The 144179-nt window shown below is 40.2% G+C and overlaps 1 protein-coding gene across 1 annotated transcript; it reads left to right on the forward strand.

Annotated features, from left to right (window-relative positions):
• Nucleotides 1-20629: 20629 nt before the first annotated feature.
• Nucleotides 20630-96065, forward strand: LOC148022761 ((S)-coclaurine N-methyltransferase-like). Its single transcript, XM_087695685.1, has 8 exons — nt 20630-21304; nt 70446-70554; nt 71363-71587; nt 71916-72015; nt 72385-72495; nt 94606-94689; nt 94954-95012; nt 95226-96065. Exons 1-8 carry the CDS (start codon nt 21133-21135, stop codon nt 95413-95415), a joined length of 1050 nt encoding a protein of 349 aa, XP_087551811.1. The 5' UTR covers nt 20630-21132; the 3' UTR covers nt 95416-96065.
• The last annotated feature ends 48114 nt before the right edge of the window (nt 96066-144179 follow it).

Here is a 144179-nt window from a genome sequence, read left to right on the forward strand (position 1 = left end):
GGAAATATTTATCCTCCGGACCCTTCTACAGGTAAGCATTCTCCTTTTTACAATATCCACAACTTCATAAGGTATGTTGGAGATGGTTGTGATGGGATGCTTGGCTATTGCTTGAGGTTATATTCTGTATCTTTTACATTTACAGAATAAATGCACGAAATGAAAGAAGCATTAACATTGGCACAAAAAACTATGTTTGAGCTAACAGACAAGGTTGATAATCTAGAAAACTCTAATCAGTCATTGCAAGAAAAATTACTACGCTTAAAAGAAACTCCAATAGGGTTTAGACAGAGAAAAAGACCACTTAAAAATATAATGGACGTGTAGTTGGGTGAAGAAAAGGAGACTAAATCTTGCAAAGAGATGTGTCTCTAATATTTCAGGTATTAATATTTGAGAGAACGATGAGAGGATTAAGCTTATTAAAGAAACCATGACAAAGAAGGACATTATAAGGATTCTTAAATCACCTGAAATTGTAGACTTGAGAAGCCAAACTCTGAAAGAGTTAGTGAAAGATTTAAAAGGAACAATTAAACCAGATGAAATAATGGAGACATGTGACAGTATGGGTATCAGTCGTAGAGGTTATCGTGCTCTCTCTAAATTGTGGTTTACAAATCTTAAATGTCATGGAATAAGTGCATTTGGTTTGCCTTGGCCTCTTGCAGTTTCAATTGCTAGGACAGTTATGAATCGTAGGATTCCAGATATTTTTGGAGAGCATATTCATATAGAAGGATCCATGCCCTATGAAAAACATAAAACAAAGGCCTTTTTTGAATACAACACATTTAATAATATTTGGATTGATCTTAGAAGAGTCCAGATTGCAATGGTCCATATGTATAAATTTACTGTCCAAGAATATTGTGGTATTTTGAATTTTGGACTAAAATTGGATGAAGCACATATTCAAAAAGGACAAAATATGGAAAGAGTCAGCATCTGTATCATGAACAGGTCATTGGATTACAGTACCGGCAGGGAGCCAGAACAACAAATTAAGATACAATCCGAGATGGAGCTCTGGTGAATTGGTGCGGCCCAAGTACCAACTGAAAGTCATGAAATCTTGAAATGGTTATTCTCTCATACATGTATTCCTGATATTATAAAGTCTCAAAGTGAAGGTGAAATGTTGATAGTCGATGGTGTTGGTAGTTTTAATGTGGAATGGCATATGAGTGCTGACTTAAAAACTATCAAATGTATGCTTGGAGTAAGTAATGGGGCTAATGCAAAATATCCTTGTATTTATTGCATGGAGAGTTTGGGATCCAAAGAATGGAGTACTTTGCGGCTAGCAAGAAGAGCCCTGACCCGAAACTCTATAGATTTGAGTAAGTTTAAAAATGTGGATGGCTTATGGATCCTATTCTCTCAATCTCTCTAAGGAACATTCAAATTTGTACATTACATGCAGAGATTAGAATAATTGATAAGTTGCTTAGATTGTATCTTGACTATGCATATTCAATAAAACTAGTATCTTTGTCAGATGATTGTATTGATAAATGTGAGGCTTTACTGTCAAAAATGGGTTTTCATGGAGGTCAAGTTCACCTAGGAAAGGATCCAAAAGCCTCGAGGAAAACAAGAGAGGTATTAGCAGATCTCTCTATGGGGGGGGTGCAAAAGTTAGACGATTTCTAAGAAATCATACTAGTAAACAAATGAACGCATTGTGGGAGTGTTGGAGAGAGTTGTGTGCAATCAAAACAAATGTGGTTAGCATACCACGAATTGCATTCCTACGAATGGAGGTTTGGAGACACCTTGACATATTTTTAAAAATGCTTAGGCAACAAAAGATAACATCTAACTATTCGAAAGAGTACAAACGTTCAACTGTGAATCTTGTTCAAGCAATCAAGGAAGCTTGGGGAGAAAAGGATATTACTTTCTACTTGGTAAGATGGACATAAATTTGAACCTTTCTATTTTGAAAATAAGGTTTAATGATTTAAACTGATTATTTCTTGTTGGGTTGTCATAGCATATTCTTCTTATTCATGGGCCTTTTTGTGTGGAAGAGCTAGGGCCCCTAACAACTTACAGTAGCCAAGGTATGAAGAAATCTCACTACCAAGCACACATGTGTTTCTTTCGAAGCACTAGACATGGAGGAGGAGCAACAAAAACAAATGCCCTTTAGGAGTTATTCAATTGGTTTTTTTGAAGACAACTTCAAAGAACACAATAAATACAGTGAAATCTAAAATACCAATACTATTTTCAAAATGTTATATACATGGCTAGCTTTTAAGAGCCTTTACATCTTCTTCCTCCTCGGGCATTTGTCCTCTATAATGTAAAAACTTTCTTCTATTGTATCCGGCTATGGATTTGATATATGTTTTGTTTGCTACTAAAACATAAGATATGCAAGGAAGTATCCAGCCCTGGAGGTAGAGAAGCCGGGACCATAACCAAATATTTGGATGGCTACTGTCTTTTCCAAAAACATAACTTTGTGCACATTGTATTGCAAACCTGAGTATCTAAGAAGCCTTGTAAGTGCTTTAACACAGACAATTTCCCATGAGGCCTCCTCTACGAAAGTGCTATGCAAAACCAACAGCATATTGGGATCAATCCTCGATATGTAATGCCCAAGTGCAACATCCTTTAGGGAACTACCACCAACTCTCGATCCTTTGGATCTTCCGAAGAAATTATCCTCATATGCAATCTTCAACTGTAAAAGCAACAGTCAGAATGAAAAAAAAAGAAAATATGTATGTGATTTCACAAAAACAAAAGAATGCATTACCATTTGATTTTCATCGCTCTCAAGTTTGCTTGGATTCCATAAATTGATTGATGTCTCCTTGAGATCCTTGAGCTCCTTTACATATTCTCACTCCTCCCTTCCAAAATTGGAGATTCCAAGCTTCTCTTGAAATTGGTCAAACTCTTTGTTAATACCTAGGAACTCTCTCTCAGCATCTTTAACCTTGCTTAAACATAAGGATAAAGCATTTGATGCATCTATAAACATATCATCGGACATTTGAGTATTAAATTTAAGTCAGTCCTCCTTGGACTCATTTTCAACATCCACTATGCCTTTTGCATCTATAGATGCCTTTGCAATAACTGCCAAGCAATAATCTTCTCTCAAATTGAAAAGAGTTTGGAGATCAGACAATAATATGTATTCCTTATCTTTAATTGGGAAAGTAGGCAACGATGGAACAATAAGGCTTGAAGGACTATTAGATGGCTCATCAACCTCTATAGTGGTTTCTTTAATTATAGTCTCTGCTTTAAATTCAGCAACATCCAGGTCCTTTGAAACTAGTGCTTCCATCTAGGTGTCTAGTTGCATCAACTTCATCAACTATCTCTTTAAGAAGGCAACAACTAGATAATTTTGAGGTTTCTTTATGCTTTTCATTAGATTTAAGAGGGTATTTCACAAGGGCAAATACAATGAATGTAGTAGACTTAAGCATAAGCCTGCATTTTTTTTGGGTGTAAAGAGCATAACTCAGTTGCATAAAATCTATCAAGAGAATGATAACCACATTTCTTGGTAAACAAGGACTTGTCGATGCCTGACCTTCCAACAGGGGTGTGAACATACTCCTTGCAATCCAATTGAACAACAGGATATGCCAACTCTTCAAACTCTGCAAAATCTTCATTGCCAAAGTCCTTTGAGAAATTAAGAACTTGATCAAGATCTCACTCTGGATTGAAAATCTCCCTAGTTGTTGGATAGAATGTAAGGTCAATATTATTTTCTATGAGAAAATCCAAGAGCTTCTCAAAGGCTGTAATATCTATAATTTAAGAAAGCTCAGGGACCCTCATAGGAGACTTTGAAGCCTTCCTTGAACCTTCACCTATCACTGACATATGAGATGCAATTGAAACATCTGAAGCAACTGACTCCTTTGTCATTGTGGGCAAAAGATCTCTTTTCCCCTTTATAGATGTGGAGGCAGATATGTGTGACATTTCAATTTTCCTGATGTCTTGAATCAATAGCTCTAAAAACTAATTGCCTATACAAAGTGAATATAAATGTATAGATATCTTGAAGTGCAACCCTCGCTCTGTGTTGGAAGATCAATTTTTACGACGCGAGTATAAGCATTTACCAGCCTCAAAAACTCCTCCATCGCGCTGTTCTGGTTCAGAAATTGGTTGGGATTCTACACTCACAACGCAAAACAAAGAGACATGAGTGAGAGAACATTGCAAGAAAAATAAAAACCTTAAGCGAATTCTTTCCAATATGACGTGAGTGGAGAGAATTTACTTCTTGTGCGGTAACTTGCAGTGCAAATTTCAATGTCTTACAATCAATATCTGAATCTAGAGGAACCCAAGCATCCAATCTAAGTTTGTATCTTCTATAATCAAAACCTATGATAAGAGATTGTCAAGATATGTTATAGGATAAACCCAATGATTGAGGGTACACATTGCACCTTATAAAGTCACCTTTGTGGTCAGATTCCTTGACTTTCCAACATAGACCTAAAATTTTATTCAAATCTTCCTCTAAAAAATTTCTGTTTAGCTATGAAACCTTCGTCTGTTTGTAAACATGTTGTTTTAAAGCAAGCTACAAAAATATACAAGGGTAAAAACCACGATAAGCGTACTCTTCTGGAGATCCTTCCAAGAGTCATAGCCTTTTGAATATCTTGAGAAATTTTGAGTTTAAAACTCTCCATTGTTTTTTCATCAGGCATCTCCCATTCCAAAGATGAGAGACTTGGTAACTGCAGATCTTCAATGTATGCATACGCACCTACTCTTGAAGGAACCACATATTGTGCATAATACACAAAAATTCCACTTTCATGAAAAAAACTCGTGGTCTGATTAGCATAAATAATGTCTGCAAATTCTTTATGAATGGCATGGAATGTTCCGCTGAGACTCTCCATAGGTTGCCACTCAAAACTTGTTGATGAAAAGATATCTACAACCAATAACCCATTATTTAGCATATCCTTCAAACAAAACCATATACTCATGTATATTTTACAACTCAAACTTACAGTGTACTTGTTGGAAAAAACATTTCCGTGGAGCCAAGTGCATATCTCTAGCCATGTAAACATGTTGCACCAAAGTAAACCAGCCTTGAAGCGTGGCTTTGAAGGCAAAGATACGTCCCTTCCAATGATATTTGATATCCCATTGTTTTGTTTTTTTCACTGTGTGAGAACCCCTACAAGATGGTACCATTGTAACCCAATCATTTATAGTAAATGTTTTGGGCTCCCATTCTCCATTCGCGCTCTTGCTATACATGGTGCAAGAGTTTATAGAATGAGAAGGATGTCTTGTGAATGAACGCCATGTAAAAGACAACGAGTACCCTAAAGAGAGAGGCCAAGGAGATAGATTAAAAATACTATGAGCGCCAAGAACTTTGAAAAATCTCCCGAGAAGGACGTCTTGTGGATGCCATGTAAAAGGCAACGAGTATGCAGACAATGTGGAGAGAAAGAAACCTAAAGAGAGAGGTCAAGGAGACAGATTAAAAATACTACGAGTGCCAAGAACTTTGAAAATTCTCCCGATTCTCAAAATGGTCTTATTTAACTTAACTTTTTCATGTCTTTGTCAGAGGTTTTGTCAGCTTTTATTAGTTAATAAGGGCCGTTGGGACTACCAAAACTTGTCAAGGTTTGAAGATTTTGGCTAAATAGGAGGGGAGAACCACAAAATGAACTCTACTATCTCAAAAGCAAAGGAGACAAGAATACCATATTTTTGTCTACGTGACAAAATCTCTTTGGCCCTTTCCTTAATCCACGGATTAACAAAAGTGCCATTTTTAACGTTTTTCGGTCCTAATGGTTTTTAAAGTCCAAAGAACTTAGAGCGCTCCTTGTGTTTCTTTAAATCCTTGCAGTTCTTGCACAGTTAGCAACATGTGTTCCTTGTCTCCATGCCATCTTTTTTATCTTTTGCACATTCACTCTATTAGAGTCCATGTTTTGGCTACAACAAAACATACAAATGATTATCTCTAAAAATATACATAGCACCTTCATGCAAGCACAATCAAAATAACTATCTTCCATATCCATATGAATGGCTCCAAGCTAGCAAACATCTATTGTGGCCCTTTTGTTTAACTCTATCGAATCCATTGCATTCAATGGAGTTAAAAGCACTATGTCAAGAACATCTCCCATGGCTTTGATTTGTTCCATGACCACACTAGACCCTCAAGAAAACGTAAGAGTCGCACAACAAACAAAATTTAAAGCTATTCAAGACATGAGCAACAAACACACTTGTAATCGCAAACCTTAAATGCATGAACACATGCATATATGACCATGTATATGTGCCGCATACACAACACTCACTAAAGGCTAGCCAAGTATTGCCCAAAGGCCTTGCCAATGGATGTCCATTCATCTACACCTATACAAGGATACATTATTGAGGGAAAAGAATGTGCTCTAGATGGAAAGGTGTTGAAGTCTTGGAACTGTAAGAAGGTTATTCAGTATCACTTGATAAACAATTCAATGGTTCATGCAACCTATGGTTGATGAATACATCCGCAATAGAAACATCCCACAACACTACATTTTGAGCAGCAAGAACCATCACCAAAAAAGCCCTAGCCAATTAACAAAACAACACAAATAGAAGGCACAATAGCCAATAAAGGCACGTGCTCATGATTGATTTCAAAGCAAGAATATCACAAACCCATGGCTGTATCATTACCTACCTTCAAAACACCCGAAGACTTGCTCATTTCAGAAGAAATGAGCATGAGTGACATAGCAATACATTATTATTGAAGAATGCAGTGGTAGAGCCTAAGTACATAACTTCTTAGCAACAAATTCAATTGTAAATCTCAACCCCACCTTTCAAGGGAAATATCACTTTTCCACATAAAAATATTCTATGAAGTCATTTTTGTGTCCCAACACCTTTAAGCTTCAACTATTATATGTATCTAAACCAAGTAATGGGAGCATTTTAGTGGAATTGTATCCACATGTTTGATTTAATAAAACTATTGTTGGGGGTAAAGGCATCTCCGCCTAGCCGACCGTGTATTACTACACTGACAATACCCGCCACTGCACACTGTAGGTGGCGGGCGCCCATCACAGTCACTTATTCTTTATTCTTTTAGTGACACTTTGAATAAAAGGAAGGCCCGGTCATACATTGTGGTTGTTGGAGTTCCACTTTGAGTTTCACTCTCTCTCTTGCTCTTGCTCTCCATCCGCCATAGCTCTCAATGCCAAGCTTCTTCCTCCTGGGTTCCACTTTCCTTTCAACTGGTATCAGAGCAAAGGCATTGGAGCTTGCCCGACATTCTCTTCAGCCCAGATTTGAAGAGCTTCAACCCAAGCTTCAATGGCAGCCATGACTCCTTTGCACGTATGTTTTGATCCCCCTCCTCCTCCTCAAGCTTCCGGACCTTCATTGGCTTCTTCCAGGGCTGCATTGGAGCCCCCTCGACATTGCCAAGTCCCCCCGAGCACTGTTGAAGACCCCCCAGCCCCTAGGAACAACCAGCGCAAATTGCGGCACATTTTAAGGGGGCTTGGTTGACCCGCTCCTGTCATTTCCCATCTCTTCCCTGGCTTCCCAACACCCTTGGCAACCTTCTCAATCATTGTTGGACTCCTCGACATTAGTGCTTAGCTCTCGGTGATCATTTCGAGTGCTTCCCCCTTCAGCCCTTGTTGTATACATAGTCCAAGGATTGTCAAAATAGGGCATCACTTGATATTTACTGTTTGATGCTTCTTGGCATTACCTGTTTGATGCTTATTGATGTCCAATGATGCCTAGATGTTATGAGATGCTATGTCTATGCTTTGGGACCTGATTTGGAGCAGATTTGGGCACCGTTTGAGCTTCATTTAATAGTAAATATGCTGTTATAATACAGTGGGCTGAAGCTCATTTACTTGGTGTATGCATTGATTCTTGGATACGGGGTGCTCACTGGAGGTTTGAATGATCATACCGATGTATTTGGAGATTGTCAAATGCTTCCTTTTGGTTCCGGAATGCTTTTGAGCTTAGAATAAGCTTCGCCTTGGTCGTCCTTCACTGGCATTTGGCTTCAATTGGCATGCTTTGGACCAGTTTATGCCTATTGTTACTACTTGACATTTAAACATCTTGCATTTATGCTTTGGTCAGATATGGATGCCACTTGGTTTGTTCATGCTTGATAGTTAGTTGGAGCTTCGCCCTCAAATGTATTTGAGCATTTTGGACCTACTGGGCATTACATTTGGTTGTCAATTATATGCTCTTTGAATGTTTTTAGGCTTATGCTTTACGGGTCTGAGATAGCTTGGGATTTATGCTCCGGATGTACCCTATTGGGATTTTGCATGTCTAATGCTATGTACTCGATGTATTAACATGTTGCTTGCTCTCTTTGCAATTGACTTTACTTCTAGTGGGAGCCTCTTGGTATATTCGGATGTACACAGAGTCTTACTTACACTTGAGCTTGATCTTGTGGGACAGTTACATGCATTTGCTCTCTTGAGAGCTTTATGTCTGTAGTTAGTCTGTAGTGGGCTGATTTGATATGCCTATTGGGGCAGGCACCTATCTCTGTCACTGGTTTGTCAGTTTTGTATACATCTTGGATGGTTATCCATTGAGCTTCTTGCTCTATCAATTGTGCTTGTGCTTGGTCTCTTCTCTTACCCCGAGACCCATTACATGTATGACTTCTAGACCCATGAGATGTCTCTTGCCTGACAAGTTATTGGTTTGACAGTTCTTAGTACCTTCTTGCCCCTGGACACTCAACTGTTGGATGTATCTTGCTACTTAGCAACTGCAGTGACATATGTATCAATGATTACTTCATTTTGGGACAGTTTTACATACCGTTGTCATTTATTAAAGCAAGCTGAAATCTACAAATTTTGAGCACTTTTATGAGAGTAATGCTTACTATTTGATGTTATCTTGGTCATATTTAGTGGACAAGTGCTTCTCTTGGTGATATCCACTCTTTCAGCCAATTTTAGCAATGATTTTAGTGCATTTTTTGCTAATTACAAAAACTTGTAATTTTGCATTTTTGCTTTGATTTGGGACAGTATGACTGGTCATCTGAAAGACATAGCTCTCTTTAACATTGCCAAGTTGGATGGTACCAACTATGGGTTTTGGAAGTCCCAGATATGGTAGGTTTTGGTGCAGAAATTGCAGATTAAACCCTTGCATTTCAAGGTTATTAAACTCGAGGATATGGATGATGATGTTTGGATGGAAGTTGATGAGCTATGCAAGTCTACCATTATCTTGTCACTCTTAGAAGAGGTCCATCATAATGTTGTTGAATATGAGAATTAGAGTGCATGGGATTTATGGGAGAAGATTCAGGAGCTTTATGCTAGTAGAGTCCTGTATCATAGATGTATTGGTTGAAGTAGTTAATGGACCTTCGCATGAAGGAAGGGACCTCCCTATCATCTCATTTTAGTCAGTTTCATGCTATCATGAAGAGTCTGTTGTCACAGGGTATTGAGTTCAAAGACAATTTGCACCCATTGTTTCTACTTGGCACCTTGAGTGAATCATGGGATGTCTTCCATACTGCCATATGCACAAATAAGCTTGATGGGCTGAAAATCAAAGATGTTGAGAGTGCTTTATTGATTGAGGAAATCAACAGGAGAAACAATGATGCTTCCCGTTCTTCACATGCATTGACCGTTAGAGGTGGCAGACATGGCAGGCATGATAATGATCATAAGGGCAGGGACTCTCAGAAGTCCAGGTCCAAGTCACGTGGTTGCAATAAGTCCCGTGGACGGAAGTCTGATTTTACCTGTCATTATTGTGGGAAAGCAGGACATATTAGACCGTAGTGCCATAAAATGCACGATGATAAGTGCAAGGAAAATGGAAAAAAGAAAGTGCAAGAAAAGTCTTCGAGCATAGTATTGTACTTGCAAAGTCCAGTGTGAAGATAGAAGAGATTAATGTCATGGAGGCCACTGATTTAGTTGACGATTACATACATGCAGCTTCTTCATGCGATGCCTTACAGGCTTCTGAGATACATTCTATATATACGCAGTGCTGACTCTTGGATTTGGGTGCGTCATTTCATGTGACACCCTGTCGAGATTGGTTTCATATCTATCGTACCATCTCTAGTTCTGTGCGTCTTGGTGATGATAGGTCTCTTGACATTGTGGGCATTGGAGATGTTAGGCTACAATTTCCTTTTGGCAGTTCTTTTGTTTTGCATGATGTATGCCATGTACTTGCATTGACTCACAGGCTTATGTTAGCTGGACAGCTTGATGATGCAGGGTGTTTTGTGTCTTTTGGAAACTCTGCATGGAAAATTACTCGTGGCAGGCTCGTGCTTGCAAGAGGTGCCAAGTCTGGCAGCCTCTATCCCTTACTTGTATCTGGAGTTACCTTGGATCATGTTTTGTATGTGGGTTTTATCCCTCGTGTATCCCTTTGGCATGCTCGTTTGGGGCATATGTCCCTTAAAGGAATGAAAATGCTCCATGCTTTGCAGTATCTTTCGCCTTTTGACTCTTCACATTTTGATTATTGTGATCATTGTTTGTATGGCAGGTAGACTAAAAATACACAAAAAATTTGGTAAGAAACGCATGGGTGAGCCCTTGGCTCTTGTGCACTTAGATGTATATGGGCCCATGCCCTGTCAGTGGGGCAAAGTACTTTGTTACTTTCATAGATGATTACTTATATAAGGTTTCAGATTATCCCATAAAGAGAAAGTCCAATGTCTTAGACACATTTCACCGTTGGCTTGCATTGGCAGAGAACCAGTCTGGGAAAATGCTAAAATGCCTAAGGTCAAATAATGGGGGTGAGTATGTATCACGTGCTTTTGAGCAGTTTTGAGATGACCGGGGTATTAAGCGTCGGTTGACCGCCCCTTACACCCCTCCCCAGAATGGTATGACTGAATGCATGAATAGTACCATTTAGGAAAGGGTCCGTAGCATGCTTAGCCAAGCTAGCTTACCGCAACACTTTTGGGTTGATGCAGTTACTACTGCAGTGCATCTCATTAACAGGTCGCCTAGCAATGGCATTGACTTTCAGGTTGTAGAGGAGGTATGGGCAAGCAAGCCTGCCTCTTATGATCATTTGTATGTCTTTGAATGTGAGGCATTCTGCTATGTGACCAAGGATAAACGCAATAAGCTGGATCCTAAAAGTATCAAATGCATTTTCATTGGCTATGGAGATGCAGGAGAGATGGGTTACCATCTATGGGATCCGTAGGCATAGAAAGTGATCCGCAACCATGATGTCATCTTTCATGAAGACAAAATGCGTATGCAGCCTGAGAAAGTGGTTGAGGTATGCAGAGTTATCTTTCAGGAGGAGTGTTTAGCTCGCTCCATGGCCAGCTAGACAACGCGCAACATCACCTGATGCTCATGGCCCAGATGTTAGACATGCTGATGTTAGACATGATGTTGGTCAGGTAGCAGAGCCTGTGTTGAGGTGTTCTACTAGAGATAAACGACCTCCTGACCGTTTTGCGTCCTCTATGGATTATGTATTGGTTACAGATGCACGAGAGCCGCTTGCTTATGATGAGGCTATGCATAGGGGTGATTGCCACTCTTGGGAAAGGGCTATGCAGTCTGAGCTTGACTCATTGCATAAGAATCAGACTTGGAATTTGGTTTCCTTGCCTCAAGGTAAGAAGGCTTTGCCATGCAAGTGGGTGTACAAGCTAAAAAGTACCCCTGGATACCCCAAGTCGGTATACAAAGCTCGATTGGTTGCTAAAGGTTTTAAGCAGGAGCATGGTGTTGACTTTGATGAAGTCTTTTCTTCTATGGTCAAGATGACCACCCTACACTTAGTCTTGGCCTTGGTTGCACAACTTGACCTGGACTTGTACCAAATGGATGTCAAGACAACTTTTTTACATGGGGACTTGCATGATGAAATTTATATGGAACAACCTAAGGGCTTTGCAGACCCTAGCAGGGAACACCTAATGTGCAAGCTAAAGAAGAGTCTATATGGCTTGAAGTAGATACCTAGGGAATGGTACCATAAGATACCTAGGGAATGGCTACAGCCGTAGTGCTATGGATCCATGCTTGTACACGAAGAAAGCTTGTGACGGTTCTTTACTGATTTTGGTACTCTATGTGGATGACATGCTTTTAGCAGGGACAACTCATGAAGAGCTAGATGCTCTTAAGGCTCACCTCAAGAAGAGCTTTGAGATGAAAGATCTGGGATAGACCTCTCATATACTTCATATGCGTATTATGCGATAGATCTTAGAGACTACTCTATCTGTCACAGAGAGAGTACATTCATAAAGTCCTTAAGTGCTTCCGTATGCAGGATGTTAAGCCTATTAACTGTCAATTTCCTTCTCATGTGAAGGTTTCATAGACCGATTGTCTATAGACAGATGAGTAGAGGGCCGAGATGGCCAAGATTCCCTATGCATCAACCGTGGGCAGTCTTATGTATGCCATGATAGCCACCCATCTAGATATAGCTTTTGCAGTTGGGGGTGTGGCATGTTATATGGCTACACTTGGCAAGAAACATTGGGATGCCGTGAAGGGTATCATGAGGTACATGAAGGGCACATCAGATATGTACCTTTGCTATGGCAGCCATGATACAGGAATCATGGGGTACATTGACTTTGATTATGCAGGACATGCAGATAGTAGGAAGTCAACTTCTGGCTATGTGTTTACTTATGGTGGAGGGGCTATCTCTTGGATGTCCAGGGCGCACAAGTGTACGATTGTTTCTACTACATAGGCCGAGTATATTGCAGCCATAGAGGCTTGCAAGGAGGCTATCTGGTTAGGTCGTTTGATTGCAGACGTCTTTTTTTTTCTCATCCTTTTGTACATGTGTATATGTTGTACTGTCTTTTTTTTTTCTTGCTGGGGTAGATTCGTCTTTAAGTGGGAGGTTGTTGGGGGTAAAGGCGCCTCCGTCTAGCTGCATGTGTATTACTACACTGATAGTACCTGCCACTGCACACTGCAGGTGGTGGGCGTCCGTCACAGTCACTTATTCTTTATTCTTTTAGTGACAGTTTGAATAAAAGGAAGGCCCGACTACACATTGTGGTTGTTGGAGTTCCACTTTGAGTTTCACACTCTCTCTTGCTCTTGCTCTTCATCTACCATAACTCTCAATGCTAAACTTCTTTCTTTTGAGTTTCACTTCCATTTCAACTATTTATTTTCACATAAGCTTCAAAATACATTGGTTAAAAGGAACAACGAAGCATCAATACATAAAATACCTTCAAGCCCGGGTCCCAACATCAGTAATCGAGAGTGAGAGAGAGTGAAGAATGCCTTTAATGTCCTGTCACTATACTTGTCATGCATGTCATTACACTTGTCATGTATCTTTCTCTCTCTCTCCCCTCTCTCTCTCTCTCTCTCTCTCTCTCTCCCCCCCCCCCTAAGATCCAACCGGCTAGTGTGATGTCAAAGGAGTCATGTTGTAACGTGTCCACTTGACCACTTGTGGGGCACGTCTTAGCAGCCCATCGGGAGGGAAGTCTAGAAAGCGCCACCTGGCACTCGCAAGGAATGTCATAGGGTTTGTGATCTAGGTCTTCCCGAGTTTGCCCCGAAGTGGAAGTATCCGACCGTTTCCACTTAGGACCGACCTGAAGTCAGGGTTTCTTTCCTATCAGCCAAGTCTCTAGGAAGTAGCTAGCGTCGAGCTCCAAGTGACCCACTTTGAGTAGGAACAACAGAGTCGAAGTAGATTTATGCTGCACTTGGTTCATAGAGAATGGAAAACGAGAGGGATGCATCGCTCAACCTCTCTGCCCGTAGGGCATAGTCCCATTCCGGTCCCCTAAAATGGCATGAATCGGGTTCTAACTTAACAATACCTAAAGTCATCTGACGGTAAATCCTTGTGAGAAGCCTCCCAATTCTCTGGGACCACTCAGCCGTAGGACGGACCCGTCGGGGGATTCTATCCACCCACTTCCCTTGATAGCTTTAGTTGTCTAATTAGGTCATACCATATTTATGTGTAACATTTAAAATCAGCTTTATTAATTAAGCCTTTTAGGGCACAAAGTTCGTTCACGTAATTTATAACACATACACAAAAACAAAACAAGCAATCTTTTTTATCAAACAAGTAGCGGTCTAGGAGTGAGATGCCATTTCCGTGGTTGGCCTTTTCACCACTCGACCATCAGCCTGTGAATCGAGCAGTGTCCTCTCGGGATAATCCGTGATGTGATCTTGGAGATGATCCATGCGCGCAAAATATCCTTCCTTAATTAATCCAATTAAAATTCAAGCACAATCAAAGCAATCAGTCCTAATATCATATTCTAGAAAAACATTCCTTTATTCCCATGGCAACTTGTCATTACAGACCCCTGCCATGCATTTGCCATCAACACAAGCCTTGGAATATTTATCCAAATCACAATGCAACAATCCCTTGATTGAAAGAAAAATATTTAGGGTGTTGTTCAATCAACCAACAAAACTAATTGTATTTTTTCCAAACAATACAATAATAGACGCGACAATAATTCCATCACATATTCGCTCTCCCCCTTGGGGCCAAAGAGTAGAATTTACTTAATATTCCCTCCTTTAGCCTAAGGCATATGCTAAAGGTTCCAATACTATACATGACGTAAGTCCTATCATTCAAATGCAAATTAATCAATCTAGCAAGAGCATTTATGCCTCTTCTCTAAGTGACAATTATCTTTTAGCATTTCCCTACTATGCAACATTTTTTCTTGGCTTTATCTTCCTTTCTCCTAAGGCAAGGAGTCGCATGTCATCGATGTAAAGTTTACATAATCTCTCCCATGTATGTACCGTGTATATGCATTTGCAAACTTTAAACAATATTATCCACCGTAAAGATTAATCAAAGACTCATCGATGCTCAATACTTTAGTGTCCCATATGTTGCTTATGCTATGCATGGATTCATCACATAACAACTAGATGCAATTTAACTTCCTTTGATACAAGCACTTCACAAACTTTATCTTTGAATATTTGAGATGCGATTTATCCTTTTTAATGACCTATTCTAGCACCACAAGGTACGGAGCCTAATGTATCTCTTGTGAACATTAAAACAAACATCTATCAATTTGAAAATATATTACTTACGACCGGTACCGCAATTGGATTGACAGTGATGCCTTCGCCCGAAGCTCTGTTGCTGATTGTAGGATTGTTATCTCCACGTGACATTTTTCATTTGGAGGCCATTGTCCGTAAGTAGACTCAAGAGATTTAGAAGGTGGAATAGATTCGAGATGGAAGAGCGTAAGAGAAGATGGTTAAATCGAGGATCGAGATAGAGGGAAATTGTGCAGCCTCTCGAGGTAACTCTTCTCTCTCTCTCAAGCTCTCTCTCTCACAATCTCTTGGAGGGGTATACTCTCTCTCCCCCTCTCTCTTGCAACCTTTCGGGGTCTCCTTATGCTCCCTTGTGCCTTCCCATGCCTCATATTTATAATGAATTAGAGAGGAGGGGATAAGTCTGAGAATAAGAGTGGAGGGCCTCTTAGAAGACTCAGTGATCTGATGCTCAGATCATAAATCTGATGGTTGCATTGGCTCCAAAAGGGGGGTAAAACTCCAAGACACTTGGACACTTGCTTAAAAAGCTCTTAGTTCACCCCTTTTTCTTTTCTCTGTTTGAAGTGCTGTCTACTGCTTGTAGACTGCAATTGCGGCGTGCACGATTTTGCCAGTCACTTTTCTTTATTTCTCTTTTTATAAAATCTCCAAAACTAACTAAAACATCACTTGTCTTTTCTTTTAAATGACTTTTAGTCCTATCTTTTTAGGATAATATTTAAAATATAATAGTTTCTCCCCCCTCCCCCCCCCCAAGAATCTAATATTTTTGGACCATTCAAACTATATACATTAATACTAGTGATTAATATGGCTCATAAGTCCCGTTCACATTGTACTTTTCGTGAAGGGTGGCTACGGTCCTTATCAATCTGAGAAAAATATCAGATTTATGACTCGATTTTTTTAAATATACTTTTAATTGAATGAAAATTATTAGCTATTAATGCTAGTTAGTTTTTACATTAGTCTTTAGTTAGTAATCATACTAACTTATTAATTGACTAACTAACTTTCGAACTAACAAACTAACTTTTATTGCGTGGAAATATTACACATGTGTATTGCCTAACGACTCTCTCTCTCTATCTCTCTTCCCTTGAGCTCTAGCCTCTACCTGCGTCTCACAGAGAGAGAGAGAGAGAGAGAGAGAGAGAGAGAGAGAGAGAGAGAGAGAGAGAGAGAGAGAGAGATGCCTTCATTGAAGATATGTCATGCGAGTGCCATGTGTTAGAGAGAGAGAGAAAGAGAGGGAGAGGACTCACCTGCCTCTACATGCTACTACCTTTACATACGCTGCCTCTAAGTGGGAGTGCTAAAAAGACAAAGTGAAAGTGAGATAGAGAGGAGCAGGTTGAAAGAGACCTCCTACATTTCTTCCCAATCATGAGCACAATCATGTGCAAATAATGAGCACATTTTTTTATTTGGTTTGGGAGCTAAGTTCGGGAGCTCCTTGGCGCTTTGATACCTCTCGAACTTGTAGCTCAAATAATAAAGTAGTATAGATGTAAGTGCTATGTATCACACACGCACACACACACACACGGAGGATGATTCTTGGGACCAAAATCTATAGTATAGATAGATAGAGAGAGCACTCACCTACCTCTATATGCTACTGCCTTTCCTTGTTGCCTCTAAGTGGGAGTGCTGAAGAGACAAAGTGAGATTGAGAGAGAGAGAGATAGAGAGGAGAAGGTAGAAACAAACCACACGCGTTTCTCTCTGCTCCCAATCATGAGCACAATAATAAGTAACTAATTAGCATACACACACAACTTCTCAACAACAAATTCAATTGTAGAACTTGACCCCACTTTTCAAGGGCGACATCACTTTTTCACACAAAAACATACTATGAAGTCATTTTTGTATCCCAACACCTTTAAGCTTCAACTATTTTATATATCTAAACCAAGTAATGAAAGCACTTTAGTTAAATTATATCCACTATTTTTGATTTAATGAAACTATTTATTGTCACATAAGCCCTAAGATACATAGGTTAAAAGGAACAATGGACCATCAATACATAAAGGAACTTTGAGATGAGGTCACAACATTAGCAATCGAGATTGAGATTGAGAGAAAAATATACTATCAAAATGGCTTTAAAATAGTGTTATAATTCGCAAGAGTTAAACAATGTGCTTCAAAATGGAGATTTTAATCAAAAACTCATTTCAAATATCGTATAGAGACTGCATATATTAAGTAAACTATAGTGATGAACCTACACGATGATTCATCCACATTAACATTACCGAAAATCTATTAAGATAAACTTTCAAAGAAATAAGTGTCACATCAAGTAAGTGTCACATCAAGAGCAATGTTCTCCTGTGAAACCAAGCTCTCATTGTTGTGGGCAATTAACTCACACACTCCATTCTATATATGACCTGCATTGCTAATAATATTCTTTGACTTCTCTTTCTGATCATTTGAAGATCCACCACACGACCATTATATTTTTTGGATGTGTTTATAAATGTCACCTATATAACCCTTGATCTCTTCTAACTCTCCTTGTATAATTACTCCATCAGCAAGGTTCCCTATATATTTCTCTTCCAATATTCTCTTGATTCTCTACAAATGGTCACCAATGTTCTCATCAAGAGAAATTGAAGCTTTTTGATACCAAGACAATGTCTTCACCTGCTTTTCAATCCCATCCAAGTGACGAATGATCCTAAAAAAACCACGAGAATTATTATACCCTCTAAAACACGAGCGCACGACGAATTGGCTTCTTTCTTATATCCTTTAAAAAAAAAAGGTACAACATTTTCTATCCATACATTTTTGTTCATTGCAGAAGCCTCCATAATGGACAAAAAGTATGTGTTAACTATACCAAGCAAACCAAAACACCAATAAATTAAACAGTACCAAGCAAACCAACCTACCATCCCTCTCTCTCTCTCCCCTATAAACTAACCCATAACTAACATACAATAATGTACTCTAACTACCCTACCTAACCATTGACTAACTAAGCTACTAACAACTAACTTACAATAACCTGCCAACTAACCAACTAATAACTAACTAATAATAACTCACTAACTAATAACTCTTTCTTTCTCTCTCTCTCTCTCTCTCTAACCACCTAACTTACAAGAACCTACTAACCAAGAACATCGTAAACTTTCCAACTAATAACTAACTTACAATTATTATTATTCTCGCGTTACCCCCTCTCTTTCTCTCTCTCTAACTAACCTACCTAACCACTAACTAATCGAGCTATCATCTAACAATAATGTATTATAACTAACCTACCTAACCACCAACTAACTAAGCTACCATCTCTCTCTCTCTCTCTCTCTCTCTCTCTCTCTCTCTCTCTCTCTCTCTCTCTGTGTGTCTCTCTCTCTCCTTTTTAAAGCAATCTAATCAATCAATCAACTAAATGAACTAAAAAATAAAAACTAAACACATATAAAATTACTATAATCTAATAAATTAAAATAAATAAATAATTAATATATAATAATAAAATTAATAACTAAACTATCTGACTAACCAATCAATAAAAAATTAAACTAACCTTAAACTAGATCAATAAATTTGAAAAAATAACATAAACTCACACATATAATCTTACTAACTAAAAATATAAAAAGCTGAAGTAAATAAATAATTAATAGATAATAAAAAAGTAAATCACTTAACTAACTAATTAACCAATGGATAAAAATTAAATTAATTCTAGATAATTTGAATAATATAAAATTACTAAAAATATAATAAAATATAATTAAAAATATTAATAAACAATAATAAAGTAAATAACTAAACTAACCACTCAATAAAGAAAACTAACCCCGAATTAAATAAATAATTAAAATAACATGCACACACTCTCTCTAAAGTAATATAATTAATTAATAAACTAAACCGACTAAAAAAAAAAACTAAACACATATAAACTTATTATAATATAATAAACTAAAATAAGTAAGTAATTAATAAATAATAATAAAACAAAAAATAAACTATTTCACTAGCTAATCAATAAAAAAGTAGATTAACCCTTAATTAAATCTATGAACAAAAAATAAAAATAACATAAACTTATACACACAATTTAACTAACTAATAACATAAGAAACTAAAGTAAATAAATAATTAATAGATAATAATAAAGTAAATCACTAAACTAATTGACTAACCAATCGATAAAAAATTAAACATATCCTAAACAGTTAAAGTAAATAAATAATTTAAATAATATAAAGTTACATATAATAAATAAAATAAAGTAAATAAATATTAATAAATCATAATAAAGCATTTAACTAAACTAACCAACTAACAAATCAATAAAAAAGTAAACTAATCCTAAACTAAATAAACAATTAAAATAACATGTTCTCTCTCTCTCTCTCTCTCTCTTTTTAAAGTAATTTAATCAATCAATAAACTAAATCAACTAATGAAACAAACTAAAAAATAAAAACTAAACATGTATAAACAATTAATAGATAATAATAAAATAAATAACTAAATTATCTAACTAACCAATCAATAAAAAATTAAACTTACCTTAAACTAAATCTATAAACTCACACATAATCTTACTAACTAGTAACATAAGATAAACGATTAACTAACTAACGAATCGATTAAAAATTAGACTAACCCTATGCATTTAAAGTAAATATACAATTTAAATAATATAAACTTACTAACTTACTAATAACAAATAATATAAACTCACATAAATAAGTTGAATAATATTTAAAAGTAATAAAAAAAATAACAAACCAATATTTAAACTAACTAAACAATTAACTAAAGAAACAATTAAAATAACATAAATTCATACACATAAACTAACCCTAAATTAAATAAACAATTAAAATAAGATGTTCTCTTTCTTTGACAAAACTTACTATTAACAAAAAATAAATAAGCACTTAAATAAACTCACACACATAAGCTAAATAATTTACTAAGTAACGAATTGATATCAATTTAAACTAACCCTAAATAATGAAAGTAAATATACAATTTAAAAAATATAAGCTTACTAACTTATTAATAATATAATAAAGCAAAATAAATAAATATTAATAGACAATAATAAAGTAAATAACTACACTAACTAACATGGCACCTTAAATTAAATAAATAATAAACAATAAAAATGATATAAACTCACACACAAAACTTTAAAACAATATCTTAAATTAATAGATAAAAATAAAAAATTCACAAACAATTAAAATAACATAAACTCGAACACTTAAATTGATCTGAAATTAAATAAATAATTAAAATAACATATTCTCTCTCTCTAACAAAACTTATTAGAAAAAAGAAATAAACAATTAAAAACTTGCTAACAAATATTCTCTTTCTCTAACTACAAAGTAAATAAACACATAAACTAATTAATATTCTCTCTCTCTCTCTCCACGCAATGGCATTGTTTGGCAGCGATGGGCATGGCAGCTCTCTATCTTCTTTCTCTTTCTCTCTCTCCATGCGATGGCAGTGTTTGGCGGCAGGCATGGTGGCTCTCTCTCTCTCTCTCTCTCTCATTGTTGGCAACTTGGGGGCGGGCATGGCACTGCCTGGTGGGTCTCTCTCTCTCCCTCCCCTAGAGCTCTCTGTCTGTCTCTCTCCCCCTGAGTTCCAGCCGCCGATGCCTTCGATGACTAGTCACTGCGCCTGTCTGGCATCTCTCTCTCACCTGCCTCTGCACATTGTTGCCTCCGCTTGCTGCCGCCTCTGAGTGGGAGTGCTGAAGCAAAAGTGAGAGTGAGAGAGAGAGACATAGAGAGGAGGCAGGCGGTGGAAAGAGACCACGTAGATTTGTCTTTGTTCCCAATCATGAGCAACTAATGACCAACTTTTTTAGTTTGGTTCCGGAGCACGCCCCAAGTTCCAACCTCTAGCTCATGATATAGATATAAAGATACATATAGATATAGATATTCTGAGAGAGAGAGAGAGAGAGAGAGAGAGAGAGAGGATGACCCCCTACCAGCTCGTCGTGAAGCTTGGCTTCTCCGCGCACGAGGCAAACCTCCTGCCTGACTTCGTCATCCGTCGCGCGACCCGCGCCCTCCTCGCCCTCCGCCTGCGCTCCTCAGTGAAGCCCTCCGCTGAAGCCCAGCTCAGAGACCTCCTGAACTTCGCATCCTGTAAGAAACCTTCGTCCATTTTCCAGGTTTCATCTAGAACCTGGCATTTGGATTATTCTTTGGATTTTCATCCTCCAGAAAATACTGCACAACAATTCTGAGCATCATAAGAGCAAAGGGTCCTCTCTTTCATTTCTCTACATTCTGTATTTTGATTTTCTTTTAAAAGCAATTTTCATCTATCTACATTGTGCATTCTGTTTCCTTCCTCATTTTTGATTTTTGTTAAGAAAGCAATCGGTGGTCTTTTTGGCTTTAAAACGACAAAAAATCTCTAGGTAGTAGAGCGGGCTACTAGTTACAAAGCCTATAAAAGAGAGATTATCAGTTTGTAGATGGAGTTTACAATTGGAATGACATTTGATGGATCAGCATTTCTTCTGTATGGTTAGTTACAAACAAGGGTTTGCTTGCCATAGATGAGCTGAAAAGTTCTGCTGCTTCGCGTCTAATGGTCAAATTTTTGTACTAGATTGTCTTTTCTGGATCTCATTAGCTTTTGTGGTTAATGCCTTGGCTCTGCAAAGAGCATGCATAGGTATCCTTGATCTGTGCAATTAGCTGCATAACCACCTCTCACCTTCTAATGAGCTGAATCATTACTTTTTGCTTGCTCTGTTTAAGCAGATGCATGAGTTGCATCTTTATCGTCCTGATGCAAAGATACTGATATGAAAATTAATGTAGCCAATGGCAGTTCCCAGGGTTTGGACCATGTAGTATTGAATCCACACACTGTTTATGAGGAAACGCTGTATGATAAAACTTTTTTTTTTGGGAGAATTTTTAGGGAGTATAACCATATACTCTGTTATGCACATTCAAAGGACCATACCAGATGAGGTGATTGAATCTTCGTTTATGTATTTAGGGTTTGGGACTATTTGTGGCACTATAGGAAAGAGAGAATTTATGAATATATGTATTATGGTTAGAATCCACTTTTGTCAGAACTCTTGTGTGCTATTAGTTGGTGTGATCTGGAATAAAGGATGCCTGCACTTTGCTGCTTGCCTGAATCATACCCAAATCAACTTTCAAGGATTATACAAAATTTTATGGCAGAGTATGGCTGGGATAATGGCAAATAAAAGCTGGCCAGGAGTTTTCAAAATGGGAAAAAGAAATGATAAGCCTCTATTTGATTCTTAAACACTTAAGGGGCTCAACTCTTTGGCCTCTGAAAAAATTCAAGTTTTTTCCCTTTAAAACCAGTGTGCATAGGAAACATGCTTCGATTGTAGGAAATGTTTACTTATAAATGTTTCACACGTCTCAAACCTGTGCAAGCTATTCTACTTCTACAGTTGTCTTTTTTAATGTCCAATGGTTCATGGGCATAGCTATGCTCAATGAGAACCTTTGGGCATGGGCAGGCAACTCATTTTTAGCGATTGATCATGCATGGCAAATAGTTTAGTTGGTTATAGTTCCAGTTTGTCATGTAAGAAACCACGCAAGTTTAATTCCCAAAAGTTAATGCCCTCATGGGGAAATTGTTCACTTGCCCAAATGCCCTTTAACAATTATGTGCATCAAGGTACATGACATGGAGATGTGAAATTTTGATGCTTTTCTTAGCGTTTGATTTAGTTATTAATCAAATGTGCAAATGTGTGGTACACATGTGCTGTGTAAGGTAATGAATTTACAATGATGGGCCAAGGATCCCAAGAAGTCAATGGGTGTCAAAGACAAAAGTTGTAATAAGTTGCACTTAACAGGTACTAGGTGGCACATGGTGTCAATTTGGATCTAGGGCATTTGTTTCGCCAATAAGTGTGAGTCTTGACACTAGGAATTAGTCATTAATTAATGCAAGTTTTAGGGTCAAATAATGTATAGGACCACTTGGGGGTCAACATGGCCTAGCCAATTTAATTGTGGATGGGCACAATTAAATTGGGTTGAAATTAAATTTTAAAATTATTAAATTTGAAAATTAATTAAATGTCTGAAAATTGCTGAAAAATGGATTAGAAGCTTGTTGTTGGCAAAAACTTGCCCATACAAGTGGGAAAGAGTTGTTGGAGGTCGGGGGAAATTCATTCCAACTTGGCATAGGCGCGCGCGCGCGCGCACACACACACACACATGTCAGAAGTGGAGCAGCAATGGACATGTAAATATATGTTGTAATGAATTGCTGAAACATAAGACAAAAGAGAAAGGGAAATAAAGAATATTGAAGAACACAATACAGATGAGAACTCAGATGTATGCTTGGGAAATGGAATCTATATATCCAATAGGAGACAATCGCATACAACAATGAGTCAATGGCTGTGTGGGCACCGACACTGGCTCCTCTCCCTACAACAGAAGATCCGCAAGTGATGATGAGTGATTGACTGATTGAGGAGGAAGAGCTTGAATAAATATGACAAAAATATATCCTCAAAATGGTTAGATCAATGCCCAATATGACCATAAAATGACAAATAAAAATGCCTAAATATCCTAAATAATGTGCCTAGTCTTTATATGCACAGACTTACACATGAGCTAACATATTTGCTAACACCCTCTCTCAGATCATGGGTGATCTGATACAATACAATGGTACAATGAGAATGAATCATAAACCATACAACATAGAACCATCAAGTAGAACCATGAATATCCAAGCAATGGGTGATCAAGCCACCACCAAGGTGCCTCAGAGAGAACCTGATGTCGATGTTGATCATTCCAGCTCCTGAAAATAGAGAAGATCAAAGCATATCTCTGTGTTTGTTTCAATGTCTCTCAGTAGCATACATGACCATCTTGTTAAAAATGCCTCTGGAACATTCATGAACATGGATTCTCCGCCTTTGGCTAGACCGCCAAAGTGTCCCCTCATGTGAGCTCATGACTAGGAACTAAACCCACTCTCTGTCAATGAAACAACCCATCATGAACCTGGATGTCAATCCTAGCTTCAGGATCTAAACCTACCAGACTTCAATCAATGTGTTAGGGAAGTCTCTCTTCGGATCTTGTGCATTTGTATAGATGTATAGATGAGGCGCGGTTGCCCCATCTCACCACCCTCCACACTTCCTCTCTAGCATTGAAGAGTCCTGAGGGATGCCCTCATTACCACCACTAGAAAGCAACCGAGGAAGAGGCTATCAATCCCTTCCCCCGATCTGAAGAAGCTGATCCTTTCCGCGCCTGGACTTCTCCTTGACTGGAGGATTGGAGTCTGAGTCGGAGGTAGATGATGACTCGTTGTTGGAGTCCACATCTTGTGTCGTCTTCTCCTTCTTCCTGGAAGCTGCTAACCCTTTGCAGTCCTTTCGTAAATGACCTTTCTTTCCACAGTGGTAACACTAGGTCTTCAACTTTTTCTTCTTCGAACCCCTCTCTGAAGCTACAAAAGCCGCACAAGAACCTCCATGTAACTTATTGCTCTGATTGGAGTTTGAGTCGAAGGCAGATGATGACTCGTTGTTGGAGTCCACATCTCGTGTCGTCTTCTCCTTCTTCTTCCTAGAAGCCGCTAACCCTTTACAATCCTTTCGTAAACGACCTTTCTTTCCATAGTGGTCACACTAGGTCTTCGACTTCTTCTTCGAACCCCTCTCTGAAGCTACAAAAGCCGCACAAGAACCTCCATGTAACTTATTGCTCTCTCTCTCTCTAGAGAGAGAGAGAGAGAGAGAGAGAGAGAGAGAGAGAGGGAGAGAGAGAGAGGGTTTTTGTGTGAAGAAATGCCCTAATACAAAAACATAAATAAAAGCGTGTGCCATGCTCATGATGGTCTAGTTCCTATGTTCTACGACTCCATTCTGTGAAGGGGAGTTGGTAGAGGTAAGTTGGTGTGAGATGCCATGCTCCTATAGAAACTTGGAAAACTTGTGGGAGTTAAACTCCCCTCCCATTGTCACTCCTTATGCATCCCACACGATGACCAGTCTAGTTATGCAGCACCAACACCACCCAAGTAGAAAAATATGTGAAGGTATCAGACTTATGCTTGAGAAAGTACACCCATATGTATCTAGAATGATCATCCACAATAAAAAAGAAGTACAGTGCGCCACTCAAGGCGGCACTCGATGTCGGCACACAAAGATCAATATGAATCAATTTAAGAGGCGCCTCAACTCTATGTGTAGATTGTTGAGGGAAGAGGGTATGGTATTGCTTCTCAAGTTGACAAGTTTTACAAATATCCCCTGATAGCTTCAGGTGTGGAAAGCTATCAACTATCTGTCGATACAATAACTCATAAAGAGAGTTGTATGTGAGATGTCCTAAGCAAAAATGCCAAAGATGCTTAGTGCTCATTGTTATCATTCTAGTCAGTTCATGTGTGAGTCTGGGCTATGCTTGACATTATTGGGTATTTTAGGCATTTTATGGTGGTCATATTAGTGATTATTTAGGCATTTATTGCTGGTTGACCAACATTAAATGTTGGCCAACGAGCTGCTATATTTGGCATATTTTGGGTCTATTTATTCAGTGGCTTTCCCTCCTCTCATTCAGTCATTATCATTCTTCATGTGGTCTTCTTGTTGGAGAGAGGAGCAAGTGGCAGTGCCCACATAGCTAGTGACTCATTGTTGTACATTCTCGTGTTTGGTATATGGATTCCATTTCTCGAGCACATCTTTGAGTTCTCTTCCTTTGCAGTGTCCTTTTGTTTTTTTTGTTCTTTTGTCTTGTGTTCAAGAGTTTATTTCAGCACTTGTTTACGCTTCCATTGCTGCGCCACTTTTGATACTCGTAGGTTCTTGTGTAGTGACTAAAGCTTGGAAGTGGTGAAACTCAGAGCCCTTGGTTGTTGGCTCAGAAAGAATTTGTGTCATGTGGTATAGGCCACTAGGCCGTGCCTCACCATGAGTAATTACTAAATCGGTTTGAGAGTTAAGGACCTCGATTGTGGTCATTGTGAAGAAGATTGCTCGACCACCCAACTGACAAAGCTGTTGAATGGATAACAAGTTCACCCCAAGTTGGGAGACACAATATACATCATCCAGTTTAGCACAATCCGGGCCTCGGTTAGTGGCAAAATTGATGCAATTGTGAGCTTGAATCTTAGCCGAGGAGTTGTTTTCAACTCGAACTCGCAGGTTGTAGGTGCTCAAGAAATAAAAATGTCCTTGATGGGGGATCATATGATGAGTAGCCCCACTGTTCACAATCCAAGGAGTAGTTGTGATGAGTGGGCCTTTGCAATCACCTTGTCAGGAGGCAACTCATAAAATGTAGACGAGACTCGTATCCTCAAATGTCTCTATGGAGATGATGTGGAGTTTTGCAAACCAGTTTGATAAGTCCTCTGGCGTTGAGAATGCCGTCGATCGTGAGTTTGACTGGTAGCAATGTGGGTCTGGCCTCACCATTGCCCTTGGTGAGGGTTGGTAGCATCTTGTCTTCCCTGCTAGAGGTTTCCCGAATAAGGGGCGGGGGCATAGAAACAGGGAACGGCCGTTCCGGCCTATAGGAACGGTTTAACATGTTCCAAATCCTTGGAGGAGGTGAAACGGCTAGGGAATGTTCCCTGCCGTTCCCTGCCGTTCCTTGTTTGGAACGGCCATTCCAGGCCTGTTGACAAAAAATTTACATTTTTCCACGTTTTTTCTTTTTGCTTATATCACACTCCTTCTACTACATGTTCACCTATCTCCATTGCCTAATGTGCACACACTAATCTCTCTCTCTCTCTCTCTCTCTCTCTCTCTTTTGAATATTCAAAGTGTCAAGACAACCCACAAGCCAATTAGGAGTCCATGCAAAGCTCAAATTTGATGCATTATGAACTCTTGCAAATCACAATCAAATTTCAGCCTATTCTCAATTCCAAGGTAATCATCCATTTATATTGTCTAATTTCAAGGGAAACTAGAATAATTGAGGCAATTCATGAGCAATTTGGAGCTGTGGGGGTAATCGAGTCAATTTTGGGAAATTTGGGTCAATTTGGAGCATTGAGGGGTATTGGGGCAATTAGAGGGACATTCTTTGGGGCAACTTGGTCATGCAGGGCATATTTGGGGCACTTAAGATATGTGCCGTTCCCCCCCGTTCCCGTTTCCCCACCATGGGCGTTCCCCCTGTTCCAGGGGGTCTTGTTCCCGTTCCCCGTTCCAGGTAACTATGGGCGGGGGTTTGAGTCTTAACTTTGGTGCTTTGCCTCTTGCCTTTGATCGACACTCATTGTCAAAGCGGCGAGCCTTTTGATAATGTTGATAATATTGATTTTTCTTTGGTACATTTTGCCACCTATATTTGAGAGATGATTATGGTTTCCTTGGGTCTCACTAGATTGATTTTGATTTGGATATTGGTTTTGTGTTTGATTTTGATCGGAGTTTGGATTTTGTTTATCCTTCCCTTGTTGCTCCTTCTGAGAAGAAGCAACGGGAGCCTCCTCTAAAGAGGTCAAACTATGAAACTGATCGAACAATTGAGCATAATGTAGTAGCTAGTACTCAGTTTCATAGATTGTGGGCATAGTGGGTTGTGAAATCACCTGTTGCACAAAATGGAAGTGTTTTCTTGGCAGCTTGTTAAGAAACAATGTGACCTAATTGTTGGAGGACTTAGGAGCCCCCCCATAGTACAGAACTTGGCAAGGTGTCGATACTTAGCCAACTTGACTTTTAAGTCATCACGGTTAGTGGTTTTAAAGGTGACGGATCCTATCTTGAGCCACATAACGGTCATTCGAGCATGCCCAATGCATGGATGCTAAGTCAAAATGGTGGAGCTGTAAAATAAATTCAAGTAATAGACCTTGTATTAGCTCAATAATAGCCGAGATATTCCTAGCCTTCCATGAGCGGATAACCTTGTATGGAACAAGTGCGTGATTAAGTTGGGGTTCTAACCCTTGCACAAGATCGCATAGATTCTAGGGGTCAAGGATATATCTTATCAGGATTGATCAAGTAGTGAAGTTTGACCTGTTAAAACGAGTATTGTTATTAAAGGTATGTTTAGTTGATGAGGAGAAAGAACCATTAGGTACTGGATAAGTGGAATAAGATGGGTAAGAAGCAGGTGGTGGGGGGGGATAAGTAGGAGGTGGATAGACAGAAATAGGTGAAAATATCCAATGGGTGCCAATTGATGTGGAGGCATTGGAACATAAATGTTTCCATAAAGTGCTGGTGGAGGTAGAGGCATTGAGACACGTTTGAAGTCATCTTGCTCTCCTGTTGTTCCTACTTCTTGTGAAGGGCTTTCAGATCAAGGCCAAGGTTTTGTCAAAGAGAACCTTACTTTGATACTATGTAAAGAAATACCCAAATGCAAAAACATAAATGAAAGCGCAGACAGCATAAACTCAAAAGAACTCAGTTAGGGTTAGGGTAACTTAGAGACAATGAACACAGTGAAGATCTGAATGAATGTATAAATACTGAAAATATAATGTTCATTCTGCAAACAAACTGTGTAGGGAATGAAAATTGTACCCTGAACTCTCATGTCTTGAGGACCAAGGCAGAGGTAATGAGTAGGAGAGAGGGTGTTGTACTCTTGGTGGATCTCGAAATAGAGCAAGGCAGCCTCCGAGATGTTGGACAGTAGCAAATATAGTAGACAATGGTGCCGGATCATTGTCAAATAGGTAGGAGAGAGCGGAAAATAGCAAATGGATGCCTCCAGGCATGGGGGGATAGATAGAACAGCACCAAAATGGGGTAAACACAGCAGTTTGGGGTCAAACACAGCAGCTAGAAGATAAATGCAGCTTGCCATGTGGTTGTTAGCTGATGAGGATGTCTTGAGATGTAAATGCAGCCTAAAAAAGTGCTGCCTGCAGCAAATCCAGCCTTTGAAGGGCTGGCAACAGCAAGGAGCAGCAAAAGAAGGTACGGAATGTGAGGTAGAAGCTGGAAACAGGCACTGCATAGATGGAAATAGTGTTGGGCAGGCTCAACTAAGATGTCCTTTGTGAATGGGGTAGTGAAGCTAGAGGGCTTGAAGCCTACTAAAATGAGATTGAATTGAATGGAAGGAAGCCTACCTATTTATAGAAAGCTTTGGGACCTTAAACCTCTCTCCCTTTTGAGCTCTTTCAAACTATGCCCATTTTAGGGTTTTCATGAATTAAGCATTTTTGGGGCTGTCCAAGAGGCCAATACAGCATGTGATGCTTATTTTAGCTCAACAAGTTGTACCTGCATATGCCAATTGATTGGAGATCATTGCAGCCGATAGGGAGTAGCAGCACAAGGTGACAGCACCTGGAGGGTATTTGGTAGTAGGCGACAACCATCTTGGTTGGCAACAACAGTTATTGGGCTCTCTGCTAGTGGGCGACAACATCAAAAGCATTCTGTCTGATCAGTCCAACAATAGAATTAATCAATTTTTGATGATGAAATTCTGAATTCTCTCTCTCCTTGGTATTCTCTCACATTCTCTAAACTTTTCTTTCAAGTTCTCTCAAAAAATCTCAGCCATTCCAAGAATTGGAGGTGTGGAATTCAAGGGTTCATTGCTTAAACCCTAATTTACAGCAAAAATTAAGGTTTTCTAGTTACCTTGGGTCCTGTGCTTGAAGAGTGAAGACCTAGCACTTGGAACTATTGCTGGAAATTGTGTGATTTCAGTGTTCCAGAGGTCAGTGTTAAGAAGACTGCTAGGGTTTGCACTGAGGACACAGAGTGTACGACCATGCTAGAAACACAAAGACACAAACATAGACACAGAGGGCAAAACTCAAACCCTAAACACAAAACTCAAAACTCAAACACAAACAGAAGAAGGGAGAGAGAGAACACAACTCTGAAGTGAATGAATGTTGTAAATGAATGTAAGAGTGTACAGTGTGCTCAAGGGCAGAGCAATGTTGAAGTGTGACGTCCATCGAAGACGGATCCCAAGTCTGTGACCACCAGTGGGAGTGTAGGAGTGCTGAATAGTGAATGGTAGCAGGCTGGTCACCAAAACACAGCAGTTTGGAGGTTGGAATCTGGTAAACGCAGCAGTGTACCACTGATCGGGGGCTGGAAACTGTGCACAATCTGCTGTAAACAGCAGGCTGCAACAGTGTCTGAGAGTGTCAGGGCCTGCAATGCTGAAAACGCAGGCTGGCTCACCTTGGAGATGATGGACAGCAGGCTGAACAGCAGTCTAGGACAGTTTGGAGCAGTCGCCAGCAGCTGAGAGCTGTCGCCTACAGCAATGGACAGGCTGAAGATGATGTGGCTGCAGTCGATGATGGCTGGACAGCAGATGGAGACAAGCCGCAGGTTGGAAACTCGATGCCAACAGCAGCAGAGGGTGTGTGGGCCGGTGTAACCTGCAAAACAAGGATGAAACTCGACGTCCACCGAAGACGGATCCCAAGTCTGTGACCACCAGTCGGAGTGTAGGAGTGCTGAATAGTGAATGGCAGTAGGCTGGTCACCAAAACGCAGCAGTTTGGAGGCTGGAAACTGGTAAACGCAGCAGTGTACCACCGATCGGGGGACTGGAAACTGTGCACAGTTTGCTGTAAACAGCAGGCTGAAACAGTGTCTGAGAGTGTCAGGGCCTGCAATGATGAAAACGCAGGCTGGATGACCCTGGAGATGATGGACAGCAGGCTGAACATCAGTCTTGGACAGTTTGGAGCAGTCGCCAGCAGCTGAGAGCTGTCGCCTACAGCAATGGACAGGCTGAAGATGATGTGGCTGTAGTCGATGATGGCTGGACAGCAGATGGAGGCAGGCTGCAGGCTGGAAACTTGGCGCCAACAGCAGCAGAGGGTGTGTGGGCTGGTGTAACCTGCAAAACAAGGATGATCGCTGAATGGGGGCAGCCTGTCTATTTATAGATGTGGAAGGACGCCCCCAAAATTAGGGTTTCCACTAAACTTTCTTGAACCGCTCCCCGTTTTAGGGTTTCCACTGAACTCTCTCGAACCGCTCCTCGTTTTAGGGTTTTACTCTAAAAGAGCATTTCTAGTGTGTTTTGGGGCTGTTTAAGAGGCTAATTAGCAAGTAATGCATATTTTAGCTCAACAGTCAGTCCCTTCTAAATTGATTTGCAGATAAATTTGACCAGCCAAGGGTCAATTGAAGGCCAATCCCTAGATGAATCAAGAGACAAATTGATAAGAAGGCTTGTTGGTCATTTATGATAGCAAGAGGCATTGGAAAGTGAAGGAGATTGGGACAATCTTAGTCTACTTCTTTCAATTGCAATACAAGTCAAAGAAATACCACAAGGGGTGCTAGTTTTTGGGGCCAGTGGAGTGTCCAAGGTCCAAGATCAATTGGTAACATTTATATCTCAGTTTATGTGAATTTTATACTTGGTGTATTTAGTGCCTAATCAAGTCATTACCACCTTTTGGAGAGAAGGAAGGCTGGTTTCATGGTTCTGTTGTTGGGACACCATCAACCTTGGTGGGTTGGTACCACCTAATTGGAAGTTGGAAGCATTGCTTTGGTGCTGAAACTGTATTCAACTGAGCATTATAGCAAGAATATCTTCATACTATCAGATGGGATCAAGTAGTGATGATGGCTCTGAGTCTAAAAATGCACATAATGAAGGGAGAAATGCAATGCTTGATCTTGTACAAGGCGCGCAACTTGGGTAGCAAGCTGAAAGTGTTGATATAGACTAAAATGCTGATCCTTCAAGGCCTCTTGATGCTGATGACCAGCAGGAAAGTGAAGAATATGATGATTAGTTCAAAGATTGATTGAGGATTGCAGTTGAGATCTTTGTTCAATTGGCAAAGGATCCTCAATCCACTTATTTTTGAACTCCTCAAGGAAGTGCAACAAGAGCAAGAAGAGAAAATCATTTTCTAGAGTCTCAGGATAGCATTATGTACCAAAGTAAGAGTCTAAAGAGCCTTGTGATGCTCCCAACATAATCAACAAGCGAAAGAAATTGGTACCAATGGGGCAATCGATGCAAATGCAAGGTCAACTTGGTAGTGCCAATCCATTTAATTATGGACAACAAGTGATGCATGCTAATGTGGGTCACCTAGGGCTACTTTGGAGGTGGATCCGTTTTCCAAGCAATGGCTCAAAATACTTTAGCCATGGGAATGCATGGACCAAATGTACATGGTAGGGAGCCACCTATGTAGGGTATGCAAGGCCAAATGTATTTGAGAGTGGCCATTGGAATGCAAAATCCAGTCTATAGCAATGTTGGCATAATGCCTAGGCAGAAAGTTGTCAAGATTGTGGGAGAGAAGGAAGGAGTCTCGCTTGAAGCTTTCTTGCTTGCACAATGGGGGAAGACACACAAGGGTGGAGACTGAAAACAGTTTTCCTCTTCTTAGTTGTGTAAGCCAAAAGAACTCTAGTACAAAGAAATAGAAGAACCCTATATATGGGTCTCAAATCAAACTCAACTAACTAAAGTGGCATACTAACTGAGCCACGAACTAGAGTAGATAAGGATAGCTATCATGTAGCTATTATTCATGGGCGGTGTACCAACCGCGTCTGCAACTGACAAGTCGGTGACATAAATACACAACGGTCACCCTGGCGTATCACGAGTGGAGCTCGATATCTCAACACTCCCCCTCGAGCTCAATCCCAATTCCTGCACACCAAGCAGGTCTCTGAACTTGCGCAGCTTCTCTGCGCCCAATGCCTTCGTGAATATGTCAGCTACCTGATCCTCTGTGCTGACATAAACTAGATCAATAAGACCTAGTAAAACCCTCTCTCGCACATAGTGATAATGCACCTCAATGTGCTTTGTTCTAGCATGATAGACTGGGTTATTTGCCAAGTGTATACTACTCATGTTGTCACAATAAATGACAATTGGTCCATCTGTAGACTGATGCATATCATAAAGTAGCTTATGCAACCAAGCTACCTCACATGCAGCCATTGCTGCACCCCTGTACTCAGCCTCTATGCTCGACAAGGCAACTGTAGGCTGTTTCTTGCTGCTCCAAGTGACTGCAGCACTCCCAAAAGAGAACACATATCCACTGGTAGATCGTCTATCAGAAATACTACCAGCCCAATGAGCATCAGTGTATCCATGCAACTGTATCTGAACCCCAGTCTCATAAAATAGTCCATATTGCAATGTGGACTTCACATACCTGAGTATGCGTCTAGCCGCATCCAAATGTGGTTTCCTTGGAGCCTGCATAAACTGACTTACCAATCCAACAGCATAGCTCAAATCTGGCCTGGTAATAGTCATATAAATCAAACTTCCTACTATGCGTCTGTACATAGTAGGGTCTTCTAGAAGCTCACTTGCATCTGTGCTCAGCTTCACATTTTGCTCTAAAGGAACTGAAATAGGCTTACAGCCTGTCATCCCATATTTGGACAGCATGTCCAATCCATACTGCCTCTGCAAGAGGTGTATCCCACTTGGTGATCTAATCACCTCAATGTCCAAGAAATAACGCAGCTCTCCCAAATCCTTCATCTCAAACTTCTGCTTCAATAGCATTTTCACATGAAGGATATCTTCATCACTGTCACCTGTCATAATCAAATCATCAACATAAATGACAAGTAGCATAATACCTTTCTCTGTTTTTCTCACATAAAGTGAGAAATCTGCCTTGGAAATCTGAAAACCAATAGTGACAAGATACTGTCCTATCTTGTCAGACCATGCTCTAGGTGCTTGCTTCAAGCCATACAAGGCTTTCTTCAACCTGCAAACAAACTCAGGATGAACAGCATGCATATAACCTGGTGGCTGCTCCATATAGACCTCTTCTTGCAAATCACCATGCAAGAAGGTATTCTTTACATCCATCTGATGTAAAGACCATCCCTTTGATGGAGCCATAGCAATGACTGCTCTTACAGTTGCCATCCTTGCAACTGGACTGAATGTTTCTTCATAGTCAATGCCATATGTTTGTGCATACCCCTTGACTACTAATCTTGCCTTGTATCTGTTCACAGAACCATCTGCATTGTGCTTCACCTTATAAACCCACTTACAGCCAATTGCATTCTTACCTTTAGGCAAAGGTACTAACTCCCATGTAGCATTTGCTTCCAAGGTATCCATTTTTTCATCCATGGCTTTCTCCCATTTTTCTTTTCCCATGGCTTGCTCAAAAGATGTGGGTTCTGGTTCCTGTATCACTTTGACCATATATGCATAGTGAATGGCTGTAAATCCATCATATTTCAGCCTATCCACAGGATACCTAGCTCTCGTAGACCTGTGCAAAGTAGGTTCACTCCCAGGTGCTCTCAAAACATCCCTGGTGTTCCTTACTCCAGGTGTTAACAATAGAAGGAATACCCAACTCATCATCAATGCTCTGTTCTGAGCCACTGGATTCACCATCCACATTAGAGTGACCTGCATTCACATCAAACATGGGCTGATCAACCTTCTCTTTTCCTTTTCGTGATACCTGCATACCACTATCTGCATTGCTTTAAGAAGATTCTCCTGATCTCAATCTGCCTGTCCACGGCGAAGAATGTGAACCACTGCTAGAGGACGCTCCAGGTCCACTAATATTTTGTGACTGCTGCTGTGAATTCTGTGCAGCATTACCATTTTGTGCATCTACATCATCAATCACATTTACTGGTTTATACCAGCTACTCATCTCATCAAAAACAACATCTCTGCTCACTGTAAACTTACGAGTAGAAGGGTTATAGCATCTATATCCTTTTTGCTGCAGAGAGTAACCAATGAAGATGCACTTATCAGCTTTTGGATCCAACTTGGATCTCAACTCATCTGGCACATGTACATAGGCAATGCAACAAAAAATTTTCAAATGAGAAATATCTAGTTTCCTACCAGTATACCTCTCCTCTGGAGTCATCCCATGTATTGCTGCAGTGGGAGTCCTGTTCATTATATAGACTGCTGTAGCAACTGCTTCAGTCCAATAAAAATCTGGCAAGTCTTTTTCATTGAGCATGGCACGAGATATCTCTCCAATATGCCTGTTTTTCCTTTCTGCAATTCCATTTTGTTGTGGGGTATAACTGCATGAATATTGCTGCTTTATGCCATGCTCCTGCAAGAACTTTGCAAACTCATTTGAGAGGTACTCTCCCCCTCCATCTGACCTTAGGCATTTTATTTGCAGACCTGTTTCTTTTTCAGCCATAGTTTTAAGGGTTTTGAAATGCCCAAAAACTTCACTTTTCTTTTTCATAAAATACACCCAAACTTTTCTGCTATAGTCATCAATAAAAGTGACAAAATAATGACAGCCTCCAAGAGATGCAGCTTTAGTAGTCCACACATCAGAGTGGATTAATTCCAATGGCTTCTCACTCTCTTGAACATGTCTAGGAAATGGTTTTCTTGCCTGTTTTCCAAACTGACAGGTTTCACATACCTTATGCATTTCTGCAACCTTGAATTTCGGTAAACCTGCAACAATATTTTGGGCCTGCATTGATTTAAGTCGCTGTACATTAACATGACCAATGCGTTTATGCCAGATATCAATATCTGCAACTACACCGGTCCCATGTGCAAACATTGCTGCACTCAATTCAGACATGTCTGCATCCAACGTAAACATTCTGCCCTTCTTCTTTCCTTTTGCTATCAAGCGACCTTTATTTTTCATATCCTCAACAAAGCATCCATGAGGATTAAATCTGACCTGCAAGCCCTGCTCAACCATTTGACCGACAGAAACCAGATTCTTGGTGATATTCGGAACATGAAATATATCGGACATGTATTTCTTTTTCCCATCCTGCATAGACAAGGGAATTTTTCCAATCTGCACAATAGGATGTGCAGTATCATCACCAATCTCCACAAATCCTGGTTTTTTCATTTTCCTTGCATTCTCCATCCATTCTGCATGACCTGTCATGTGGTTTGATGCACCTGAGTCAACATACCATACATCATTGCTTTCTTCTGCACTTGTCACAGAATTGTTCATTTGCTGCACCATGAACAAATGCTCATTTCTGTCATCACCCTGTCTGCTAGAAGATGCATAATTCCCTTGTTGCAGTTTTCCATTCATGATGTCATTCTGCTTTTTATAGCAGTCTTTAGCCATATGACCCATTTTACCACAGTAGTAGCATTCAACATTACTGTTTGCATTTTGACCTCTTTGCCATCCACCACGACCTCTTTGGCTCCCCCTGCCTCTAGAGTTACCACGTCCTCCTCCATAGGACTGGTTTTTTTGAGTTTGCTGCATATTCTGATTTTTGCCACGGCCTCCAAATCGGCCTCCTCTACCTCTGCCTCTACCTCTTCCAGCATTTGAGTAGAAGACAACTTCTTTTGAAGTTCCTCCTGAAGAAGATGCACCACCATTTCTTTGCTCCTCAGAAATTAGAAGAGCAATCAGCTCCTCAAAATCAGGAAATCTTTCACGAACTGAAATGGATGTCCGAAACTGTGCATAATCCTTTCCTAGACCATTCAAGGTCACAGAAACTAAATCATCATCTTCCACTGGCGACCCGATGGAAGCAAGTGCATCTGCAATCTTCTTCACTTTCATGTGGTAGTCATTGATGCTCATATTTTCTCTTTGCACATTATGCAACTCTTGCTTGAGCTGCATTTTCCTGGCTTGCGTATTTGTGCTATACATTTTTGACAAAGTATCCCATGCCTCCTTTGGCGTACTTGCATCCTGAATATGCACAATCATAGAGTCTGGAATGCTGATAGACAGCCAGTACATAACTTTTCTGGCTCTCTCATGCCATGTTTTAAATGCCTGCATTTGCTGTTGATTGGGAACATCAGGAAGAACTGGTTCTTCTTCATTTCCTGCAACAAATTCCCAATATCCTTTTCCCATAAGGAAATTCATTATTCTAAACTTCCATGCTTGGAAGTTGTTCTTGTCAAGCTTTTCAGTGACAATCTGTGAAAGAGAATCAGATGCCATTACAGAACACTGCAAAAAATTCTGTCACTGCAAAAAACACAGCTTCACCCTCACAAGGGAAAATCTGCAAAACTGGCGAAAGTGGTATTTGACCACACAGTCACTTCCTAGTGATGATTTTGCATCAACAGGCAACAGGGATGATTCTGTAACTCCCAATGTCTCTGCGCACAAGCATACGATGCAATTTCTACAGTAACTTTTCACCGACCTGTAGAACAGTGGCTGTACAGCATAAAACCGGGCCTTTTCTTGAGTGCGTGCAGAAAACTTCCGCCTCCAAAACATGCCCCGAAATGGCCTCAAATAAAAAAAACAAGGTCGCCAAGGGCTAAAGCCCTATCCCGCAGCATATACTGCCCTCTTGCTTCACCGCGAAGGGCGTCCCAACCTGAGACAATGCACTCCTGCACTTTCCGGCTGTGCTACCTGCAGAGATCTGCTCCCAAAACAGAAAATGAAAGCAACACTGCTCCTCTTACCAGAACACCGCGAGCTTGGCTTGCTTTCTTGAGCTCCTTACTACGAACAAGGCTCTGATACCATGTCAAGATTGTGGGAGAGAAGGAAGGAGTCTCGCTTGAAGCTTTCTTGCTTGCACAATGGGGGAAGACACACAAGGGTGGAGGCTGAAAACAGTTTTCCTCTTCTTAGTTGTGTAAGCTAAAAGAACTCTAGTATAAAGAAATAGAAGAACCCTATATATGGGTCTTAAACCAAACTCAACTAACTAAGGTGGCATACTAACTGAGCCACGAACTAGAGTAGATAAGGATAGCTATCATGTAGCTATTATTCATGGGCGGTGTACCAACCGCGTCTGCAACTGACAAGTCGGTGACATAAATACACAACGGTCACCCTGGCGTATCACGAGTGGAGCTCGATATCTCAACAAAAGTAACTGTTGGTAACTCATCTATGTAGCTTGGTATGTTTGGGACTCGTGGTGAAACCAACCTTCCTCCTCGGATAGGGTGGTAAATAACCTATGGAGGGTATGCAAAGCCAAATGTATTCAAGAGTGGCCATTGTAATGCGAAATCCAATCTATAGCAATGTCGCATAATGCCTAGGGCAAAAAGTAACGTGTTTGGTAACTCATCTATGTGGCTTGGTATGTTTGGGACTCTTGGTGAAACCAACCTTCTTCCTCAGATAGGGTGGTAAATAACCTGATTTAGCACTAATTAGAGTATGAATTTCACATAAACTGAAAATTCACACTTTACCACTTTAATCTTGGACATTGGATACCTTGTTGGCCCTAAAATTGGTGCCCCTTGCGGTATTTCTTTGTCTTTTATTGCAAATGAAAGGAGAACAATTGAGATCCTCTGATCTCCTTTGCTAATCCAAGTGCCTCTTGCTGTTAAAATTGACTAGCAAGCCTCCAAACCAATTTGCCCCTTGGTTTGCTTAGGGATTGGCCTTCGTCCTACTCCTTAAAAGACAAATTTAGCCCCAAATCTAATATTGGCTAGTTGGTAGTTGTCAAAACCATAATTTGTGCTGTAAATTAGGGTTTACAATAGAGATTGACTAAAATATCTTTCTATGATGGCTCAAACTGTTGAAAAATGCCGAGATAGCTTGAGAAATGATTGGGGAACTTGAGAGAATACTGTAGAGAGAGAAATTTCAGAGTTTCATTGCAAGAAACATTGAAAAGTTGCTGATGCCTTGCTCAAACAGCCATGGAAGCTATCACCTATAGCTTAGGACCACAAGAAAGATTGTTGCCCCCTCCTGCATGCTGTCACCTACATCAAAAGAACCTTGGGCTGTTGTCACTTGCTCTTAGAGGGCTCCAAATTGCTGTCACTTGTTGTTGTAGGACTGATCCCTAGTTGTTGCAAATCACATTAGCAGCTTCTCCTTGCTCTTTAACAATCTCCTTCTTTCTCACAATGGTTGGAATAGACTCCACCAACCCCAAAAACTTTTTTTCCACTTGCATGGAAAAGTTTTACTAAGTGGCAGCCTTCTAATATTATTTTTCAGCATTATCCAACTTATTAAATTAATTGTTAGAATATTAAATTAATTTAATAATTATTCTAGTACTCAAAATAATAATTTCAATAGCCAATAATTAAATTGGCTAGGCCAATTTGTCTTCCAAGTATCCCTAAGTAGTTACAAACTCTTAGTCCGGCATTAATTAATTAATTACTACCTAATCTCTAATGTCACCTAACATTAATGACCAATAAATTGGTCTAGGCCAAAATTTGACACCGAGTGCTACTTATTACTTGCTAGACATAACTTATTACAACTTTTGCCTTTGGCACCAACTTGTATCTTAGGGTCCTTGGCTTATTACCATGAAATAACTGCCATGTGTATCACATGAGCTAAGCAACCTTGCACATTTTATTAATAAATTAATCAAATGTTATCAATAAGATTTCATGTCCTTGTGACAGACCTCCCCCTTGAAATCCATGCAATTGTTCTCGATTGCACTGCATTGTGTGAAAGCAAAAGCATACTGCATTGGAATTTCCACAAGGCATCACAGTCACAACATTGGCCACTGATATCCAACCATGCCATATATCCCAAACCTACTTAAAATTTCTCACGAGCATAAACATGATATAAATCTGAAATACAATCCAGAACACTTGCTAGAAACCCATTGGATGATTCCATAACTCATGTTTCTCAACTGTTTTGACCTCACAACTATAGTAAAGCATATTCTCAGCATAAACCATGGTTGAAGCTATCAATGGCATTTACTAACATGTTGTTGTCCATGGAACCAGCTGTAAACCATTGAAAACTAAACCTAATCTAATCATAAACTGATCATTTGTTGATTTGAGAGCTGATCACAGACTATTGCAAATGTGACCCCAAACTAATCACAAACCGATTGCAAAAACAGACCAATAACATCAATGCAAAAACTAGTGAAAAATTGATCCCAAAAGTAAACAAAAACGGTTTTCAAACTGATTAGAAACTGAGCTGAAAATAGATTAGAATTTTTGTCTCAAAATTGAGGGTAAAATTTATGCTAAACTGATCATAAGCTAATGCAAAAGTATAGTTTCAATGCTCAGGTGAAACTCATACCCATTTGTATACTTCTCACAAAGACTAGTACATTGAGTAATGACCTCATGGTAGACATACTGTTAGCATAGTACCTTGGATGGATGCTGAATACATCCGAGATCCACTACATACGAGAGCTGTCCACAATTGGTGGAATGGAAGTGCTACCTCTCCCTTGAGCATCAGGTAATGCTCCAAATCCTTGCTCTGCTAAACTTGTTTGAGCCCAAATTGAAGTCGGCTAACCGAAAGGCATCTCGTTAAAGTTGCAACAACTCAGGATGGCTTGCTAGGTCATCCTTTTCCATCCACTTTGCATCTATTGGTGAAACAATGTTGAAGCTTTACCAAGAAGTATATGGAAACTTTACATCTAACTTTACTCACCTTGAAACCTCCACTAGGTTGTAGGCCTTTCTTCCCCTTAAGCATTGCGGTGCTTTATACTTTTACATTGTTGAAATTCCAACTTAACTAATATGCAACATTGCATCCAATTGGCTAGCCCCTCGTGTGTATCTAACATGCTAGGAGCGCTAGATGCATTAGGAAACATTCTTGTTTATATACTTTGGACCATTGCAATGTGATTGCACATGGAAATTTGTATACTAGTAGTCATATCAAGATACATTTTCCGATACATTGCATGCATTACTAGCAGCATTTTTCCTCAAGACCAACACGATACAGAGCATTTGCATGACTAGCATTAATATCATGAGTCCCAAACAAAATGGGCTGTATAAATGCATTGCCAAACTTGCCACTTCGTGTCCCAGCATCATACCAATATTATTATACATGGGGTTATGCATATTACCGGCCATACTCGGATACATTGGGCCTTGCACATCACGCATTGGTTGCTACATACCATAAGGAGTTGTGTCATATATCTCCATATGCAGTCCCTAATCTACCATAGCATGGACTAGTGTCACCACCAAAGTAACCTGGCTGCCCCATAATTGCATGCATGTCCTACTATCCAAAAAGCATTGGATTGCCACTTCCAAGTTGGCCTTGCATATGCATCAATTGCCCCACTGGCATCATTTGGTTATGCTCAGTACCCACATTTGGAACATCATGTTGCTGTATTGGCTCTTTCTTCAGTTTATCTTGCTGTCTTGAAGCTCTCAAAGGTGATTTCCTTTTCTTGCCTTTGCTACCCTCCTTTAATGGGTTCAAAAAGTGCATGAACTGAGGATCATTTGCCAATTGCATAAATATTTCAGCTACTGTTCTCAACTGATCTTTGAATTGATCATTAAATTCCTCTTCCTCTTGATTGCTGATCATTAGCTTCTAAAGGCCTAGAAGAACCCACATTTTGGTCTAAACTAACGTTATCAGCTTGTTGCCCATGTTGTTTGCCTTGTCCAAGATTAAGCATTGCATTTTTCCAACACTTTGTGAATTTCAGGTCGAGAGGTATCATCCTTGCTTGATCCCATCTCACTATCTGAAGACATTCTTGTTGTAATGCTCAGCTGAATACAATTTTAGCACTAGAGCAAAGATTCCCATCTTCAATAAGGTCCCTCGAGCCTATCAATTCTAGGAAATTGATGGTATCTCGACGATGGAACCATGAAACCAACATTTCTCCTCAGATAGAGTGGTAAATAACCAGATTTAGCACTAGTTACAACAAGCATAAAATTCACACAAACTGAAAATTTACCACTTTAATCTTGGACATTGGACACCTTGTTGGGCCCAAAATTCACGCCCCTTGTGGTATTTCTTTATCTTGTATTGTAAATGGAAGGAGAACAACTGAGATCCTCTGATCTGCTCCGCTAATTCAAGTGCCTCTCGTTGTCAAAATTGACTAGCAAGCCTCCAAACCAATTTGCCCCTTGGTTTGCTTGGGGATTGGTCTTTACCCTGCTCCTTGAAAGGCAAATTCAGTCCCAAATTTGATATTGGCTAACTGGCCCCTTGAATGTCCCAGAAATTCCTCAATTTCAGTTGTTGGAATTAAAAACCTAGGCTCTCAATTCTGAGCACACATCTCGAGAGAGATACCAAAACCCTAATTTTTGCTCTAAATTAGGGTATACAGTAGAGATTGACTAAAATCTCTTCTTTTGATGGCTCAAATTGTTGAGATAACTTGAGAAATGGCTAGAGAATGAGAGAGAATGCTATAGAGAGAGAAATTTTAGAGTTTCATCACGAGAAACATTGAAAAATTGTTGCTGCCTTGCTCAAACAGCCATGGAACCTATCACCTACAATTTACAACCGCCAGAAAAACTATTGTTCCCTCTTGCATGTTGTCATCTGCACCAGAAGGTCCTTGGGCTGTTATCACCTGCTCCTGGAGGGATCTCAAATTGCTGCTACTTGTTGGACTGATTTTCGATGGTTGAAATCATATTAGTAGTCTCTCCTTGCTCTCTAACAGCCTCCTTCTCTCTCACAATGGTTGGAATAGACTCTATCAGTCCCTAAAATGTTTCACTTGCATAGAAAATTTTTGCCAAGTGATAGGATTAATCCCTGTGGTTGAAATCACATCAGTAGCCTCTTCTTGCTCTCTAACAGCCTCCTTCTCTCTCACAATGGCTGGAATAGATTCCACCAGTTCCTAAAAACGTTTTTCTACATGCATGGAAATTTTTTGCAAAATGTCAGTCTTCTAATCCCATTTTTTCAGCATTATCCAACATGTTAAATTATTTTTTAAAAATATTAATTTTAAAAATTAATTTAGTAATTATTCTAGTGCTCAAAAAAGTAATTTCACTAGCCAATAATTAAATTGGCTAGGTAAATTTGTCTTCCAAGTATCCCTGAGTAGTTATTGACCCTTAGACCGGCATTAATTAATTAATTAATGTCTAGTCTTTAATATCAATCACCACTAATGTTAGTGGCCAATAAATTAATCTAGGCCAAAATTTGATACCGAGTACTACTTAGTACCTATTAGACATAACTTATTACAACGTTTGCCTTTGGCACCAATTGATATCTTAGGGTCCTTGGCTTGTTACCACAAAATAATTGCATGTGCATCAGATGTGCTAAACAATCTTGCAATGTTATCGGCAAGATTAAAGCATCTAAAAATTTCACGTCCGCGTGACACGTGGGATAGCTGCTGGTTATGTTAATGCAACATTTAATGTTGGTTAAAATATTGGTACAGCAAGTACACCCATTTTGCAGCCATTTGCATATGATAGCTTGGCATTGATGGGCAAAGCAAAAGATTACAATAAGGGTGGTATAGATGTGAAGTTTGGAGTTTTCAATGGGACACAAGACAAATTGAAAGCTTTGACTTTTATCAAGCAGTTGATATTGCCTATCTGGTACCACTGCAATGCTCTATGGAGGTTTTCTCTATTTGTTTTCAAGTGCAATGGTAGCATGAAGACATTAGATGTAGAGAAGGTTTGATGATTTTAAAGCTTACTTGGAGTTGCAGAGATAGAGTTTTCAAAGACCAAGATGGGTTCAATTTAAGCATATGCTTGGCTCTACATGGTTGACAAGTATCTTTGAGGTTGATGTGATGGCCTCATGGCATAATCTTAATGCATCACAATGTAAGAATTAGCAACACTATAATAAGAAGTTTTGGGAGGCGTTATTGCCCATCACTTCTTTTGGCATTATCTCCCTTTGTGAGTAGATTGAAGTTTGGTGCTTGATGTAGCTAGTGATGAGCCCAATGATGATGCTATTGAGCTTTGTAGAGTATGGGGAAAGATCAAAGATCAACATGGATCAATTTTCTTTGATAATGGAGCAAGAGCCAATGTTATCTCTATAGACATGGGAGTTGGTCTAGGCATTAGGGAGGATGAGATGGGACCCATGTTGAGCTAAAAATGCATTAGTTTTACTTAAACAACCCCAAAACTTGCTTATTTAATAAAAAAACCTTGTTTATTTAAAAGAAACATGATTCTAGAGAGTTTTTGTGTCCCATAAGTACGAACCCACTTAGGAGACCCTAAACATTCTATAAATACGTATGCTGCTCTCCATTCAGCCTTGAATCTCGTTTTTGCATGTTTCAGGTGTTTCACCTTGTTGCCCACACCTCTTCACAGAGGGCACCTTAGTTGAAGCTATCCATTGCTGTCTACATCAGTTGGCGTCTGATTTTCAGCCTTCTTCATGCAGTTTGGAGCTGATCCCAACCAGGCGACTGCTGTTCATGCATAGACCTGTTGTCGTACTGCCTACTGCGTCATTTGCACCTTGTGTTTGGCAATTTTCTCTCTCCTCCAGCTATCACTTAGCTTTTGCAGGTTGTCACCAGATTGTCCCAGTCTACGTTTGGTAGTTTTCTCTCTTTTGCAAGCTGTCTTGCCTGCGTTTTTAGTCTTTCTCTCTCCTGCAGCCCGCGTTTTTAGTGTTTCTCTCTCCTCACCGCTGTCTACATCAGATCTAGCTTCTCACTACTGTGTTTGCTAATGTTGGACATCTGGAGGCTGCCTTGCTGTGATTGGGGATCCGTTCAGAGTACGACACACTCTCCAGCTCATTACCCCTACCTTGATCCTTGAGATACAGGAGTTCAAGGTTGGGTATTCATTCACTGCATAGTGTGTTTACTGCATGAGCATTGTATATTCAGTAGATGTATCACTTCAGTTATTTTCTATGTTCATTGCCTTTGAGTTACCCTAACCCTAACTGAGTTTTTTTATCAGTTTGTGTTTGTCGTATAATTGTTATTTGTATTTCTGTGTCAGAGTATTTATTTAGATGGTATCAGAGCCTGCTACTCTCTGAGAAATCTAGGCCTTTGATTTGAAAGCTCTCTGCAAGAAGCAATAACAACAGTAGGTTCAAATGACTTCAAACACATCAACACCAATTCAGTCTCTAGAACAACCCATGCCAAGAACTGAGTGAGAGTGGGCTGAAATAGCTTGCTCCACAAAGTTTCGACATGGAGAAAGACACTTCTGACCACACAGAAGAAAAGCTATACAAGCTGTCCACTGAAACATATCATGTGATCATGGACTTTACAGAAAGAAGATTGAGGAGCTCGATCGAAAGATTGCCCTTTACGAGAAGCTACTCAATGAGGGTATGAATGAATTTCTCTCTTTAGATGCTGTGTATAAATCTGATGATATTGCAGGGCCGTCGAGACCACTCGGGGATGGGCTTCCCTATTGGAGAAAGAGATCCGGAGTATGTTTCATTCTTTCATCCTCTTCCGTCCACTCCGGTGCAAGGTATTTTAGATTCGTCTTTTGTTCCTTCGTCTTTTACCTCTTTTGCTTTGCGATATACTGGTAGAAATCATGAGGAAGATAGAGTACAATCCGTTGACTACGGAAAAGGTTCTCTTAAGGACCAATTCTTGTGTGTTAACACACGTCGTGGGGATTATAAGAAAAGGCTAGGTACCTCTTCTTCTACCCTTCCTTATCTCTTCTTCTACCATTCTTTTCAGTTTTCTTCTCAAAATTAGAATGAATTTGGTGTTCCTATTTCTACATTGCATGGCACATCATCATCATTATTATCATTTCATTTTCAATCATTAAATGGTAAAAATAAACAAAATGCATATGCACCTTTCACACCACAAATTCAAAACCCACCCATTCCACCACATTCTTCCACTGCTTCTCCACTTCGCTTCACATTATTTACATTTCCCTATCAAACACCTCATGTTGCACATTACACCTCATCGAGGGGTTATGAAAACATAGGCACCGCCCTTAGGACCTCATCCTTTCCTCAGTCGGGTGGTGTTCCACCTTCTTCTCACACACTTTCGGGATCATTGCAGCCTGCATATCCCTCCTAGTCTCTCCCAAGTGTGGATCAATTGGTATTACAACTTGCCTCTATAACATTACCTAGTGGACCTTCTGGTCATGTTGCTGTGCCCTAGTTAAGCTTTGGATAGGGCTTTCGTGTCCCAGTGCCTCCACCTTTGTCAGTGCCTCCACATCAATCGGTATTCATTGGACACTCCCAGCCTATTTCTGTCTACTTACCTTTTTCCCCTCATTCTTTTATCAGACATACCTACCACCACCACCATCTTACCCTCCAACTCCATCTTATCCCACTTTTCCGACACCTCATGGTTCCAACTCATCTTCTGCCAAGCATGCTTTCAATGATAAGACACGTTTTAAATGAGACAAACTTTACCACTTGGTCGAACTTGATGAGACACGTCCTTGACTCCTAGAACCTATGGGATCTTGTGCAAGGGTTGGAACCCCAACCCAATCCCGCACTTATTTCATACGAGGTTGTCCGCTCATGGAAGGCTAGGAATGCCTCTGCTATAGTCGAGCTGATGCAAGGCTTATTGCCTGAGTTTCATTCTCAGCTTCAACATTTTGACTTAGTGTCAAAATGATGGGCACACTTGACTGACCGCTATGCGGCTTGGGATAGGACCCGTTGTATAAATCTTGACCATGAGCTACAACTCTTTAAAATCATTGACCGGGATGACTTGAAAGTCAAGTTGGTTGAGTATCAGTGATTTCTTGCTGAATTCTCCATACGGAAACTCCCAAGTTCTCTGACGATCAAGTCACATTGTTTCTGAATAAACTCCCTAGGAAATGCTTCAATTTTATGGAAGGTTTAGTTTCAAAGCCTACCATGCCTACTGTATATGAATTTGAGTGTCCGCTGTTGTGTTATGCATGGTTGTTCGATCAATTTTATATGAACTTTTTCTCAGAGAGGGCTCTTGTTGCTCATTCTTAGAAGGGGCACCAAGGGAAGGGCAAACAAAATCAAACCTCCACTCAAAATCCAAAACAAACTCAACCCGAGGAATCACAAGGAAACTCCCAGTCCCAACTCAAACAAGGGTGGCAGAATGTATCTAAAAAGAATAGGTATTGTCAACATTATCAAAAGGTTGGTCATTTTGACGACGAGTGTCGATCAAAGGCCAGAGGCACAACACCCAAATCTAAGTCTTAGACCCCCATCCCTGAGGTGGGCAACCCCCAACAGGGGAGGTAGGGTGATAGTAAGGGGTAATTTAAATATCAGACTCATACTGCCACCACTCAGTCATCTCAGTCGACAACGTTCTCAACTCCAAAGGGCTTGTTTGACTGGTCTGCAGAGGTCCACATCGTCCCCATAGAGACATTAGATACGAGTCTCGTCCACATTAGTGAGTTGCCTTCCGACGAGGTTACCGCAAAGGCCCACTCATCACAGCCGAGCACTTAAGCTCCTGTTTGGATTGTGGACAGTGGAGCTACACATCATATGACTCCTATAGAGGATATTTTCCGTTCCCGAGTCCCTAGTCGGGCGGGTCTGCGTTGGAAACAACTCCTCGGTCAAGAATCAGACTCAAGGTAGTGTTAGTTTTGCCACTGACAAGGGTCCGGATCTACCTTCGCTGGACAATGTATACTATGTTTCCCAGCTTGGGGTGAACTTGTTATCTATTCAACAGCTTTGCCAGTTGGGGTGAGCAGTTTTCTTTACAATGACCACAATCGAGATCCTTGACTCTCAGGCTGGTTTAGTGATTGCTCACGGTGAGGTACAACCTAATGGCCTTTACCATATGACACACTTTCTGACCAAGCCGACAGCCGAGGGCTCCATGTTCCATAGCTTCCAGGTATTAGCCATATCTCGGCAGCCTACGAACAATGAGCGTCTTTGGTACTTTTGCTTAGGGCATATTGGTTATGACTCTCTTTATGAGTTATTCCGCTGTTAGCTGGTTAAGGGCCTTTCCCGCCTAAAACTAGCTCGCGATGTTTGTAAAGCTTGTCAGCTCGGAAAGCAACACCGTAGCCCATTCCCTTAGCAGTCCACACATCGTGCTAAGGAGCCTCTTAGATTGATTCATGTTGATCTTTGTGGGCTGACATCCACCGCCGCCTTGAATGGTGCACTATACTTCTTTTTGATAGTGGATGATCATTCTCTATACATGTGGGTGTACTTCCTCAAGTATAAGTCCGATGCTTTTACCTATTTTTTTGCTTGGGTACTACTGGTTTATAACCAAACTGGACGTGTTGATTGCATGAGGAGTGATAGTAGTGGTGAGTTTATCTCCCACGATTTTTCCCGAGTTTCTATTGAAGCATGGTATCTCTTGTCAGCTCACCTCTACTAACTCCCCCTCTCAGAATGGAGTCAGGGAGCGTAGGAATGAGACAGTCATGGAAATGGCACGCTCTATGCTATTCATGGCAGAGCTTCCTGAGCGCCTTTGGGTCGAGGCTGTTAACACTTCGGTCTATATCCTCAACAAGCTGACTGCGGCTCTTCTTCAGAAGACCTTGTATGAGACATTTTTTTGCTCTCGGTCTGTCATTTCCCACTTCAGAGTCTTCGGGTGTCGTGCCTACACACACACACACACACGCACGCACGCACGCCTGATGATAAGATAGGAAAGCTCACTCCTCGAGCTAATCTCCTTATTTTTGTTGGATATTCCTTTGAAGCCAAAGCCTATCGTTTGTTTGATCCTCGGATAAACAAGGTGATCGTTAAGAGGGACGTCATTTTTGACAATAGGAATATTGTGTAATTCTCTGCTCAGGATTCCGATCCTATTTGTCCTTTCACATCATCAGAGATTGTGCGTGTTGAGCATGGTCTACTTTTTGTTTCTGACATCCTTGCAGATTCTTCATCTCCTAAGCCCCCTCTGCGAGATCCGTTACCTCGTTGGTTGGTACCATGTGGGATTCAGGGATCCTACCACTGGATTTCACTCCGGAGGGACCTAGAAGGTCTCGGTCTTTCGTGTTGAAAGTGTATGGGTATTAAGCTAGAAGAGGATGAATCAACACCACATTGGGCTAATGAAGCACAAGTGGGGCAAAGAGAGACTAGTGGGCCTAGTGGTACTAGTCAAATTGGAGGTGTGAGTGGCCCATTAAAAAAAAAAGTGCATCCATATCCGTATCGGGTCCAAGTGCAAAAAGAATCCCGTTGCCATCTTCTAGTGGTGGTGGGCAAAAGGGCTCCTTGCATGGTACAAGTATCCATGCAAGACTTCAAAGGCAGGCAATTATGGAGGCAACTAGGGAACTCATATGCTTATTTATTCGGTGTGCTATTCCTTTCAATGTGGCGACTACACATCAATGGAAGAAGACAATGAGGGCAGTAAGCCGCATAGGGTGTGAGTGGAAAGGTCTATCCGCAGATGCATTACTTACACGGGAGCTTTGAAAGGAGAAAGCATCCATAGAGGCTCAATTGGAGCTCTTGAAAGAGACATGGGTGAAATATGGATACATAATATTATGCGATGGATGGTCAGATATGCGTCAAAGGAATATTTACAATGTTTTGGTATCTTCATGTAAAAACACCATGTTCATTAAGGCCATCGATGTCTCTGCCTCAGGTCTTACCATCATAGGAGCTTTCGTTTGGGAGCACATGCGACAGGTCATCATGGACATAGGAGTCCGAAATGTGGTACAGGTGGTGACAAATAATGGAAGCAATTGTATGTCTATGGGACGTATGCTTGAGGAGGAGTTTCTTAGCATAGTATGGACTCCATGTGCATCCCATTGCCTTGACTTTCTTATTGAAGACGTTGGATAAATATCTTGGGTAGATAATATTTTCAAGACGGCAACAAGAGTAGTAAGATTTGTGAAGAAGAGTCCATCCGTCATGAGCATGTTTCGAGCCAATAGCACACTTGAGCTATTGAAGCCCTCTACCACTATTGCTTATATGTTTATTGCATTGGAGAGGTTGATACGGATCCGTTCAAATTTGATACGGACCATTGCATGCCAGGAATGACTCTCATGGAGTCAGAGAGAGTCTCCAAAGGCTCTTGCTTTTAGGCGCAATATTTTAAATGAGAGTTGGTGAGTTGAGGCAGAGGCATTGGTGAAAAGTCTCACTCGTATTTACATTGTATTGCGCTTCACTGATATGGAGGAGAGTACTTTGGGGCTTCTATATGAGTATATGGATAAAAATTAGCGAGGCCTTACTTGGCAATAGCTTTTTGCCCCAAGACAAGTAAGTTTTTGTTAACTTTTACATATGTAATTATTTGGTATTAACGACTTCTTGATAATTGATCATTATTTTTTTAACTTCTAAGTTTTTAACTTATTTTATCTATAGGGTTGATAAGATTCGTGCAATGTGGAATGCGTGATGGGATTGGTTCCATAAACCAATCCATGCTGTCGCACATATCTTGCATATCCTTTGGCGCGTAGTGAGGAGTTAGAGGAGGGCTTCATGGAGTACATGAGACGCCTCACAAGGGATGATATAGATATGATAAGAAGAGTAGAGGATGATTTGCTGGCATTCTGCAATCATTCTCTTCATTTTGACCGACCCACAACTAGGCTTCGAGAGACACAGCTTCAGCTTGTCTCTTAGTGGGAGAAATACGACAATTATGCTTCTACTTTGGTATGTGAGTGGTGACTTTTATATTTTGAATCTTGATTATCTAATGCATTATGCAACCTAGGTAACAAGCTCTGTAATCTATTGCCCACTCAAATGTTGATTTTGCGGCATGCATATTAGCAATTGCCAATTACTTAACCTCAATCTCTGGCTTCTAGTGGGTGAAGGAGCAGGACGAGCGAACCATAGCTCTAGGAGGCTGTATTTTCACAGTTAGGGAGGGTTGCTCTTTGTGTTCTATGTAGGCATTGCAGATGAAGATGCCTTTTGAGGCCAAGACAAAGTTTCAGGCGATCATGGACCGGAAGGTGTCCATCTTACCGGCTCTTCTATCAGATCAAAAGCTCGATGGCGAGAACTACCGCATCTGGTGGGTCATGGTGCTTGCTATCCTGGAGTCCTATGATTTGGCAGAGCTTGTTATAGAGGCTATTCATCGTCCTTCTTCGCGAGACGAATCCAAACTCTCTTCTAGTGAAAAGGTGGAGTTGGCAAAGGCTCAGGCACATTGGAATAAACTCAATGCTTGCATTTGCTCGTTTTTATTTTTCTCATGTACTACAACTGTTCTCTCTCATATTGAGCATTTGATAGTAGCCTGAGAGATATGGCTGGAGCTTTATCAGATGTACAATCGATTGACCGTCATGAAGCACATTTCTTTGGAAGTACAGATGCGGACCATGAGTGTCAACAAGTCATCTTCTATGCGGGAGCATATCAACAAGCTGAGGCAGCTTCAGATGCAGGTTTATAACGTAGGGAAGGTGATCATTTTTGAAAACATGGTGATAACTCTTCTTTCACAATTACCGCCCCACTTCAGTGGTTTTTATTCCACCTTGATTGCTTCAGGGTGGTCTGAGACTCTTTGGTGGGAAGAGTTGGTTCCTATAGTCTTGGACCAAGAGGAGCAACTGAAAGGAACCAATGCTTCGAAATTAGAGGGGGGAAGGACCAAAAGGAGGACAAATTTAAAAAGGACAAAGACAAGGAGTCGACTTGTCACATTTGTGGCAAAACAGGTCACTAGAAGAAGGATTGCCTTGACAAGGAGAAGAAGAAGGAGAGGAAGGAGAAGAATTCTTCAAGGGATTAGAGGGCAATGGCATTGGCAGGCTACTTAGATGATTTTGCGGTTCCTACTTGGGACTCCTAATCTTGGGATTTATTATCTTGTTGGTACAAGTGTTACGGACTTGGTCCTTACAGGTTGGAGTGATTTAGATTGGGTTGGTGATGTGGATCATTGGAGGTCCACCACAGGTAATTGTTTTACCTTGGGTGTTGGTGTTGTTTCCTGGAGTTGCAAGAAGCAACCTACGGTTTCTCTCTCTTCGACTGAGGCGGAGTATTGGGCGGCGTCTTCTACTACATGTGAGACAGTGTGGCTTTGCAGGCTTCTCGACGAGCTTGGCTGCTTGCAGACAGGCCCTACTATTCTACAGTGCGACAATGAGAGTTGCATTGCCTTGGCCAGGAATCCTGTGTTTCATACTCGGACAAAGCATATTGAGGTCCAGTACTATTTCATTCGGGAGAAGATTCTGGATGAGACCATCTCCCTGGTCTATTGCAAGACAGAGGACAATCTTGCGGACTTGTTTACCAAGGCACTTCCCTAGGATTTACTTCGACAGCTCTCCAGACCCTTGGCCTTCTACCGTGTCCAGGATTTGTGAGGGGGTATTAGAGCTGGACATTCCTTGGACAGGCAGTAGTAGGAGGAGCAGCTGGTACAGCAGGCATCAGGTGTTGGAGGAGTGCCACGTGGCAGCTGGTCAGTCGTGGACAACAGTTGGACTGTGGAGTTGGACAGCTGCTGTCCAGTCAGCTGCATTAATTGCAATCGACCTGCATTATTTGTGGCATTTTTCCCAGCCTATTTATAGGCTCTGATTTCAGCAGTCTTTGTCAAGTTGTTTTCATAGAGATCGCCCTTGGGGTTGATAAAGACTGAGATCTTTGAGGTGGAGACATATGTAAATATTCTCTATGCACCCGTGTATAATTCTGTATCCTTATACAACATTCTTCATTGCAGATTCTCTGCGTTTCACCGTCTCTCTCTCTCTCTCTGTCTCAGTGTCTCTCTTCTCTCTTTGTTCACTCTTTGTCTTGGTCATTCGCTTCCGCATTGCCTCACTTTGACACGTATTGCACAAGTATTTAGCTTATTGGCCTAGAGCATATTGTGGGATTTGTTGCAGATGGAGAGCCCACAAATAAGGTAGCAGGTGCTATTATCCAAGGATATTATCCTCATATCATAGTTTCATATTTTATGGCTCATTGCTTGAATAACATACTAAAGAATATTGGTAATCTATCATGGATTTATCATAGAGCAAGGAGCTCAAATGGTTGGCTTTGTTTTGAATTACCAGTTTCTTCATCATCAGTTCTCTTTGTGGTCGGAGAAGACACTTTTAAAGTACTCTGATACCAGATTTTCCTTTAACTTCTTGATGCTAAGTAGATTAAGAGAATGCAGTGGTACCTTGAGGCAGTTATTTCTTAGTGATGAGTTCACCTCGTGAGCATTGGTAGATACTCCTACGTATATGTTATGCTTGGAGAAAGAAAATAACTCCGTTTTTGGGATGATGTAAAGCAAATAGATGCTATGGTATCACCTATTGTGCATTTTTTAGGGTTATGGATGTTATGCAGCCTTGCATTGGCAAGGTATATGAGGCTATGGATAGGCTGAATGAAAAGTTGCAGGAGTTGGTACCAAATGATGAGGCATATGAGGCGATACACCATTTAGTTGTAACAAGGTGGAACTCCTATAGCTCACCCATGCGTGCAGCTGCATTTGTTGTGGATCGTGAATCCTAGGGCAAGGGTAAGGAGAATGACATTGAGGGTACGGATGCATGGAGATTTATATTGTCTTGTCTAGTGCTTGATCATTGCAGTAGACAAAAGATTAGAGACCGGCTTTCATGTAATAGAAGATTTCGGGGTTCTTTTGGTTGTGGGGATGCACCGGAGGATCGTTGTAAGATTGGGACAGATTTGTGGTGGGAGGACTATGGTTTGGATGATCTTGAGTTGTAGCAACTAGCCATCCATATTTTGAGTCACACAGTTAGCTCCTCTTGTTTGGAGCAATTGTGGAGTATATACACTCACATTGCTTCAAAGAAGAGGAACTGTCTTGGTGTGGAGAGGGCAAATGATTTGGTATTTGTTAGTGCTAATTTGAGGATGTTATGTAAGAGTATGACAACAAAGCCCCATCCATTCATAGAGTGGGAGATGCAGCAAGAAGAGGAGATATATCTTGATGTTGAGGGAGATGTAGCAATTCATGGTACATAATGATGAGGCTAGCATATTAGGAGTAGCTAGAGTAGCCTTAGATCATGATGATGATCTTTGATTTAGTTTGCTTATCATGAGTCTCATGACACATGTACATTGTATATGATATTATGATAATTGATAACAGTGTGACACTTGGGTTGTTGTGCCATGCCGACATTATATTTGTACTTATAGTCTTGCATTTCCCCTTTGTTTCTATTTTGACATGCTACATTTTGCTTCAACCTAGAGATTAGCCTTTATATTTGTAGTCTTTTTTGGGGCAATTAGCATGTTCTTTCAAAGATTAGACTTCATATTTGTAGTCTTTTAAGTTTTTGGCAATGGGAATGTTCTTTTAGCTTAGAATTTAAAGTTTAGTTCATTTTTATTGTTTTATGGTATGTGTTTTATAATTGACTAGCTTAACTCTTGAGCCTTGTAAGTTGTAATTCAATTTGTAATCACTAGTTTTGGAATGATGCATGATATCGTTAAAGTTAAAACTTAAAATGATTTGTCCTTGCGAATTATATACATTGGTTTTAACACTCCACATGAATTATGAGTGAAATATTAAAAAATTTTCCTTGAATTTTAAATTTTTAAATGATGTTCCCATTCCCATCTCCCCATTCTCTAGGTTTGGCGTCCCTATCTCCGTCCTTGTCCCTATTTCTTGTTTCTGTTTCCTGTTTCATGTTTCGATGCGTGACTCATAATCTCCTTCAGTTGAGCTATATTGACTCTATAGGGTGGCTTAGTAGGTGGGCTACTTTCAAGGATAAGATCTATACCATGATCTTTTGGCCTTTCAAGTGTGGTAGCTGCCCTGGAAGTGATTGAGAGAAGCAATCAACATTCATTTTCAGAAATGACATGCGATCCTTCTCTAACTTAGACATGTTTTTAATATTATCACTATCATCTTTATTCTTAGTAAATACCAAGTATGTTGAAAGATGACTTTTTATTACTTTAGAAATGACAACTGCAGATACAGTAGAGACAGATTCACCTTCAACTTTACATCAAGTGTGAGTGTCTTTTGCTGAATAGTGATCTCCTTTGCATGAGAATCAATCACTGCATGCATACGGTGACACTATGGCATACCAAGTAATACATCACAATGCTCAAGTGGAGCAAATGAAGAACTCTTCGCTGTCCACATATCCCAATAAATGCAACCAAAGCTTTCTAATGAGTGGTGTGACAAGCTGTGCATGGCCTTTACACGCCATTCCAACTTCGCCTATGGGTCCCATCTCATCCTCTCTGCTGATGCCTACACGGGCTGCCATGTCTACAGAGATGAAGTTGGCTTGTGCACCATTATCAAAGAAAATCGATCCATGTTGACCCCTAATTTTGCACAACTTAGTAGCATCATCATTGAGCAATGATTTCAAGCCCTTTCTTTGTTGTTTTGACCTCTTTACAAGCTGATTTTCAGACTTGTCTGTTTTCTCAACCTTAAACAACTTTTTATTCAGCTTCTCCTTACTCTCTAGGAAGCCCAAATCCTTCCCATGCAATTTGATGTAAATATTTTCTTGAATTGTATCCACATTGACAGTGCTCTACCTTGCATAAGAAAAGTGGACCACCACTGCAATTCATTACCTTTCAAAAAAGTGGTTGCCTTTTGAATCTTCAAGAACTCATTGAAGTTCCCCCCTGAATAGATCGCATCAAACTGTTGAATGAAAGTCAAAGCTTTCAATCTATCTTGTGCACCATTGAAGAACTCAAACTTCACTGTTTTTTCACCCTCATCATAGTCTTTTGCTGCCCTTTGGGTGTCAAGTTGTCATACATTGGCTGTAGCAAAAAGGGCGCATTTGGTGAATTTATATCAAAACCAACACCAAACGACACATTTGCATGACCAACATTTATTTCTTGAGTCCCATAAGCATTTGGGGGCACAATTGCATTACCAAATACGCTACTTTGTGCCCCAAATATTAAGCCAATGCTGCCATACATAGGGTTTTGCATATTTTCAGTCATACCCGAATACATTGGGCCTTGAACACCATGCAGTGGTTGCTGCATACCATAGGGATTTGTGCCATATATTCTCGTATGCGGTTCCTATCCAACTATAGCATGAAAAATCGTGTTCCACCAAAATATATTGGCTGCCCCATCATAGCTTGCATACCCAATTGTTCGAAATTCATTGGATTGGCACTTTCATGATGGCCTTGCATTTGTATTTCTTGCTTCGTAGGTACCAATTGTTTTGTTTCATTACCATCTTTGGGAGCTTCAAATGAAGCGTTTGGCATTACCTTCGATGCACCTTGCTATCTCGAAGTGTAGAAGATGTTTTCTTCTTCTTGCCTTTGCTATCCTTCTTCGGAGCATTCAAAAATCGGTAGATTGAGGATTCTTTGCCAATTCAACAAAGAGATTTGATGTTGTCCTCATCTGATTCTTGAGCTGGTCACTAAATTCCTCTTCACTTTGCTGGTCATTAGCCTCATTATGCAGAGGCGAAGCGGAAGCAGATAGAGAGTGAGAGCTGTGAGTTGAGAGCAAACATAAGGAGCGAGGAGGATTCAGAGCTAAAGAGTGTTTGATAATGATAGAGTGAGAGTCGTCGCATGGGTGTGTACCAGTGTGGTATACATAAGGAATGAAAGAATGTATTTATACTTAGGGTATGGTACACTTACACCCGTTAGGGTGGGTTCACATGTGTGAGCAATATATATACGGGAGAGCGCTTAAAAGGGCCTTTACACCCAACAACCTCCCACTTAAAGGTCCTAAGCAAACCTTTAACCAACTCCCATAAGTCTAATGCAATGCCCATATGAAGCCTTTGCAAGACTTTTAGTGAGAACATCTACAGGGTTATCTTGTGATTTGATCTTAGTCAGGGTGACTAGACCATTATCTAAAACCTGTCTGATAAAATGATACCGAACATCAATATGTTTGGTACGTGCATGAAACATGGCATTCTTATCTAGGCATACAGCGCTCTGGCTATCACATCTAAGTACAGGTGTTTTGGTGGGTAGTCAAAAATCCTTGACCAAACGACCAAGCCAAACTGTTTCTTTTGAAGCCTCAGTGGTGGCTGAAATATATTCAGCTTTGGTGGTAGAGACTGCTACTATTTTTTGCAATCTAGAGCACCAAGAAACCACCCCACCCGTCAAGGTAAAGATATACCCGCTAGTAGATTTGCGAGTATCCAAGTCACTTGCCATGTTTGCATCACAATACCCTTGTAGATCCAACGTACCCTTGCCATAGCAAATACATTTTCTTTGTGTATCCTTAAGGTACCGTAAGATACATTTCACTGCTTCCCAATGTGCTTTGCTAGGATTTGACATGAACCTGCTTACAACTCCCAGTGCATAAGCAATGTTAGGTCTAGTAGCAACCATAGCATATATGAGTGAACCACAAGCTGAAGCATAAGGAACACCCTTCATGGTATAGGCTGCCTTGTCATCTTTTGGGCAATCTGCTTTGCTAAGCTTAAGGTAGGGTGGAAAAGGTACACCAAGAGGCTTAGCATTAGACATAGAAAAACGATAAGTACTTTGCTAATGTACTTTTCTTGTGAGAGAAATAAGGGTTGTTGCTCTCTATCTCATGTGACACGCGTGCCCAAAATATGATCAGCTGTACCTAAATCCTTCATAGAAAAAGCTGAATTCAGCTGCCTTTTCAATGCATTAATCTGGCTTTTATGCTTACTAGCAATAAGCATATCATCCACATAAAGCACAAGTATAATAAGGCTTCCATCATCAGCCTTCTTGATATATAAGCAGTGATCTGCACGACTCCTTTTAAAACCATGTGAGATCATGAAGGCATCAAACTTTTTATACCATTGTCTAGGAGCCTATTTCAAACCATACAAGCTTCTCTTAGGCTTACATACCAAATGCTCCTTTCCATGTATAACAAAGCCTTCGGGCTGTTTCATGTACAACTCTTCTTCCAGATCACCATGCAGAAATGCAGTTCTAACATCTATTTGATCAAGTTCAAGATCCATAGATGCTACAATGGCAAATAACACTCGAAGAGTGGTCATTTTGACAACAGGAGAAAACACTTCCTGAAAATCAATGCCCTCCTTTTGTGTATAGCCCTTAGCCACAAGTTTGGCTTGATATTTGGGTTTGCCATCCACACATTTTATTTTATAGACCCATTTGTTAGGAATGGCTTTTTTATCCTTGGGCAATATAACCAAATCGCAAGTATCATTCTGATACAATGACTTCATTTCTTCCTGCATAGCTAGCCCCCACTTTTTCTGTAACTCACATAATAAGGCTTCTTTATGCGTAAGAGGCTCACCTTCATCTGTGAGCAAACTGCAGTCCAAAGAAGGATCAAATCTTTCTATAGGTCTTCTAACATGTGTAGACCTTCTTACCCAATGATCTGTGTTATAAGGTAGTGGATCCACATCCAAGGGAATGTCAATGACCTCATTGTTTGGCTGCTGAACTACATGTTCAGGTTGCTGTAATACAATTTCAGGCTGTTGTACTTCATTTTTAGCATGCTGATTTTGGTGCTGAAGCTAATGTTTAGCCTCTCCTTGCTGCCCATTTTCCCATTTTCATTTGGCTCAATGATGATACGCTGATTGTCATAATCAGCATCAAAAGAAGCTAATTTTTCAGTGGTTGATGGCTGCTCTAGCAATTAATCATGTTGGAATTTAACAGTCTTTTTGTCTAAGTCATTAGATGTGACATTTTTCAGCAGCTTTGACTCATTGAATATCACATCCCGGCTGCATAGCACCTTTTTTATGCTTGGAACCCAAACTCGATAGCCCATTTCACCTTCATCTCCATAACCATGAAGATGCCTCTATGAAATTTCATGTCAAGTTTGGTTCTGCTATGAATAGGTATATGTACATAGCATTCGCAGCCAAAGACTCTTAAGTGGTCATATGAAGCAGGTTTGCCAGACCAAACCTCTTCAGGAATGCCACTATCAAGTGCACAATATGGAGATCGGTTGTATATATGCACCGTGGTTTTAAGTGCCTCTCCCCAAAACAATTGTGAGAGATTAGCTGTGGACAGCATGCAGCGAATCTTCTCACATAACGTGCGATTCATTCGCTCAGCCACACAATTAGAGGATGGATTGTAAGGAGATGTAAGCTCTCGTTTAATCCCATTGTCACCACAAAACTTATTGAATTCTTTAGATACATACTCTTTCCCATTATCTGTTCTTATGCATTTTAACTTTAGGCCTTTTTGAGAATTAACCAATGCATAAAACCTTTTAAAAGCATCCAATGCCTCACTTTTCTCCTTAAGCAAGTAAACCCATAGCTTCCTAGAGTGGTCATCAATAAAAGACACAAAATAATGAAAACCACTATGAGTTTTTATTGGCATGGTGTAAACATCAAAATGGACTAGATTCAAGATACATGTCTTTCTAGAGGCTCCATGAGAGTAGGGACTCTTTACATGTTTACCAAAAATAAAATCATCACAAAAGTCAAGCTTTGAACTTTTCACATCAACTCTTCCAAGTGAAGAGAGTGCTTGCAAATCCTTTTAGCTCATATGTCCAAGACGCTCCATATGTGATTGTACTTCAGCAACTGCAATAAACTTTCCAGGAAGTGCCTCGCAGTAGAGATAATACGGAGTCCCCTTTTTACCATCTCTAGTGACTAGCATAGATCCTTTCTGTATTTTCCACATGCCACCACCAAAAGTAGTAAAGTAACATTTGCTGTGAAGCTACCCAACAGAAAGCAAGCTCTTCTTGATGCCAGGAACATACCTAACATCATGAAGAATCAATTCCTGACCATTTTCTAGAGCCAGGTGTATGGTGCCCATTCCTTCAATATCACATACTTGATTGTTGCCAAGGTAGACTTTTCCAAGATTACCTTGTGCATAAGTAGAAAAACACTCCAGAGATGAAGTTACATGAAAAGAAGCACTGCTGTCAACAATCCACGATTGTGACAAACCATCATGAGCTGACAACAAAGCATCTATCACATCTGTTTTAGTGATATACATGTCCTCCATTGTCATAGCAAGCGGATCTGAAAATGCAACTAGAAAATCAGCATCTTTATCATCTTCTATCTCCTCAATACAACACTAGATACCACATTTGCTTTTTCTATCTCTTTAGGGGTAGAGTTGCCATCCTTGTCATTCTTTTTGCCTTTTGTATTAGCGTGCTTCTTACTTTTTTGTTCCTTTTTAAAGTACCTGCAATCGAGCCTTTTATATCCTTTGCGACCACATTGATAACAAGTTATATCTTGCTGTTTTTTCTCGCTTTTGTTGCGATTTTTGTTTTTATTTGCAACATTTTACCTTTTTTCATGTCTTCCTCTTACATTGTGAACTGATCCACTGTTTTTCCCACTTGCCTTGCGTCTAATCTCTTCGTTCATAATAGAACCACGCACACCATCAAATGTCAAGTTGGGGTTATTATTCAATAACACAACCAATGCTTCCCATGAATTGGGCAAGGTCATGAGTAAGAAGATAGCTCTCAATTTAGGATCAAAAGCTGGCAAACCTGCATTCTGTAATTGACTCAAAATACTAATGAAAGCATTTAAATGCTCTGAGGCAGGTTTGGACTCATCAAGCTTCAAGTTGACCAACTTCCGCATGAGATGTACCTGATTGACAAGAGTTGTATTCTCATAAGTAGCCTTAAGCTTTTCCCAAACTACATAGGCAGTATCAAGTCCCTTAATATCAACCAAGATATCATCTGTGACGGCCATTTTAATGTAAGCCTCATGTGACAAAGCAATAGGCTTATGTTCTTCTAAAGCATCATCACAATCCTTTAGAAAGAGCATACCTTGCATACGATCTTTTCAAAGATCAAAACCATTTCCGTCAAATTTACGAATCTCAAAGAGATTCTTCGTGTCACATGTGAGGCACTACCAACCATCTTCAGCAATACACAACTGCAATAAAGGGCTGAATGCTTTTAGCCACCAATAGCAAGGTTTTTGAATTGTAACAGCAAGTACATACTCTTGTACTTCCAAAGTGTCCAAGAAGCAAATGTTTAGCTGCAAATTTCAGTCTCACGTATTGATTACAGCATGTGTACTAATCAAATTTGATACATTTGCATTAAGGATAGCTCCCACTTCAGTAGTACATCACCAAAATTCCCAAATGCAATGACCCAAATGCTGTATTTGCCATTGTTTCACTGCATAATGAGTATTCAACAATGCATGTACCAAGAGAATCTGCCCTTTTTTAAATATTTGAAGTATCCAAAACTATAAAGACTCCCACTCAGCAGTGAATCTGTTGTAAATTTCACTTTCCAGTCTCAACACGTCTCAAAAATACATCACCAATGTGAAAAGCCCCAAAATTTCTGCAGTGAATCTGCTTCAATTGCATAAATACATCATCCTAAGCATCAAGTGTGGGCTAATGTTGCAGAAATTTCACTTGCCTCATCTAAGCAAAAATTTCACTTGCATTTGAGAATCCCCAATAATTTCTGAGGTCTATGTACTCAATGTTTGCAATTTATGGTCCAGAGATCAATGCAATATGTGTCAGGCACCAAATTTGGAAAAAGCCCCAAATTTTGAGACATAGACTTGCACAGATTTGCACTTTGTGCTTATAGGTGTGAACACCTGGTAGAAGGGGAAAAATAAGGTGAAGAAAAATTAAACGAAAATGTCGTTGACCTTTTGCCCGTCGTTTGTGCAGCCCGTTCGTCATGTCGCACGTCTCTAGTCCCGTCGCACAGGTCGCCTCATCACGCAATCTCGCCCAGTCCCATCGCACAGGTCTTCCTCGTCACGCAGTCTCGTCAGTCGTCAGTCTGCGACTAACGTCCGTTACACCTACACACGACTAGTCGCCTGGCCTGATTTTTGACACCTGGCATGTTCGGCGTGCACCCGATTGTTGACGCTTGGCACGTTAGCTACATCCGACCAGTCAGTTGCCTGATACTTGCTCGTCTACTCCTCAGCAACCTAATAGACCGATTGCCTGCTTGCGTGAGCCATTGGGTCTGATACCAGTTTGCAGAGGCGAAGCGGAAGCAGATAGAGAGTGAGAGTTGTGAGCTGAGAGCAGACACAGTGATCGAGGAGTTCAAGGACTCGGAGCTAAAGAGTGTGACAATGATAGAGTGAGAGTTGTTGAATGGGTGTGTACCAGTGTGGTACACAAAAAAAATGAAAGAATGTATTTATATATAGGGTACGATACACTTACACCCGTCAGGGTGGGTTCATATGTGTGAAGTAATATATACACGGGAGAGCGCGTAAAGAGCCTTTACACCCAACACATTATGCCTTGAAGGCATTGCATTTTGCCCAACAGTAACATTTTCAGCTTGCTGTCCATGGTTTGAGCCTTGTCCAAGGTCAGACATTGCATTTCCTTCATTCCCATGTGAATGTTCATATTGAGAGGCATCGTTACTACTTGATTGTATCTCACTGTGACATATTGCATTAATTTCTGAGTTGAGAGCAAAAACGAGTACTAGCACAAAGCTTTGGCTTGCAATCAGGTGCCTCAGACCCACCAAATTAAAGGATTGAGTGGTATCCGGCAACGAAACCATGAAACGAGCCTTCCTTATTGGAAAGTGTGGTAATTCCCTGATTAAGCACTTAACTATAACAATCAATAAACGAACATAACTTAAAATGCACAAATTACCTTAATAATCTTAGACATTGGATACCTTGTTGGCCCTAAAACCGGCGTCCCTTTCGGTATCTCTTTAACTTGATTGCTAATGGAATGAGTACAAGTTGAGATTTACAATCTCCTTTGTTGTTCCAAAAGCCTCTTTGCTGTAGCAACAACCAAAAATCAATTCGTGTCAATTGCCTCTTGATTTTTCACCCAAGGCTTGCACGAATGGAACCTGCAATTGGCCAAATGCTGCCCCAAATTACAATGAATAGGTTGGCATTTGAATTCCTTGATAATTACACAAATTTCAGGTGCTGAATTGAGTATACAATGCCTTCACCAATTGGCATGGGTCTTGAGGTGACTGCCAAACCATAATTTCTGCATAAATTTAGGGTTCATAGCAGAGATCTCTTTGTTGTCCACCAAATTTGACTGAGATCTACTCAAAATGGTTGAGAAATGTTGAGATCTCTTGAGAATTGTTTGGAGAAGGTGAGAGAAAGTCAATATGAGAGAGAAATTTGATTTTTTTCGTGAGAATACCCTAAATTCAGCTTGTTGTTTGCTCCAATGTGCATTTAATGCAGTCACCTATACTGCCAAATACCTCCAAAATGCTGTCAGACACCTAATTAGCAATGCTATTGCTAGCTCCTAGAAGGTGACTCCTTGTTAGCCCTTGTTTGTTGTTGAGGCCCCTAGATGGTTGTCTTCTACAGCAAATTGTTGTTCTTTGATCAGAAAATGGACCAATGGCTCTCTCTCTCTTCCTTCAAGCTATAAACTAACTGAATGGCTGAGACCTAGCTCCCAAAAACGTTTTTTGAGTTTGCATGGGCATTTTTGCCAAGTAGCATCCTTCTAAATTTATTTTTCAGTGTTATCCAATGACTTAATTAATTTTTAGAATTAAATAATTCTAAAAATTAACTTTAGCCCTTGTGACCTTGCCCAAAATTAAATGTGTCCATCCATAATTAAATTGGTTAGGCCATTTGCAACATGGAGTGGTCCCCAACCTCTGTTGACCCTTATATAGTTATTAATTAATTAATTCATGCTAGTCCCTAGTGTTCCCACCGCCAATACTTATTGACGAAATAACTGTCCCAGGGTCAAAACTAACACCAACTGACTCCCAAAGCCCAACTGAGATAAGTTATCATAACTTTTGACTTTGACATCCATTGTATCCTTGAGGTCCTTGGCGTGTTACTATGGAATATTTTCCATGTGCATCACATGTGCTTAAACAACCTTGCACATTTGATTGATAACTTCATCAAATGTTATTAGCATAATTAACGCATTTCAAAATTTCACGTCCTTGTAACACTGACCTAGGGAATCCTTAGAAAGCTTGGTAGTGAGATCAAGAGGCATGTAGCCAGAGCCTTGTCTAATCAGTGTAATATTGCTTAACTAATTCAAGGGTATACTTTTACTGTGAGACAAAAAATATTGTATCTAGATTGAACTACCTCCATCCCCAAGAAATAGGACAACTGACCAAGGTTAGTCATCTTGAAAGTGAAACAAAGATAGGCCTTTATATTTGCTATTCAAAATTTGAATTGGTGATAAATAAATCATGAATATATAAAAAGATGTAGTTGATCCTCTTTGAAGTGGATTTTACATATAAGTTCAGTCCATTAGGGGTAGAATGGTAGGTGTCAGTTCTAAGAAACTCATTCATCTATGGAACCAAGAGCATGACTCTTGCTTTAGTCAAGAAAGATTTTTCTGCAAACGAAAGACCTTATCTTTACAATCTACAAAAGGAAATTTGAGAGGTTGCTGCACATAGACTTCCTCCTTCGAGTAACCATTCAAGAAGGTATTTTTGATATCCATTTAATAGAATAGACAACCATGGTGAGCGGCTAGTGCAACCAATAGACATAATAATGGCAACCATGCAATGGGTGCAAAAGTTTTCTCATAATCTATGCCATTTTTTTGTTGAAAACCTTATACAATAAGGTGAGCCTTGTATTTATCAAATGTTCCATCAACTTTCAATTTAGTTCTAAACATCCACGTAGTCTTGATGACTTTTTTGTGGCTTTAACTATCTACAAAGGTCCAAGACTCATTTTGGTCAATGCTTTTAAGCTCTTTCCATGGGCTTGCCATTAGGGATGCCTTAGAGCGTCTTGCCAACTCTTTGGCTTAGAATGCGCTATATAGTTTGCCATAAAGACAGACGCAAATGAAACACTTGGTGCAAGTCATGCAGATCTTCTAGGGTTCTCCGGAGTAGAATTTGGTGAAAGTATCTTCGAATTCCCCATGGTCTATTGGTATGAGTGAGGTAATGGGTCTCGTTGAGGGGGCTTAGGTGCTGAAGCTTTTGCATGTAGGCCACGAGCGAGTAGTAGACCTAGCTTAGATAGCACTATCTTTGATAGAGTAGGTGGAGGAATTGGCTTAGAGACCGGTGCAGTGGGCTGCACAATATCCCTCTCATAAAAAACGACATCTCTTCGAAGAATCACTTTGTTCATCCGAGGATGGAACAAGCGATAGACATTTTCCTTGGAGGAATATCCCACAAAAATTAGGAGATCAGCTTGGGGAGTGAGTTTTTCTATCTTATCATCAAGAGTGTGTGTAAGCACAAATAACAGGCCAAGTGCGAGAAAATGCCTTGAAGGGGGTCTTTTGAGAGACTACCCCAATTGGGCACTGGTTGAGGATGTACATTGAAGTGTTAATAGCCTCGATCCAAAGATGCTTAGGGAGCTCTCTATGAACATCATAGAGCGTACCATGTTAATCACAGTTCATTTTCTATACTCTACAACTCCATTATGAGAGGAGTTGGTAGAGGTGAGTTGGTGAGAAATGTCGTGCTCCTACTTTTGGATGATAAACTTGCTAGCCTACCATTTTATTTTGTTAGTTTGTCATCTCCTGGTTATGGGCTCCCTCAAAGTTTGATGGAGACATTGGAGTTTTGATTGTCATTTCCACTTAAATTAGTGTGCATTTCCTTTGTTACTATGCATTTTCTTCATATGCTAGGTGTTTTGTCAGCTTGTGCAGCCTTGTCAGGCTGTGATCTGCCTTATCAGTCCCTGTCGGCCACTTCTTGTGCCACGTCAACATTTTTCAGCCCCTGCTAGTTGTGCTGGTCAGCCATATTTGGCTGGCCGACTGCCACATTCAGTGGCATTTTTGGCTGGTTGGCCAGATTTGGGGTATTTTGGCTATATATATAGCCATTCCCTACTTTGAGGTAGATTATTATTCTTCTTCTTCTGCAGGTGCACACTCCGACTTCAACATTCTCCTCTGTCTCTTGTAGGGGGGTTGCTGGCTTCACTGTTTGTCTCCGCTGCTGTCATCATTTACAGCTTGATTCGGGCCTTTGTTGATGCTTTGGGCTGCGTGCAAGGACTGATCAATCCATAATTGTATTCAGCATTCTTTCAAGGTTCAATGCAATTTTGTCTTTCATTCTTACTGTCTTCTTTTCTCTCTTCTCCTTGTCTCTCTGTGTTCATGTTCCTATTCCATTGTGCACTCTCACATGGTATCATCACCTACGTGAGGATACGGAGGTTTTCTTCAAAGAAGACTGCCTTATTATTGAAAATGCAAATTTTCAGCTTGCTGTTTTTTGTAGAAAACACAGTTTTTTAATGCTTTATAGGTGCTTTCAACAAAGGCGGGATATCTGTAATTGTTTTTTTTGCAGGTGTAGCTGATTATTCTCTCGGTTCACTACAGCCAAATGCAACAGATTTAGCATGTTTGCAAGTTTAGAGACATGGAATAGCATAGGTTCCAAGGCTCTGATGACTCAAATGAGGAGTCTATTCATACTCACTTCTGATAGGCGGTGTGATCATTGCGAAGATTGGAGGTCCAAGCCCTGTTTTAAAGGGGAACCCTCTCTTGATAGGTCACATAGATTGCAAATAACAAGAAATAGGATGACAAGAAGGATGAAAAGAAGTCTAAGCCCAACTACCCACATTGTGGGGAGGGCACTCATCCCAAGGAGAAGTGTTGCCAGAAGTACTCCCATTTGAAGCCAAAGGATGGTTCGAAGGACTCGAATTCTACCCATGCTACTAGTGCATCTATTTGAGGTGAAGGATACCGCTGTTGCTTCCTCCACTGAGGAGGAGCCATGGCTTGTTGACAGTGGGGCCACTTCTCGTATGACCTATCGACAGGATTGGCTTCTGGATCTTTATTCTAGAGGGGATTCTTTGCTTAGTGAGCAATGATCAGCTTTAGCTCCTTGTTTGGAATGTGATAAGGTTTTGTTTCTCTAGGTGTGGAATCCACTCTTGCTTAGTTCTTGACATAGGCTCTTTTGGAGATTGAGTTGGTGTTGAAGTGTTTAATATAATTTTTTCTTTGTTGTTCCTGTTTATGAAGACAGGCTTTCCAATCAAGGGCCTAGGTTTCTTCAATGAGTACTTAGCTTTGATATCATGTAAAGAAATGCTCATAAACATATAGATTGATAAAGAAACACCGTTAGGATTAGGGTAGCACAAATACAATGAACATAGAAGATGAAAGAAACTGAATAATGAATAATTACAATGCTCAATAAAACAAACACACTATACAAGGTGAAGATTGAACCTCGAACTCCCATGTCTTGGGGACCGGGGTAGAGAGTATGAGCTGAAGGGTGTGTTATAATTTGATGGATTTTGAAATGCAGTAGGCAGCCTCTATGAATGTCTAGCAATAGCAAACACAGCTCTGTGATGGTTGGATTAGTGTGAAAGTGTTAGAGGTAGAGTCATTCCCTGGACAGTCGGACACGTCAGTAGGGTACGGTAGTGCCACGTCAGCACAATACGGCAAAGGACACGTCAACAGGCGCCACGTCAGCAGGCACCTCGTCAGCAGTGCAATCGAACAGATTTTCTGTTTGCAGTCGGCTAGTTTTCTGCAGTCAGCTGCATTTAATGCAGCTGACCTGGTGCTGTTATTTATTATTTTTTGGCTATTTATAGCTAGTGTGTGGCACACTCCATTATTCATTCGGATTCTGGTCTTGAGATCTGTTGGCTGAGACAGACTGTGCTCGGGCTGACGGAGATCGAGGTCATCAAGTCGGAGACACACGCAGATATTCCCTCTGCCCCCGTGTATTTTTCTGCACTTTTATACAGCATACTACACTGCAGATTTTCTGCGTTTACACTGTCTCCTCTCTCTCTCTCTCTCTCTCTCTCTCTCTCCGTGTTCACTCTATCTCAGTCTTTGTCCTACGCTTCCGCATCGCTGCACTGTGACAGAAAGATGGGCAGGCAGTAGTGTAGGACAGCAAAACACAGCTTGATGATGTGGCAGCAGGGTGACAGGGTGTAGTTGCAAAAAGCAGAATCAGCAGCTGACATGGCACACCTGGCGGCAGTCTAGAGCAGCAAATGCAGTGAAAACAGCCAGGTTGCAGCTGGTGACAGGCTAAATGGACTCCATAGCAGTAACAAATGGTCATACAACAACAGTAAAAGCCGGCTGGACAGCAGTTGCCAACACCTGGGGAGGGCTGGGGGTGTGGATAGCAAAGTTTTGGCACGTGTAATCTGCAAAAACAAGATTGGGGCTGAGTGATGGGCAATTAGGGTTTGGCCCATGGAACACATACACTCTAGGAATGCATCTCTTTTTAATGAAAGTTTTGTTTTGGGGCTATTTTAAATGCCTAATCAGCATATAATGCATTTTTAGCACAATAGCTGCCTGATTGCTTGGCCCTTAAAATGACCTGGAAATGTCCATTCAGCCTGGGAATGGCCATGAACTGCAGTAAGCAACTGTCACCTGCTGTAGAAGAGAGCCAAGAAGGCTGCAGATCATGCTTAACTGGACACAGAATGCTATGGACAAGACACAAAAATCCGAATCTACACCTGATGTGCCTATGATGTGGGCTACTGTCACATGAAAAAGACTAATGGACACAGAGGGTTAGAGCTCTAGATGTTCTTGCCTGAGTCTAGTTGAGCACAAACAAGAGATGACCATAGAAGAAGACAGACAAATGTATGCATGCTGACAGCATTGCCAGCCTCAAGTTTGCAGCATGATGGAAAGATTACTCCTTTGCACATGTGATGAATACTCCTTCCAGTTTATTCTGCTATTCAACATGAGATTCTTGTAAGGTATGCCGAAGACAAGGTCTGTGATGCTGTGCTGCAGTAGTCCTCTGTGTATAATGAGTTGGGTATCTTTGTTTGCAAATAACTGTGGTGCAAATTTCACATCTGTCAATAGATTATGGTATAGCTCAAACAATCAAGGACCATGAGAGTTAGCTTGCTTGCTTCAATCATTCTTTAGCTGACAGAATTTGCCTAGCAATTGACTTCTACATTTCTACAAGATGTAATTCACTTCTTCTGGAAGTTGGAGCATTGCTATTCCCTTAGTGGGCTGGACAGTAGCAAAGAGCTGAATCGATGTAGAGTAATTCCTTGAAATTGATCCTATTGAATGTTACCAATGCACAAGAACAAGGCTCCGACATTGCACCCTTCAATATCCCTTATCAGATGGCTATTGGTTCCACGGTTCTTGGATTTGCAAAAAAGCCCGGGAGGGGGGGGGGGGGGAGGGTTTCAAATGGCCATAATATTTGTAAAAATTACACGGCGCAAGGAACAGAATCTGAGAAAAGAGATAGAGAGTACACAACAAATAAGAGAATAAAAAAATTATTTAGCTCCAAACAATTGATACAAGAATGGCTCTGTTCACCTGTGCGCTTCCATTGTGAAGTTTAAATGGCGATCTAGACAGAAGATAGGTGAAGAGCTTAAGGCTAGCTGGAACAACTCTGACTAGGTGAAAGATAGATGATTGATAGCTGTGAAGGGGTCTAGCCTTTATAGCTTGTGAAAGGGGTCATGATGGATGACCTTCCATATGCACATGTGTTTGTTGACCTTCCATGTGCACCTCCACTAGTTGGCTAGGGAATATTCCCTTTACTATTGGCTAGGGCCCCTGATAACTCCCTTACCTTGCAACTCGATGCAATGTGCCTTGAGTTGCTACCAACTTAACTACTCTGTCTAACCCAAAGATTAGACCCACAACGGTCACCTTTTTGCCATCTAGTCACATAGATCTCATCTGACATACAAGTTAGGACTCAACCAATATCCAAGCTTACATATGGCTTCTCCTCATAATGGGGGCCTTATAACTTTGAGCACCATGGATCATTGGTGGCACCTTATGAGGGTGGGGCATTGAGCATATCTAACAATATCTATAAGATAGAATGATGGAAGGCAAGGAGGGAGGATTTGAAATATGCTTTTCTGTGAGCTGTATGCATCTTTCTTTTCTGGCGATTCAGGCCTTAAAATGTGCTTTTCTATGAGCTGTATGAATCTTTTTCTGAAAATTCTTTGTTTGTATGATATCTCTTGTTTCTTGAGCTTTGTCAACAAAATGCCACAGGTTTGCTCAAATTAAGTGTACTCTGTGTAGCTCAAAAGCTGGAATATTAAGTAAGTGCATTATCAAAATAATTTTTACAAAATCTACTGGATGGTATTGAGTATACAAGCTAATATGCTCGAAGTCTCTTGAAGAATGTCTCCCATGTCGAACCTTATACTCATTGGCTTCACTATAAGCTGTGCCTGTTAGGCAGGATAAGGAGTGTTGCTTCTCATGCTAGTCATTACTCGTGACAATTTCACAGTGAGAGCTATATCACATGGGATGACAATTGGTTTATCTGGAAAATTTGGCTGCGCACAACTAGCTTTGCAGCTTTTTGCAATGATTGGCATCTCATGGACAAGTAATTTTGCAGCTTTGAAGGAATTTCCAATTGCGGTACACACTGATGCAGCCAATGAACAGCATTATGAGGTGCCAGCTGAATTTTATCAATTAGTGCTTGGCAAACACCTCAAATACAGGTTTGTCTGTCTCATCTCTCTTCTTTTATCTCTAGAACTTTGATGTATCTGTGTTTGTGCAGTGTTGTGACGCGTCACCGTAAAGCGATCACATTACATTTTTCTTTGTCAGGTAGCATTTTAGACCTGCACACTTGCTGTAAGTGCTATGCAAGGACCATGATTGTTGTATATCAGTGCAATATATATAACTTATTGGGTTAAGCATGGCAGGAAAAGAATTTAAGCCAATCTCTGTGCAAATTTCCTTTTGGAAGGCCTAAAATCTGGCATGCAAACTTGAACGTGTTGTGCTATTAGGAGTATTCAGGTGTATGTTCCATGCACATGAGTAACCAGAGATGTGTGCATTTGGTAAAAGGTAATTAAATGCAGATGATCCCTTGGGAAATGAATTAAATTTAAAAAGATCAAAATGAAAGAAAGACAATGATAATAAATTATTGCCAATTTTTGGTTCACAAGATCAAAATGGAGGATTTTATCCCTCAACCTTAGTTGAAGTTAATCATTTTTGCATTAAGCCTGCACACCCCAATCTAGAGTGGAAGGTGGGCCATTTAAGATATGCTTTGTTAGGACTTGACCTTAGGACTATGCATGATGGCTGGCTGACTAAAACACACAGGTTGGACTTGTGGTCATTCTTGCAAAGCACTACCTTCAGCTGAAAGACTCAATTTAAAAACTGTATGGTTTATCAGGTCTGTACCAGTTTACTGATTTGCTATTAGTGAACCATGAGACAGCTTCAGGTAGGAATATGTCTATTTGATTCTTAAGCCCTCAAACCTCTACTTTACTGCAGCTGCGCACTTTTCAATACGAAATCATGTACACTGGATGAGGCTGAGGAGGCAATGTTGGCACTTTATTGTAAAAGGGCACAGTTGAAGGATGGTCAAACTGTTTTGGATCTTGGATGTGGATGGGGGTCTTTGTCACTTTACATCGCAGAACATTTTCCAAACTGCAAAATCACGAGTGTTTCTAACTCAGCAACACAAAAGAAATTGATTGATGATGAATGCAGGTATTTTTTTCCCTATGGTTAGATGATATGAAGATCTGTTTAACATTAAGATGTTTGTCAAAGCATCTCTCAGATATGCAATCTGTCATTTTGAGTTGTTTCATGTTTCACCTCTGTCCTCCTCTCTTATTGATCATCTTAAGAAGGCTAGTTTAATTCTCAAGGCAGTAAAATCTGAATCAAGTCTGGGACATGCAACGGAACAAACTGTGTAGTTTTTAATCCTTTCATGATTCTGTTCACAATTCTGTAGGGTTTGAATATACAGACTGTGGTTCTCCTGTGCAGACTTCTGTCATTGTATGAACACTTTTGAAATGAAATGCAGGAAATGCTGCTTCTCCAACATATCTGTTATCACTTGCGACATCAACACATTTGAGGCAGGCTCTACTTTTGATCGTATCTTCTCCATCGAAATGTTTGAGGTTGTCACAGGATCACCAAAATCCATACCATTTCTACAGGACTTGCATGCTCTTATCATATGAAAGTACTCTAGCTAGGCACTTAACACTTCATAAATGACAAGGATAGAATAGAATTTGGTGTTTGGTGGGACATTGTGGAGTTGAGGCCAGATTTATAGGGTGTGGATTAACTTGCCTTCCAAGTTCCCACTCTAGTGACCACAACTTTCTGATGATTCTTTATCCAAATCCACACAATTTGTTATTTTATGAAAATGAATTTGGGCTGTCTGCTGTGGTTTGTTTTTGTGTGATGAATGAGCTATTGCATTAGCACTTGAGCTAATTTTTATACAAAAGTATAACATTATATGGACTTTGTTTCAGCACATGAAGAATTATGAAAAGCTCTTACAAAAGATTTCAACATGGATGCATCTCGAGAGCCTTCTGTTTATTCATATATTCTGTCATAAAGTTTTTGCTTATCACTTTGAGGTGAGACTGTAATTCTGCAAATACCGATTTCCATAAAGCTCGTGTGTATGAATTCTGTGTTATGATTATCGAAACACTTAACTGAACCTGTTGGACTGTAATTTGTCGCTACTGTGTTGCAATTCGTTACTGGTAAAGCCTTGTCAAAGGTCAGTCTAAATAGCACTTCCATTGATTGCCTTGTATGTCTATTACAAGGCATGCCTAGGAATGTGAGAATCCTTCTTTTTAGTGCATGTCTAAACGTGAATTGGAAGAAAATTAAGCCAAGTAGTTTTGAGAGCTCTGATTAATCTGCACCTGAAATCACACATAAATGTTTCCCATATGCCAAGCTGACTTGAGATCCTTATTGTGGGCAAAACTAATTCGATTCGTTTTTGTGATTGAGTAGGCAGGCTCATTGAACCACCATGATTACTTTGGTTTCTTGTTTATGGAATGACCTTTACGACAGCCTGCATTTCCCGCTGCAATCTCTGTTATGAAGGATGGAAACTCATCATTTTTAAGGCCATCACCATTGAGTACTTTTCATTGTGAACTCTTCCATTGTGAGGGTCCAAAGCTTGATTTCTAGTTCTTCTTCTCTCTTGAAACCCTAATGTGCAGCAGCCATACCCACAATTGAGTGTTGGAGACAACTTTTACCAATCCTTAGTAGATCAGCAAAATCGTACCTGAGAGCTCATATGAGTCCAGGATGGTGCTGATCTTAATCTTGAATTTCCAGAGAGTTGGTTCCTTCAAGTTTGCTTTCGTTGAGGCATGTGGACGGAGTTTTGCAGTGTCTATACTGCCACTTTGTCTGCTACTGTTCTCGACATCATTCCTTGTCTTTTGTGCTAAACAAAGCTAGTTGCACTTGCCCTATTTCTAGAAAGAAAGATATATTGACGTCTACATAAGGCCAATGTGGCCTATGAGACAAAATCTAGAGTACATCCATGTCTAATGTCATCTCATCAGTAAGGTAAAGATAACATTACAAATAAGTGGGTGGCCTATGAAACAATACTGAAAATAACTATACAATGGGACTATACTAGGGTTGAACCATGTGTAGTGTTGTTCCATCGATAGAAAGGAAAAGGAAAGGAAAGGAGAACCGGATCTAATAGAACCATGTACAAAAGTGTGGTCGAGACTATGGGCTATTGCTGATCTCAAGATCTGCACATGATCTCAGCTAGTTGCTTCACTGATATGCTTGGTGGTGAGTCTTTAGTGTCTCGTGATAATGGCTCTAATCCGATTGTGGTGTGGCCTCCTCGGACGTGGTCCTAGTAGACGGGGTCATTGTGCTCGACGAAGAAAAATGGCTCTATCCAATGTGACTCCACGGTGTGGCCTGTAAGGTGTCTGGCGGGGTGGCTCTGTCTCACAGTAGTACAGTTCGGTGCCTCCCGAGCCCCAGGAGGAAAAGACCTAGGCATCTCTGGTCTTCGTACTCCATGATGCGACGAAGGGGTCCAAATCCATCACGAAAGAGGCAGTGGTACCGTCCTCATATGTCATAGTATATTGTGTGTAGTGCTTCTCCGTCTTCGGCTCTCGACCACAAAGCTGGCAAGTCCCATCCTCTGCTAGGGTATTTGTCCATCTGCCTGTCTCCATTTGAAGCCTATGTGAGGAGATGCAGATCTGTCCGATAGCAACCCGTACGCTATGGGAGAGATGGGTGCCCATATATGCTGGCCGAATAGTGAAACCATCATTAGAGAGACACAAGAAATGACTCCTGTAGAACTCCATCCTCGATCCTAGAGGGAGTGGTGGATGGATCCATGTCCTTGCTGTCTCAATCCTCAAGATATCAGCTCTGATCACGTGGTTTAGCTTTGATCGGATGAGAGAAAGTGTAGGGCAGTCAAGGCTATAATCCAAAGGTGAAAGACGGTCAATATCCAAACCATGTAGGCTCATCCATATAGCCATCTATTAAAACCAACAGTTCTTCTCGCCTCCTGCTGCTAGTTGTCTAGATGAGGTTAGTGCCAATCTAGAGTATCTATGGTGTAGAAGTTCCCATAGTTTGTGCCAAAAGGTCATTGCCTTGAAGAGTACCTCCGTAACTATAGGTGTTGCCCCTAGCTCTGCTTTGGCAATGGGATGTGGGGTGGAGGGCTTACTCCTAATCATGCGTGCTATCATCATGATCAATGGCCTTTCCATGCTATCCTAATCATCATAATAATCCCTTCCTACTCCAATCTGCTCAGTGAGTGGGCTAAGACGCGTGTGGTAGAAGCTGCAACCCCATACCTCTGCTCCATATAGTAATGTAGGTGTGACTAGGGTGTCAAAAAACCAGAGTTTTGTGCGGGGCTCTTGGAACTGTATGTGAGCACATTGACTCTCAAGTGCCCCTAGTACTGCGTATCCACTTGCTAGACGTGCCTCTAATGCCCCTCTCAACGAAAAACGTGGGCCAGAGAAGGTGACTCCCAAATAGACATATTCCCTCACATGTTCTGGTATGTCTCCCCCAAATGTGAACTGGTACGTCACCCATGCTGCTGAAGTATTGAAAACTATGGTTTTGGTCTTCCCAAGGTTCATTGTGAGGTCTAGAGAAAGCATAACGCAACAAATAGTGACAAGAGAATCTGTGTAAGAGAGAACAGGATAGAGAAAGGTATATTATATCAAAGCAAAAGATGCATCAAATAGCTACTAATGATGTCAATGGTTGCCCTCTGAAGAGGTTTGATGATTTGCAAGGCCTGCAATGGAGTTTTAGAGCTGTTGTACTGTTGCTTTGCCCACTATTGTTTTTGCCATCATTCCTCGTCTTTTGTGCTAAACAAAGCTAGTTGCACTTGCTCTAATTCTAGAGAAAGCATAATGCAACAAATGGTGACAAGGGAATCCGTGTAAGAGAGAACAGGATAGAGAAAGTTATGTTATATCAAAGCAAAAGATGCATCGATTAGCTGCTAATGATGTCAATGGTTGCTCTCCTAGGAGGTTCGATGGTGATCTAGATAGATTTTGGATGGAGGATAATGAGTTAGAAGATGAGATCATGCAATGCAACAAAGAAATAATCCATGTCTATCTATAGGGCTGGAGGTAGCAAGAAAGGTTTTGTGAGATGAGGTCGTTCAATACAACGGGGAGACATAAATCATGTCTATAGATAGCTGCCAACAATGTCAATGGTTACTCTCCTAAGAGCTTTGATAGTGATTTGGATAGATTTTGGATGGAGAACAATGAGTTCGAAGATGGGAGTGCTCAATATTATGGAGACATCATCCATAGCTATAGATAGTGCTGGAGGTTGGACAATCATACTGGCATAGGGAGAATGTAATCAAAGATCACTTTTAACTAGATTCAACTAACCTATCTATCACTTCCCATATATATTAGCTCTGTCAAAAGATGACGTACCAGCGAGATAGTAGGGTTGGCGGGGAGGAACACGGAGTGAACTCGGAAAACATGGAGAAGAGAAGAGAAGAGAGAAGAAACTCTGATGAATGGAATGATGAAGTTCTGAATCATGGAGTGAATGTGATACAAGGGAACAAGGGTGCTGTAGCACAAGGAAGATGATGAAGACAGCCACGAACCATGAACTGCAATGTCCTCCTAAAGGGGTGTGAGGGTAGTGGAGAGGCTAGAGAGAAGAGGTGACAGATTGAATGAATCAGCCGTGAGGAATGAATGAGAGAGTGGCCTATAAATAGGCACAGTCAGTCTAGAATGGCACCCCTTTTTGGGGCTGCAAACCCTAGACACAAAACACAGAAATGCAAAAACGCAAACTGCAGGTGAAGGGTGAAGGGTTTCTCAACAAGCTTAGATATTTCAAGCAATAAAATATCATGGCTTAGATAGGCTAGGGATTCTTTAGGGAGATATTCCATAAGATGGGCAAAAAATAAGCCCTTCCACTCAATGCAAAGGTAGTTCAATTTTCTACTTCTCTACTTTCATTGTGCTTGGCCTTTGGGAGTTTATCTAGAGATGAGTATGGTACATGCATGTGGTTTACAATGTTATTTTGAAGAGACCCAACTTTTTGAGATGCTAATAAATCCATTGGGCCATCTTTTGGGTAACAATAGGATCGCTGTGTGTGTGTGTGTGTGTAGGGGACCATACCTTGGGTGTGCAGCCAATGGTGGTGGTGAGCTCATATGTTTACTTGGGAGTCACTTTTATTGCCACATCAGGCCACTTCTCCCTAGTGTAGGCAGCATGAGATCATCTCACCAAGGGATATGCATCATTGGCGCTTTTAATGAGACAATGCCACTAGACATACCTACAAGAGCCATGCATGACACGTAGCAAACCCTCGGTGCCCTAGAGATTCTTGGAGTAGAGTTTGCTACGACATCCATGGAGATAGAGGCCCTTTTCCAGGTCATCACTTTTATACAACATGTACATGGCATGACGTTTGACATGTTACCATGGTGGGCATTGGAGGCCTCTAGATGGATGGCCTGTTAGGGATGTGAAAGCTCATGGTACTTCCAAGTGGAACAATTGCTGGCTATTTATAACATCGACATGATGAGCCTACCTCCCTTCTTGTATAACCCCGACTCGCCCTTCTAGTATAACCTTGACTTGCCTAGCTCTCTAGAGAGAAGATCATAATCATCAGGTAGGACTTGTGTCAAAGACACATATAGGACATGGATGACACCCTAGACTCTTGCCACAAAGATGCAGCACTATAGAGACCTTTTCATGATCCTCATTAAGGATCGGTTTATTACTAGACCCTTGTACATGGATTGTTACATACTACAAACCATGGGAGTTACCATAGGCCAGCTTAGAGTATCGTCACACTAGCTGGAGATAGAGACAAGCGAGGCCTCATGAGTATCTAAGGAGGAGAGGATTTGTTGACTATGCTATGAGGAGGTGGAGACAGAATAGCATTTCCTTTATAGATGTAGTGCCTAACCTAGAAATAAGAGAAGTATCATATACTGGTATAGGAGCAACAAACTATATTTTTTTTTGCAAGTAAAATGTGGCTGATTATATTACTAAAAAAAACTGATTACAACACAGTGCTCATGCTCAACAGACTAGCTGGAGCTAATGCAAAGTCACCAATACATCATGTATACAAGCCTCTCAAGGCGGTCTGGGGGGGATGGAGGCAAGAAGCCATGGGGGGGGGGGGGGGGGTATATCGCCAATTGGGGCTACTTGCCTGTATCACGAAGAACAGACCCTGGCCGCCCCAAGTACGCATGAAGTGACCACAGAGCTCCTGAGGAGACCTCGACTCACCCTGCACTCAATCCCATCGGCCGCGAAGGGAGTGGACGATGGAGGTCCAGATCTCTGCTAGCATGTGTTGAAAGTCTCTCTCCGTCGAAAGCCGCCTGACACTGTGCCTTCCATATATGCCATCCAGTAAGACTCCCTATGATCTCCCATACCTCGGAGCGGTCTGCTATGGGCTTCAGTACTAGGCAGATGGGTAGAGCCTCCAGACCGACCATTGCGCACGACCTTGCCTCGATCATGAATATCGTGTCCTGCATCCCGGCCTCATACAAAAGGTGACGGCCCTGGCTGACTGCCTGCCAACAGAAAGCTCCCCATGAGATACACCCAAGGCTAGGTGCTATACGGCGAAGGATGCAGCATGCCCCTCTCCACACGAGCTGCGCCTCCTCACATGACCAAAGGCAGTGCTTTGGGCTTTCCAAAGGCTGATGTGTGCAGCGCTTACAACCTCCCTCCTGCATCTGGGCAAGCCAGCTTTCCACCGCCAAGTCTCCATGCGCCACCGGCCATAAAAAGTACGACACCCTCCTCGGCCTCCAACTATCCCATAGGCGGCGCCAGAAGGTCTGTCGGAAGGGCTCCGTGATGCTGTGCTCTGCCCAGCGCCTGTTGCGTGATGGCGCTCATTCCATATTCTCCTACATCAATACGTGTCTGCCAATCCTGGCAGTGTACTCTAGGAACCTGGGTGGCTTCTTGGCGACCGCAGAGGCCAGCCATAGCCACTCTCTTGGATCCCACTCCAACTCATCAAGTGGTCTACCCTCCCAGATCCAAAGGCGCCATTCCCTGAGCTCCTTTCAAAAAACATAGGGGTCCAGTTGCCATGTCTTCCCCTAAAGGCCCACCATCCGAATCCTCCTCCACGAAAGGGTGGCAATCCCCTTATCCTGCTGCCCTCTATCAAGGACCAGACGTCCCCCCTCCCGAACGGCGAAGAAAGTCCCCTGCGGGGTGCCGCCCACTGTACCTGCCACTTGAAGGGGGATGCCTGCTGGTAAAAACCAAGCCACCCATATGGCTCTCGTATCGGGGGAGCAAGCCACTCCGGAGGTGTTACTGCGTCTATCTCCATTCTCCTCAACTCCACTTCTCTTTGGCAGCATGATACTCGCTGCAACACCTCCTCGTCTGCCATCCTGTACACCTCCCGCCATGTCCTGACGGTACGAGCCGGGCCGGCCTCCCACCCACAGCCCACTGGATGTGGGAACACTCACCTATCTATGCCCCTTGCCGATCTTTGACTTGGGGGTTTCACATCACTGGCTGACGGTCTATCTTTTCCTAGTAGTCTGGGGGGCTTTGGATAAGGGCCTTGCGGAGATCCTGCTACACGAAGAGTAAGCTGCGAAGGAAAGGTGATCTGGGAGGCGTGATCTGGGCTGATGTGAAGATCCATCTCAAGGACAGCCTCCACTCGCCGCCAAGCCTCGGTTAAAGGCCCTCCTGCAATAAGACCTTCCAGGTCTACCCTCCTGGTGTGAGACCGCGGACAACTAGCTTGCCCAAGAGGGCCATACTCTGATACTCTGGGTCTATGATCCCAAGCTCTCCCTCTGACCTATGTCGTATGATGGTCGCCCATGCCACCTTGGCCTTGGAGTCCCTGGAACCATCAGACCCTGACCAAAGGAAATTCTGCACTAGGCGGCGAAGCTGCACTATGCACGATGAGAAGAAGCACCAACACGAGGCGATGCACCAGGCCGTCGCTAGGAGAACCTGGTTGACCATTAGGGCTTGTTCGGCTAGTGAGAGGCGAGCCGTGCTCCAATAAGTTAGTTTCCTCCGAATAGAATCAAGGACAGGAAGAAACTACAAGGCAGGGGTGATGTCGAGTCCCACCTGGAACCCTAGGTACCGGACGGTCTGCCCTCTGCTCACCCATCTAAATCCCAAGTGGACGGCCCACTCTGTGCTAGAGTCCGTGTCTGTGAGAAACCAACCGACTTTTGCCAGTTGATATTCGCTCCTGCAACAGAACAGAACACGTCAAGAGCCAGCCTCACTCTCTCTAGCATCAACTCATCATCCTCTATGTAGAGGGCTGTATCATTTGCGTACTCTGAGTCTAACAACTCAGTCTCCTCTCTCATTGGAAGTCGGAGGCCGCGTAATCCGCTCACACGTGACCTGAGGAAGTGAGACATCGCCTCTATGAAGAGGAGAAACAGGTAAGGGGCCAGGGGGCAGCCCTATCGAACCGATCTCTCCAGACGAAACTCCTCCCCTCTTGTTCCGCCTATGAGAACCCTGCTGGTGGCCGATTTGAAAAGGGCCGAGACCCCACGAATCCAAACTTGGGGAAATCCCATCCTCACCATGGTGCCCTCTCGGAAATCCCAATCCACCCTGTCATAAGTTTTCTCGAAATTCAAGAGTAGTACGGCCAGTCTTTGCCCACTGTGCTGAGCCCACTCTGTTGCCTCAAAGAAGGTAAATACATTGTCTAGGATGCTCCTATCCTGGACAAAGCCTGTCTGTGTGTCATGGATAATATCTGGAAGCACGGAGCGAAGTCACCTACCAATCATTTTTGCCAGTGCCTTATAGGCCACTGACAATAAGGTGATCGGTCTCCACTAGGAAAGCTCCAACTGGTCTCCCCCTTTGGGGAGAAGACTGATAAGGCCTGCGGAGAGACTCCCTGGCATCTGTCCTGAAGTAAAAATCTCTTGGAAGGCCATCAATAGGGGGTTCTTCACCACTTCCCAATAGTTAGTGAAGAAGGCTCTAGAGAGGCCATCCTCCCTCGGGTATTTCTGCCCGTCTTGTGTATGAAAAGCCTCCTCTAGTTCCTTCTCTGTGAAGGGGGCAAGGAGGGAGCGTCCCATCTCCTCTGTGGCGAGGGACAAGATGTGATCCCATACCTGCTCTCTACATCTCTGTCCTCTAGCTGAAACTATCTCCTACTGGAAGAGGCGCGTGTAATGGTCGGTGGCAATCTCCATCACCTTGTATGGGCTAGAACGAGACCTCCCATATTGACCCTAAAGGCTACGTATCTGCTCTCCTACGGTGCAAGGCTGATGCACTTGGAAAAACTCCCTGCACATCGTATCCCCCTTCTGCGTCCAGAAGGCTACTAAGGTTCGGAAAGAAAACTCCAAGCGCCTGTCCTCTAGGCCAGCAATGGTTGCACGTACGCGCACCTCCTATGCGTGGAGAGTGGGATCCCTTGGTGCCTTCTGTAATAATCTCTGCGTGGCTGCAAGGTCCCGCCAGAGTGCTCTCTCCTCCTCCCAGCTCTATTGCCTGGCCTGTATGGCTGCCTCTTGGCAGATTCTGCTCGACTCTGCTAGGACCTCTGCAACCTCCACTACAATCCGGTCCCTCTTGCCCCACTCTTTAGTCCAAATCTGCTCAATCTGTCTCGTCACCTCCTCCCTCCTATAGATCGAGTCAGGGATCCGACAGGATCTTGTGTCTAAGGCAGATACTGGGGGGTCAAGTGTTAGGAGAACCGGGTAGTGATCGGACAATGTGGTGCATGCTAACTACTCAATCTAGCCTCCATGAGAGTCTCCCCACTCTCCCACATAAAACCTGTTCAACCTCTCCAGTAGGGCTCCACCTAGCCGCTTGTATCCCCAGGTAAAGTCTAACGACCTCTCCCTCCTGTGGAAGGTAGGGTCTCTCCAGGCATCACGTGCTCCAATTGCCAGCAAGAAGACCTCCCATGCCTCCTGCTCCTCCCCAGCCATGCCTTGGTAGTTTTTGCCTCTGCCTTGTTGGTCCTCCAGAGCCTCTAGATTATTGAAATCTCCTCCAACAATCTAGGAGTCCACCTCTGGGAGTCCATCCAAGATCTCCACCCAGAACTTGCTGCGTGCCCTAACCTCCGTAGGGGCATAGATATTGAGGACTCCAAGGCATGAGTCCCCGATATGCAGTCTGAACCATAGAACCCTCCCTGCCACTATCGTCCCGTGGTTTCGTACACAAGCGGTGAGACTTGGGCCAATAGAGGTGCAAATGCCTCCACTCTTGCCATGGGCACCTATAGCATGCTCCTAGTAAGTGTGCGAGCTGCCTGGAAGCACCTTCCCTGCCCGCTGGGCCTGGGTGGGGGTGAGCTTATGCTCCTGTAGAAGTAAGATGTCGATTCGTTTGGCCAAGCAGGCTGCACCTCTTGCTGAACAATCAACTTCTTGGAGCCACGTGCCCCACTGTAGTGAAGGCTGTTCACGTTCCAGGATGCTAGGTGTAAGCTCCTGGGGGAACCTGTGACTGACCGAACAGGCATCTGTTCTGTGTGGAGGTTGCAGATGAGGAGAAGAAACTGTGAGGCATGCAAGTACGCTTTGCCGCCGGTCTAGACGACGAACTCCAATCCCCCATGGGTGCCCTCGGTCGGACCATAGGGGTAATAGATGCTCCAAGTGGTACTATTAGTGCATCTATCAGCCATGTTGAGAGTCGTGACTCGGTGCATTGGTAGAAGCGGGCCGCTTGTGCCAGGGGCCACTGGATCACGTCCCTCAAAGCTCTCCATTGTGAAGGGGCTTGAAAGATAATGCTCAAGTGTGGGACCTCGGCACCAGTCCACCAGAGTTAATGCCCATCATGCACCCAGGCCACTGCTGTGCGAACAATGCTAATCCTTCATCTCCCATCCACTGGGAGATGTGATCCGCCACTTGACTCTTCAACTCCTCCTCTATTTGTGTGGTCGTCCACTCCCCTGAGTGGGAGGACTGAAGAAAAAAGACGTAGTTTGGTTCATCCGGTGGTGCTAGTAGATGGGCCTTGCCTCTCCTTGACTTACGAACCACGAAGATCCCCACCTCTAGAGATAGTGGGAACTCTCCACGCTTTGTAACTCTCAGGTATAACCATGGGCCACTGCGGAAAAATTCCTGTGGCAACAATTGTGCCTGTCTCAGGAAAGTGTGCCGGGCGGCAAGGGAGAATGAGCTAGTGACTGTATGGGAGGGGGAGGATTGCTGGTGCGAAGAGGAAGTGGGTGTGTGTGGCTCATCGCCTCCTGCGGGAGGATGGAGGGTGAGGCTGGGAGGGACCACCTAAATCGCGTGTGGATCGGGGGGGGGGGGGGAGGGGAATGAGGATCGAGGGATGGTGGGATGGACAGAGATGCATGGCGGGTGTGGGAGGGGACTGGTGGCCCTGTAAAGGGGGGGTTGTGGGCTATGGCCACAGTAGGGGGGAGGGGGGGTGTGTGGGGGCTGTGGAAACACAGGTGAAGTAGTTTGTGGCATGGGTGGTGGATGTGGGGGGCTGTGGTCTTGCCGGATGGGACGGCGGGCAGGGGGGGCTGTGGAGTGCTTTGCCGAGGGGGCGTGGCGAGCAACAAACTATATAGTTAGTGATGAATACTTCAGATTAGAGATACTTGGGCCAATACATATTGGAGATCTAGAGAGTTAGAGTATCCCTATTGGTGGTAGGGGAGTGGTTCGTTATGATGTGAAATTTTATTGCTTTGCTTAACATTTGATTAAAAGTTAATCAAATGTGCCAATGTGACTTACACATGTGAGGTGCATGTCAATTATTTCATAGTGTGGGGCCCAGGACCATGAGATATTAGTTGGTACCAAAGGCAAAAGTTGTAATAAGTTATGCTTGACAGGTACTAGGTGGTACTTGGTGTCAGATTTGGGCTTAGACCAATTTATTGGCTACTAATGTTAGTGTGGAGATACTAGAGACTAGGTATTAATTACTTAATTAATGCTAGTCTAAGGGTCAATAACTGCTTAGGGATACTTGGGAGACAAATTTAGCCAATTTAACTATTGGTTGGTGAAATTAAAATTTTGACCACTAAAATAATTACTAAATTAATTTTCGGAATGAATATTGGGAAAATTAATTTAATAAGCTGGATAATGTTAGAAAATAGGATTAGATGGCTGCCACCTGGCAAAACTTGCCCATGCAAGTGTGAAAAATGTTTTTGGGGACTGGTGGAAGTCTGTTCTAGCTATTGTGTGAGAGGAGGCGGCTGTTGGAGAGGGAGGAGAGGTTGGCGAACTCCTCTACAGCATTGGAGACCTGCCCAAAAGCTGAAAACAACTATTTGAAGGTGTGTAGCAATAGGCCACAGCCCGAGAAGGGCCAAAACTGGTAGGTGACAACAATTGAAGGCTGGCAACAACCATTTTTGGCTCTTAGATTAAAGGACCATTGCAGGTTGGACTCTCTTGATCAGGGCAGCAGCAAATTGGAGGTGGTTTCATGAAGAAAAGCAGAAATTTCTCTCTACACAGCATTCTCTTTCATTCTCTAGCCATTTCTCAGCTCCTCTCAGCGTTTTCCTGTAGTTTGAGTCATCAAAGAAAGGGATTTCAATCAATCTTTGCTTTAGCTGCCTCAGGATGTGTGCTCAGCATTGAAGGCCTAAGACTTGAATTCCTATAGCTGAAATTGAAGAATACTTAGGGAGATTCAATAGATCAGCCAACCAATCTCAATTTGGGGCTAAAAATGTCTCGCAAGGAGCAAGCTGAAAGCCAATTCCCTAAGCAAAGCAAGGGGCGAATAGGTTTGAAGGCTGGTTGGTCATTGATGACAACAAGAGGTAAAGGGGTCCATAAAGTGATGCCCCCCAAAAACAAAACACATTCACCCCAATTGAGTGACAATTTTGCACAAAAGAAGAAGCTTTTTAACCACTCGTGACTCAACATTATGATACAATTTTTTTCATATTACACATAAGTTTAATGTGAGTAAAAGAATTGAGCCATGTAAAATTTTATATGTTTTAAATTTTGTAAGACCTTGAAACAATGCATCCTTGAGTGTCACTCTATTGACCCCTCATTGTGACTCTTTTATGAGCCTTTCATTTATAACTAGAGCTATTTGATAAAAACATCAAAATGTTCCAACTTTTTTGTTTTTTTTGTGAGCTCCATATGATATATATAGTTGGACTATCCAAAAATATTCATGTAACTCGTGGAAAAAATAGTTATAATGGAGGATTATTAGATGACACTCTATTGGCCCCTTTACCCTAGCACTTGGGTTAGTGGAGGAGATCAATGAATCTAAATCATACTTAATCCATTTCCATGAAAAGACAAGAAATACTAAAAGAGGCGCCAGTTTTGGGGCCAATAGGCTGTCCATTGTCCAAGCTTTAAGGGGTAAAGTATGTATTTTAATTTATTTGAATTAAGTACTTGCTATAATACTATTAAATTAGGTTGTTACCACCCTATCCGAGGAGGAAGGTTGGTTACAGTAGGTGCATGAGACAAAGCACAACAAACAGTCCTGACAGAGTTTTATCAAGGCTAGGGGATATATAGATACAAGGATTGGGAGAATGAGAGGGTTGTAACTTGTTCCTATAGAGAGCATAGGAGATTAGGGTTGGAGGATGATCCAGTGCATTTAGCAAGAGGGGGTCATACTCCCACTAGTAAAAGGTCATTGAGATTCGATAGTGGCACGAGATAACCGAGCCAGTGTTGGACCCCAAGAGCTACTTAGGAGCTTGTTCCATGAGCCCCCCACCTCGTTATCGCAGTTTATATCCCCTTACACTCACTAGATGGTGTTGAATCTACGTGGCATCATTGTTTGTCACACACATAGCTTCACATCTCTAGATGAACATATTTGTATACATTAATGGCTTGCCTAGATAATGATACCTATACCTTTTGCACATTTAGATAGGATTTTTTATTTTTCATTTCACTTTCATGACATCGTGAGGATATAGCATATTCCTTTGTACATGGATATGTCTCATCCCCCCAACCCCCTAAACACACACACACACAAAACAACCCCCCCATGAAGAAGTTTGACATAATGTCTTGAAGTATTTACATCAAGACTTCTAGCCAGCCAAGCACAATCAAGGAAGGGAGCACAACAAGGGTGGGATGAATAATATCCATGCGTGGAGTAGCTATCTCTTCGAGTATCAAGCCAATTGAAACCGTGGAAGTAATCTTCCATAAAAGCAATCCTTGCACACGACCTACATGACTATGGATACTTGAGGTTGAAATCAAAGATAAAAGCATTGTTAGTCTGCCAAATGTGCAAAGACCAATTCATTGCATGAAATGAAAGAGACAAGGGTGATGGGGTTGTGGACAGCATCTTGCCCAAAACCCAAGAATAGGTGGTCGTTCTCTATTACTTGTTTTAAGCATGGCCTTAAATGACACTTCCAACAAGAGGTCTTAATGAGCATGTCCATAGCCCAAGTAAACTGCCAATTCAAAAAAGTGAGTGAAATAAATAAAAACATTGAACTTTCATTAAACCCCTTCAAGGGAGTGGATTGATAAACAGAAGGTAACAAAAAGTGGGCTGCCTATAATTGATGTGATGAGATTTTATTAAAACTTACCATTCCAAGGAAATGGTGGGTTGAAACTCAAGCTTGTGACCTTTGACTAGAGGTAAATGATTGACAGCATGGCTAGACATGAATGACCATAAACAAACAATAGAGAGAACATAAAACATTAGAGAAGAACTGTAAATTTTTTATTTGCAAACAAAGTGATACAACGATAGCTCTGGCTACCCCTAGAGTGAAGCTTACATGATGATCTAGATAGGTTCTAGGTGAAAAGCTTAAAGCTTGTTGGATGAACTTTGATTGGAATGGATGAGTCATGATTTTAAGAGGGTCTCCTTTTTATAGCTTGCAAAGGTTACCGGTAGGTCAACATGACCAACATAAACCACCACCACCCCCCCCCCCCCCCCCCCCCGCCCCCACCCAAAAGCTAAGAGTTGTCGAGGCAGCCCCTAGGATCCAAAATAGGGGTCCTTGATATGTCCCACACTCCACAACTCAATGTAGTGTAACTCGAGTTGCTACACCAACTTGACTACTCCATACAACTTGTAGCCTAGATCCACATAGGTCTCTTGTTGTAGCTTAGTTGGATGCAGCAGAAGTTCGAGCGGAGTGAGCGTGAGTGTGATGACTAGTGAGAGTCTGAGAGAGAGCAGAGTGAAAGCACAATGCGATATGAGTATACCAACAATGTGTTGGTACACAAAGAATAAAATGTATTTATACTTACAGCATGTAAGGGTGCATTCACATGTACAGCTAAATAATGTGCGTGTACTATACATGGAAGGTTAAACAGGCCTTTATCCCAACAACCTCCCACTTAAAGGTCTGAAGTGAACCTCTAACCAACTCCCACTAGTCGTATGCAATGCTTGTGATGGCTTAGACTTTTAGTGAGAACATTTGCAGGGTTGTTTTGTGTTTTGATCTTGGTCAATGTGATTTGACCATCTTTCAAAATTTGTCTAATGAAGTGATCACACATCTATGTGCTTTGTGCGTGAATGATACATGGCATTCTTCGCCAGATACACAGCACTTTGGCTATCACATCCCAAAACTGCAGTACCCATAGACATGTTGAGATCCTCTGCAAGTCTACTCAACCATATAGCTTCCTTAGAAGCTTTAGTAGCTGATATGTATTCAGCTTCAGTGGTACTCAGTGCAACGATGTTCTGCAACCTCGAACACCAAGAAACAACCCCACCAGCAAACTGTGAAGACATACCCGACGGTGGATCTACGAGTGTCCAAGTCACCTGTCATGTCTGCATCACAATAACCTTGCAAACTAAGTGTACCTTGCCCATAGCAAATACACTTTCTTTGTGTACCCTTTTAAGTATCGAAGAACACACTTGACAACCTCTCAATGTGTTTTGCGAGGATTTGACATAAACCTCCTAAGAACTCCCACTGCATGAGCAATGTCTACGAGTAGCAACCATAGTATACATAAGAGAGCCACAAGTTAATGCATAAGGGACTCCCTTCATAGCATTTGCTTCCACGCTATCTTTTGGGCTGTTAGCTTTACTAAGCTTAAGATAAGGAGGTAAGGGTACCTCAAAAGGCTATTTTTTTATTATAGTGGGTATCTTGTATTGGAGAGATATGGACGATATCTATCGTTGATCTGTAGTGTGTGATGAGGTACCATTCATTCTTGAGGAATGCCTTGATTCAACATGTGGGGGACATTTTGCTAGATGGCTTACCACCTATAATGCTCTCCGTGTGGGCTATTGGTGGCCATTGATTTTCCAATGTACTTTTAGTTACGTTAAGCGGTGTGATGTATATCAAAGACAAGATGCTCGGGAGAATCGTAAGCGACCTCTAAATCCTATTTTGTTTATGTTACCCTTTGAAAAATGGGATATCAATTTTGTGGGATGAGTATACCCTTTATCAACTATGTTGAAGCATTATATTATTGTGGCGATGGACTACTTCACAAAGTGGTTTGAAGCTCGAGCAACGATAAAGGATAATGCTAAAGGAGATTACTAGTTTCATTAGCCATATTAAATCTGTCCAGTATCTTTTCAATGTACTTTTCTTGAGATAAAAACAACAATTTCTGCGTTCTATCTCTGTGAATCCTCATGCCCAAAATATGTTCTGCATTCCCCAAATCTTTCATGGAGAAAGCTGATTTCAGCTGATTTTTGAGAGTATCTAAGCTAGTCTTTCTTTTCCCAGCTAGCAATATATCATCCACATGCAAAACAAGTATGATGGGACTGCCATCTGTATCCTTTTTCATATACAAGCAACGATCTGTATGGCTGCATGTAAACCCATGAGATAGCATAAAAGTGTCAAAATTTTTGTACCACTGTCGTGGTGCTTGCTTCAGCCCATATAGGCTGCGTTTTAGTTTACATACCATCTGTTCTTTTCCAGGAACTACAAAGCCCTGTGGTTGTTTCATGTAAATTTCCTCATCAATTACACCATGCAAGAAAGCTGTTTTTACATCCATTTGGTACAGCTCTAAGTCCAATACAGTAGTGAGAGCAAAAGGCACACGTAGAGTGGTCATCTTCACAATAGGTTTGAAGACCTCTTGAAAGTCAATCCCTTCCTTTTGTGCATACCCTTTGGCAACCAATCTTACCTTGTACTTGGGTTTCCCATCAACTATCTTTACTTTGTACACCCATTTGTTTGGAACTGGCTTCCTTCCCTTGGGCAATGACACAAGATCCCAAGTATCATTTGCATATAGAGATTTAATCTCTTTCTGTATAGCTAGCTCCCACTTACTGCTGAACTCACATGACTTAGTCTCTTTGTATGTAAGAGGCTCACCCTCATATGTAAGCATCACATAATACGAGGGGTCAAACCTATGTGGTTGCCTTCTTACGCGTGTAAACCTGCATACCCAATGATCAACATTTTGGGTCTGCATTTGGAGGTATATTATTTTCAGCATTTATTGGCTGTTATAAGCCATTTTCAATATATTGTTCATGCTATACAACACCTTCATTTTCATTACCAGCACGTGCATTTTCATAATCAGCAAGTCTATCTTGCGGTCCATGACCTCCTTGTGTTTCTATTTGCTGTCCATCATCATCATCTGGCTCAAAAATAACTGGCTAATCATTAGTTTCAGTCTGTGGTACAACACCATGAGGCTCATTTTCTAAAGTAGTAGGTGGCTGCAAACTTTGAAATTTGACCTTTTTCATATCTTCATTAGAGGCTAAAGTACCTTTCAGCAATTTTGTCTCATTAAACACAATATTACGGTTGTGAATAATTTTCTTGGACTGAGGTAACCACACTCCATAGCCAAATTCACCCTCATCACCATAGCCCATGAAAATGCCTTTGGTGGATTTTGGGTCAAGTTCGTTCCTCAGCTCATTTATAACATGCACAAAAGCATCACAGCCAAATATGCGTAAATGGTTATATGAGGCCGATTTGCCAGACCAAACCTTCTCAGGGATGCCATTATTTAAGGACGTGTTTGGAGAGCGGTTGCAAATGTGAACCGCAGTTTTGAGTGCCTCTCCCCAAAATTCATGAGGGAGATTAGCAGTGGATAGCATGCACCGCACTCTTTCACATAAAATCCTATTATATCTTTCAGTTGAAGAAGGGCTGTAAGGGGTTGTAAGCTCCCTCTTAATTCCATGCAAGTCACAAAAGGACTTGAATTTAGTTGATGTGAACTCACCCCCATTAACAGTTCTCAAGCATTTCAGCTTTCTACTTGTCACAGTGGTCACAAATGCATGAAAAGTTTTAAAAGCAGCAAACACTTCACTTTTCTTTTTCAACAAGTATACCCAGATTTTTTTGGAACAATCATCAATAAAGGAGACAAAATCTGCAGCATCACCCAACGATTTCACGGGCATACTACATACATTAGAATGCACTAAGTCCAAGACATTGGACTTACGAGAGACACCAGAGTAAAAGGAATTTTTTTTTTGCTTTCCAAACTGACACTCATTACAAAAGTCAAGTTTAGAGCCTTTTCCATCAACCCTCTTTAGAGAGGTAAGGACATCAAGTCCTTTTTGGCTCATATGGCCTAATCTCTTATGCCATAATTCCAAGTGGCTGTAAATTTCAGCAACTGTAAGAAACTTGCCATTCAAGGCTTTACAGTGCAAACAATACAAAGTGCCCTTCTTGGTTCCTTTTGCAATCAACACGGAACCCTTTTTCACTTTCCACAAACCACCACCAAACAGTGTAGTGTAACCATGCAAGTCAAGTTGACCAACAGATAGTAAACTCTTTTTAATGCCAGGCACATATCTGACATCTTTCAACACAAGCTCTTGCCCATTGTCTAAAGACAAGTGTACAGTGCCAATCCCATCAATGCTACAAGTATGGTTATTTCCAAGATACACATTTCCATAACTACTTGCATTGAACATAGCAAAACACTCCAAGCAAGGAGTTACATGGAAAGAGGCACTAGAGTCTATATTCCAAGTCTGAGTGACACCATCATCAATTGACAAAAGTGCATCAATCACATTAGCCTTGGTAATCTCCATATCTTGCATGTGGCATACAAGGGCATCATAATCAATTGCACATAATAATCAGCCTCTGTATCTAAAAGCTCCTCTATGACCACACTAGAGGCCACATTGTCCTTTTCCTTGCCTTTGGTTGCCTCAGATGCATCTATCTTATTCTCTTCTTCTTTTTATCTCTTGCATTTCTCTCTCTCTTGTTCCTTCTTGTAATTCCTGCAATCAGGTTTCTTGTGGCCCTTTCAACCACAGTGATAGCAAGTAATGTCACTCTTTTTCTTTCCTTTGCTCTTGCTCTTGTTTCTCTGTCCTGCATTTGCATTTTTCTTTTTAGCCCTGGCTCTTACATTATAAGCTGAGTTGCTGCCTTCTCCACTAGACATACGTCTAATTTCTTCATTCAAGATTAAACTCCTCACCCCATCATATGAGAGATTGGGGTTATTGCTAAGAGAAATCACCAAGGTCTCCCAAGAGTCGGGTATTGTCATGATAAAAAAGATCACCCTCAACTTATCATCAAAGTCCAAATTTGCATCCTTGAGCTGATTTAAAATGCCTGTAAATGCACTCAAGCTGATTTAAAATGCCTGTAAATGCACTCAAGTGCTCAGCTGCAAGCTTTGACTCAGATGGAAAGAAGCAACATTGTGAAGGAAAAAAGGGAGTTATTGATGAACATGTTGGAGAGATATCGTTGATGAGATGGACAAAAGATAGAGTCCGATCCGACAAGCTATTGAAGCACATAGTTCTCCACTAGATCAAACATGTAGTGGATACAATTGGTCCTTTCTGCTTGAAGTACCTTTTCCTTCTTGCTTCAAAGTTGATTCTCCACATTCTTTGGCTACCCTTACCCATTTAGTAGTTGCTCTTTGTCCGTTTGCAGATTACCCGAGACTTAGAACCAAGAGAGTAGGAACTAAAGGATGAGGAAGAGAAGGAGGAGTTGCATATTCACCAACTTGCGCATTAAATGTACCTGATTAAGAGGTGTGGTGATTTCATAGGTAGTTTTCAGCTTCTCCCATATTGCATAACCTATATCTAAACCCTTGATGTCTGTCAAGATGTCATCAGTGATACCCATCTTAATGTAAGCCACAACCTTTTTGTTTACTCTGGCCCAATCTGCATCAAACATTAGTGCGGGTTTATCTTTCTGTAAAGCATCCTCACAATCCTTTAGGAACAATATGCCCTGCATACGGTCTTTCCAAAGGTCAAAGCCATGACCATCAAACTGTTTGATTTCCATCAAACTCTTGATGTTTGAACTGAAGAAGCTGCAGCCATTTTATCACGAACACAAGAGTAAATGCCCGTGAATTGCACAAGCACAAGTTGAACCAGCAAACACACTGCTATTCTTCTTCAAACAGTAATAAATCTCTGTTGTTTGTACATGAACCAGTCACCATACGGGAAAAAATGCAGAAATTTACCAAATTCTGCACAAATCCCCAAAATTTCAGGTCCAAAATTGCATAAATGTAAGCCAAATCTGACCCAGCTGAGCAAAATTTTACCTATACATGAAAAGCCCTAAAATTTACCGGATCCAATGTTAAGAAATTTTACTCGGACGAGCGAAAATCTGACAAATTTGACAAAATCCCCAATTTGATTGAGGTCCTGTTGACTCGCTAGCGTGTCACATAGCCCACTTGCGGATGACCCATTGACGTGCGCCTGCTACTCATTGGCCCACTGACGTTGTGCGCCTGTTGCCTGTCGCCGCGTCACCTTCCTACAACGTCGCCTGCTTGTGACCAGTCGTGGCGCCTCTTGGTCACCACACACTTGCGACCCGCCCGCTGGATGCTGTCGCTTGGTGCAGACTAGTAATGTTGGTCAGCAGTGCGGTTGCCTGACTCCAGTCTGGTCACGAACTCTAGCCGACTCCTTGCACGCTTGACGATCTTGTGCCGTAGGCTCTGATACCAGGTGTAGCTCAGCTGGATGCAGTAGAAGTTCTAGCGGAGTGAGCGTGAGAGTGTGACAACTGGTGAGAGTCTGAGAGAGAGCAAAGTGAAAGTACAATGCGATATGAGTGTACCAGCAATGTGTTGGCACACAAAGAATAAAATGTATTTATACTTAGGGCACGTAAGGGTGCATTCACATGCATAGCTAAATAATGTGTGTGTATTATACACGGAAGGTTAAACGGGCCTTTATCCCAACATCTCCTTTTTAACCATTGAATCATTTAGACCTCACATGACAAATAAGTTAAGGCCCATCAACTCACACATGGGTTCTCATAATGGTGGCCTTATGGCTTTGGGCACCAAGTGTCATTGGTGATGCCTTTGGAGGGTGGGGCATTGAGCATATCTTACAAAGAAGGCTAAAATTGCAACTGTACTTTACAGTAGTAGTCCCTTTAATTGCCGGTTCTTGTGGTGCACAAGGTTCATTGGTTTGGCTAGAATTAGGTTGGCTAAATGGACCAGTAAGTAGAGCAAATGGACCAAATTTACTCAGCTAGGAGAGCATAGGGTTGACCGTTATTAGTTGAACAGATTTTTACTGATTGTGTTCCCTCTAGTTGTACTCTTTCTGTGCTCTGTTTGTGCAAAGAAGTGTTCAGCTTGCCTTGAACAATCACTTAGTGGCCGAAGATGTGCAGGAGGTCTCTGTCCTTAGTCCCTTTACCCACTAGTTCATGTGTGACTTACACATAAAAACAGTGGTTGTCTGATTTCTGTCATGAGGTTCCTCTTGTAGTGACTTTCTGAAAACCCGAGGGCTTTGTAACTCCAGCTATGCACTGAATAGTAGAGTTTGTGGGATTTTCTTGGATTGCCAGATGCTTGGAGAAACTACCACTCATGAATGAGATTGCTTCCCACTAAAACTTGATGACAAAATTATGATAAATTAAATGTTGTGGACAGCAGGGCTGAAGTGTCACAGTGTAACCTAACTCAGCACTATCGATTTGAACCAAGTTGCTGGAGGGCTAGTTCTATAAATATGCAGAAATACGGAGTCTACAAAAGCAGCTTGTAACTTCTGTAATGCAACTTTGGCAGCATATGCAAAAACACATGGTGCATGAATGTTCGTTGGTTGTGGCTAGAATTTGCCTGGCCAGTTGGACCAGTAAATGGAGAAGATGGAGCAAATTTACTGAGCAGGGAGAGCATTAAATGCATATAAACTAGGAATTGACTATTAATTGAACAGCTGTCCACTTATTTCCCCCTCTACTGTTTCTGTGCTCTCTTTGTGCCAAAGCTCAGCTGAGAAAGCTAAATCATCACTCAGTGGCTAGGTGATGTGCATGAGAGTTCAGTCCTCTGTAAGTTTAGCTGTTGGACATCAATAATTTCACTTCTCTTTCAAAGGTTATGTCCTATTTCGATAGATTATGAAACTCAGAGAGTCTGAGCATTGGAGGCTTTAACTTCGTTGCATTAAGCTCTGATAACTCCATAGGCTGTTTTCACACCTGGTCCAAAGACAATCTACTGAACTTTGAGTTGTTGAGTCTAATTGAAAGCCTCCAGAGAGAGAACTTCCAATGCCATCTATCAGTCCCAAAGTTTGAAGCTATGCTATTTCTAACTACTCAAACCCTACTAGTTGGCCTTGACACCAGTTGTTTCACTGAAGGCATCCAAGATCGGGTAATACTGGCTACTCTGTAAACAAGAGTCAATTAGTAATTGCTACCACCATTGGGCTCAGCCTTACTCAAGAAATCTCAACCTGGCCTTTCCACGTGGGCTAGGAACTTTGTTTGTGTCACAGGAGCCAAAGACTTTGCCTTGGAACAACTGAATTAATGTGGCTGACAGCTCTGATAGAAAGCAAGAGATATAGAGAGAAACTCATGCCGCTACATATCAGGGCTTTGAAACTTTTTGGTAGCCTTCAAGTGTGACCTTTTCCAATCTTTTTGTTAGTTACCTATGTATGACATGCATATCTTGCTCCAAGGTCAATTTGAAATATACTGAAATTAGTTCATGGTCTTTTCTGGAACAGGACACTGGTGAAGATGATTGGATGGCAAGATATTTTTTTACAGGGGGTACCATGCCAGCTGATAACCTGCTTCTCTACTTCCAGGTGCATTTGTTTGTAGCAGACACATTTCGTACAATTTTGACATTAGAAGCTTAACGTTAGGCAGCAATTGTGCTCTATCAACTCCTGGAAATGTCATATTGTAACTTAATTACATATCATCGATAAGAAAAATGATGGTTCAAAATTCCAAATTTTTTTTGGGAATGTTCCTTCAGAGTGAAATCATCCAATTTTTTCAAGTTCTTGAAACAAGGTTTAATAAAGTACAACTAACAATTATCAAGTCTACTTTTCAACTCACAGAATGACGTGTGTATTGTGGATCATTGGCGAGTCAATGGAAAGCATTACTCGCAGACAAGGTGAAGCAAAAATCATGAAGCATTCATGCACTGCCTATCGCATTCTTTTAGAGTTTTTACTGAATGCCACGTTTCTATTATTAACAATCACAAATGTTCTTATTCATAAGGGCAAAGTGGGAGTTTCTTCAGAACATCATATGATAGACCCATGTGTGTCATTTGCAGTGAATTCTCTCTCAAACTTACTTTCAAATACTGTTCATTTTCCAGTGAAGAGTGGCTCAAGAAAATGGATAGCAATGCACACTCCATACAACCAGTGTTAGAACAAACATATGGGTCCATGGCCAAAAGATGGTGGGTCTATTGGAGGACCTTCTTCATTGCAGTTGCTGAGCTCTTTGGGTATAATGATGGGGAGGAATGGATGGTTTCTCACTATCTGTTCAAGAAAAGATGAATGCCTATGGAGGAATCAACATTTTTCTGCCAGCCAGCAGGTTATATTGGTATTCAGTGCTTGCCCATAAGTGGCAATCAAGCCATTTGACTGAGTATCAGAGGCCTAAGTTCAATAACACCCATGGTGGCTGCTATTATTAATAAAAACGGATGAAAGTGATCATAAGATACAGAAATAGGAACCACTATGATCAACTGATGCCTGTTAGACTGGATTTCACCACCAAGGATGATGAAAACATTATTTCCCTTGTCAATCAATAGAGCCCATAACCAGTAATTGGAACTTGTGATACCTCAAAACAGCACCAAAAGAAGTCTGTTCCCCACCTACTGAGACACTGGTACACCGGAATTAAAGGGGATATATTCCACATTCAAAATTGGCTGCCTCCAGAGATGTCTGTGAAGGGTAGGGTAAGGGGTCTAGGTATAGTTTTGCAGGTCAATCTCATCCTATATAAAAATGATGTGAACTTATAAAGCTAAGCCTAATGGCAAAAGGGCACCTGCAGAATAAACCTGAGCTTGCATTCAAGTGCTAAATTGTATTCGCTTTTATGTCTTCCTAAAAGCTCAAAAGGGCCGATATGAAACAGAGGTTTGCAAGAATTTTGTAAGAAAAAAGGACACGGGTGTATGTTTCAACATTTTGAGAGAGAGAGAGAGAGAGAGATTACGAAAAAGAGAGAGAGAGAGAGAGAGAGAGAGAGAGAGAGAGATGTATGCAGAGAAATACAGCAGAAGATCAGAGTCCACTGATTGCACACTGGTGTGCTGAGAACAAGACAGAGAGAGTGATGGAGAGCTACTGTGGCATCGATATCGATTTTCTGGATCAGCACTTGGCCGGGGTAGAAGGTAAAGGTGATTTGGATTCGGATGAGGAGTCTCAGGTTGAGGATATCCCTGAAGTTGCTAGAGGGGATGCAGGCAAACATTGCAAATAGCGAAGGAATCTGCAGATAAGACTGTTTTGGAACCTTCACAGCAGGGCAGTCACGCTTCCATGTAGGAGCAAGGAGACAAGTGCCAAGGTGACACGTCTCAGCAGGCCGTGTGTACCCCTTCCTCGAAGACTGCTTGCTAGCACGAATAATCTCATGCGTGATTACGCACATGCAAATGATGGAAAAGCAAGCTCTTTACTGGATGGTGATCCTGTGGTGGCGATCATGGGGACAGAAATTGTATTAAAGCAGATTGCTGCCTTCCATGAGAGGGCAGCCATCTTTTATTTTACAGGAACGGTTCTGTTGATTCCCGTATTAGAGCGTGGTTGCAGTCCATACTTTTGGCCCTAAAGAATTTGTTGAGATTCTCTTTCGTTCTTTAGATGCTCAGGCATGCATAAGTTGAATACGTGGAATAATAGGAAAATGTCGCAAAACCTTACAAGGCACATCCATTGATTTCATCTCCTGGTTGTATCTTGGTTCACCACAAATAGGACACTCTCGTGAAGATGCATGATCCCCACGAAACAAGATGCAATCATTGACACATGCATGGATTTTCACGTAATCGAGACCTCTAAGAGATGTCAAGAAATGCCTTGCTTGCTCCCTTCTAGTTGGTAATTTATTTCCATTTGGAAGCATTTGTGACAATAACCTGCATATATTGTGCAAATAGAGTTAACAAACTACGAATATTGTCTAGAAGTATTTATGAATTAATATCAAATGATAGATACTTCAATAATGCATTCAAGCTAGCATTACTCCATCCATAAATGCTTTGTAAGTTCAGTATCTCCAGAGATGCACATAGAACAGAGTATGTGCAACCTTCGTACAATGGAGTTTTCGACGCTATGTGTAGCGGGTCATCTGTCTCTCTAGTGGCACCCTCCCCTAGAACCTCATGGGAAAATAAATCATGCACCATGTTGTCCAAAATCTCTTCCTCCAAAACTTGATGGGGCATTTGAAGAGGGCTGCTATCGTCATCATCAATCTCTACTCTTCTTGAGGACTCTGCCTCCTCACGTCGACACTTTGCAGTCTCTCAACGCCCTGGAGGGACCATTTGAGGATGTGGTACCACATATTACTACTTGCAAATACCATGCGTGAGTCTCATGATGATGCACGACACATTTTACAAAAGCTTGGCATGGATTACAACAACAACCATGCATGTATCAACGATTATATACTATTTCAAGGAGAATATGAGACTATGGAGACATGTTCAACGTATGATGCTCATAGGTATTGACACGACTTGCAAGAGTAAACCATCCCTCAAAAAGTTCTTAGATACTTTTCGCTTATCCCCCGCATAAACCACATGTTTTATACGTCCGGTATGGCAAGGTTGACAATGTGGTACAGCTTGTCTGTTGTGATCTTGAGCATGCTTGCATCATCCCACTTTAGCCCAAATAACAACGTAAAGAACTCCACCATTTTGGGGATTAGCAATGGATAGGTATTTGTAACCCCTATCCTTAAGGCGCTCCTCTTCCATCCTTGTAGCCTTCTCCAAACGTTTCTTCCTCTCTACCTCATCTAGACCAAGAGCCTCAAGCTTAGCAGTTTCTTTTGAGATGAAGACATGAAATTCATCCTATCATTCCAAAAAAAAAACTAAATTAGAGATAGAAAAGCACATCTCATACAAGTGAGCCATATTGAGGCCAAATCCAGTGCCTAAAGCTTACTTGCCAAACCTGATGGATTTGCTAGATGAAAAGATTTGCATGAAGATCTTGGAGCCTTCTTTAGTCCTATACTCAAATTGTTGGTTTATTGTACCCAAAAAGAATGGGGCTTTGAGATTTATTCAAGACATGCAACTGATAAATAAAGTGACCATAAGAAATGTGGCTGCAGGTCCTGTGGTTGATGAATTCCTTTGTTTCTTGATGGTCAGTTGATTCATGCCATCCCATGGAGGCTCTTGTATTGAGATCTCTAGGTCAAGTCTTGGTGGAGCCCCATTTGGCCTCTTGGAACCGAAACAAAGCCTGTATGCTTTGGGATGCCAGCAAACCTTGGTCCAACAAACTTCATGTTGAGGTGCCATGATTGCATACATTGGCTTTTGAGCTAAAATGGGAAACTTTTGCAAGGCATTGTTTCAAATGCTGTAAGCTGGGTAGTTTTCTCTGAATGTGATCATGCTCCAGAGGGTTTGCAACGTGGTTGGAGAGGTGGATATGCAAGAGTGTGAACCCCAACCCACGCCTCCGGGGCATCACAGAAATGCTAATACAGATTCACTTCAGGCCGGGCTTGTTGTTGAGTCGCATTTTGTGCGTTAGGATCAGGCGCTTAAGGATGCTTCATGGGTTTGTGGTCAAACGACATGCTTGACAGGAAGCTCATTTGGCTTATGATAATATCACACAAACTTTTCAACGCAAGGGTAACAGATTTACTCAAAACCTCAACCACAATCTTCTCGGGTACTTGTAGCTAGAGTGGTCGGTAAAGGTGCTATATATTCTATTTTGAGGTTTGTTGCTCATGGAAGGTTGTTGCCCGCCCAAGATGCTTTCCATGCCTAGCAATGTCAGTTCCCCTTGGTGCATCAATTGTTGGATTGCAGAGGGCGGATCTTGTGGATGTGATTCACAATGAAATGCAAAGATTTCGTGTCGCTAAATCAATGGATGCAAAAGCGGAAGCAATGATCCAATAGATCTTCCCCTTTTTGTTCATCATGAAACTCACCTTATGGAATGTTAAAGGGGCTTCATCGCCTAGTAAGCAATATAGATTGTGGAGGATGGTTTTTGCTAGTAATTGGGATATTTTTTATGTGGTGGAGCACAATCAACATTTGTTGTTTGGTTCCACCTATGTATATAGGGAATTTCTTTAGTGGCAAGGTTCCTCATAAATCTAGAGTGATGCTGGTTGTTCGTTCTTCATCGTAGCCTTTATTGGTTCATCGGAATGTTTGGGGTAGATCCTTGGTGGTGGAGATTATATATGAGGGGGAGGTCTTATGGTTAGTAGATGTGTGTGCACCTAATATAGCCTGAGACGGTCGTCAATTTTGGGAGGATTTGTAGTCTCTCTCCATGGCTCATTAGGGACTTGTTTTGGGTGATTTTAATGTTTGTGTGTCTATGGAACAAGTGGCTTCAACTCGCTCTTATGGATAGCCCTGGGCATCAAGTATGGATTGCTATGGCTGCCTTGGCTTTGAAACAAGACATATGGTTGAGGTTACATTCTCATGAGTTTGGTTTTATTGTATCAATGACTTCAATATTCGGAAACCTACGCTTGATTGGACAAAATGTGCATTTGCGAGAGCGATTCCTTCATTCCAATAGAGATAGATATGTGGGTGGAGAGGTATCATGTCCTTTCGGATCATTACCCATTGGTTTTGGATATGACTCATTGGTCGGTGCATGCCTTCAAAGCTCTTCTTGCTCGCTTGTCTTTACGTTTCAATCAGTCTTTTCTAGTGAATGATAGTTTTTTGGATGTATGCAACAATTGATTGGTTAGTTTAGCACCAAGGAGAAGTTTGAGGGCATTGATGCATAGCATGTTTTTAGGGATAATGCACATGCATTGTCTCAACAATATGGTATTCAACATGCTTTTGTTTTTTGTTTTGAATTGCAGTATATGCACTATTTGTTGGGACATTTGTCCAATATACAAAAGGCTAGGCAAATTGTTGACTCGTTTGGATGCTTTGGATGATACTAATTGTCAAAATCATCACTTTTGTGCTCGTTTGTGTTAGACATATGCTTAGGAGAATACTATGCGATTGATAAACAAGTAAGGGAAAATAACCGTTGAGCCCTCGTCCATCATTCTGATATGCCTTGACTACTATAGATCTTTGTTGAGCCCACATGAGGTTTTTTTAAATCTTGTTCTTTTCACTTGAAGATACATTTGTGACTTGGTTCGAAATTAGGTAAAACTTGAATGGAGGGAATTGATGGAAGTAGATATCATAGACAAAGAAATGGAGGAAGTCCTATGCCATTTATATCGTAGGAAAAGTCTAGGGTAGAATGGCCTCTCTAATGAGTTGTTTTCAGTCAATCCGAATCAATGCATATAGATTGGAATATTACAGTTATTTTGTTTGTTGCCCAAGGTTCCTTCCCCATCCACTTTAAAGTAGTAGAGGTGGATTTTGGTAATGGGTTCATTAGATAAAATCTTTTTCAAAATCATTGTCAATAGATTGTAGAAAGTGTTTTCATAGTTGATCCATCTGCATCAGTATGGGATCATTATAGGACGGAACATCATGCATAATATTTTGAATGTTCAAATGGGGATTGATTATGCCAAAGTCTCTGACCAGCAGATAATTATGATCTTGTTAGATATTGAAAAGGCTTTTAATCATGTCAGTTGGTCCTTTATGCGGCAATTGATGTCTACCATGGGCTTCGGTCCTTACATGACTTCTCTTATTTATACTATTAGTCAGCATACAATTGCACATATTGCACTAAATGGGGAAGTCACAAAAGAGATTACTTTTTCTCATTCTCTTCATTAAGAATGCTCTCTTAGTCTTTTATTGTTTGCATTGGTTACTACCCCATGCTTTCTTTGTTGGATTGGTTGGTCAAGGATGGGGAGATAATGGGTTTCTCTTCCTAGTGGTTCTCAACTTTTGGGTCTATCTTTAGCAAATGATTTCCTTATGTTTCTCAAGGTTGATCGAACTAATATCAATGGAGTAATGGCAATCTGGAGTTTTCTTGGTTTGGCCTCATGCCTCAATATTAATGCTCAAAAATCAACAATGATCTCTTGTTTGGCTACAAATTTGCATGAATTGGGTTGGTAGGGAGCTGTTGTTTTCAAAGGAGATATTATGTGGTACTTGGGATATCCCATTGGTGTGGAAGTTTCACCCCAAGCACTGATATATTGGATGTTCTCTAGAATTTATGATAGGTTTATGTATTAGAAATCTCAGGGTTGGCCTCTTCATGTGTGGCTCAAAGTGGCACAATCTATCATGATTAGTATGGTCTCTTATTTTCTACCCTTACTTCCTTGGACGAAGAAGTCTCTCTTGGAATTGGTGCAGCTTATCCATTTTATGGTATGGAAAAAGAAAGGTAATCATTTGGGTCGTGTGGATATCTTGGCAACATATTACTTGCCTTTGACTTATGCTTGATAGGATTTTCTTGGCTCGCTAGAAGGCTGCGGCTTGATGTCATCCTTTCTGTTTGAATGCTTGAAGATCGGATGTAAATATTTCAACATTAATATGCACTTATTCATGAAAAAAAGAGAGAGGTAAATAGAGAAAGAGACACACATTAAGGTATTAATTATGATACATTTCAGGGTGTCATTGGCACAAAAAAACAAACTCAAAATATGAAAGTTGTATAGTTGTTGAAGTTAATATGACCCTAAAGCAACTTGGTGCTTAGACTTTTCGAACTTCTATTTGATGGCTTTTTTGCCTTGATAAACTACTCGTTTGCCTTCTTTTTTTAGTCATTTTTATCATGGCAATCATAATCCTAAAATGACTCAATGGACTATTTGGGCTCTTTTATGATGGCTTTGTGACCCCAATATTAAGGAGAGTTGAATCCCAACTTGTTGGAGTTCTTTTACCACCTTGAGCTTTGGTAAGTAACACAACAAAATAAAGCAATAAGATTTCTCCAAGTAAATAATGCCTCTTTATAGACATGAACAAATAAGAGAGCAACAAGTAACCAATAGAGATGTGCAATCCTCTATGCCTCTTTATAGACCATGAATATGATGGTGTACCATTTCTTTAAGTGCATTTAGATTGTATGTGATTGTCCTTTTGGTGTAACACTTGTTCACATTACTCTCTAGCTAGTTTTATAAGGACATGTGCTATTTTAATGCCTTGGTCTACACCCTCAATTGCATGCTATGGCCTACTTCCTTAACTACCAATTGTGTTCTACTTTAATAATAGCATACTATGTTTTGCTTTGTCAATATTAAGCTATGACATACCCTTATGAACTCAACAATGTTCAACAAAAATGTGCATATCCATTTGGATTTGGCCAAAATAATAGGTTTTTCTTAATCAAATATTCCAAAGACCCCTATTATACAAGAATCCTTTTGGATTGGTCAAAATAATAGGTTCTTCTTAATAAACTTTTTTCTAAAGACTATTATTATACAAGAATCTTTGTATTGATCATGTAGATCACAAAGCCACCACGAACTTGGAGTCATCAATTTGGGTAGGAGATGAAATGGTAAGAGCAATGTGCACCATAAAAAATCCATAGTAAACATATAGGGCCTTAGTGACACAAGGTAAATTGCAATCCCAACTGTGAGAATTTGTAGATGATTGCAAGCATGAGAGAGAACATGAATATTGATAGAGACAAAGAACACATGAACACAACAAACTCAAAATGAATAGGAAATAGAATCATGAGATGAAGCACAAGATATGCACTACAATACCAGTAGTAGTAGGACATTGACATAATGATGACAAGCAACAATGACTCCGAACTCTCCCTTTCCAAAAAATGCAAGATGATGTGATACAAAAATTGAGAGTGGAGTGGAACATATATACGATCCTTAGAGAGATAGAAGACAAGTGAAGAAACCATAATATCCTTGAGGTGAGAGACCAGACAATTGAAGAAACCCTAAAATGGGCCATCCAACTATCTTTGTTCGGCATCCAACTAAAGGCTAAGCATAATGTCTAAAACCCACAATATGTGCTAAAATAACACCCTCACTTGGATCATGTACGATCATCATAATAAAAATTGCAAATAGAGATGACATATAAGCCTTTATGAGCTACCACCATGTCCCATATACCGGTGATATTACCAAAAGTTATAATGTCATAATACTAGGAGTAAGCATTGCTCACTATCTAAGCCTCCCATCAAGGACCTTAACCACACCACCTTTGAGATTTTGAGTTGCTATACCAATTTGTTGCATGTGGCAAGCCTCCCTCAAGGTCCACTACATCAATAAATAAATGAGGTCACAAAGCCCCACCACCACCCTTAGTCACCAAAGTCTTAGCCACATGATTGGAACTAGACTTGGAGTTTGAGGATGATAAAGAGCATGATTCACCCTTTCCTTTCTTCCCCTTCTTCTTCCAAAAAGTTGAGAACTTCTTGCAATTCTTCCAAAGGTGCCCGTTTTTACACAAAAGAAGCACTTCATCTTCTTGTTCTTGCCTTCTCTCTTTGTAGCCAGAAATCTTGAACCTCTAAAGCACCAACTTGAGACAAAATTGTCCCCTCTAAATGTAAAAACCAACCCTCTAGAACAATAGCCCATGGTGAGTAGTCAGTGTCTTCAAGCTTATCATTAGTAGAAGGACAAAGAGGTGCCATGAGAGTGAATGAAAATAGGAGTTTGAGAGAAAGCTAGGGTACTTTGTGGTTGAAATTAGCCCAATGAAATAAGTCTTTGACAATTCAATGGCTGATACACACAAGCACTTAAAAGCAAATAGAGAGTGCAACAATAATGAATTGAATTCATGAAGAATCACAACAATCGGCACTTGTGACACAAATGCAAAAGTTGAGGATATAGATAACCAAAAATGGAAAATTTACCAACCACTAGATGACTCAACCCAGAAATGTAGGATACATGGTTTTGAGCATAGGATGCAATAGCAAAATAGGCATGGGTGGGGAAATTCTAGCCTAAAATGACCAAGTAACATGCAACAATGTAGAAAAAAAAACTCAAAAGATTGAGAAGATAGGTCATCCAATACCAAAGACAATTTGGAGTCAAGAGTCTAAAATATAGATTTTGAAAGCTCCAATAGCAAAAAATGGAGAGCTTTGAGACCTAAAACTACCAAAAATGGCACAAAAAAAAAAAGATCCCATCTAAGAACACATTGATGATCAAAAGCATGAACACTAACTAAAAGAAAGAACGAACGAACACAATAAACTTAGAGTGAATGGTCAATGGAATCCATAAGAAGAAGCATGAGATGTGCAGTACAATACCAATAGGGCACCAACACAATGATGACCCATTGTAGTGCCTATAATCTCTCTCTCTCTCTCTCTCTCTCTCTCTCTCTCTCTCTCTCTCTCTCTCTCTCTCTCTCTCTCTCTCTCTCTCTCTCTGATGCAAGATTATATAATAAAACAACTAAGAGTAGAGTGGAGCATATATAGAAGTCTTAGGAGAAGACATGAGACAAGTGAAGAAACCTAAAAGCATCACAATGAGACATGAGACAACTAGAGAAAACCTAAAATGGGCTACCCAGTTGCCTCTATTCATCATCCAATTGATGGCTAAACTAATGCCTAAAGCCCATGATACATACTAAAAATACACTAATTGTTGGTGGGTACAAACTAAAGCACAAAAACTTGATTAGAAATTCCTTAGATGTAACTTAAACATAGGGATTTTGTAGGAGTTGAGGATGGAAGAGGTGAAATTTTTGGGAACAACTTCTTTTTTGGGTTGACTTTTCCTATATCAATTGCAATTTTTGGTTTCTACATCTCATTTTCATTGATATCATAATGATGGTTAAGTTAGAATCAAAATGGTAAAAATTCCTCACTAACTATAAATCAATAGCAAGGTTCAATGTGTTAAAGAAATGTCACACCTCACTATGGATAAACCAATAGCAAGGTTCAATTTATTGACCAAGTGCCAAATTTAGTTACTAATGACTTGCATGCATATTATGCCCTTTTTTTGTTTCCTTTCTTTCTTTTGCAACCTCCTCTCTTACACATTGTTTACAAGCATCGATAAGTCCTTTCAACCTACTTAATCTTCTTGCCCCATTGGTTACAATGTTTAGGGTCATACTATGGCATAACAAATGCAAGTGACAATATACTTGCCATAACTAATGCAAGTGAGGACATACTTGCCCCCACTCCTTTTATATTTGAGGGGGGAGAGAATATACTTATTGTGACAATTGATGTGAGTGTCAACATCCATACATATAAAGATGATGTTACTTACCAAGGAAGATAGAAAAAAATATTTGGATTCTAGACTAATTGAACTAAGAAGGACCATCCTTACCATGTGAACTTGCAAGCAAGTTTCATAAGGGAGCAAAAATAATCATGTCTATGATAGTGACCTTTGAAAATATCTTAGCAACTTGATATAGTTTTTCAATTTGATCATGTAAATTATTTGTGATATGTAGTGAGCCAATTTTTGCTATTCTCAAGATACTCAAATGTTTTTACCCTTGTTGGTGTACATGTGCAAGCATGCATGCGCGCGTGCGCGCACGCGCGCGCGCGCACACACACACACACACACACACACACACACACACACACACACACACACACACACACACACACACACACACACACACACACACACACACACACACACACACACACACACACACACACACACACACACACACACACACACACACACACACACACACACACACACACACACACACACACACACACACACACACACACACACACACACACACACACACATGCATGCATGCATGCACATGTTTGCATCAAACCATCATAATTGAACATGGTATACAAAGAGGGACATGCTCTATGTATAAGCCCATGCCAAAAACATTGGAAAAAGAGAGTATAAATCTTGATCAATGTCATGGAGTTTTGTAATCATATTATGATGACTTTCAAGTATTGATTTTGATTATTATCATGGTGTCTAATAGAGTCATACAACGATTCACTCTCCACCTTTAAGTTAGTCAGGTTTCATAGTCCAAGGTCCTTGTTAGGTTTTTGTTGTGTTCACTATCTTTCAAAGTAGTAGGCTTGAGCATTGTTTCATGCTAGCTTTTTATTGTGGTCCCCTACCCAATATGGTGGCATCATATGTTAAATGGGCTCAAATTCATTAGAAATAAGGAAGATGATCTAGATTCCCATGTCCAAGAATTTGCAAACCTTTATGCATTGAGTTACTCATGTCTAGTTGATGAGGCCTAGAAAATAGTGTTTGAATCCACATTTCGATAAAGCAGCCGTAGTAGGGCCAATCAAATATGTAGCCATCCAATTCTCAACTTCTAATCCAATGTATTAGGGATTTCTTTGCAAATATGGAAATAGCCTCTCTCTATCCCAAATCATGGAAATCCTTTGGTCCCAGGAGCAAGGCAATAATTATATTCAACATCATATGCCACCAAGTTCCATATGTCATTGACAGATTTCCGTGGCAAAGTAATTAGCACTTGAGTTCTAAATGTTTTCTCCATCCAAGGTCTCATTAAATATCTCCATGCCACATTGATCATGGTAGATTTTCAAGGAATTTGGATAATAAGGTGAATAACATCATCAAACAAGCCACTAGAGCAAGTTGCTACTGAAGAGTTCTAGTCTCCACCAAAGCTACAAAAATAAAGGAAACTTTACCAAATGACCCTAGAGTGTTGCAAAACTTCCAAAATGACCTTAGACTTTAATATTTCCAAACTAGCATTGTAAAATCATAATGATGACTTCAACCTAGATCAAGATTTGTAGTTTGATGTTAGTTAAAAGACCATGAATGTAGGAAGGTCAATTCAAGAAGTCTAAAATGCAAGGAGCATTTGGGACCATGGGGTCATTTTGGTAGTTTTCCTAAAAGAGATATTGTAAAAGTAAGCACTTTATTTTGATGACGATGATGATGAGAGCAATAGGAGTAGAGTTTCAATGATACTAAGGAGTGAGAAATGGAGTAAATCCACAAGCCACTTAGAACCCATAAAGAAGGGAGACACCATGGTTCTAGAGAACCAACTCCCAAGCAGTAACAAGGTCTTTGGCATGAAAAATATAGCAACCTTGGAACTATAGCTCTAGATTGCAAACTTAGTCAACGTTAGTGTAAGTTTTACCCACAACCACCCACAATACCAATATCAATATTTGTATTTGTAATGGATAAAACTACAAGCTCCTCTCAACCCAATGGCATAATCTTGATATGCTCAAACCAACACTCCCACATTCATAATAAAGATTGAGGTGCTTCCCAACTGTGTCTCAATGTTGGGCTAGTGCATAAAGGATGGTACTTTCATAGACGCTTATTCTTTTAAGAGTTTCCTACCTTCTTAATGGTTTTAGGCTTCTTGAACATAGCTAGCTGTACTCTAGCTCTTAACCATCTATGCCTCTCCACTCAATCCCTATGAATGAAAGGACCAAACTTATAGTAGACTCACCAATCTTACCTTTGTCATTGCCAATTGGCATGAATATGCTAGTAGTAGTAAACTAGCCTTGACTTTTGAATTATAGAGTACATGCTTGTGACTTTGGGATATATTACAATTTGCATGGGAATGACCTTGACTCTCACATATTATAAAAGTGCATCATTACAAGATACAATAAAATCTAGCTAAATAAAAATTTATATCATGCTTGTGAATTCTCAATGCTTTAGATTTTCTAATATTCCCAAAAAATTATTGCCCTGATTTTAGGCATCTCAAAATTCTTGAGCTTCTAGCTAGCCTCACTTATGCTCTAGATCCACTTGTTATTACCGATTGGCCTTTGTTGGCTCCTCTAACCTTGGCTTTGACTATGAATTTCCCTTTCACTTTAAGAGTTTTGTAGCCTTTTAGCAACCTTCTATGTTTGTTTAACATTAACCATATCTCTAAATGAATATCAATTGCTTAGCACATTGGCTTGAGGTAGCAAGTTATAGCAAGCACCAAAAGACAATAGCACCTAGGATGCAAACAACAAAGAGGTAAAGTTATAAGGATGGAATTGCTAAAGGAAGTGGCATGTCTTCAAGGTATACTTCTAAAAGAAAATTGTATTCTCTCCCTAAGGGTAGTATCTAATCTAACCATGCAAGTGATGGGTGATTTTATACTGAGATTATCATATGGATCTAATGTTACACAAGCCTATACTTCCTAGGTATATCCCGTAGTTGAGGACCCAATTAGTGGAAGTGTTGGTGTTGTGTGGTGAAATCAAAATTAACAGCCTACTAAGCAAGATTGGGGAAGCCTTGCCCTTGAGGTTCCTTGAATTATGATATAGGAGAATGAGTAGGGGGGTTAGATAGTGAGATAATCGACCAAGGCCAACAAGTGTCTCTAGCTTAAGGACCCCAAAGGGCAATGATTAGGCATGCATCTACCTAAAATCGATAATTTTCTCTTAGTTTTTTCTCTTTATTTTCTTTTTCTTTTTGGAACTATTTTAAGAAAGTGGACAAAATCTCACTAATCAAGTACTCGTGTGTGTGTGTGCGTGTGTGCGTGTGTGTGTATAATAGGAGATTGCTAGAGCAACGGGCAAGTTGACTCTTGGCCATGTTTTCTAGCAACTCTAAGTAGTATGATGTTAAAATTGTAGCTTAGAGTGTAAGTCTAGTCATGGAACTTTGGTCAACCCTTGTATTCACATCAAAGAACAAGGTTGGCATGATCCTCACAAATTTTGCTTGAGAGACACCTAAGGCAAGGGCAACATGTTAGATCCACTCTCTCCTCTATAGAGGTCCTATAGAAGGAAAACTAGACATGGTCACTTGTATCAAAGATATTACACCTCGATGCCTCCATAACCTTAGGTCTTGATGCACCATTTTCATGGCAAGCTTTGCCATCCCTACAAGTTTGCACAAAAGTCTCTTTTTTTATCTTTTCAAACCATTGTCTCTTTTTTTATATGTTCTCAAAGCATCATCTAATTGGGAATATGGCTATAAATATGACTTTGTTAATCATGGATATGCATAGCATTCTTCTAAGTGTATAAGGGAGAAAAAATTCAAAACTAACCTAGAGTTTAGCCTTGACTTGTCACTAGACTCCTACGAGTTGGCACATAAAACTCCTCATATTCTTTTCTTATTGAATCTTTAAAGTGGTGTCATCTAGATGCTAGGTAATGGATTTGAATGTTTGGATCATTTTGCTATTTATTTTTGGCTCCAGTTGTGGCAGTTTTGAATTGGAATCTCTATCAATTTCTCTTTAGGGTGCCCTTGGAATAATTCTTTTGACTCCATGTACCAATTATCATATTAGATGCTAGTGGAGTAGCCATCCATGGTGGTTCTTTTGTCACATTTTATTGCCTTCTAGTTTTGTCGTCTAACACTAGAGTGAAAATATCTTTTGATATGTTTTCTATTTTGAAGAAACCCATTTCTTTGATCTCACAATTAGTGTAGCATGTAGTGAAAGTGATGGTGAGAGAAAGAGAGAGACAATGAGACAATGAGATGGAGGATGACTCAACACTTGTATTGCACACTTACTTACACACTCCTTACTTGGAATAGGTGAGAGTACACATATATATACAATAAAGGTGTGGATATGGAGGTTCTCTTAGTGAAGTATCCTCCACATGCTCTAGATCCATCTTATCTAGTTCTCCTAAATATCTAGATATTATCTTCCTAGATATTCTCTAAGTACATGTTCATATGAGTACATTCTAATATTCTAACATTCCTCCTCTCTAGAAAATGTTAACAATATCTTCTAACATTCTTCCTCCTTCTCAAAAGAAAATAGGATTTTCTTTTGCAGTACAAATACTTTCTACCAATCATTTTGGCTATAAGAGAAGTAAGATTACAATGATGACTATAGCATGAGACCTTGTCCTTATTGTTACAGAAGATATACATCAATCTTTTCTTGCAATGATTTAAGGGGTGTAAGTTGATGATGAAGATCTTTGGGCTTTGGTTGATGGATACCTTGATGAAGAACTGATCTCCATAGTTTGCTTCATGATAGACTTAATAAGAGATAGGCTCATCGTATAAATAGATGATATATTCCAATTGGAGCTTGAAAGTTGAGTAAAATAATGGTGAGAGCATGTTTGTAGATGGAAATATGATCCCAATGTCACTAGATACCATAGTAAGACAGAGATTAATAAGGTGCTTGTGGCATGATCTTTGGGAAGGTTGTTGATGAATACAGAAGTGTAAAATAGCAAGTGATTGATGAGCGATTTCAACCATATTGTCTTTGAGAGGACTTCCACATTTGAGTATCACATCTTCAATAATAGCATACTTAGTGGCAGTGTGCTCTTTAATCCATACAAAGTAGTTTGTGCAAATGTGCACAAGTATTTCTTTGTATTTTATCCATTCTTTTCCCCTCCTTTTGAAGGCCAAAATAGTTGGCCAATTTGAGAAAGATACAATTTGTAGATGATGATTTGGGTAAGGAAAGAGATAGACCATTTCGTGATGATACTAAGAGAAAATTGGAAGAGAGAGTACTTGTGATTGTTGATGAGGTTGTTGCCATGTAACATAGAATAATGATTGAGATTTGGGTATACAATTAGAGCAAGATGATTGCAAGAGGAAGGTAGGATAAGATAGGATAGAAAGAAATGATGATTTGATAGATTGGGATTGATGGGACATAAATAAATATAGTGTGGATGAAATGTGATGGTAGGATAACATCATGTGTAGGGATTCAAGATTGCACATTGAGAAATAGTGATGTGAAAATGAGAAACTCAAGGAGATAGGATTTTTATGTGCATTTGGAAACATTTTTAGAATCCCAAATGTGTAGGAGGAAGCCAAGAGTGTGTGCAATTGCATTGTTCAAGAGACAATGGCACAAGGGTGAAGTGGAGTGTGTGTGTGACCATTAGAATATAAGGATATTGAGCCCATAGAGAGATTGTGAGATAAGAGCAAGGATGTGATCTTCAGATTGAAATAGATTTTAAATAAAGACTAGATGTTGAGTGACAAATGTAAGGAAATAGGATAGAACATAGAGATGTAAGAGAAGTGGAAGCAATGTACCTGATGAGGGAGTGACCTTGAAGGTTGGTAGAAATATCCAATGAGAGTTTATGAGGAACAATAGGCATATCCACATTGTTAACTGATAGAGTGACGAGGTTTTATCATATTCTTACCACTAAAGTACCATCCAAATGTGTTGAAGGATACAATTCAACAGAGAGGCCACAGACAATGCCTTCTTGGGCCTTAAGATGTTGGGTACAAAGCGCAACTCTTCTTCAATTGTTGTTACAACTAAAATAGAGTCCTCTATTTTAGGATGCAAGAGAATGGCTGACATGGATGACAGACATTGTAGTATTGAGAGTGATTGGGAGACCTAGAACATGCTAGGATGGATGAGTTGAGAGCATGAGAGCACAAAATGGAAGAGTCACAGAGAGATGGATGTGAGGGGCCTTCATTTGGTAGAGAATTGGGGTCATCCATCATACAATTTTCTATGTATTCCACTAGTTGACAAGAGAGAGTGAACAATGGACTTAATGAGGATGCAAGCATGGAGCAGATGTGTTGCATGGTGTGACAAAAATATCTTGTGATAAAGACTTTAGATAAGGGAGAACATTTAGAGTTTAATGAAAGAGGAGAGAGTAAGCATGTTGATACGATTGGTAGGGCTTCAGATAGCGGCATGATTTGTGGATATTATGATAGAGAAGAAGGCAAGGGGTTTCATGGTAGGGATAAGAGATATTGACTTTGTGAAGAGAAATAGATAGGAAATGAATGCTCTTGATGGCCAATAATAGTGTTGGTAGTTCTCCTTTCCGTGTAGCACATGATCTTTCTTTCTTGGTCCCATGTTCTTTTGGTTGAGGAAGCATGTCATATGTTGACCTCATGTTGCACTCTTTTGAGAGTTCTTTTTGAGACCATTTCCTTCAATATATGAACTTACTTTAAGTTCTCTCGCACACTTTAGTGTAAGCTAGATCAAAAAGAAACTTAGAATGAATGAGACTAAAGTTTCAATGTGAATGGGGGACAAGTACTAATGCAGTTGTTAACCTTAATAAAAGCTACAAGCTAAAAATCTTATAACTGCATTGTTTTGATTACAATGAAGATTCGAGCTAACCAGTAGGTCAACCAATTGGTGTCAAATGATTCATTGGATTTAAGGATTACAATGATGATCAAGTGATCAGCTAATGTGGACTACACTATTGTTTGTACTCACTAAGCTAGAGCATGATGCCATGAAATACGCTTGTTGAGGACATTGAACATTTTGCATGTGATGCTTCGATTGCCACCTTGGATAATGACTTGGAGATTGTGAGCTAATGATGCATGTGATTGATGGAGCAAGCTGGAGCCCTGATATAGAGTGTGCCACTTCAAAACTTGAGTAGAGATGTCAATGATTGTCGATGACCCTCTTGACTAGCTATGAAGCTTGTTGAGCTTGATGAGTTCTGAGAATTGTGTGATGCCTGATGTTGGCACTAGATGATGGTAGGTGGATAAAGCTCCTTTTGAAAAATGATATTAAAACCTTTAGTAAGGCCACCACAAAGGTTTGATGGTGGATGATGCCAAGAATAGGAGAGGAATAAATGGAGGGATTCAAGGCAATAAAGTAGAGAAGGAATCTCTCTCTTTCTAAAGTAAGTGAATAGGTGAGAGGATAATATTCAAGATGGGTAGCTAGAAGCCAAGAGGATTCCAAGGATAAATTAGAGGTGATGAACACATAATCTCTTCTTAATAAGGAATGAGAGAATATAAATTAAGAAGGCAGGTGGAAGGGAGAGAATATAGAAAAGGATAGTAGAGAGATTGTAGGTGAGACAAAAAGAAAAGAGAGTTGGTGAAGAAGTAGATAAGTTTTCAAAGATGATAATAATGATAAAGAGGAAAAATATCTTTCTATCTCTTAAGGAGAGGTGATAATGAAGAAGATAAGAGTAGGTGAAGATGATAAGAATAGTAGGTAGACAGGATACAATAAGTTCAAGATAATAAGGATAAGGTGCATGTGGATAAGGTTGGTTTACCTTGACATTGACTTAAATTCTACTAATCTATACATAAAGCAATTGATTTGGGATTGCATGCAACAAATGAATCTAAGGATTAACTTGAGTAGAGAAAAGCTGGAAGCTACTAACGTAGGTCCTCAAGAGCTTGGTGTGCTCTTATATCATGTAGTGAAAGTGATGGTGAGAGAAAGAGAGAGACAATGAGACAATGAGATGGAGAATGACTCAACACTTGTATTGCACACTTGCTTACACACTCCTTTCTTGGAATAGGTGAGAATATACATATATATACAATAAAGGTGTGGATATGAAGGTTCTCTTAGTGAAGTATCCTCCACATGTTCTAGATCCATCTTATCTGGTTCTCCTAAATATCTAGATATTGTCTTCCTAGGTATTCTCTAAGTACATGTTCATATGAGTACATTCTAGTATTCTAAAATAGCCAACATCTCTGAAGGTGTATATCATATCCTCTTGGCACACTCAACTTGTTCTTAGTGGCACCATGTCAAAACTATATTGGACAATTGTACTCGTGTTAGCTTTTCCTTGAAGCTCCACATCCTCATCTTTGGTTTTCTTAGTGGCAGATACATTGCTTTCAAATATATATATTGTTGAATAAATGTGAGGGAGTCAGTGATCACTTGTTTCTTCCTTTAGGAAGTCTCTTTTTAGCATCACTTTAGTAGTAAGATCAAATATTACCTTTTGTACTAGTGTTTTCCTCTTCTTTTACACCAACTTACTCTCTTCCTCCAAGGTCTTTGTGCTATGCAATACGAATTCTCTAATGGTCTCCTAGACTTAATTAAAGGCTCTTTCTAAATGCTCAAATATTGCCTAGCATTTTGTATCCACATGGTGGTAAGCATGGCAATGTTAGCCTTCTCTTAAGCTAATTGCACCTGAAGTTTTGCAGTTGTTTGCATAAATTTAGTTGGTTTTCTAGGGTCTCTTTCAAGATCTTCATTTCTTCTTTGCTAACTCTTGATCATTAGACCTTACTCTTCCAAAGTGCTTTTGAGTGTATTATCACTTGAATGGTGTCAAAGATTTCTTTAGCTACCTTCTTTCAATTTACTTGGTGTTATGCTTTCTCCTCCTCAAGTAGACTTTGTGTTTCTTAGCACTTCTTAACATCCAATTCCTTATCCTCTTGTAATTCTTGACAAAGGTCTTCAAGAGGTAATTGCATGTACTCAATACACTTTGACTAGGTGGCTAGCATTCATCTCAATGTCAATAGGTGTCTTTGAAGTAGAGGCTACTATATACTATCATTTGTGGATCTTTTCTTGAAAAACTCCACTTTTGTAGATAGTTTCCTATAAAAATTCAAGGAGATCTTTAATCATGCAAAAGCTGGAGGATGACATCTCCTTACATGCATTTTATTTTTCTTTCCTTGAACTTAGTACCGCTTATTCTTAATCCCTCTACAATCTTTGCTCATACTCCCGGATGATCTTTCCTATCTTAATTGTTTCATGAAGAATAATATCTTTTTTTTTTCTCATATTCATCCTACTTCTTAGCACTTTGAGCTTAGTAATCTTTTATCGATCTTCTTACTTGTTATAGTGCTACTCTAAATTCAACCACTTCCTCTCAGTTGGTGGCAAAACACATGATCAAGAATAAAGTGTTGCTTTACCTTGATGATCACTGAGAAATCAAATTCTAGGAGAAGTAGAAGTCATCAAGCAATGCGACATGTGGCATAGGTCTTGTTGACCAAATAAAGCAATGCTTGATGGTCTAGGAACAATGTGAAGGGGGTAGCAAACAAGTGGTGTTGAAACTTCTTGATGGTGTAAACCATCTCTAAACCCTCTTGTTTCATTATATAATTCATTTCAACTTTGGTGAGCTGTGTACTAGCAAAGCTCATGGGGAAATCCAAATTACATTCATCAAGTTGACATAACATAGCTCCAATTACGATTTTGGATGCATCGATATTGTGATAGTCAAATAGGACATGATGGAAATTTGTCCATTTGCACATTAGGATACTAAGAAACTCTTTGAAGAGTAAGAGATTTGATTTTGGTTTGTCATGGAAGAATGGCTTCCATGGCTCAACAACTTTCATGATTCAAGCTTGTTTGATAGAATTAGACAACCCATGGTGGAAACATGGTGTTGAGTCCATCAAAGATGCAACCTAATAGAGGGTTGATGGTTTGAATAGTAGGGTCTTGTTCTCCTCCTTGACTCAAGCATTCGTGTCATGCTTCTTGATATTCATATTCCTCCATAAATGGCAATTCTAGAGTAGCAAGTATATGTATCCAATCTTTCTTTTCTTCGGGGGATGAATGTAATTTGTGAGAGGTTGTTGGATAGGAGGGAAGCTAGCATCTCCTTGCAAGATACTAGAAATCACATCTAGGTTTACTGGAGAAGTTTTCCAAGTATCCATTTCTATTTGTATTGTATCCTTCATATTCCCAAGGAAGACTATATTATTGCTCACGTTCTCTATGAGTCATGCATTTTGCATCCAAGGACATCCAAGTAGCAAATCATAGTCGATCCCTTTCATGACAACAAAGTTAACTGAAAACTATGCTTTGGCTATTTTGACTAGTCCATTTTTCTAATATACCTTGAACCCTGGACCTTGAACCCATCAATGATTTTGACTATACTCTAGCTATTCTCACTGGCCAATATTTTAATACACCTTGTGGGTGGACCTTGAACCCATCAATGATAGTAAGATTGAAGTGAACATGTTTGCTTAGAGGATTCCCCCAAATGAAAAGCAAGTTCTTGTTAACAATGCTAACTCCAACCCCATTGTCGAATGCCACCCTTTCTTGGTGGAGTCCCTTAGGGCTTCTAGTGGAAGAATTGCATGGTGTTCTACCCCTTTCTAGAAGATGTTAACCCCCAAGGTAGTTACGATTGGGTAGGTGGCTTGTGAATTGCAAGATCAAAATGTAGAGTCTGTGCCATCCATCCAACTTCTAAATGCCTACTTTATGGTGGGGCTTCCTTTCACAAGGATTCCGAGTGGAATGGAGACATTGCTTTACATTGTGTGGAATTGTAGTCTCTTGTTCCTACAATTGTTTTGCCAAAATAGAGTGAATTAATTTGTGGAATTTCCAAGGTTTGGGAGTTGAGCAAGTAGAGAAGTATATGCATAGGTTATAGAGTCTAGGCAAACTGATGGTTTCTAGGGCTACCTTAGATGGTAGTCCTTTCTGCCTATTTTCACCCATTCATTGACCTTATTGATCATGTCCAATTGCTACTTGAGGTCAAGAGACTCTCCCATCTTCAATGTCACAACTTTCTCCTTTTGTGGTACAATTTTTATGCTTTCTACAATCAATATAGGAGCTATACCTTGTTGAGTGGTTAAACCTTTGCCTTTCAACTTGAGTTCAATGTGCTTTCACCTCTTTTTGGCATTCTTCTTGCCAATTGTTGAGCCATGTACTATGGTCCCTTGATGGCTATTATAGATTTGCATTGCTTTTAAGTAATAGCATTGGCTGGAATGGGAAGGAAATCTTCATCCTTTATCATCTCAATAGAAAAGGGGCTCAAGGGCATCGAGGGCACAATTTCCTTGCTACTATTGGCTTTCCATCTCGAGCAACCTTGATACATGCAAGCTATTCCACATTCAAGGTACCATGGATCTACTTCGTTCTCTTTGGGATGTTCTTACCTCTGTGGTGAATAATGCAAGGGTGCATGTCTTGGTTGTCCATAATTCTAGAAAGCAATATTTTCCCTAGGAGCCTCATCCTCTTCCTCATCCTAACATCATGATATGCACAAGCTTGTTATCCGTCGAGATAGGGTGAACCTCTTCATTGTAGGAAACAAAAAGGGGTTAGTATACTCATTTTCATATATGTATTCCTTAATATAATGAATGGCCACATCACTCAAGATATGAGTAATGATTTGGTGTGGTAGTCTAGGAATTACAAAGGGGTTGATGTCAGCTCTTTGTGCCATTTGTCATTGCTCCTAGGAAAATGGCAAGGGGCTAGAGAATTGCAAATGTCTTAGGATAGTTGAAAACTTGGTTATATTAGGGATATCCAAAGTTGGGGTTAGGTCCTAGAAACTTTTGTGGAGCTCTAAAATAGGTAGCTTCATGTCCAAAAGTGTCCACAATTAGTGCAAGTGCATATTAGCTTCAAGCACTCCGAAGAGAGGTGGTCTCCACCCCAATGTATGCACACTGCATATTTGATTAGTAAGGTCTAGAAAACTTCAAGTTCTCTACCATTTTTAAGAGCTCTTGCTATTGTTTCTTCACATTAGGCCATAAGGTATTGTGTGCCATTCATGCAAGCATTACCATATCTTAGTTGAGATTCCTGATTGTTTGCTACAACTTTCTTGTCTTTGCTTCTTTCATGGTATAGGTCATCAATATGGATTTCTTCATCAAGCACATCGTTGATGCTAGAGCAATTAAGACTCGAGTTACATGCCATGGTTTTGTAGATCTTTTTATCACAAATTCCTTTGATCGATGCTCTAGTTATAGCTTTGGTTGTGGGTCTCTCATCAAAATTGGTATGTGCTTAAAGAGGTTTCTTACTTTGGAGATGTAGTCTCACATGCTATTGTCCTCTTATTGCTCAATGTTCATCAAGCAAATGATGAGATTATCATTGTAACTAGCTTCTACAAAGCACTTGATAAAGAGATCTTTTAGCAAGATGAATGAAGATTTTTCGGTGACATCCAACCCCATTAACCAGGTTTATTTCTTCTCTCCAAGGCACATTCCAAAGGTTTGCATCTTTTTCATGTCATGTGTGAGGTTATTTGACTCCACAAACTTGCTCGAACTACTCATCAACAAAGGCATAAGGGCCATATTAGCCAATAAAAGAATAAGACACATTCCAAAGGTTTGCACCTTTTTCATGTCATGTGTGAGGTTACTTGACTCCACAAACTTGCTCGAACTACTCATCAACAAAGGCATAAGGGCCATATTAGTCAATAACAGAATTTTATGTTATTCTTTACTTTTAGACATATTTTCCATTCCCATTAAGAGTGTCTAATCTCTATGCATGCCTACTTGCAACATATGAGTGTGGTCAAACAAGTATAACTACAGTAGATTTGATAAAAAACTTGTGGAGATCTTATGACTCTAACATTTTCTTTGAATGATATCCATTTTGCTTGCATGGCTGCAAGCTTTTGCTTAGTGTTGTTGTTGATGCTAAGCAACCAATTTAGAGTGTTGGTTCCTTACCCATGGAGTTCCATGAATTTCTGTTCCACGACTTCAAGGGTCATGGTTGAAATGTCAAATTCGATAGCTTGTTGTTTGGAATTTGTTGACAATAGCTTGGAAATCATCCGAGGATCCCCTTGATGTTTTAGTTCTCTTCATTGTGCCTCGATGGAAAGGGGGATTTACTCATAAATATATATGTACATCACATGGGTTCAACATAAGGATTTTTGAAATGTCGTGGTTATACTTTTTTTAAATACATAAAAGTATCATATAGAGGGACATTTATAGAGTCAATAGAAAAGAGTTGTGATTTATTTAGGAAAATTTAATAGATAAGGGTATTTATAAATAGTCCTTGAACACATATGATATAGTGGACATACATATAGTGAAACCCCCCTCTGTGTATTGTGCTCGATATGATCCCCATGGTCGCTTGATTGACTAGTTTAATTATGTGATTGATCAAGTTAGGGACATGTGTGCTTTCCATATGTTAGGACTAGCATCATGACTAGTTGTGGGGATCAAGAGATGGTGTCCACTATGCAGGTGCATGCATCTACATCATAGTTGTAAGCCCCAAGATTTCTTATTTTGGTTCAAGTTTAGTGTTTGCATTCTTAGACTATCTTATTTGTTTAGTTTTGATGACATCCCGAATCACCAAAAAACACTTCTTGTTTGAAATTTTTGGTTCATTATGCAAAAACAATGTGTTTAAAAATCATAGCATAAGTTGATGAATTTATTGTCCTCAAATTGATTTTTAGGGTCCCTATTCTTGTTTAAAATGCATTCCCTTTTCAATTTTTGGTGTATTGACCCTTTTCAATTGCATTGCATTTATTTATTCTTTTGTTTTTTTTTTCATTTGGTTTCTTGATTTAATGTATGTATATTCATGGTGTAGTATTGTGTTGCCTTTTCATGCAATGCATACCTACTAGAAAATCCATGCATGCATGAATATGTGTGTTAATTTAATTGCTATAAACTACATGCATGGTGATTGGAAAGGTTGCTAAATTAAATGTGTGCACCAACTTAAATGTCTAAGGTGAGTGCAATTGTGTGAAGTGCGAGTGCAATTTGAGCATGCACTTGTAATGTGTGCAAGGTCATGTGACAATATGTGTGCATGGATGGTCACATCGGTGCATGCATACATGTGCATTTTTTACCCCCAACAATTATTCCATAATGTCAATGTAATAGCAAACTGGCTTAGGTAAAAGAAAATCAAACTTTTTAGGGAACACCTAGAATCCCTTCTCAATGGTGGACTAGAAGTGTTTTCATAGTCGAAGGAATGATGGGATCAAAATGTGTTGTGGGAGCTAACCTCTAGCTTTGTCCTACGAGACTTTAGTGGTACTACCACTTTTGAAGGCCTTGGTACTTGAACAAACTGAACTTTGGTACTCACATCTACGGTTTTCCCTTCTTGTTTTTCTTTGTGCGATGAGAGGATCAATGGAAGAAACCACAAGGTGATGAAATTTACTATAGAGCTCTCAGATGAAAGATCTCTCTTCCTCTCCTTCTTTCTATCTTCTTCTTGTATCTCACTTTCTTTTTACCTCTCTCTCACTCTATCCCTCTCTTTCTCCCTCTCCTCCTCCATCTTTCTCTCACTCTATCCATATCTCTCTCTCACTCTATCCATCTCTCTCTCCCTCTCCTTCTCTATCTTTCTCTCATTCCCTATCTTCCTTCTCTCTCTCTCTCTCTCTCTCTCTCTCTCTCTCTCTCTCTCTCTCTCTCTCTCTCTCTCTCTCTCTCTCTCTCTCTCTCTCTCTCTCTCTCTCTCTCTCCATGTCTTTCTCTCTCAATCTCTATCTTTCTCTCACTCACTCTTTCTCTCTTTCCCTTCTCTCCCCCTCTATCTTTTTTCCTTTTTCCCCTCTTCTCTTTATAATCCTCCTTCTCTTCTCTTATTGTCTCTTTGGCTTCTTCTCTTCTTTTTCCTATTTTCTACTTCTCTCCCCCTACTTTCTTCTTTTCTTTTCTTCCTCCCCTTCTTTACCTCTTGTCTTCTATCTTACCCTCTTTCTCTTCCTTCCTCTTCTTTTCTTCTCTTGTTTCTCTTACTTCTTCTCCTCCTCCTCTACTTCTCTCCTACTTTATCTTCCCTTCTCCCTTCCCTCCTTCTCCTCCTCGTCTTCCCTTCTTTCTTTTTCTCCCTCCACTATCTTCTCTTATCCTACCCACTAATATATATATATATATATAGAGAGAGAGAGAGAGTAGTGTTTCAATCTATCAACCTATAAATAAATAGCCTTTTTTTGTGGGGGGTTTGGGTTGTTCTCCCCCTCTCTTTCATTTATCAATGCCTCGTCTCAGTGGTCACATGGAATTGTAGGGTAAACCAAGTTTGACAAACTAGGAGAGGAGAGGATGCCATGTCTTTAATGAGAACAATGATGATGATGTAGTGGGCTACTCAAATGCATGGTGGTGTATGCAAGTTGGACAATGGCAATCAATCAGCATGGCAATGGGAGTTGATGAGATGATTGAGGCAGCGGTAGAACATTGAAAAGGTAAGCTTTAATTGATTAAAATTTTTAAAATTAGTTTAAATCCTCCCCCCAAGAAGCCCCCCATTAACATAGTGAGGGTGGGGCATTATAGTACCAAAACTTTCGTATAGTATAAATCATTCCCAATCCTTCTCCTTTAGTCATTTCAACCTTATTGCTAGTAGCAAACCTCATCGAGAAATCCATGTTATGTTCAGTAGTTTGACACAATACTACTCCAATTGCAATTTTAGAAACATCAATATGCACATGGAACATGAATTTCCAATCTAAGGCTTGTAAAAAGGTGTATTCACTAGTGATGTGGGTGTGACTTAGGGAGAAAGGTCTAACCATAGGTGAATGGGAGCTCCCTAGGTGTGTCCTACCCTTGATGTGCCCTAGGTATGTGAAGTGGAGGAAGGGGCTAGGGATATAATTATCCCCAAGTACACTGTCTGTGGCACCCTGATGGTATATGAGAATTCCATTTCTTTCTTTCCTTGTGCTTTGTGTCTCTCTTTTCTTTTCCTTTTTTTATTTTTCTCATGTTATTTTCTTTTATTTTCCTTCTCTCTCTTTTCTCTCTCTTTTTTTTTGACTTATAAGGGGAGCATATTAAGTAGTATCTTGTTGATGAGCAGGGGTCAAGTTACATGGTGGCTTGAGGGAACTTGAGCCTTAAGGGCTCTACTTAGGAATGCCCTGCTCTATAGATATCCCTTTAAGTTAGCTCTTACATTGAGTGGAGTGGATGAAAAAAACGGGTGGTCACACCCAATAAATCTACTATCACTCATATCTTCTAAGAGGTTCATGCAAAATACTAGCAAGAGAGTGGCTCTCATCATGAGGTGCACCATTGCACAGCTATCTATCCCAACATTGAGATAAAAAAAAGAGGGGCAGGAACTGCTCTTCCTTCATGGTAGGTTTTTTTTTAGTAATATTCACAATAGCCAGAGGTAGTTACATGTGGTGATGAAGGAAGGGTCGAGGCATGAGGAGAAGTCTTTGAGGGAATCTACTATAGGTGGGCAAATATCCCTTTCGGTGAAGATCAATATTTCTTCCGGGATTGAGGTATTTATGTTGTAGATCATAGGGAAGTCATATCTATCATGCACCTCCGATTGAAATCAACTCCAATCCTTCTTGGGTAGGGCATGTAGATAGGATCATCTCGTTTATGGAATAGGGTGTTGCACAAAGGAATCCAAGCCTCTAAGCTAGAGTTCCAAATTTTTCGGTGCCACCTAGGCTATGCCTTATATCCCTCTAGGGTACCTCCACCACCTTATCTTCCCAGGAGTCTGTAGGTTCTTACTGCCACCTTGTGGGGTGCCTCATTCATTTCTCTAGCCATCTCCTTCCTAACCTTGCTAAAAGTGTAATGACATCCTCTACCACCCTAGGAGATAATTATCTATCCAATGTATAAGGGAAGGTAAAAAATAACTTGAAGGGGTGGCCACAATTTTCCCATTGCTCCCATACTACAAGTTCTTGGTCCCAATTGACAAGATCACACTCCTTGCTTTGAGGGATGGTCACTTGTGGAACTTGCCATGTCATGGCTTGAAACTTCGTATTGGCATGTTCAATTGGCTCCTGTGTTTGTGCCTTATCTCCACCATCTGCTCTGGTGGCCTTGTTTCCTCCCCTTGCTCTCCTGGCTATACTTGTGGCTACAGAGGGGAGCTTGGCTCCTATTCTCATTCTTCCTCTTCTTGGTCTAGTTCAAAATCAGACCCTTCTTCCTTGATTGGCTCTAGTGGCTTTTGTTGAGGTGGTTGCATTTGCTATCCGGCTCCCCAAGCCCTAGCAAGGTGAGCTCTTGTGTGGTTAAGTTAGCTGAGATTAGGTGAGCACATTGCTCCTCTACACCCAAGCTAGTGCTGGGCTTGGGTGCCTTGGAATGGAGTCCATGTTGCGGCACCCTCCTTGTTAGCTCTAGTTTTCTTTTTAGTTATTACAATATCTCTTCTCCTCTTGGTTGCGTGACATTCAATACTATGCTCAAGAATGCATGTTCTTGCTCCAGCATTCCTGTCTTGACAGTCGTGGCTTTGCTTTCTACCAGGAGGCATTCGCTCTCAAAGGGGGCTAGCTTGTAGACTAAGTCTTTGATTCTATCTTCATTCCTGGTTGCCCACTTCTCTACTTTCTTCTTCATTTGCTCAAGCCCTTGATTTTGGTAGTGGGCTAGGGTGGCAATCACCTGCTCCTTCTCTCGCCATAGTGTGTGCATTTGTTCTTGCTCTTGGTTTTTACATTCCACCTACTCTTTCAATATGGCTTACTCATGGAGAGCTAATTGAAGCTAGTTGTGTAGCTCCATTAGCTTCTTCGTGGCCTCCTCATCTCTTTGACTCCTTACCACTTGCAACTCTGTCCTTGCCTTTTCTCTTTGCCTCTTCAACTCCTTTATTTCCAATTCTAGATGCATGTTTTCTCAAGAGTTGAAGGTGCATATATTCTCTAGGGATGTACAATTCTCTATTTCTTCATCATACAACTCCTTCAAACTTTCTTCTCCCTCCCTTGCCTTTAATGCCTCTTTTAGTGCAATATATTCCCTATTTATGATGGTCATTACTCTTGTTTGTTTCACCTTGTAAGTTGCAAATGCAATCTTCTCTTCTTCGAGCTCTACAAGTGTGGCATTTTTGTCTTCTATTACCTTGTTGAGTTGGCTTTGCATCTCCTTTACCAATTCATCCTAATCTTCATTGTTGCACATGGCTAAAGGCATCAAAGTAGTTAACACTTCTAAGTGAGGTACCTTTGGCCCTTGGCATGACTCTGTGTTGGCTACTATTGCTGGCCTCTTTGTTCCTACAAGGGGGACTCCTTTGCTAGGTGCAGGTGCAATTTCCTATACTTTGCTTTTGTTGGACTGCCCCTTCTACAGTTCCTTGTGTTGGGAAGATTGTTGGTGCTACCATGACTAGTGGAATTGGGTGTAGTAGGGCTTTACCCTTGCCTTCCACCATTGGTCTTGGTCCTACTTCTTTAGCTATTGTGCTCGTGCTTGGCACATCCTCTCTTGTTGGACTCATCATTGCCAATTTTTGAGATCAAGAGGGCCACTGGATCTCCAAATGGCCAGGGAAATCTCCTCCTCCTCTTATTGCCTTAGACATTTTTTCTCCTCTTCTTGCCTCTTCCAATGCTCTTCTTCTAGTCTCTTTGATTCCTCCTCCACCCTTCATAGCTTCTGTTTTTCTTGGATGTGGATCAAGTTCTTCTTGTGGGGATTTTTGAGAGTGGTCTTTTTCCTCCCCCCTTGGCTCAACAACTCTAAGCCTTGTTGCTCATTGATTGTCCTCTTACTCAAGGCCCCTTGCTATTGAGTTGGTTGGTTATTCTCCTTTTCATTAGTAACTTTCTTTGTGTTGTCATGCTATTCCTTGTGGACTTCATCTTCCCCTTGTTCTCCTACTAAAAGTGAGATGGTCGAGCTTGCTGGGGTAGGGGAGTGATGCTCCTCTCGGATTGGTGACGACTCTAGGGTCTCCTCTACTACTTCTCTTTTTGCCTCCCTTCAAGATTTCTGAATGACGGTCGTTAGCACTCCTCCAAAGCGTACAGTTGAAGCCTTGGAGGTAAGTTTTTTACTCTCGAAGTCCGCTATGGTAGTTGGAGACTACCCTCCTACCACCACCCTTGGTGATGTGGCCAGTACCTTTGTTGATGCATGTATTGTCATTTGGATGTAGGCATTCCAATTCACCTTGTCTAGGGCATTAGCTACAAGACTCTCTGGCATGGTATGCCTACTCTGTTCATGAGAGCATTATACCTTTGACTTGAGAAAAGGGTGTGGACCATTTTAGCCTACAATCAACTGGTGGGGTCCAAAATGTTTGCTAGGCTGATTCCATCATTTGTGTAGACCTTTTTAACCATCCCTAGCATCCCATACACATCCCTCTTGACCTCTTCTCCAGCTTCTCTGCACCAACACCCCAACTTCTAAAGCTATGTTTCCAACCATATTGTTCTCATTACCATCTCTACCATAGTACTAATGACATCATCTATACTGCCTGCAACATGAATAGCATCATCATTATCTTGAGTTATTCATTAGATGCATGTATTACTCCTCCATCAGGACTATTACTTCATCAATTGTTCCCAACATTCCACGTCTACCTTTGATGTGAGTGCAATGGGATTGGCACTTATCTCGGAGGGAGATAATGTTAATAGTATTTTGTGAAGGTTAAGGTCAAAGAAGGTCAAAGTGAAGTGAAAGCTAAAGTTCCAGATTTATTTGATGGTGTACTATTATTTTTGGAGCTTCAGTGTAATATTTTTGGCACTTATGTATCATTGTTGTACTTTATGGACATCGGATTATCATGCTTGTATTATTTGTGAGAGCAAGCCTCATTTTGTGCACATTGTATCATTACCCGCAGTTGCATTTGTCACAACCGCAATTGTTGCATGGGTTGCACACATGCATTTGTCATTGTATTAGTATAGATATGGTCCAATTAGGCTAAGGCGCAAGCATGCTTCAGCCTAGATCATACAAAGTGGGTAGGATATCCAAAAAAAATGCAAACCCTAATTCACAGTTGTGGAAAACCTAAAATGCAAATGAGGCACAAATTCTAATTCACACGGGGTGCAAATCCTAAAACTCAAAAACAGGGCCCAAATCCTAAAACACAAAAAAGGTACCGCCCTAGAGAAATCACCTAACCCTAATCTTAATTAGTGTCTATAAGTGAGTGAGAAGTATGTGTAGCAAGGGATTGAGGAAAGTGGAAGATCTTTGTCATCTTCTTCTTCTTCTCTACCAGCTTCTCAACTTGTTGGTGTGCTCAATGCTTGGATGTGAAGGAGTGACAATATTGAATCATATTGTTTGGGTCATGGAACCATCTTTGAGCCTTCAAGCTTTTGGACTATAATGCAGAAAGGTAAAATAGGTGAGTTCATTACACCTCAAAGCTAGTCTTGTATTCTTGCTTTCTTGATTTGGAGAGAAGGATGATTAGTTAGAGTAGAGTGTTGAGAGACAAGGTGAAAATCACTCCCAAATATTGTCACCTTAGAACTATTGTCATTAGAGTAGAGTGTTGAGAGACAAGGTGACAATCACTCCCGACTATTGTCCCGACAAGGTGAGTGACAATAGAGGTAAGGTGAGTGATTTTCAAGAGGTCAAGAAGTCCTCCCAATGTCCCGAGTATTGTGTGTTTAGCCCAACAAACATTCTTCATGACTGTTTAAAGGCACTATCATTAATAAAGAACTATCAAGCATGCACTGCAAATATATATCTCTTGCTTATGGCTCTATTTTCTCATTGCATCCTCTTACTCTAAGATGCTAGTTGCACACTTGCATTTTGAAAAGCTCAAATTATCCTTGTCTCTTCTTATATTGGAGTAAAGGTCCTTCACTCTAGGAATAGACATACTACCCCCAAATGGGACAATTTTGACATAATAACATTTGATGGTACAATCGGGAATCTAAGCTTAGACTTGTATGTTGACTCTAAAACCTAAAATAATTCCCATAACTATCCAAAGATTGATTTCACAATCAAAATCGCATGAAAAATTGGAACAAGACAAAGCCAAGTTATTTGTAACTCATATTCTAATGTTCTTTGTCCACGTTGTATGCTTGATGAGACTCAAGTATAAACATACAAATGTGCACTTAGTAGGAAGAAATAATATTTATTAGGAATAAGAAACTACTTATTTCACTAGCTAAATGATATACATTTTATCAAATTTTCAAGTCTCATATAGAAAACCTCCAAGATTTATAGAACTAATCAATCATTCAAAACCTTTTGAGTTACTGGCTTAGATTATCATCATATCTCTTCAAAACACCTATTAAATTAGTACTAATGGAGTATAACAATTGTGTGTGAAGCAAAATCTCTCAAGAACACATCCACCAAATGCAAAGTTAAATTTCCAATGATGATTTCATTCTATAATAGTATTGTCCTTAAACTCTCTTATCAGAACAAAGTTAAGACTTTAAGCCAAAGTTATAAATTGTAAACATGGATATGATATAAATATTTTCTTTTATTTATGATGTGCAAAATAATAGCTATGACAAATAATAATTAAAAGACCCTAAAAATTCATGTAAATCATCTTCATGAAATTGGATGTAATTTATCACACACTATCCACGCATATAGGTAATCAATTCAATCTTCTACTCGAGTTAGTCATTTAATTTATTGTATGGACAAGTCCTTGTGTTTTCCTGGAAATATGCTAAGTTTTTACGTGTGGTATGCAAAACTCATCATTCATAGACTCATCCTCAGAACTTTCACCCATAGCCTTTTTTCCTGCCTCAATGAAAAAAAGTTTCATTCATCTCTACCTCGTACAATAAGTGGTGACCTTAGCTAACTACCTACAAAAAGATAGGTCCCCAAGACATAACCCAAGCTAGGTGCCACTCGAAGGAGAATACGTCAAGCTCCTCTCCACACTAGGTGTGTTGCCTCACAAGACTAGAGGCAATGCTTTGAGTTTCCAAGCACTACAGTTGGCAATGCTTGCAAACTCCATTCTACTACATCTGATCCAATCAACCCCCAATGGCCAAGCCTCCATGTACCAATAGCAACAAGAAGTATGACACCCTCTATGGTGCCCAACTATCTTGCAAGAGTTGCCAAAAGGTTCGTTGAAAGGCTTCAATAATGTTATGTTCCGCCCAATGCTTATTGTGCAAGGGCCACTCACTAAATCCCGTGTCTTATTCTTTGACAATGCATTTTCTCATCCATACCATTATTCCAATATTTGTTTCCAACTATCTCTTCAAAATAAGTGGGCTTTACATATGCTGAACATATGATACCATGTATGCATATTGCATCTTCATGAAGCCATCATATGTCAACTTGTCGTCCCCTCTCCCACTCACCCCATATGAACAGCCATTATGGTGAGAGAGAAATACTAAAATTTGATATTTTATTTGTATTATAGGATCAAGACTGGAGGGATCATCCACTATTGTAGCACCATTCTTTAGGATTACAAGATTGGACTTATAGTTGTAGAGTCATCTTTGTGATTATCTAGCTACACATCATAGCTTGTAGGTAGCATGTGTTAGCTTGCACCAAAGATGTGGAATGTTGGGAACACTCCCAATGAAATAGTCCAAAGATATTCTTCAAAACAAAATGAAATAATATAACAAGTAATTAAGGATATTATAATAAAGGGGTGATACAAGCCCCTAGGCAACCAAACCTCACATGGTTCAAAAACATTTGGGACAATATTAGTTTTCCATTGATTAATCATCTACTAAACAAAATAACTCAATATGACTTATACTCTATGCCTAGGGTGGATACTTTAATAAAAGAATTTGGACAATCAAGATATTCCACATCTCTAGATTTAGCCTTTGGTTATTGGCAACTTTTGTTCGATGACCATAATTGACCAAAAACATATTTTTGAACCACAAAAGATTGTCCAATGCTCCAAGCTCCTTCCTGCACTTGGTAGATAAATACTTGCTCATTTGATTGCTAGAAAGGTTGCAATAGTTTATTTTGATATATTTTACTTTTTTAAAAAACATGGGAAGACATTTACAACTTATACAAAAAGTGTCACAAATTTTAGAAAAATATAATCTCAATCAAAACTTTAAAATGCAAATGGGGACATACTCAAAATAAAACTTATAGGATTCATCATTTTCGAATAAAGGAGTCCAAGTTGAGCCAATTAAAATAACAACAATAATATTTCCTCGAAACTCAAAAATCTTAATCAATTGCAATGATTTTTAGGTATAATGAACTTTTCAAACCATTTTTACCTAAATTAGCAAGCACATGATAGTCTACAACACAATATAATCACAATAAGATAATGGTTACAAGATAATCTTTACAAATATGTTCAAACTACAAGCAAGAAAATAATTTCACTGACCAAAACTTCATCAATCTATCACAAACTATCTTAACACGTATTAAATGTCAAACTTTTAAGGCATTGAGAGGTAAACACATCAAATTACTATAATCAATAGAAGTTTTATAACCTTTTAATTAGTAGCCTAGTCTAAACATATCTATAAAGATGCTTAAAGTCATGGATGTAACTATTAACTCAATAGGGAATTTTCTAGTGGGAGATGTGATAATTAAACATTCTTGCCCTAGTAAGTGTACTATCAAACCAAGGATAAAGTTTCAAATAATATGCAAGTTTCTTAAGGTAAAATACAAAGCCTCTACAACAAAATTGCAGTGTGCCCAATTTTCATGCAATAAAATACTCCTATATTTTTACCACTAAATTTCACCATGTCTCAATAATGAGGATAAAATTCACTATTAATGAGATATTATACACTATAGAGATAAGCTCACGCTCAACCACCACCAAGACCCACGGACCGCTCAATAATGAGGATAAAATTCACTATTAATGAGGTATTATACACTATAGAGGTGAGCTCACTCTCAACCGCCAAGACCCATAGAATGCTTATTATTCAAGTGTTTCAAGCTAAGCATTAATGGCTACCTCTCACATATACGATGCGATATCTATCTCTATGAGTGTACTGAGCTTACCTCCATACCCGATCAAGTTGCCTCCTCTCCTGAGCACTCCGATAGCTCCACGTTCCAAGTGCAAGCTTCAAGCAAGATCGATTCTCAAGCTCCACGCTCCAAGCTCCATTGCCACGATCAAGAGAAGAGAAGAGAAGAGAACACAATAGAACATAAGAGAAGAAAAGAGGAGAAGATGGAGAGCTTCTCCACCACGGTCCCTCACACACTCACACTCCCTCTCTCCAAGCACAAGCTCAAGCAAGCAAGAACAAGAAGAAGAAGAAGATGAGGAGGAGGAGGAGGAGGAGAGCCACTTTTGGCCATACACAAGATTGAGCTTCTTATTCACTTTTCAACTTTATATACAAAACCCTAAATCGCTTTTGGACAGTTGTCCCCTTATCCCCTTTTTTACATGGCCGACCGTGGCGGCCTAGGCCATTTTTTCCATTGTCCTCCTATCTTCCTACCACCCATCTACCTTTACAATTTGCATGGGTGGCACTCTTAAAATAAATCATAGTGCGCTTTGCGCTCTTTTACAAAAGTATTGACTTGCGCTTTTTCTTGTGCGTCTTTCTCCTTGATTTAGGACTTTTCTGCACTTCTCGTGTTTCCATATTTTTCTTGGCCGCAACTTCATCTTCAGTTTCACTTTTGCCTTGGCCTTGTCTTTTGCTTTAGATTTTCTAACTTTTCCACCTTGTTCGTCTGAGGGTTAACATTACCCCCTCCTAGACGAGTGCCAGTCCCATGGTACTATTTGTCGTAGTAGGTAGCAGGCTTTGGCATGCACCAAAGACATGGTTGAAAGGAACTGCTGTGGTTTGTCGTGGAGGAGTTGTGGTGGTGGTGGGGATGAAGGTCAATGGGGGTACTTTGTTGGTAGGATTTGATGGTAATAGGGTTATTGTAGTTGGAGATAGGGTTGTTCTTTATTGGGAGTTGCACTCATGGCTGTCATTCACAAGTGTTGGTGTTCTAGAAATTCTGTGTGCGATGATTCTTTGGTGGGCTTGCATGATGATAAAGAATAAGAATTTGGAGTTGAGTATTAATGAAGAGCTGACAACACTTTTGTTGGAGTCTTCAATACCTACAATTGAAAACCTCTCATATGTGGTCTCTCCTTGGGGGTAGTGCTAGTCTTTTTATCGTGCACAAGACATAGTTTGATTAGTTTGGAAGACAAGTCGAATTCTAAGCAAATTGAGAGTATTGTCATGCACTTGAGGACCCAAACTATGTATAGATTGTGGTACACATATTATGTGAGTGCACGTGCATACGTAGATAGTACGTAGTTAGAAGACTATTGGTTAGGTTCCTCGTAGCAGTGTGTGGATGAAGTAAGGGTTCAATGGGTAGAAAAAATTGTTGATGTTGAGGAGAAGTACACTTAAACGCTTCTTAAGACATTGTTTGTGATTTTCACAACATGATATAGCATACTTGAGCTCATTGACGCCTTAGCTTTTTGTAGCTAATGGCTACTTATAGTGGTTGAAGAGTACAGTGTACTTTCTATGGTCTTCCATGCCTTGCTAACCACTATCAATTGCAATGGCATTGAGATGGAGTGCGAAAAATAATTGTGCAAATGGTTCAGGGTGACAGGTCTAACCATAGGTGCGAGACGAGCTCCCTAGGTATGCCATGCCCTTGATGTGCCATGAACAATTATGGGGGATATGTATAGGGCTAGGGGATTAGGGACGGAGCGAGCCGACCAAGGATGTAGCTCCAGTAGGATTTTTATTAATCAGAGAGTTCCTCGTTAGACATGAGTTGCATGCGTTCATATAGGAGCTTGTCATAGTACTCATTAAGATATTCTTGCTTTTCCCAAGATAGCGGATATGACAAATATTCCTCAAGTTGCTCCCTAGGGAATGTGTCCATGTCCACAAGGACGTAAGCACATGCGAATAATTTGAGTTTAGCCTCCAACTTGGCCGATCACTCTATGACACTTCTATGTTCCATGAAGGCTTGCTTGGTTGCTATCTCATGCAAGGTTCTCTGAGTTTCCCTAGGATTTAACATAGCTAGGGGCTCAGGTCTAGATGAAAAATATTGGTCAATGCTAGGATTGCTTATGTCCTCGAGGTTTTCATTTTTCTCCTCAGGCTTTGCTACTATTGTGCCATGGCTCTCCTTAGATGTGACTGTTATAGTTTTGTCACCCTGTTGTGACAGTGTTGTATCCACTCTTGATTGGTCAATGTTAGTTCTATTGTTAGTTGATTGAGTGTTGCAAGCAACCATTGATTGTAATGGTTGCTTTGACTTATCAAAACACATGGATGTGTCTGATCTTTCACTGCTATTAGGAGATATGTCAATGAGTTCATTCGTGCTTTATTCCTAAGCTCTTTAGTACTCTTGGCCTCAATCTTCTTGGCGTCTATTACCACTTGTAACTATCATTGTTTTTGTTGTTTTCTCCTCTTTTTCTTGGGCAACTGAGGTGTATCCTTTAAAGACTCGGGACCCTGAACTAGGTCAACCGCCGTTGATGTGCTTGGTTGGGCCTCGGCCTTCTCTTTCTTTGGTGTGTCCTCATGGGACATAGCTGTGGCCTATTGAACAACCTCATTAGGTTGTGAGGGTACAATTTCCTCTCTTTTTGGAGAGTCTAGCTCTTCAACTAATGCCCCCATGTTTAGCCCCTCATCCAATTGCATTGGCAATTGCTCCTTGTCAAGGGGTGTTTGCTCTAAGCTCTTGTCCTTACCCATTAGAACATGCCTCCATTGCTTTTTATCAATGTTGATGTTGTGTTAAGAGCTATTTTTCTCTTGCTCGGGAGGTTTGGGTGACTCTAGTGTAGAACCAAGAGATAGTTTAGGATTTCTGTTATGTAAGCTTTGACGAAGCCAATTAAAGAAGTCAGGGTTGTATTGATGGGAAGCATAGATATCTAGGATTGCAAGGTCCTGAGTGAGACAAAAAACATATGCACTAACCAAGTACCATGCTCCCTACTCCTAGCCTACTAGCCACATGTAAATCTTCTTCTAGAAGCAATTTATCGTACAAGGGATGTTTTTGGATAGTGGCAGAAAGCTAGACCTCATGGACCATTTCCAATACTCTTAATGAGGTCAGGGCAACGTACATGGGATCATGTATTGATGTCCAACGGGCTTTCCTTTGCTTAGCGAGTATCATTAATCAATGGCCAATTTTGGCTGCCAAACTCTAGAAGAGAAATACATGATCAGATGCAGGATCTTTTGCGGAGGAAACGACATGCAATGGAAGGACCTGCTTTACAAGGGTTATGGCATGGAGCTCTTGGGGAAGAGCATGATGATGTAGTGATGTTTGAGAATGCTTCTGTCAATCCGCAGTTGGAGAAAATAGTTCAGCCTGTGCAGTATGAAGATGATGATACCCCTATCCTCATTCCTCGTAGTCATTTTTCAAGCAGTCATTGGGCTAGAGCAACCACTGAGACGGTGGTAAGGATTGGAGAGAAATAGATTCCTTTGGTTGCTTTAGTTGATCATGGTTCCGAGATTAATCTTATTGCTCGAGGTGTTTATGAGAGTGGCAAGTGGCCTATGGATGCAGAACATGGTTGGCGCATGAGAGCAGCCAATAATACTTATGGTGATATGTATGCTGCTTGTCCGAGCATCAGAATTTCTATTGGTAATGTTGAAGAGGATTATCATTGCTTTGTTCAGGATTCTTGCTCTTATCCGATTATTCTTGGACAGCCTTTCATTATAGAAGCAAGGATGGAGACGAAAGTGATGGATGATGGCTCAGCCTATGCACAGATACGCAGTAAGGATGGTATGCGAGCTATTCAGTTTATGACTGTTGGAGTAAATCATCCGAGAAACAGGGACTCCTTGCGTGAGGCACCACTACCTGTGAAGGAGTTGGATTTTCATTAGGTACCGCTGTCTTACGAGATGCCACTGGTACGGAGTGGAGAAAAGAGGAGATCTCGCCTCCTGGCAACTAGTCTTTCTCCACTAATTTTTTTGGTTTTACTTCAGATAGTTCAGTGAGTTATCAGAAAATTTCAGATTTGACTAGAGCATGTGAGTTATGAGCTTGACTACCATATAAACAATTATCACAATAGTCAAAACATGAGTAGTCAAGAGGTAGAAAACATTGCAAATGAGTGAGTACTTTCATTATGCCCAAGACGATGATTCCAAAGAGATACATGAGGAAGATCAATCATAGCTAAAACATGATCGATAGATCTAGATACAAGCAAAGGGTATAAGCTACCAACCTTGGCACTTCTAGCAAAAATAAAACTACCAGAAGTAGTACTCCATGTAGAAACACTAAAAGAGACATGATGCCTATCATCATCCAATTTTCCAATAGAGATAAGGCCTTTAGTCAAAGTCAAGACATGATGTATATCATGAATCACAAATAGAGCACCAATACCAAACTCCAATCTTACATCACCTATGCTTATAATATCTAATGTAGTGCCATCTCCCAGTCTAACTAAACCTATAACAATATGATGGCTATAAAATCAACGACGATGTGGGTTATCATGAAGTGAAACCTTGAAATCAAGCAAACAACACTAAGAGTAAGAAGACAGAGCATTGATCAACTAACTAGCATTAAGTGATGAAACAACAAGTACATAATCATCTTAGTTGTACTCCGAGGCATTTATCTCTTCTATTTCGATATTGGTTTAGGAACAATGTTGTGATCATTAAAAACTTGGAATTATCATGTGCTTTTCATGGGCATTTTTTGCACTTATCATTGTGCATCTTATGGCACTATAGCCTTTTATGATCATGTTGCCCTCAATAATGACAAGTAAGAGAGGAATTAACACAAGACTTAGACTTTCCCCTATTGGGTTGTGAGTCTCTATCATGATTATTATTCCCATAACCACCTTATCTGCCTCTTACTATAAGTACATGAAAAGTATGGGATGCATCAACATTCTTCCTGTTAACTTCTTCTGTAAGCAAAACACCTTCTACATCCTTGAGCTAAAGGCCACCTTCAAAAGGATTTGCAAAAAAAACAATTCAAAATGTATCCCAAGTCTCAATCAGTGTGACAAGCAAGAAAAGAGACTTGACATTCTCCTCAAACTTAAGACCCTATGAAGTAAGCTAACTGAAAATGGGATGAAAGTTATGTAAATGTGAAGACATATACATCCCTTTCTTCATGCAAATTTCCATGAGTTTCTTAATCCAATACAACTCAGTTGTTGCAGGACTTTGCTTATCATATAGATCACAATCTTTTTTCATAATACATAAGCACTACCCTCAATCTCAATGACATTGAAATATATCTACTTTGACAATGAAAAAATGATGGTAGACTTACATAGCTCATCAAGCTCTTCCCATTCCTCTGCATCATAAAGTTCTTGCTTTATGCCCTCTAATTTCAATGGTTTGACTTACTTCTTTTGCACCAATACCTACCAAATTAAAATCTTCCAATACTAGAAGTTATTGCCATCCAACTTCTCTATGTTGAAGATAGCACTATCATTGGAATCATTTGAATCACCCGCTATTATGTCTATCAAACAAAGACAATACATGATGCTATAATAACAATAAATGAACCCCGAAACCAAGCCAAAAAGAGTATAGTAGGAGAAAGACTAAGCCAATATACTAATGTCCACAAGCAACAATCACTAGAGTGTTGAATACAAGTGTCAACTCTCAAAAGAACCATTGGAAATTGATTTTTAGTATGGTTGTCCATAAAACTGCAGTATATTAGCATGTAGCTATATGCAAACATGTAAAAGAATAAGCTCCCACTACTAGGAAAACCCTAGTAGCAACCAAAATGTGCAATGCAACTAATAGTGTAAAGATAGAGCATAAACCACCAAGTACCAAAGACTATTAAAATATCCAAGGTGTCACATACATAGATGCATACCACAATGCATGCCAAGGATGTGTCCACCATTGACAATAAGTGGTACAAGGTGCCCAAATCAAAGGCAAATCATCCTATAGTCACAAACCTCTATAGTGATAGTATAGGCATAAACCAACAAAGCATAAGAGAGTCTCCCACTAACTCAAATGAACCAAGTTGTGTGTAAAAATACCACAAGTACTCCCACTAGAGAAAATTTGAAGTATCCAAAGTAGCAAAGGAAGCTCAAAGCATAGCGTTCATAGCAACTAGGTATCCAAATTACATCATGTATACATCTGGGAAGAATATATACCTTCAATAAGTCTTCAAGTCAACAAATAAATGAAACAAATAGCCATTGGCTAAATGCAAACAATTGAGCTCAAATCCAAGATGTAAACCTTAACATAAGCATATCTACACATAAATAACAATGCCAAGCATCAATATAATGATGTAGTTTTCACAAATAGCATGTAGGCATTCAATACATAAACATTAACTATGAATGCTTGCCATCCAAACCAAAAATGTTCTATTATGTATAAAATAAAGAACTAAAAATTGCATGGAATCAACTCTATGATTGCTCAAATCTGTAGTTCTTGTCATGTCTTCATTTTGAGCTATAGAACACTTCAATCTAATATCATATGCAAAAGTTAGCACGAAAATACAAAAGTGATGTCAAGCTGGCATAACTAGCATGCTCTATATCCACTCAAAAATAGAACATTCTCAATATCCACTCAAAAATGGAGGAAAATGTTGATTTCCTTCTCTTGAAAGGATTCAATGCTTTTCAATGTCTTTGAACATCCAAAACATCTTTCCAAGCATCCAAAGCCAAGGTATTTTGCATCATTTCCAACCTCAATAGCTCAAGCACTTGCTTGACTCAGATCTAAATCTCGACTATGCAAACAGTAGTCCTGTTAATGTACCGACACCAAGCATCAATGTTAAAGAAGAAGCTCAAATCCTCAATGTCGGGACCTAAAACGGTCCTGACAGTGGCTATAGGCACTAGCTAGGCCTCTATAACACTCACAAGACAACCCCACATGGCCTCAGGGCTAGGAGCATCCAAGGGACACACTGCCCTCATTGCTACTGTAGATATCACGTTTGTAGTAGAACGTAGTCCAATGATTGCCCTTCCTTACTCCTCAGAGGGAGATTCCACACATCTTGGTGTAGTACACCAATGTAATACAAACGTAAAGAAGGCAACCCCTCTAGCTAAATGCCATGGCCCCACTACAACTCTCCTACACTGAGAGGATTGGCCCCTCAATGCATTGCTCTAACATAAAGAATATACGAACAATCTCCACTCTCATATGTTTTGAATGATCCAAGAGATTTGATATTTCCTTACCAAGCTTTCCCCATGAAACCATTCATCTACCCAACAGCTCAGGTTTTCTTACACACTCCACATAGGGCATATGTTTGGAAAACAATTGCAATGCATCTTGGTTTTCCATGTTATGCTCAATGCAAGTGTGGATGACCATTGTGCCCAAGCATTTTATCATTAGAAACCATCTAGGTGAAGTGCGAAAACAACCCTTCAATGATTTTCCAACTAATCATACGTGCGGCGTTGATAGAGACTAGCATCGAATTTCTTCGTGCTACTAGTCTCCTTAACTCAAATGATAGTCTGTCCTATACGTTATGCATAGACAAATAGATCAAAATTTGAACCATTTTCAAAAACTAACCACTTTCACAAACCCTCTTCCCTCCTACCATTTAAGTTTTGCATTCGTTGGGTAGGTTTAGGATTCATTTCTATGTAATTTTTCATGTAAAAATCGATAAAACATACTCTAACATAGAAACAAGACTTGATTGAGGCCTGATCTTCATGCTACAGCCTTGTTGTACACTCACAAACATAAAATGTATTTTTCCCTAATTGTTTAGGTGCAAAAACTAATTTTCTCCTTATTTTTTCTATTTTTTCCTATTTATTGTTCATAAAAATATGTTATTTTCTGATTTATGTGTCTTGACTAATCATATTAAGTAAACAGTTATTTTTATCAGGTTTTTATCCCATATGAATTCCATTTCCCAACCCAAAATGGAAGAAATTCTCATTTTCCTTCATTTATGACACATTTTGAGTTTTAAATTATTAATTACGACTATGTACGACTACGATTTTGCATTTTATCATGTGCAGTCCTCAAACATACTTCAAATAGCCATCAACATCAAAACAATGCAATTTTATTTGAAAAAATTTGAGCATAGCACTTATTTATGTGGTGTGTTTTTTCAAAATGGTTTCGGGTAGCCAACAAACTCCTCATCAGTCCCTCCCCACAGTACTGGACATTGCCTCTCATCCTCCCTTCGATCTTGGAGCAATCCGGTCCACGTCGGACAAGCATTCATCATCTCATCCTCTTCTTGATTTTTTGTGTGTGGTCAGCCCCTTAGAGGAGAAAGAAGGAGGAGAGAGAGAGAGACTGAGTTTTGATCTATCCCATCAAGCAACCATTTCACAAGCGAAGACGGGCATTGGAGAGTGAAAAAATGGAGGAATATCTTGATGATCTCTGCTTGATGCCTTGCTTGTAGGCTCTGCAAATGGCCTCATTAAAAAAATGTCGCCTTGTGTGGAGGGGGGGTGGCATATTCTGCATGCTCTTCGAAACCGCTTTAAGATCCCGTCTTTCGCAGCTCGTAGGAATTGCCAAATCCGTCTTTATCGCTTTCGATGAGGTCCAATTCCCACCTTAAATTCTCTCTTCTCCGCGTCTTTCCCGCACTTTAACAGTCTTTAAATTTCGCTCTCACTCAACCTTTGTGACAAAGATTCACTTCTCATGCTCCTTGTTCCAAGCAGCATGAGCTCCCACACTAAGGAACAAAGAGCAAGATTGTATGTGGGAACTGCAACAATCACAATGTGTGACATGCCTCCCCTTATTCTATTGTTATGTAAAGAGTAAAGAATAAAGTGCCAATGATGGGCCGCTACCACATGCAGTGTAGAAGTGTGCAAGCATTAAGTACAAGTAAACGTGGGCAACTAAGTAGATATGACATTTAACCCAAACAAAAACCCCTCTCCCCCCCTCGAAGAAACTAAATAAGAAGGGTTGGGGGAACCCTAGAAACTATATTGTGCCAATTTCCCTTAAACTCTTGCCACCTTTGGCCACATTTCTCTTCCCCATCGCCTCAACCCCTTCTTGTCAAAAGGAGTCCTACTACTTGTCACGTGCTTCGAAACGATGGCCCCAAAGAGGAATGTTGTTGTAATAGAGCAAGTCCCAGCAACAATAGGAGCATAGCATGCAATTGCCACAACAACTGTAGCCCCTCTTCCACCTCCACTACTGCTTTATCATTAGGTGACTCTAGATAAGTTATGTTTTCATTAGAAACTATTTTTCTTTTCCAAAAACCATGGGATTGAATCTACTATCAATGTATCTTACTAGTCAATCCCTTAGCTTCTTTAAGAAAAACATAATATAGTTTTGCAACCGATGAGTAGTAAAATCATTGCTTGCCTTGCTGCTTCATTTCCATAGATGTAATTAATAAAAGCTTTGTTCCGAAAAGATTGTGTTTTTTGTCATGGCATGTCCATCTAACAGTTGGGCTTGTGAAGTAATAAGAAAGCTAATGATGGATTGAGAGCAATGTAACTATCCCCAAGCACACTGCATTGAGTTATACCACCAAGAACTGGTTTCAATGGATACTTGGGCTAGGCCTATAAATTAGAGGCGTCTCCCCAAGCACACCATGTTGAGTTCCACCACCAAGATTTGGTTACATCTCACGGATGCTTGGGCCATCGGGCCCATAGACAAGAGGGTCTCTCCATAAGGTGCGACTAATGGCCCAAGACCATGGTAGCTAGCACTGCTCTAGGGAGACTTTCGCGAGTCTAGGACAAGATCAGTGACATGTAAGCCGGGATGAGTTCGAAAAGGCCCCTATACTAGTTAGGGGATATATTGAAGGCTTAATACCAATAGTTCCAACAATCTGAAGGACTATCTAAAGTAGTTTTTCTTTCTAGCTTAGTGCATGGATATTTAATCTAGAGCTAGTTTTTGTTCACTTATTTGAAGTATATGACTATTTTCACTTGTTTTTGTTTATACAATCTAAAGGTGTGTAATGAATATGTGCCAAAGTATTAATTATGGAGGATGATCTTCAATGTCCAAACTAAGTGTATTATGACCCTAATTAGAAAGCTAAACATGTTTTGGGTGTGTGCATGGGAAGAGAGGGGGGATGACTTTCCCGATGGGAGTTGTCCTATAGCTATCTGGACTTGATTAGTCGAGTAGCTTCTCAACAACTAGGTTTAGAGCTGAATGTTGACTTCTTCAATGTCCAAGTCTTAGAACCCAATATAGTAATGTTTTAGGGGCCCAATGTGAGACCATGCCTTACTGATAGAGATATTGACATTCTACTCTCCCTTGTTTCTCACTCTCATTGAACCAAGTGTGATTCTTCTCTACTTCAATTTTGATTGATCACACAAGTGGCTTTCTTAACTCGACACTAGAATGTGATTAGCGACCATAGTTAAGTCATTAGGAGCCTCATGTCAATCCTCGTGGGTCAAGTCAAATGCTCCCTTGCGAGTTAGAGCCAAAAGCAATCTAACCATCTAAGCTTGTGTGTTCTATTAGATCTAGATGGTGACACTTGGGAGAAGTAATTGGATGACTATCCAATGTTACTCCCTAGGTTTTCCAGGCCAATACATTTCTAAAATTGGGATAAAATCCTACATTTTGTAATTCATGTGTGTAGATGCTCGATTCAAGCATCAACTAAAGTTAACCCACTTAGGCACTTTACAAAAGATAATCGAATTTTTCGCCTAAAACACTACCAATAAGAATACCAACAAGATGTCACCATCAAATTGTTTGGTTGGTTTAATTAAAATGAAAACACCCATTAATAAGAACTACAATTCATAATAATCTAGTAATAGCACAAACAAGACAAAAAATAATTTGTGATAACAAAAATTTTACTTTTTATCCCTGTGCGTGCGTGCGTGCGTGCGTGCGTGCGTGAGTGTGTGTGTGTGTGTGTGTGTGTGTGACCATAAATAGACTGCTCCATACATTAATACAAATAAAATAAGCACAAACACCTACACTGTGTGCGTGACCATAAATAGACCACTCCATACATTAATACAAATAAAACAAGCACAAACACCTATAATGCCAAAAGAATGGGAAAGAACACACACAACATCAACACAGGTAACTTGGATAAAAGGATTTTTTGATAATGATGTAAATGTTGGTATAGAGGACACATGAGGGATGTTGGACATCAAACACAAGAAAACTATAAATCCCTAGCAAAGCAAAGCTTCACAACATAAAAGGTAAAGCTTTACTCTCTTAGAATATAGCACATGTGCTAAGGAGGAATGATGGCCAATCATCACAACCACTTGTCCTACCAAGTCCACCCATAAGAGAAGACAATTGCCCATCCAACCATGTCCACCCATGCGATGACCATGCACCCAACAAAGAGACCACTTTCCCAACCTACCCTCTATGGTTGGAACTCCAAGATAGGGGGAGAGAATCATTACACACCCTCCTCATCTTATAATTATAAATGTATGGCTTGAGATTGAAATGACAAACTTTATTTGCTCCATTTTCTCTCTACCTCTTTTTGCAACAAAAATTCACACTAATTTTTAGTTTCTTTCTAAAGAATGGAGAATATGGTTGTAAAAATGGGTCAACAACATAACAAAATCAAGAAAAACATTGTTGCTACAAAGGAAGATTAGAATTGCACTAGTTTCAAACTTGGTACAAAGTTTTTGTGCAATGTCACATTTTTTATGCCCTCGCCTTGCATATGATGAAAACCTACATGTTAACATGTGCTCTTACTAGATTCAACTCATTCTATAGCTACAGATTGTAATGATTGCATGTGGTGATATCACCAATCAATATCATAGCTATCATCCATTTGTTGTATGATACACATTCATATTCCAATAATGGGGACAAAAGGTCTCTTTATGTATCTTACAAGAAATGAAATGAAGAGGGTGAGGTAGCTAGAATTATCCACATTTTGATAATAGCCATTAATTAATTTTTTTTAAAATACACCAAACTTTACATGTTGATTAAAAAACTCTTAATTTATTTGCGACCATAATTTAAATAGCCTAATATCTCAACACTCCACTAATCACAAGAGGCTATTTTCACCAATTTCTTATTGCTTGAAGGTTAGATCCTTTGCTCAAAAAAGTTTATGTTCACTCATGATCCTCTGATTCTCCAAATATATTACCCAACTATCAAAAAAGGGTGATAAACTGACAATGGCCTATCGATCTTGCACTATGAATGGTGATCATGCTTCTTTAAAGAAACTAATAAGAAAAAATAAAATGGCATATGAAAGAGTAGTGTCATGTTTTTCATTCATGTGGAGGAAAAGCACTCAAAAGGAGTCCCCAAAAACATTTTCATAGCACTTAGAATAAAGGCCAAGGATTGAGCTCTCTCATGCATAAGGCAACTAAATTCATTTCAAGGTTGTGATTTAACTACTATGACATGTTGGCTCTAAATGTGTAGTGCAAATAAACAAAGAAAAATGGAGTGGAGGTGAAAAGAACATAGAAAATTTGCACCATTATGAGTCAAAAGGCTCCGATGGTAATAAAAGATCATGTCAAAGGTGCTTCTTCCTCTCCATCTTGACATTACAAATCATACATAAAGCCATAAGTCACAATGTCGTGGATACTTTTTAATGTGTCATATTAAGGTCATCAATGCAACACTCTTTGAAGTGCCATTAATTTATTGGTATCTTTAGCCCATTTTCCACTTTTAATCCTTGGAAGAATCTTTTGTTCCTTGCCAATCTTGGTGTTAGATGCTAACATTGCCCATCTCTAGATAAAAAAGTTTAGATCATAAATCCATGATAAAATTAGACCACATGGACTCCAGGGTTTCTACTTCACGTTGAGCAAATTATAAAGCTCAAGTCCCATGTGAACAAAGACGAACGTTTTGAGCCTTAAATCTTGTTTCATACCTAACCTAAGTCTTCGAATAAGTGAAGATATATGTGACTTGCCATATTCGCAACTAGACAACCATTTGAAAGCCATGACAAGTTAGCATAAGTTTGCAATAGAATTGATTATTTGAATGAAATTGAAGATTAGAGGGAAATGCTACCAAGCCCATAATGGATGATCAAAGTAATAAAAAGACTTATCAATGGCAATTTAAAGAATCTGGTACACGCAAAGATAGAGCGATATGTGTGTGCACATGCATGTATATATGTATGTACCTATCACAAATGTTGAATGATATATAAACACCTTGGCCCATTTCAAACATAATGTGTACTTTAAGCAATAACAATATTTTGGAATAAAGCTTCTCTAAATTAAACATTGTCTTTCTAGGTAGGATTGAAACTTTAATGGATAACTGCAAAATTTCCAACCCTTAGGTCCCTTTAAAATTTGCTCCAAGTTGTCCTATATAGTAACAGATAGATTGACTAAGTCAATAGACATCTACTCTACAAGTTAGACATGTGTATATTTACACTAGCCAAAGGTAGGTTTATGTTTGAATGTGGAGTTAGATATGTGTGCATTTGCACATGCAAATGCTAGGTATATATTTGAATGTGAATAAAGAAATAAATCGCTTGATTTCTTTCTAAATGCACAAAAGAATTATACAACAAAAGAAATAGACACATATCGAAGTGTCTTAGGATTTTCAATTACATGTGTGCATGAAAGAATGTTGTGTATGAATACAAAAGGGAAATTAACTTGGTAGGCACTTACATATATATATTCTATGAAATGTCTATATATATGGATATAAAAAGCAAACTAATTTGACACACTCATCAATTTAACAAAAGGGACCAAAATCATCCAACATTAAAAGAGAAAAGGAATGGCAAAATATCTTTATACTTGTAACACCATTGTTCCAATCTTATTTTCATTTAATTTCCAAGTCTATGTGCACTCAACATAACAAAAGTACACTTTCACCTACACAATCACAAAGCCCCTTGCAAGTTCATGATAGAATAGTAGACAATTTTGACAAATTTTTATCCTCTATATCAACAGCCTTGGACTTGTCCCCAACCTATTGATTGGCATAGTAGGGACAAGAATAAAACATGAACACCATATACTTGGTTCACATTGGGTGGTGGGCAACCCAAAGCATGCATCTACTCAATGACAAGAGTAAGGTATGAGCTCTCTTACTCGGCATTGACATTCATGGTTACTGGGCTAATCAAATAGGCCCTTTTCATGCATATCATTTAAGGGAAACATTCAAATTGATCAAATGCATAGCTTACCATAAGCAAGATATTACATGTAGAATGAGCTATTCACCACAAAAGATTTAGCCTTAAACCATGTATAATATCACCCTTGAAGAGGCTAGCCTATCATGAGGCACACAAATTACTTTGTATGAGCTATAACTTCAAGTCAGCAACATGCGTACATTTGCTAGAATAGAGGATCAAATATCAAAATTGTGCATCATCCAAAGAGAGCATACTTCATTCGTATACGAGTATATACTCAACTTCACAACCC

Source organism: Lygodium microphyllum, chromosome 16, assembly GCF_053477565.2.
Source record: "Lygodium microphyllum isolate KBCC chromosome 16, Lygodium_microphyllum_v1.1.10, whole genome shotgun sequence".
Classification (NCBI taxonomy): Eukaryota; Viridiplantae; Streptophyta; class Polypodiopsida; order Schizaeales; family Lygodiaceae; genus Lygodium; species Lygodium microphyllum.

What these genes read in the sequence shown, in the direction of transcription:
- LOC148022761 (XM_087695685.1), top strand. Translation starts at nt 21,133, where the DNA reads ATGACCCCCTACCAGCTCGTCGTGAAGCTTGGCTTCTCCGCGCACGAG. An exon ending in TCTCCATCGAAATGTTTGAG is followed by an intron (nt 72,016 to 72,384) that starts GTTGTCACAGGA and finishes ACTTTGTTTCAG; the next exon opens with CACATGAAGAATTATGAAAA. An exon ending in TTTTTGCTTATCACTTTGAG is followed by an intron (nt 72,496 to 94,605) that starts GTGAGACTGTAA and finishes TTTCTGGAACAG; the next exon opens with GACACTGGTGAAGATGATTG.